General features: G+C 41.2%; 1 protein-coding gene across 1 annotated transcript; it reads right to left on the minus strand.

Moving 5' to 3' along the window:
• Window positions 1-530: 530 nt before the first annotated feature.
• Window positions 531-81,632, minus strand: TSPAN5 (tetraspanin 5). Its single transcript, XM_059471446.1, has 8 exons — window positions 81,118-81,632; window positions 24,840-24,890; window positions 13,801-13,947; window positions 11,795-11,965; window positions 9,844-9,969; window positions 6,782-6,829; window positions 6,536-6,652; window positions 531-5,983 (listed from the first exon to the last, which is right to left on the minus strand). The coding sequence occupies exons 1-8, from the start codon at window positions 81,196-81,198 to the stop codon at window positions 5,918-5,920; spliced, it is 807 nt and encodes a 268-aa protein (XP_059327429.1). The 5' UTR covers window positions 81,199-81,632; the 3' UTR covers window positions 531-5,917.
• Window positions 81,633-108,574: the final 26,942 nt, after the last annotated feature.

The raw sequence follows: 108,574 nt of genomic DNA on the forward strand, positions 1-108,574 counted from the left end.
CATTACCCATTTTTACCTGCACAATAATGTAAGCCAGTTCTCACTACTTCTGTTTAAAGACATGCTGCACTTATTTAATCTTTTGAGAAGGAAGGTAGGAATTTCATTTGTCTAAGTCTTGCAAAGCATCAACTCCTGAACACACCAGTGTGACCAGAATAATTCTGGGGAGAGCACAGCCATTGCAGCCTGAGGAACATCAGCAACCTGTTGGAAAGAAGCAAAGCATGTTCATTAGGCAGAGACTTCAACAACAGCTGACAGGAAATAAGGGATCTCTTCATGTGGGGGCATGTTCTTCATGTCTTAGCTTATTATTCATCTAAGGGCAGCCACTGGAGGCATGAGCATGTTTCATGATTTAATCCGAACACAGTATTCTACAATACATATGAGAGATGGGGATTTATTTCCCCTGTTAGTTTGGAGGAAAGAAGGTAGGGATCTTTTCCTGGAGGAACTTTCCATCAATATATCTTTCTATTGTTTATATTTAGTGCTACATCAAGAGTGCATACACATTCACAACATCGTATTTCACACAATTTTATTTATAAAATTGTAATTATCTAACAAATTGCATATAAAATGATTTACTTCAAGTAAATACAGAATACTGCACGACTATTAAAACTATTGTATTGTCCATCATAAGTGTATTAAAACATTCCTAAAAAATGCCTCTATTAAAAAACAAAAAACCCAAGAACACAAGTAGCATGACCAAGACCATTTTCAATAGCTTAAAATGAATTACCAGGAAGTTGCATTAACCTCCTAAGTAGACTCCAGTTACATCCATTGAGATCAGCATGTGATACAATACCACAGTCTAATGCTAAAGATGACAAGTAATACATTATGCACCTGATCTATGCTTTTCTCCTAGACTGAAGGGAACCAGCCTGAAATCAGAAAACTAAAGCTCAAGTCAAACTCTACTGTGCATGCAGTTCTGTTATAGCAATACTTTCAATCGGTAAATGTAGTTGGCTTTTACAATCAATTTTACAACTGATAAAAAAGGAACACAAGAGAATACATTCGTATAAAAAGGAACAATACACAAAGGGTAAATATTGACACCTTGCTGTACACCTTCAGATGAACAAGAGAGAAAGATTCAGCTGGAACTAATGTGGAATATATGTATCAGAAATGGATCTGAGTCATAAACTCACATTCCAATCTTCCCAGAGCTCAAGGTCCATCTCTACTATGTACACAGTGTGAACATGAACGCACATACAGATGGAGCTTTTTATTAACACACTTATATTGCCAAAACACAAAAGACAGCTAGCAGTGCTGCCTCGTGCACACTAGTAGTACTTCTTCGTATACTGCATGTTAAGGGAGACAGATTTTTTTATTTCTTTTTTTCAAGGGGCAAAATTTGGTAGCTAATGAATCAAGGTAGTATTATTCCATTTGTTTTAGACAGTTTCATCACTTGTTACAGGTATCTGGAAAAGATTCAGGGAAAAAAGAAAAATGGGAGGAACTGGAATATTCCGCAGTACTTGACACCTTTTGAGGTCTAATCTTCTTCCACCAAAAAAAAACCAAAAAAACTAAGTAAGCCAAACTACAACCCCCAAAAAAACTTTTCTAAATTTAATAATCTCTTTTAAAGCAACAAAAACTTTTGTTGTTTAATATTTTTTACATTTTATAGTTTGATAAACAGAATTTTTTTCACTCTTCTCCAAAAAAATATTTTCTCCAGAACCAATTAAAAAAGCCAATTAAATCTGCTTTTCTAAAAAAAACCCTTTAAAAGCTCTCCCCCAAATTTACCCTAAACCAAAACAAATACATAGGTATTTGCAGAACTGCTATTTCAATGCACCCAAAAGACATACACAGCAAGAAGGGAAACAGAGTTGAAAATTCAGACAATAATTTCTCTCATAACCAACCATATTACCCAAGACCAATTTTAACAAGGGCATCTCTAAAGTAGTAAAAACACAGATTGACATCCAGGACAGTTCTTATAGCACCATGTTTAGTCCTGCCACAAATGATGGCAACCTCCCATAACTGGTAGGAGGTGCTGCCACCGACTCTCCACTTTACAGTCAAATGCTGTTCTAACACCAAGCAGCAAAAGGAAAAGGCAAGGGAGGCCCTGCCACTAACCAGGCCCCGAAGGGCTGGCCAGGGCTTCACCTTCCCCAGGGGCAGCCACCGAACACGGGCAGCTGAGGTGCTCCCGCTGCTCCATCGGCACGAGGGACAGCCAAGACAACCACTTGGGACTCTCCTGGTGGACACCTTTCCTCTCCATAATAAACACTTTCAGGGTGAAAAGCAGTCATGTGCAAGAAGCATTTAATCTGCATGCTACTATTTACATTCCAAACACTATTTACACACCAGAACTACAATGAGCATCTCTCTCAAAGGGGAGAGAAGAAGGCTTTCGGGACAGAGTACACTTGAGCAAGCACCCCCACAGCTTCAAACTCTAAAGGGCACAATCAAAATTATGGATTTTAAGCAAAGAGATCCTACTGCTACCAAAATAGACACAAAAAGATGACTCACACATTTGTCCATTAGGCTATTAATCAAAAAAAAACCCAAACAACAGAAAGGCCTGTGAATAGAGAGGGTATTTAGAAAGCAAAGGATCAAGGACTGTGAAGCCCTCTGGCAGGGCTCAATGGGATATATGGAAATAGCTTTAAAGCCAGCGCTGCTGCTGAGCTACCAGAGTCCTTGTTAGCAATGCCACTACTCCACAGCAATCACCCAGCAAACAGAGCTGTTTCCCACTCCGTAAGCCTGACAATAAATTTCTGAAAAACTACTGCATGTTAAAGATAATTAGGCTGATCTCTGAACTCACATGTACCCCACCACCACACCAGGCAGGAAACTGCCATGGAGTCTGAGTGCCTACCACATCTTATTGCTTCAGACACTGAGCCCACGTAGCCAGCAGTTGTGCTTTAGTTGCAGTTCACGTGACCTTTTCAAAGTTTCCTGGAAAAAAGTTTGCTTGTATTTGGCAGGCTCTGACAATAATACAATGATTTCCAAGGCCTCCCACAAGGTTTCACAACTGGACACCTAAGCTGCTGAGTAGCTGTTGTTGGACATTTCAAGGATATCTTACCTGATCTGTAGACAAAAAAATGTGGGATTTAAATGTGTAACAGACAGCTAAACAATCAGTACACATCCATGAAACTGCAAAAATGAGTAAATAAGTATCTCTTGGGAACAAGGGAGCAAGAAGGATCAACAACCACAGCAATAAAGACGAGCTCTAGAAAAGGAAGTTATCTAGTGGTTTTTGTAAGAACAGTCAGTCATTCTGGGATTCAGCAGAAGTGTTGCACATTTGTGTGTAGACGCGCAAGTTGCGAGAACAAGAATTGCTCAGCTTGGAGCATTTACCCTCCTATCAGTCTGACACTGCCAACTGCACAGCCAGCAGACTGGAACTCAGAGAACAGCGTGACAAGACAGAAGGCCAATACAGTACAACTGCAGAGATTCAAGTAGAAGAATGAAGCTATCTTCAGAAACTCAGAGCAGCAACAGTAGTATTCAAGATCAGTGGCAACAAGGAATGTTTCTATAATTAGGCTTTTTGTTTTCCCTCCAAACCAAAGCCCAGGATCACAATCAAGGCTCTTTGGTGGAGGGGTCATTTCCTCAACCCCACTTCCCTGATTCCTCCCTGCACCATTTTGTCTCAGTGCAGCAACACTGGTGCTGATGATCTGTCTGTCCTGCCACTATCAGGCAAAATGGTATCTCCCTCTGGGGGAAAACAACCAGTAACTCCCCAAATCGAGGAGTGGCTAAGAAAAACATAACACTGTGCTGAGGTGGAACCAACTTTATTAAGGACAATGAATTATAATTGCTTTGAAAGGCTTTAAAAATATTCTGAGTCATGGCTGGCCTTTAACAGCAGATACCAAGGGATATGGAGGCTGCCTGATTCAGAGCCAGTCAGTGGGAGTTAACCAGAAGAGGATGAGGTAATGCTCAAAGATGGGAGGACAACAGGTCTGCTGAGGCATCTGTGAAGCAGCGGCGTGCCCTTCACCAGCCTTCAGAGGGGAGAAAAACCACAGCCAACTAAAGCACAGAAAGGCAAAATGTGCAAGGGTACATATATTCATTTGTTTAAGTGTCACAGGACCAAAAAGGGCCTTAACAAGTCACCAGATCAGCCTTCTATCTATCCCCCAAAACAGGGAAGCTTTGAAAGCAATGTTCCTCTTTCCTACTCCATATACCTTCTGGTTTAGGAAACTCAACTCAAAGATGTTATGTCCTTACAAGGAGGTGCTACACACCCTTTGCCACTGTCTGACCAAAGCAGGACCACAGCTTTCAGGACTGGTATGGAGATATTGAGAAGGGTCATAAAACACACTAAATTTATACAAAGTGCAGTAAACTACCCAAGCCATGTCAGGTCTTTAAGTTCACTATTATTAGTGAAGAAGAACAAATCAAAAACACTAAGCTGAATGGAGCCGGATTAAAGTTTTCTCCACTATTTGTGCTTTTTGCCACGTTCTGCTTTCTTGCGTCCAATTCAAAAGGGTCTGCCTTAGCGGATCCTAATAAATGCTTCTATTTTAAGATTTTTATTCTGTTGCTTCACAGAAAGAAGAAGAAAGCTCTTTGTTGCCTTTAGAGCAAGAAGAGGAGACATCTCCATAGTATGAATTTGTTCACTGGAGGTAAGCGTTTACTCTGACAAAAACTGTCCAAGAGAATGGGAAATGATCTTCCCATAATCACATGCATTTATCAATAAATAAGTTTGGATTAGACTGTATTAAAACATATGCACATATTTAAAGCACTGGAGTGTCACAGATTCTTATTCCACAGCTCATGCAAGTAAAAAGAATTAAAGAAAAGAAAAAGAAAAAAAGAAAGACCAAAGCCCTAGCTAGGAACAGACCAAAGAAACAAGCTTTGCATGAGTATGTCAAAGCATTAACATCAGTGAGATCCCTAAATACATTAGGTTACACTAAATTTCAGAGAAACAAAAGATTTTGCCATATCAGATACATAAGTTTTGAATTTTTTAAGTTAATATATAATTCATTATTTCAATATTATTCTTCACTTGGACCCAACATCCACACTGTTTTCATACATTTATACAGTTATATCCCATCCTTGCCTTAAGAGACTGATATCCAAAGGTATGGCAGTAACCCTTGTTCGTCAAATAGAAAACTCCTTTCCCTTCATACAAGAGTGGAGAAGGAAGAAAGATCTTGACAAAATTAAGCAATTCTCCCTTCTTCTGATTCCAGCCTCAAAGTACTAGAGGGAGATAGTTGGAAGCTTGCATAAAAATAATTCCCCTTGTTTTAAAAACAATTTTTTTTTACTGTACAATAGATGCATAGAAAGTTGCTTCCTGCTTCATGGGTTTAGGTCTGTAGCTATGTTTAGCTGTGAAAACAAGAAGATTGTTCCTTTACAGAGTGGTGAGGAGACAGACCATCTCAGGAATATTTGGCAGCTATCAAAGAGCTCATGACATGAAGAATAAACAGCATATCCACAGACTACAACAATGCAACTCTGTCTCACTGAATACACCAATTTTAAAAAGTGTCCACTTGTTACTCAAAATCAAGAATACAGTAGAGATTCACGGCTCAACAGCTTTCAAAGTGGTGGTTTAAAAGAAAAAAAAAATTGTCAGTGAGCAGCAGATTTTCAATAGCCCACTCTTCTCTCCCCCATCCTGAAAAAACACAAGTTCACTGCAATATCAGGAACTTAAACTTGAGACTACTTGGGAGAGAAGGCTTCCCTGTCACCCATGTCCATACAGCTTGGTGTCGGAGTGACACACTGGAGGTTTCAGAGGGTTTCGGTTGTCCAGTGTCTTGTTGTGGTGTCTTCAGCAGTTTTACCAGCTGGCTCTGACAGCCTCAATGTCACTAACCAAATTCTGGGCTAAGCATATCCCAAATATCTGGAAGAGATAACAGTTTATTCATTTGGAGCATTAGACAACTTTTCACACAGGCAAACTCCTTAGGTTATACAGAACTTAGATAAGAAAGAAACAACACGGGTAGAAATTAAATTAATAGTAAGTGTTGGAAGAAGAAAGAATATTGCAGAATTCCTGTAACCCCAGCATTTTTATGGTGGTACCGGTTTCTAGTTAATTAACAGTTCTAATCTTGTTTCAAAGCAACCCTAAAGGCTCTCTGCTGCTCATTCAAGCACCACTGGAAACAGTAGGTCTGTACAGGCTTGAAAGTCTCTACATAAGGTTTATCTAACACAATGTTAGTTTCAACCTGCTGAGAGTTGAAAAGAAAAAAATTGCATCCCTGTAGATAAAAACTAAATATTCCTTAATACAAAGAAAGCCTCATACATTTAGTTCCCACTGCTAAAACCCACAAACAGGCAACTGGCACTGCATTTCCCATTCTCCTACACAGCTTCCCCCCTCATATATTCACTTTATCTGTTATTCCTCTGTGCAACTCATTCCAGGGAACATGATGTTTACCTGCAGTAATGCTATCCCAATGAATATACCAGCAACTATGGTAAGGTTGTCCTGCAACCATTTCTCAAACTGAGGGACACAGCCTTTAGTGTAGATAACAATCTGCTGATCAACTTCCTGCCAAGGAGAAGAGGGAAGAAAACAGAGATAATTACATTCAACTACACCATCAGCAGAACAATCTCCTCTTGCAATAGGGATTCAGATCCTTAACATAGCACATTAAGAAGAAAAAAAAAAGCTTACTGGTTTTTGCCTTGCATCGTAGCCACACTGAGTATTAATAACATCTTCCTAGAGGAGAGAGAGAAGAGAGGCAATCAGTAAAATGTCTCCCAAACACCTTCTCCCAGCTCCCTGGAGTTGGTGCTGTATGTAATAAGACAATCACCCAAACTTTGATGAGCATATTGCTTTAATTTAAAAAACCTCCTCCTTCACTCTGTGCTATTAATTATTTGCAGCAAACAAGAGCATACATCAAAAAGAAATTTATCTCTCAAGTCAGCAAGCTGGGAAAACCAGCCCTCACCTGGATGAACTCCGTGTTCCAGATACAAGCATTTAGTAAAGTAAAAGGACTACAGAACATCTATGGAAAGTGAAAGAACCTTCTGCTGAAAAGGTTTTTTCTGTACTAAAAAATCTGCCAAGAGTACTGCTGTCATTTTCAGGGTTCAGTCTGTGCAGAATGAAGAGGTGACAAGGGGCAGTTCTGTTGCAGAAGCTGCAAGTTCTTTCTGAGAATGTCTCTAGAAATATGTACAGTTCCTTACCAAAAACCTGAATGAAAAAATAACAGATGCAGTAATGTGTTCTTACTGCTTGTTCTTTCTCATAGGAGCTTGATACCAACGGGAAAGGAGGGGTTCTTCCTACTCCCTTTCCTTTAGTACTCCCAAAGCTCAGGTAATAAAATAGGCTCTGGCAGATTTTCCCTAGTGAACAAATGCTTCCCATTGGCAGCTGAAGCTGTATTTTTACTTTGTATACAGTTATTTCATGGTAATAAAATGAAGCCTGAAACTTTTGGCATCAGCCACAATGGCAGCAAAATATTAAGTTACTGACTTATCATATAATGACAGTGAGTAGAAGAAGGAGTACTCAAGAAAGTGAGAAAATCAGCCAATGTGAGCTAGGTGTACCAAACACCACAATTTAATCAAATTGTGGGAAGTGGAAAAGACAAGCACTGTCTTTGGATGGATTTTAAAAAGCAGCCATATGGAAAAAAACTATCTCCTATCAGCATGGAAAGCTCCTCTGTTTCCTCACTTTGTAGGACGTTCAACAGGTTGCATTCTGTCACCTGCCAAAACTGGATTCCCTTAATGGATCTTCAAAATTCAAACAACTTTTATCTCCTAACAAGATGAAAGCTTCATCTTGTTTCAGAACCTAAGTGAAAGTTTCAAAACCTAAGTGCCACAGACTACAAGGATGTAAAAGCACCTAAGATTCTGAAAGAAGGATTTTAAGTTTTCTACCTTGTACTAAATGCCTAGTTGCTTCATGATTAATGTCTTCTGCCTTTAACCTTGGAATTTGTTAACCAAAAGAAGGTACGAAAAATGCAATGGAAATAAGCTTTCTAGACTTGCCTATACAAGATTTTAGAACGCTTCAACCTCCTTAACTACATCAAAATGAACTATGGTAGTCAAAATTTGTTTCAAGAAACTTATTTTAGCCTGCCTTAAACTTACCACTTCCTGACCCAAGCTAAACTAAAAACAATAAGGCGTCCACATAACAGTTTGCGTCAGTCCAACGCTGAAACCTAATTCTAAAAGGGACAAATTTGCTTTCCCACAGAATAAACCTATGTTTATCACTGCAATTGAACCAATCACAGCTTGGTTACAATTATTTTACTTGTATGCATGACTTCTAATGTTTTGAGTTTTTAAAGGCCATTAAGGTTGTTTCCTTACAGTGAATGAGATTTATCTTTAAATTTCTGGTTGCTGCATCACACCCTAACAAACTGCATAGCCATTTAAACAACTGAGAGAAAGAGAACTTTAGGATGGATTATGTATTTATAGGATTACCTTGTACTGCTGTCACTGGTTTGGTTTTATAACAACTATATTTTTAAAACTGGGTTGTGATGACCTCTGTGTGGGTGGGTGGGCAGATAGGCAAACAGCAGAGGGAATCCTAAGCATCAGGAAATGTTTCAGCCTAACCTACATTTTGTTTTAATATCCTGTTAAAACATTTTCAGCTATGTTTCTGAGAAAAATTCAAACTACTGTGAAGTCACATTCACTGCAGAGGAACCAGAACCAGCTTGTGCAAGTGGCAGTGCCTTATCAGGAGAGGGGGAGAGCAGCAGCAACTGGATGCCAGGAGCAGCAACTGCATTGCATTATTAGCAAGGCAGGAAGCACCTGAGGTGCCTTTTGGCAACTTGCCTAACTCCAGTCTGTGCTAGACTAATACATTCAAGGAACTGTAAGTCATTCCAGGTGAAGACAAAGCCACAGCTGAATTGCTAGATAATGCAAGCACTCAAAGCTAGCTTCTTTCAAGCTATATAAAGTCAAATATATACAGTGCTAGGCACGTAACAGTTTCCATGCACACACCCATCCCTGTCAGTGAACTGATTCCCTTCTTTATCATATCCATATTAGCAATGCATGGCTCCAACATTTTCCACTTGATGATGCAGAACTATAAATATTTTTAAAGACATGAAAATTTACCTAAAAGCAGCTCCCACAAACAATTTCTGACCTTTCAAGTCTGATTTCAGGTGACTGTAGGACAGGCAGTAATTTTAAAGTTAAAAAAAGAGTATGTAAAGATACCCATAGCCAACTGAAGATTCCAATGCAAACATGCCAATTCCTCAGGGCACAGACTGTCATTCATTACCATACCTGGCACAAATTGGGTCAAACTGGCTAGAGCCTCGGGACACCACATTAAATAATGAATAATATCTCCTTTAAAGTGTCTGATCTCAAGGGTTACTGTTCTGATGAATTTCAATTGAAAGCTCACATCCTTCAACTCATTAAGCATTTGTCCTTTTTATACTTGCTAGAATTAATATATATGTTCAGCCAAGCCCATGGTTCTCTCCTTCTAAAAATGAAGAGCTAAGTTATCTTATGAGTTTTGCTGACTGCAGAAAAGTTAGTGATTAAGCTGAGCTGTAAGAACAAAAAAAAAAGTACAGGTTGGAAAGAAGTTAATAATGAGGCTCAATTTCCAGAAACAAAAGGAAAATCTTGAAGTGTTATTTATGACTGGAACAGCACACCCATCCTACCCCCTAGACCATCACTTACAGCAGGGTCTTTAGTACAGCAAGAGAATGGCACACCACAGCGCTCTCGGCTCGCGTTGGAATCTGTACAATTGAAGTAAATGTTAAGGTTCCAGTCATCAGCTCCAAAAGCCCCACAGCACTGCCACTAGAACAAAAAAAGAAGAGCTTCTTAAATTTCAGAATGAAAATCTCAGCATTAGCAACATGCATGGCTGCTGCCAGTTTCCCCTCTAGCTTTCAAAACAAAATCTGAGACTCCCACTGCTTTCATTGAAACTGCCTTTTTTTTTGTTTGGTTGGGGATTTTTGTCATTTTTTTTAAATATCACTCCAAATGGGTAAATTGTTCCAAAGTTATCATGTGACTAAAGTTACATCATACCCTGCTATGCTGCTCTCTGGAGAGAAACCCATGGGTGAGCTGATAAGCCTACACAACGCCACAGAGTTGCACAGGCCTACAAGCTCAGGCCCAAGGGACATCAGAGCCAAAAGTACAATATTCTGCCCAGTCTAATGAGCCCTGGATTTCCAAAAAAACAAGTTCAAGGGCTACACTGGTACTCCTTTTGCTAGTCTGGAGGAACTTTGCCTGGCTGTACATCAGTGTGAACACACTGTTCCCTGATCATCACACACTGCACAATGAACACCTTTAGTGAATCCTTCAGAGAGTAAATCTGCCAAAGGCAGGCATAGTCTGGCAAAACGTGTTGAACACACGAGGAACTGATGTGTTTTGCTGAACATACAAAGGATGGACTGGAGACCAGGGAAACACTGATGGCTTACAGCAAATAAGGAGCTAGACCAATGAACCAATCTATGTCAATTAAAAGGAAAAAAACAAAACCAAACACAACCACATTTTTAAAAGCATTGGAATAGCCATTCTCTCCTTCTAGTAGAAGTTCTCTTTGCAATACCTGACATGTTGTCTTTGTGCACCATCTCTATTGGGTGAAGAAGTAACTCGCTCTCACAACTCGTGCTGCCCCTGGCTTACTTGCTGAATGCTAATGCAGTTAGGAGAGAAAGCCTTGGGAAGTCATTGCAAATTTGGACTGTAGCCTTTGCCTGCATACAAGTGGACTACTACTTTCAGTTTGTGCTGACCTCCGACCTTCTTGCAGAAGATTCAAAACAGTGCAAGGATCCACATCCTCTTACCATTTTTCCCCCAGGCGTAGAGAAACAAATCAAGCACTGAAACTGTTTTAATTGTAGAGTGCACAAAAATTAGTAAACATTAATTCAACCAACACTCAGCCATGTTAGCCAGACAGTGCCAGATTTAAAGAGGACTTCCTCAACACCAGCCAGAACTGAGTACTGGAGAGGGAAGGTACTAGCAGACCTTGTGTGCAAAAGTCAGAGCAAGAATTCTTTACACATGCTGACAAATTACAGAGCTTAACCTGCACAAACAGGTGCACCACTGGTTTCACCCTTTTCTCCCAAGTGCAGATGTGGTATCACTTAGAGGTGTCCTACAAGAACTCTACAGGTGGTCCACTTCATTAGGCTAATTCCATTAAGTCTAATTCAGAAGAAATAAAATTGTAGTTTCATTTGGACCAACTAAATACCTCTACCACTCTGCAGTGTTGCTAAAAACTACACCAACATTCATCTTAGGACCAAATAAATGGAGCTTAGAAAATGAGTAAATTCTTAAACAGATGTGATAGCTTCCATAATAAAATATTTTAACTTTGACACACTAAGTCTTCAAGAAAAATCACTCCAACTCCCCATCTTGTTTTATGCAGTCATACATCAATAAAGCCACTTTACATAGATGCTGTGTGTTTGCAGTTCTGTAAAAACAAATATAAATATATTCAAAGGCATTATATGCTGGAATATTTCTGTTGCTACTTGAAGAAACAGAACAGATGGAAGTAAAGAATAAGAGCAGGTATTTCTTAAAAGTAAGCTTTACAAAAAAAAATAACAGTCCAACTTACATATTCCTGTGTGAAGTCTATGAGGTTTTGTAAATCAATGTCATCTCGGTAGGCTCTGATGTTGTTGTTTATAAAGAAATACAGCTGGTCCTTTATCCAGTCTTTGAAAACAAATGCTAGAACGCCAGCAGTGAGCTCCAAGAAGAAAATAATTCCAAGAAATACAGAGAACTATGAAGAAAATAAGAAAGGCTAAAATTATTTTCCTTTATGACCAGAACTTTCTCAAAGCCCTCAATTATATCTAGTGATAAGGCTTTATCTGTTTCAGTGCAAGTTCAAGCCATTTTGGCACATAGGAAATTTTAAATTAAAAACACACCATTTTTATTGAAGCTGCAGAACAGAAACTTTAATTCTATTGTAAAAAATAACAAAAATGCTAACAAATGGCCAAACCTTGGACATTTCACTGAGATTTTCAAAGAGATGCAAGAGAATTCACTGTAAATTTCAAGACACAGCTAGTCACCACCACATGTAGGGCCCTTGAAAACTGGTCTTAAATTTCAACATAGGCATTTACATTTTAGAAGGCATAAACAACCAATATAAAATGTGCCAGTAAAATGCTTTCTACATGACTTTAGCTTTAGATCCTTTCACTGGCAAAGCTTCGCCCAAGCAGACAAAGCAGAAATTGGTAACAGCAGAAATTAATTAATGACTAAGTTGGAGCGGAATGTCTATGAAATTACTCACATCCACATTAAAACTAAATGAGGCTGCTATGATTAAAGCAAATGCAATGGATGCCAAAGGCATTACTAATGATCTGCCACTTTCCCTAAGCATTTCCACTGAGTCTACACTGTTTTAAACCACACAGGGGTCCTGGTATACTGGAAGTCCATCCCCTTTGCAACTGTGCCTTTGAGTTTCACTTTAATATGTTCTCTGTGTGTGTTCAGATACATTTTTAATTTCTTCTGCAGCTGCTGTATGGGCAGCTATTTCTGGTAGAGCAGATGGGTTCATTTTAGGCAAGCTAAGAGAAGCAAGGAAGAAGGGAAAAAAGTGTTACAAGCTGCTTTATAAATGCCTTGAGAACTGTGACTCTCAATTGCCTCCTCCCCTTATACAACATGTCTGTGGGAGCCAAATGTGTCACTTGGAGGTAGTTATTTCACTGAAAGCTTTTTCATGTATATATTAACAGTTAATGGTTATGAAGACACAACTGTGTCCACAAGCAGTGCTCACCTCTGGAAAGGGGAGGGGTGGAGGAAAAAAATCTTTACTATGAATTTTCAATTTATCTAAAAGTGAACATGATATTGTTACTCTCATTTTCAAAAGTCACAGGAGGAAATCTTTCAAAATACAACAGCCAGCTACTTAGTTGAAGAAGTTCTGCATACTGAGGTTCATTCGCATGCCAGCAGCTCCTTCCCTAACCAACAATCCTGCCCAGAATTCAAGAAAACTTCCATTTTCTTTCTGCATCCTGGACACATTCTCCTCCCCTTCTCCTTCTCAGGCCCCAGCACTGAAAGCAATGAAACCTCTTCCAGTTAGCTGAAGAGCAGGGATGAGGGTATGGGCCAGACTGAGGATATTGTAACAGTGTTATCTCCTCTGTACCATGAGGGGCCCTTGCACAGAACAGGTCACATGGATCACATTCACTGCTGCATCTACATCCCTCATATTTCATGGGCAGCTTATTATGGACTCCAAGTTCAACACACAGATTCTCACAAGAAATTTCTCTTTTTTGTGACAGGGAAGCAAAATGTTAGGCTACATCCATATGAAAATCAGTACTTCCATGTTATGATTTTTACCATCAACAGTTTTGAGCTTTAAAACAATACAGCCAGTAAGCACCAGAGACTGAAGAGCTGTAACATGTTAAAAGCTAAGTGCTTTCCTGGTATTCTGACACTGGATAACACCTTCCTCTCCAAAATACATTTAAAATGCTTAACACAGTTAAATAGAACAGACAACATGGCATGCTACATAAATGAGGAATGTCAATGTAAGTTGCAAAAGCTACTCACAAATTTGAGAAGAAAAGTGTTTTCTCGTAAAGCTCCAATGCATCCTGCGAATCCCAAAATGAACATAACTCCTCCTACCACTAGGAAGAGCCAAACAGGATCAAAGCCTCCCAGGTCAGTGATGGAGGAGATGTTGGACAGCACTCCCTGAGAAAGAGACAATGCCAAGGGATAAAAAGTACGTTCAGCTTTCTGTTGTACAAATTCTGACTGCATTTTTCTTCTTAAAAATGAAAAAGACGACAGCAAAATAAATGTTCTGCAGTACAGCAAGAAAATACAATTAAGAAAATCTTTGTAACCCAAAAGAGATTAAAAAGTGCAATTATGTGGAATATTTCTGAATCAATATGTGAGTGAGTAACAAAATGTTCTTGAAGAATTCTCTGTGAGAAACCCACAGGGCATTTTCTGCTTATATAGCTATAAGTAGTCTGCCAGAAACTCAGAACAGATATTTGAACAAAACTTAACTCACTCCTATTACCCATGCTGAGACACATTTTATGTATCATATATATCATCTATGTAAACACACAGTAACATGTTATATAGAAAACATGTTAAAAGTAATAAAACTACCTTGAATTTAGCATTTATTCTCAGTATTTACAGCAATTGTCAGAAATTACAAATGAGCTCCTAGGTGACACTATCTTGCAACAAAAGTTTTTCAACAAATTTTGACATAATACATAATCTGGCCAATTCAATTTCAGGCATCTACAGAGCCAAAACCTCATTCTAGAAATAAAGTATGGCTACTGACTAATTAGCTAGCAGGAAGAATTTGAAAATGTCAAAGCCTCTTAGTTGGATGAAAGACCATTTAAGAACTTGTCTTGAGACATAGTTTACATTAACTTAGAATAGACCTATCATATGTTAGACCACATGTGCTGTGTTTTAGATATGACAGTCAGCACAGTCTGCTTGTAATGCCATTTCTGCCTTGAAAGCAAAGCTTGGGTTGCAACACCAATTATCCTGAGGAACTATTTAAATTTTTTGAAGACATTTTAGGCAGAGTTTTGGTGATGTTGAACAGATGGGTCATATCAAGAAACAAGTAAAGTTTACCCTATTCCAGTGAGTTTGCACAGGAACAATTACAGTTTCCTAAGGCTTTTCAGCAGAAAAAAAAAAAAAAGCTGAAGTTTCACTATTTCTTCATTCCCCTCCCCAGTGCTGTAGGTCAATGAAAAGCACACTGCTGTGGTTCCTCACAGAACCCTGAACTCAGACTGAGTGCTTTGGACTACTGCTTCCTCTAAGTCCTTGAGAAGCAGCAACAGAGATCTCTACATCTTCAGCTCCTTATCTGCCAAACTCCACAGTTCATCCTTTTTCTAATTCCTGCTCATACCCCTTTGTTTCCTTGAAATAGTCCCAACACAGCAAGAGGATGCTACCATAACCTCATTTCCAGAAATTTAAAGTAACATTGATAATGATGACTGTTCACAGCTGTGGCTTTGATCTGTGATTTTATATATATACACACACATACTCATTTTATATATACACATACATACTCAAAACATATCAATTGTCATGTAACCAATATCTCTAACACATTACTCCATGTAGTCTGCAATCACTTTCATAGACTTCCCGAAGCAAAATCTGAGCAAACAGTAAATATAGACAGTGCTCAAAGCTTTTAATTCTGCAGAAAAGGACAGAGTAAATAAAATATACATGTGAATTTCACCAATGCACACATCAAGGAGCCTTAGAAAAGGCCAAATCCCAAAGAAAAATCTGACTACAACCCAATTCTAAAATACCAACAATAATCCAACAGCATTTGCTAAGTATATTCTTTTCCCTCCTACTAGAGAAGGCTATTGCCAGAGATGGAAAAAAAAAAATCACATTCATCACTTTCCTCCTACATCATATAGTACTAGCCTTACTGACATTCATTAAAAAAGCAAAAAAGAGATGAAAGGAACAAGGTAACACAACTCAGAGCCAGCACTGCTATCAAAGAGGAGCAGATGGCCTTTCCCTTTTTCTGGTACCATCTCAGTGAAGAGATGATACACACCAAGATGAAATGAACACTTACCTACCATTAACACTTACATCAACTTGTGCAAAAGTTTTTCCACTATTTTTGTTTCATTACATTTGTTAGAGAAAAGAAATCCAAGTCACCTTTCTGGCTAAGAATAACAAGCAATATAAACAGGATAATATAACAACACACCTTTGAAAAAATTGAGGCCTTGTCCCTACACAAGTCAAGAAGCCTGAGCTCTGCCTCAAGGGGAAAAACAATTACTAAAATTATTTCTTCACAAAGTTTTCAATTCCTTTCCTCTGTGCTTACATAGTTACCATAAGATGAGAATAAATTCTGCCCTGAAGGAAGCACTACTACTCTTTTCTTTTAACATTAGTCAATTTTTGAATTAATGGACTGTGGTGTAGTAGAGTGAAAAAAACTAGTCACTGGAGAAAGGATGTTGCCTTTGTTATTACTTGTATTTACTTTTTAAAAAAGCTGAAAAAGATGAAGATTTAAATCTCTCTTCATAAAACACTGTGTCTTTCCTTAAAAACAAAGTAAACAAAATCAAATAAATCAACAAAAAAAAATCAAAGCAAATTACTATGCTAAATCAACTTCTTTCCATATGAAAGTAGTCAAATTCAAACAAAAAGAAATACAAGTAAAATTCAGCTTGCAATTGTGGACAACACTGTTTGAGAAGACGGTCATAATACAAAAGTGGTAGTGAGAAACGCATTCCTTTGCATTTTGTTACAGTCACATGAAATTCAATGGCAATAAAATTTATTGAGCCAGTTTTATGCTGTTTTTCCACTTCTGCCCTACTTCCCTTTACTTGATTTTCTAGAACTGCCAGGCTCTTAGCCGCCTGTAATGCCACATGTTGGCTGGCCATTCCTCAGGGTAGCTGTGATCCAACACAAACTGCATAGATCAACACAGGCTTTATCTGTCATTGTTTGCTGTCCTTGGAAAGCACCTTTATGTGCATCTGTTGCTAGTCCACATATGGCAATCATAAGTCTAACTTGGATAAATCCCAAATAACACATCCAGACAATGCAAAGCACATACTGCTTAATTTGCATTCTACTCCAAATGCTCTCTGCACATGAACCTCAAGTTAGCAGTATTCTGTAGAGACATCTAGAGACAATCTTCAGATAGGTTTTGTCAATAAAACAATAGCTAGCAGTGGGAATGAGAAACACAGACAATGCCCTGTGATTACAGGTCAAGATACACAGAAGTAGTCTGATAGAAGATTACTGCTTCCTGCTTAGAATACAATTTTACAGTCTTGTACACTGGACTCTTACAAATAAGCTCTCTCAAGATGCAGCAGTGCAATACCCTGAAGAAAAGCACATTTTGCTTCAAGCAGCAGGGCAACAACTGGGAATAATATCTCACTTTATATTGTTAAGAAGATCTAAATGTACAGTCCTTTAAGCACACACACTTCCTATCCACTACAAGTTTCTATAATACCTACTACACCTCCTACCACAATATATTTTTTTTTTTTTTGCTGCAACAGCTACTCCTGGGAAAAGTTTGAGACAGACGTACAAACATCTGGTAGTGACCAGTTCTGTCTTCAACCCATCTTTAGCAGAAGGAAACATTTCCAGAGGTGCTTGAGCAGAGGATCAGTAACTTCATATTCTTACACTGCACCCTCCACCACGTGCTCTGAATCCTCAGGTTGCTCAGTCAGACATGGAATATATGGTGACTGTCCCCTTCTCTCATGCAAACCACCTGTAAATATTTTAAAGTAAGGCTTTCTACAAATTTTTCCTCAGCAAAATTGCTGCAGTTGCCCACTACAGCCATGACTGTTAAATTGTTGCATGTTCTCTGATACTTTAACAACTAAAAGGATGAGCAATTTTTTCCTCTAGATGCATTCCCCTTTTGAAGTATGGTTATTTTTTAAATACACACACATCACTCGGTAGTTTAGGCCTGTGTGTAATCTGCGTTGGCAGGAAATGCTTTGTTTGTACAAAGCTACATACTCAAGTGATTTACTTCTCACTGTGGTATCAACCCAGGGCTCTGCTGCAGTCCCACAAGGAGAGCCAGCAGGACATGTTCCATGGCTGATCTCCAGCTCATCTGTTTGCTCTATTCCTCCACCCTCCATAGCCTGTTGTACATTACAGTCCATGAGAGGCTATTTAATATTTTAATCCAATGCAAGCCAAAATTTATTTGGTGTACTGAAACAATAAAAGCATCATCTGTAAGTGAACTAAAATAAGGAACAGTAAAGTTGGGGAAAAGTTCCTTTATTTGTGAAATGTACTTCAATCATTAGGATACAATGATGCATGGATGGAAAAGGAAAGTGACCCCACATTTCCACTCCACTCCAAATTCAGGAGAAGTCAAATGAAATGATTAGGACCTGGCTCTTTTCTTCACTACAAGGGTGCATTCCACCCACAGGGAAATGTGAGAACCAAGCCAGGCAGAACAAACTCCTGCAAAACTGCAGTCCTCCTCTTGGTATGTGAGCACAGGTAGAAAAAAAAGCCTGAGAGATGCCTGACATGTCCTCAGGTCATGTTTTCCTCATGGCCAGAGCCCTCCACACTACAGGCAGCATCCCATTTATAGCTCAAGGGAGAACAAGGCAAAGGGAAAATGCTGGTCTTGAACACAGGAGCTTGTGAATGCCCCTCCTGGTGTTATAGCTGCACAATAGTTTGACTTTATCCCATCAGTTCCATACAAGCAATAGTTCCATACAAAAGCAATAAGGGTGCACACCCCACCCCTTCTCCTTCTTGTACTCTAAGATCATCAGAACACCTTGTACCACTTTTCAGAGACAGACCCTTGACTTCAGCTCCTGCCTTTGGTGCACATCTACATTAATATTTCAGGTCATACCCAGCAGTCCTTTTGAAGTGATCACACACAAGCTGTGCTTCAGCTCACACCTGGAACAATCTCAGAGCACACAGGCTGGATTACTTATAAATGAGGATGTGGATCTGGAACACAGCTCATGTTCCAAAACACTAGCAAGAATTCAGTCCACAAGATCACACTAGAACTAGGTAGAAAAGAACTCAAACCTTTAAAAACCTGCAGTGTGCAAGCTGGATCTTCAGCACCACTTCCTCTCCTGCTGGTCCCCACTGCCTGCATTTAGCAGGAACAGCCCTCCCATGCTGAGCCCAAAGCCAGACACACATCTTGGCTGCAGCAGTGCTGTCACACCTACACAACCTGATGTGCTCCTGGGTTCCTAAGGGAGTCACAAGTGCACTAACAAACCAGTGACATTTCCAGGACAGCTACTGCTGCAACAGGCACAGTCACAAACTGCAGGACAAGGGAGAATGGCTCCAACTGAAAGCACTCCAGGCAGCAGCAATTTTGGAAAGCTGACCCAATAATGAAAATTCAAGGCATAATGAGTTAGAGCCAACTCGGGAGAATCATCAGCCTAAGAAACAAAGAGGTGATATAATGAGTGTATGTGGAATTTGGCCCACAGGATGCACGTAAAAGAAGGAAACTCAACACTACAGGAGGATGGAAGAAATCCACTATTTCTTATTTTCCATTTCCTCCAAGATGGGAAAAACTTCTCTGCTGCAATATCTCATTACTGGGAGGACAAAACATAAACAAACAAACAACAAACAAAAAAAAAGCGTCCCACATTATAAATATAAGAAATGCAGGAGAAATGCAGAAAAAGATACATCAATACAAGATCTTCTGAAACATCAATTTTTGCAAACAGAGGTTTTGCCTTTCCACAGGCTTGTCTGCAGGACTTAGTATCACTGGCAAACAGCAACATCTGGGAGGTGATAGTAAATAAAAGTATTTTCAAATGCATGATTTTAAAACAGAAAAATGTCTCTGCTTTGTTAGTCAAACTCCATGCAGTTCCTCCATGCTGTGTATCTGAATGAACATAGGGAACAGAACAATACTCATTGAAACATGCCAAATTAATTCTACTGCAGAATTTTGTCTCTGCAAGCAAGAAACTAGGTGGGGGATGTTTACAAATCTCATTTCTTTGATTTTTGTTGGTTTTGCATTTCCCACAGCAAACCATAATAGCAGCAGAACTTTATTTTTCAAGTATCTAAGGGAGGAGAAGAACTAGTCTAACTTTCTTGTGCTGACACAGCAGAGTTCAAAAGGTGCATAACTGGCATAAATACATACAAGATACACATTTTTAGACTTTTCAGGATTAATGACTATAAAATGTTGGAACACCAGCAAATCATTCAAGAGCCTGCCTGTTTAGATTACACATCTTTATGTACTGAAATTTAAATGAAGGTAACAGTGGATCTCCTCCTCTCTTCTCCAGTCCTACAAAACCCACACATAGCCCTGTCTCAGAGGCAAGATAAAGGCTTTGGGTATTCTTCAGCCTGTAAGAAACACAGGATATGTGCAGTTTCACAAATGGAAGAACTGTGTGATTTTGGAAGAACAACAATTATGGAGCGACTAGTGCAGCATTCCTTCCTGCTGTCAGCCACTCACTGGGACAATAAGAGAAGTGAGAATTTTTTTCTTGAAAACAACTTTAGTTTTCACTTCAGGGCAAGGAGAGACAGGTTTGATCTAACAAATTGTGATTGCTTCCATGTACAGAGTTTAGCTTGTCCAAGAACACCAAAGCAGACCTAAATCACCTTAGACAAGTAAAAGTCTATCTTAAAACTTCAGACCCAGATTTAGAGCTCCTGCTCACTAAGAACACTATGCTGGCACCCAGATACCAACACCAAACTGCACACCACTTGACTTTTGAGCTGAAGCAACTTATTGTTATGCTGATTTAACTGGAAAACCTGAGACGCCAAACTCATGTACATTGTCAGCTTCTTCCACTTCTCCCTCTTCATTTCAGTCAGCTTCATACACAAATGACATTTAATCAACAAAATTTGAAAGATTTCTTCCCTACTTTAGTTTGTCTTACTTTTGCTATCTCCTACTTAAGAGTTTACTCCAAAACCAGAGTGCTTTCCTTGTCTCCATGGACAATCTTATAAGGTCTCAGAAGACATAACAGCAATTCATCACTTAAGCTCACTACTCTGGAACACAAATCTCCAGCAGGTAGCCAGGAAGCTTATTTTCCCAAGCACCTACTGGTATCACACCACAAACAGCCTAATACATACAACCAAGGAGGGAAATCGACATTTTGTACAAGCTTGGTTTATTTTTAAAGAGTCACCAGAGGACACGACTTGAAGTGGTTAAGAAAAACAATTAAATATAAACATTCTTCCCCGCTGCAGAGCAAAAGTGCTGTAAGTTGCTGAGGTTTCACACAGACTCTTTGTATTGTATGCTAACAATGTTCATGTCACTGTGCAGGGAGGAGGGGGGAAATGGGCTGCCATGGATGAACGATTTAATGGTACAAGCCCAAGCCTAGCATGCCTGAAAACACTGCGAGACTGTGACCTATACAGGGCCACCATGTATAGATAGCTTTATTCATCCCCAGAGCTTATTGCCCCCACCCCCAGCTCTCTTTCAGGTTCATGGCTCAGAATGCTAATTGCCCAGCTTTTGTCTAGGGCTGGCTCACTGGCTGTCAAGCCAATTCTATTGCCTACTTGACAAATGAGCTCTTTTGCCTCCCTGCAAAGGCCTTAAGGAAGGCCACAAGACTGGATATTGTGCTTTTCTTCTTCACAAGAAAGTTTAAAGGGAAGAATTCAAGCCAACTTAGCAAAAAAAGAGAAACTAGGCACCAAGTCCACAAATCTGTCCCAAATTTTTTTTAACCAGAAGCCAATAGGATTCCTATGAAGTCTGGATTATTTTTTTACACCCTGCAGTTTTAATGTGATCTGGAACACTATCTTTTTACCTTTAAAAGATTCTGTGAAGCAACAAAAGTATATACAAGTTGATGGCCAGGCTATAAAACCACACAGCTGAATATAAAGCCACACAATTTAAAACAGAAGCTAATCAAAATCCTCCCCACTACCAAATGAAGTTTACAGTAGGAGTCCTGAAGACCTACTCTTGCAAAAACCCCTTACAAATTTACACATTACACAACAGCAGTGTCAAGTTCAAGTTTGATACAGTCAAGTTCATAGGGAAAACAGCAAGTCTTCACAGAGTGGCTGAAGTTATCTGGTCACCTAGCTATGACTGCATAGAACCATGTCCTGATTGTTTTGGAAAAATCTCCAAAGACAGAGACTTCATTCAAATCTTCTCTGGGCAAACTGTGCCAGTACTCAGTCATCCTCATATTATAAAAAAAAGGTGCTCCCTGATGTTCAGGGGAAACACCACTTGTGTTTCATTTTGTGCCCATTGCCTTTGTCACTGGGCACCACTGAAAACAGGCTGGCTCCATTCTCTTTGTGCTCTTCCTTCAGGTACTTCCATACATTAAGATTCCCCCAGCTTACTCTTCCCTGGACTAAACAGTCTTAGCTCTCTCAGCCTTTCCCTGTAGGAGAGAAGCTCCCGTACCTCCATCATCTATTCAGCCCTTTGCTGAATTCTCCAGTATGTCGGCATCCCTCTTGGACTGGGGAGCCCAGAACTGGCTTAGGTGTGGCCTCACCAGTGCTGAATAGAGGGGAAGAATTCTCTTTCCCAACTTGTTGGCAACACACCTAGTACAGCCCAGGATACATTCGCCTTCTTTGTCACCACGACACAGAGCTGGCTCATGTTTGACTTTGTGTACACCAGGTCCTTCTGTGACGAGCTGCTTTTTTGTCATAGGGTGTACCATTACAACAGCCCATAATGCCTAGGGGATATCCACCCTAGCCCCAGGCAAGCAGCCTAGCTAGAGAAGTGCTTTTCAGTTCTGTTACATATCTCTCAAGCCCCAGGCTTCACCTCCTTGGATTTCATCTTCAACTCCTCATCAGCAGTAAGAAACCTCTGTCTGGGATCTAACTGATCCTCCCCCCACTAAATAACACAGGGCATATGAATACCTGCAACTTGATCCTGCTGACAGCAGCTTTTGACCACTGCCTGTCCTCTAAAGACCTGAGTGAAAGAAAAGACTCAAATTGGTTTGAAACAAGTCAATTTTTTCATAATTCTTCCACCAAACTCAAATTTGTCTGTGCTCAAGAGCTCTGCAGTTCAGCAATACCTATACAGCATTTTGATTGTTACAACTATGAACTGAAACAATCCATAATAAGGACTTCAGAATAAAACAGTTAAAGAAGGTGGGGAAACATGATCATTTTTCAAGGAAAAACCCATGCTTTAAACCAATAAACAGTATTTTATGTTACTCGTTACTTTAGCAAGAAACCTACTACATATGGAGCCTGAGTTAATGCATATTAAACTGTGATGGTTTTATTTGCTTGTCTTAAAACAACATGGCATTTTCTCTCACTTTCAGAATCTGACTAAAAATGGTTTAAGATTACTTGATCATTGATTGAGATATCCAAATCTCACATAAAAACAGGAGCTTTGGCTTCTGGCCATTAGCAATTATGAATTGATGCATTTTCCCTAGGAAAGGGTACATACTTTCCCACACAGAAAATATGTAAACCCTAACAAACCAGAACACCTTGTAGCTGCTAAGACTGGCATACTTTAGACTTCAAACACTATAGCTGTTTTTCCTTTACCTGCTCATTCACTCTGAAGAGTAATCATTAGTGTTACCTACTGCAATGATACAAAAATGTTCAAATCTCCTCTGTAAAGCCACTCTCTGGAACTTAGACATAGGTACAAGCTCCAAGAGTGTGTTCAGAGTATTAAATAAAACATGCTTTGACATCATTGCTGAATAAAAAAGTCACAGTACCTCTTTCTAAGCCATCCAAGATCAGTATCATATGGCATACATATAAATATACATATATATGTGTATGTATGTATATGTAAATATACATACACATCTATATAGGTGTACATAGTGTGCAGTAATTAATATCCCATTACTGTTTGTGATGATCTCCTTCCAAGGCACACATACAGAGCAATTAGAATATAAGGTAACAACTCAAAATTTGTCCTGAATTTTTTAGAGGCAGAACTCTGGAGCTTCCAAATCTGTTATTTGTTCTGCTGCAAGCACCAGTTATTATGTCTTAGGTGAAGATCAATTTATAACTTACTCCGTGTTTTCCATTAAAAGAAGAAAAACTTATTATGCAACTGAATAACACAGCACTGTTAACAGCCAGGTTTTATTCTTTTTAATCTTTTAAACAAAGAAGAAAAGGAAATAGGGACTTTAATTTCAGCTGTTGTCTTTTAGCAAGCCAAACTCTACATCCAATAACCAAGACATACTGACTAGTTTTGTAAATTATGTCTTGACATTTTATCTTCTTCCCAATTTCTGCAGTAAGCAAACTAAAAGTTGGGTTCTGGTTCAGAAATGTTTTCTCTTTCCCTGCCCCCTCACTCCACACACACACACTTCCCATTTCAAAGCTGATTTTAGAGTCTTGCAACAAAGGGTGTTCTAGTGGCCAGTTTCATTTGCACAAGAAAAAACAACAGTTATTCTGCCTCAGGTTTGCATTGCTTTTCGGGGCTGATCTTGATTTTCTTTTTTTTGGGTTTGTTTTTTCAAGAGGAACAGCAATTAACTGCTATGTTAATGCAAAGCCTAGCTAGGTATTTTTCAGGAAGCTGCCTTCTAAGACGTGCAGGCTCTGCCTCCCTTGCTGGAACACACTGCCCATACTGCCTCAGCAGGGTGCTCTGGTGTCTGAGCTGCAGCCAGTGTGCAAGGATTGAAATCATTAGTTTATGGGCAAGGGTCAGCCACCATTTCTTGCCAAGGTATTCTTGGGAAAGATTGCAACCATGTTCCTCTAAGTGACCCAAGCTAAGGTTTTTATTTGACAGAGAGGCTTGATTGTGTTCCCATAGAAACTGTGTGTAAACACAAAATATGCAGCATATTACTGTTTCAATATTTCACCAGAAAAAGAGAGATAAAGAGGAAAAACAAACTTTGGTGCTTTATTCAACTTACCTTTTCATTCCATGCCCACAATCCAATCCCAAGAAATGCTATGCCAAGGAACTAAAGGAAAATGAAACAAAAAAAACCAGAAATTAGAAATCAGTGGTGGTTTTTGTCTGTTGTTTTTTTTTAAAGATACATATTGACTCATCCACTCTGTTGGATAATAATTTTATCAGGACTGAGGGGCGCTCAGTGAGAGTTTTACAATACATATCTGGTTTATTTTACAATTCAACTACTTTCAGTTGAAGAATTTAAAACTTGCAGAACTCGGGGATGTCCCACACAGGAACAGCAGGTGCAGTAGGTGCCACTTTAGCAGTACTGAGCACACAAGGTTCTTTTTGAGTTTGTTGGACTCAAAGCAAACTCCACAGTCAAACAACACTTTTGTTTGCTATTTCACTATTGCATCACCACTGCCTACACAAAGCAATTGCCCTCTCAGCACTCTCCCAGTGAGAAAGTGTTTTAAAAAAATTCTAAATACATATTTATCAGTTTTAGCAATGCTGTCCATATAAAATAACCCCTCATTTCTGAGGGGGAAAAAAAGAAAAATAATAATACTGGTTAGAAAGACTAAAAATTTTTAAAAGCCCCGCAGCTGATATTTGCTAACTTTTCTGATACTGTTTCACAAGTGAAGATCCATTTCCTTTCTCCCCCATCCCCAGGGATTCAACAGCACCAAACTCAAGAGATGGTCTTTCCCCCACCATGAAAAAGGGAACAACCACCTTTGATTTTGTTACATCCGTGTTCTCCATTCCACTAAATAATTTAAAATGCATCATTTCCCTCCAAATCTACAGAGATTCCATACAAAAGCTACACTAATGATCAGTGAAACAAGCAAAACAGGCAGAATAAGCACTCCATCTCCCAACATCATTAGTGCATATTTGGCACAATACAGTATCAATCACATAACATGTTTAAAAAACATTTAGTAGATGTATGAGCACATCTCTAAATGTCCATCTGCCCAACTTGCATATCTGATTTTATAAGTGCCAACTAAAAAGAAAACTATTTTCACTATAGTTTCAGGGCATGCAATAGAATGTTGCTCAAACATAAAACTTATTTTCTTTGTCATTTTTCTACACTGCAGTGTACAGACTTATTCTGGCACATAAAGACCCTTTCTCTTAAGATTTGTGTAAACAATGAAGAATCCTAGTGATTTCTCTTTTGCAAACAGAACAAAAGTGCTTTTCTGTTTAAAAGTGGGAGGAGGCAGGAATATAAACTTTAAAACCTTTTTCAGAAGTGATTTCAACAGTTTCAAACAAAGACTCCTTCCTTACAAGCACCTTTTTTGAGGGGGCAATTTTAGCTTTGTATTACAAAGATATCTGTAACTCATTATCAAGCAAATACACTCACTACAATGCCCTGAATTGTAGCCCCTGCATTTCTGTAACTTTCTCCTCCAAGTGTGCTGTGCCAGCTACCCAAAGGACCACGCATACTGGGAACAAAACTTTTCCTTTTCAACTTGAAGAGTCATGACTGTAAATTTGAACAACACTAGAAGTCACCATTCTTCAAAGGAAACTGTTGCAGGCTTGGTTGCATTTTAACAAAAGATAAATGGAATTTTTTCTTAGATAGAAAGCAGGACTGCTGGTCAAGAAAGTCTTATTTCAACAGCCTTAATTATTTATAAAGTACAAGACGTGGATTTGAGAAAGTCAGTACAGCCTCTTCTAATACACCACATAAAAGCTAAAAAAGGTCATCTTACCTGTATCAAAACTACCCTTTTTTATGGGTATAAAGCTTGCCAAAAGATTGTGTGTAATCTTCCTGACTGCAGTGATTATTTGAAACTTGAGATAAAGCTGTTCAAGTTTCCAAATCTCTCTCAGACAAATGCAGCTTTTTTTGCAGTAACAGGCTCCTTTCCTTCTTTCTTGCACAGCCAAAGGCACCACAGCTGAAGGAACAGGGCGGGCAGCAGGGGGGAGTTACATATTGTAAAAATCCTTAAGTTACATTTGGAAGTGGCAAATTGTAAAGAGGCAACAAACATTATGTTTTGTGAACAGGTTGGTATTGTTTTGAACAGAACAAGCATGGAAAAACTAGAATGGAAGTATTTGATCAGTGCATATGGGTGTAACTTTACATTCATACGTATCAGCTACAGGTCTGGCCCAGCTTCACTGGATTAAATTTATATAAATTTAATCCAGTCACGTGTCCTGATCCTTCAGCAGAACTTGAGACCTAAGAGTAAGATTACCTCATGGGTTGTAAAAGGTGACTTAGAGTAAACTACACAGGTCTCAAGCCAGGCTGAGCTCACCCCAGTTACAGATTGGGCAATCAGACTGTACTGTGCTAAACTGAAACACATAAAAAACAACATTGTCTAGTTTCTGCCAAGAGAACAGTTCTGTTCTCAGTTCTCTGAGTTTCCAAAAGGATAAGAAATTACATGCTGCTCTGTCCTCTCCACATCCTAACCCAGAAATGCTTTTTTGAGCAGATGAAGAACAAAAAGCAAGATCCATTAGGAGACAAAAGATTCAGAATGGAATCATGAATTCTATCACAGGATGCTGTGGAAATCAAAAGCATAATGGCATGCAGAAAAAAATAGGTAATTAACAGATGGCCCATAGCTATTGAAATGTGATTCTGATGCAGCTTCTGGCTTAGAAAGTTTTTACACTGACACTCATTGGGAGATTGAAATCAGGAAAAGATTGCTGCATGCATGTTTTGTTGGTTAAATGCCTCTTGCCCTGGAGAAACTTTACTTGCTCTGCCTGAGACAAAATACAGAGGGAGGCAGACCACTCACCTAAGCCCCTACAGTCACACCCTAGGAAGGGCCCACCCTGGCACAAACACAGCCTGCTATGGGGATAAAACCCACAGGAATGCTCTCTGTAACCCCACTGGCAGAAAACAGATGCTCATGAGAAGACTTACACCTCTCACCAGGAATAACTTTGGATTTTCTTGATCATTATGAAAGAAACTCCTGCATAGCCCAAAATTATTTGGAAGAAATTCCAATGAGCAATAAAAAGGTGGAAGTTTACCTCATTATCAACAATTCATTTTACAGAGAAAAAGCCTCAATTCTCCACAGACATCTAATAAGACCATCTGGTCTAACCATAAATGGTCACTGCCGCAGAGCATGCAAAATCTTGATTTCCTTCATTTCTTTCCTTTTTTATATAATAATTTACAGGAGAATATTAAAACATTTCTCTGGAGCATTAGCCTTACAAAAAACCAGTTGCATAGTGGTATTTTCCCAGCCATAAGTTTTCAATTCACAAATGAAACCCAAATGTTCTTATATTTCTTTTCTATAAAGATTATATGTATTTAAAAGTAGAAGGTGTAGCAGTAGTTGTATTGTTAGTGTGCTTGTGAAATGCACATGCTGTTTTCTGAACTGAACTGACCAGCATTTCAAGCCATACATATTTTATTCTCAGTCTTGCCTGCATAGAGTAAAAATATTCTTTTTTTGGTAAGGATGCATCATCACACAGCACAGCACTGCATTTAAAGGCTATTGGGGCAAACAAAAAGGCCAGAAATCCTTTGAGAGGCACTTAATCATAGACTGACCAGCCATTACTAAACATAGGGAATTTTTCACCTCAGCTGACATTCTTAAATAACTTGGCACCAGTTTTCAACTAAAAGGATGACAGCAGCAGCCAAGCAGTAAGAGGTTAATGTGCCACATGCATAAACCAGTGCACATTCACGTGTGGTTACATTAAACACTTGTGAGAGGTGGAAGCCTTGTGCAGGCACCTCATTTCACCTTGCTTGTCACAACACAAACACACCAGCCAAAGCCTGCCAAAGCTGTCAGAGTTCAGAACCAGAGCTTTCAGGCTACAGCTCTTCTGGTTTATTGGGGGGGGGGGGGGGTTGGGAGGGTGTTTAAGTCCTGTATTTTGGCAGTGTGAAAAACTCTCACTTGCCCTTCTTTGAGGAGCCACAAGAATTTTGTGCATGGTGTTAGTTAGCATAGAGACTAGCAGGATTCCTATGGCACTACAGCATTCCTGTACACTGTAGGTTGCTCACTGAGCAAGGCCTCCTGCTGTGATTCAAGCAGCACAGCACAGAGCAGAAGGTGCAGTGTTTTACCAACAGCACAGTGGTGATCAGGACAGCATGAAGTAGAGCAGTTCACATCCTGAAATACAGTCAGGGAAACACACAGCTCCTGAGCTTTGTACATACATAAAGCAGCGCTGACAAGTTCCTAGCTGAACTCTAAAACCCCAAATGGACAATTTTTCCCAAAGAGCTTCCTCTGTAGCAGTCTGTGCTCAGACTCAATCAAAGTTATTTTAGCTGCAATACTCACTGCTTCTCTGAAGTATTTTATGACAAATAAGTCCTTTTGCTTTTTAAGCCAGGGCAAAAAATAAGCTTAATGTATGTGTCAGTTTTTGTCTGTGTCAAAAAAGGATTTAGTTGTTGGTTTTGTCCCTTGTTTGCTTTTAAGTAGCTCTGACAGAGAAAGAGCACCAAAGTAGAAATCAAAGTTACACATAGTTTTCTTCTCTCCTTCGTGCCACTGATGGGTACTCTGCTTAAAATATGTCACTTAGCATTCTCTCAAGCAGAACAGATAGGACATCCTCTCAACTCTACAGCTTTCACCTGGACCAGTACCACATGGAAGGGAGGTACCATAAGTCTGCTCTTGTTTCTGTTTCCATATGCCCCAGTGTTTCAATGACTTTTCCATTCTCAACATAAATTGTTAAAGCATTTCATTTTCACATGGCTAAAAATGTGTGCTGATGAAAGGAGAGGCAAACTGCCCAAAGCACACCTATACATTTACACATCTATGCTAATGCTCTCTTCTAAAGCCCATTTCTTGTTTGCCTCGAGATTAGCAGCAAGAAAACTCCATGTACTACAGTCAGTGAGTGAAGGTGCTGATGAAGATGCTGCGTAGGTGACTAATTACCATTTTAGTTCATGTCAACATTCAGGCATAGAATACAGGATGTCAAACCCATTTCCATTTTATGTGCAGTCTCTAAAAAACATTATACTATATTTCACAGATAACTGTCTTGGTAAAATCTTTTCCTTCCTGACACAAAACCCACACGTGTGGAATTAAAAAAAAATTAAAAGATTTCCCAGTTTCCACACATTTTTCTCAGCTAAATCAGAGGCTTGATTGATTTTTATAGAATTATCCAAAGGAGTATAACAGACCTGAGAACACAGTGAGAAAAGCTGTCTGCTCCATCTTGCAAGGATCCTTTGCATGATGTTTTCTAATGAAAAATTAAGCACACATGACCCCAATTTTCAGAGCAAAACACTACAGCTGTTAATGTATGTTTTGTTTTCACCAGTATGGGGTTTTCCATTTCGTGTGACTAGAAAGCAAGATATATAAACTCCCCCACTGCAGAGTCAATTGCCATCAGTTTCTTACTGTCTTTTCCAGTTCCTGAATTGTAAAAGCAACACATCTGCTTTCTGTTACTGTTGCTCTATGTATTTATTTTATTGCTTTCTGGTGGTGCAATTGTATGCACTCCCAATCAGCTTGGAGCAAGAGTCCCTTAAGACTAAAGTCCCTCTCCTCTTGTCCACAGAACTTGATATTCTGGAAAACACAAAAAGGAGAATGAATTATGCCCCATTTCCCTTGCTCCAAATTTTGAACAACTCCTCTCAAGCCTAGACAAAATAAATTTAACTCTTTTCAAATGCACACCGAGACACTTCAAACTCAGGTCCTGATACCTAAAGAAAATACTTAATTTGGAGCAGATTTATTTTAAGGAATAAAAGATTTTAACATACCAGTCACTTTGTAAAATTCCTCAATAAAAGCTTTTGGGAACTTAACATTTCTGTTTCTAGCTCATTTCCTAAAGCTAGTACCTTTTTTTCCCCCATACAAAAATCAAAGACCATTAAGGTAAATACCCCATCACTACCACACAGAAACATTCAAAAAGCCTAGAGTTGAAGTAAAAGGACATCTCCATTCACAGTCACTTTGGTACACTCATCTCACATATATTCCATCCTTCCTCTTCTTTTTACTCTCTACTGGAATTTGTTTCACCACCCTCTCTCTTTGGGCTCTCCTTGAGCCCAAAAGACTCTGCAGAAAGACTGAGAAATCCTGCTGTACACACCTTTCCAAAGATCTCTTCCCTGCCTTTGCTTTTCAACTACAGTAAGTGCTACATGTCCTTCTGCTTTTCCTATCCAGCCTTGTTCCCATCAACACCATCCCATCTCTAGCTCGGTCCTTGCCACTCCAACATCCATGACTGAAGTCGTTTTCTATTTGCAAAACCTTCCCAAAATTATGTAAGTGGTGTTGTAGTAGCATATATAAACAGTAAGGGCTTAAAATACAAACACATGCAGGAGAAAAGTGTAAAATAAAATTAGATAATTGGGAAAAAACCTTAAATCTGAATTTGACATCCTCTATCATTACACTCATCATTTATCTTAGGCATGTTGACAATGCAAAGTCTTCTCATTCTGGCATACAAGTTAGGTATAAGAAGAGGTATAAGGGCAAAGAAAGCATTTTTTACTTCAAGCCAGGGTGAAGGGAAAAGGTCTGGAAGCAGAACTGCAAATGGGTCATTTTCCAGGTCTGTTTTGCTGCCCAGGGTTAGCAGCATCCAGTCCCTGAGGGCAGCTAGGCCTCTTCTGTCTGTCTTCCTCCTTCTGCTGTGCCAGTTTTATTCATCCCAAACCCCCGGACCTGAGCTTCAGACTATTGAGGTGCATCCCCACCATGAGTCTTCACATTCTTTTCCTGAAGCCACGGTTCCACTAAAATTTTGAAAAGTAACACCACACCCATAAAAATCCAGAGAATACACTCAGTCTCATCAGGAAACTGATACACAAGTGCTCACTGTGTATCAGTTGCAAGCAGTAAAGTTGTAACATCTACTTCAGGCATTTGATACAGCAAACAGAAACAATCTGAGCTAGTCTTTTTCCCTAGTAACAAATGGGCAATTACATTGCCTGCTCAATTGATTGAACAGCTGAGAACATCGAGAGTGCAGAGCCAGGAAACACAAACAGGTTGGCTTGTCAATGCAGCAGGATACTCTGAATGCTCAGCATTTCCTTTTGGGAAGGCAGTCTCAGCCTCTAGCTGTGCTTGTAGGCTGCAGAGAGGGAGTCCCAAAATCCTCTATCCCAGCTACACAAGCTGCCACATCCCAGGTGGTTTCACAGGAGATTCTTTCTCAGAGATTTCATAGGAAAATTCAAATGTCAGAGATTCATTCTCATGTGTTGGCTTTGCAGAGAAGCAAACACGTGGAGGATTAGGGAGGAATGAGAAGATTGAAGCAGTCTGAACAGAGAGGCAAGTGAACACCACCAGCTTTACAGAAAAACTCACGGCAAACAATTTAACATTGCTCTCTTTCTACTTAAAAAAAAGTTGGAGAATTTTGCTCGGAAATGGCTTATAGAGTTTTGTTCAGACATGCCATAATCATATACAGCTGATGGAAAAGTAAAAGGCAGCTGTGAGGAGCAAATTCTCACAGCCTGTTTCTGTAAACCGCTAAGTTCTCAAGCCTGTCTTCAATAACAAGTAAACATTCTGTCCTTGGCTGTTTTGGGAACAGACATGGAGATTGTGAGAACCTTTCATATCAGGGTGAGAACACAAATCTTGGTTTCAATAACAAACCACGGGTGTTGAGAACAAGGGGAGGGGTTGGTGTTTGATCTGTGACCTATGATGAGCTTGGATTTTGCAATATGCATGAGCTTAATTAACACCACTATAAAAATGTGTGAGATCAATAAATTGGAGTTCGATGCTGATCAACAAGGATGGGTCGTCTCCCTTCACTTTCAACAAAAAAAGAAAAAAACAACCAGCACAGAAAAGAGTGAGCATCAAGCAAATGGTGAACACACCCTCAAAATGCAAATACACACACAACTTTTGCTAGGAACTTTCTCAACAGCTTTATTGCCTCTTCCCTCCACCAAACGCTCATTCCTGGTTCTCTTTCTAGTCTCCCACAATAAAATGTTCAAAACCATTTGAAAGCTACTGGTACCACATATATGAAGAAATCATAGCTTGAAAAGGTAGGAAGTGAGTCAGTGCCACTTAATAACGTGCCAAAAGCCAAGTTCAGGTGTCCAAAATCCTGGCCCTAATATGATGTGGTTGTATAGCTTATCACACTTCTCATCTGAGTGAGAGTTACAAATTCTCTAATGGCAAATGCCCAAAGGTCTGGCATATGTTAATGCATGAAATAAATCAACTTACACCGAGTGTGGGGTGATGCAGGAGAGAAGCAGACACCAGAAGGGCTGTGGTGGGTTTATCAACAGTTGACAGCCCACCAACACTTCACTTTACAAAGGTGCCCCAAGATGTACACAGGCCAGCAGTACTTTGTCAATATAAACAAAAGGAGAACCTCAAAAGCCAAACCCGTGTCAATTTCATTTTTCAGAGAGATGTAGGGGGAAAAAAATAAAGCCAAATGCTAAATAGGCAGGTATCTAAATTATTTTCTAATACCCATGCACAAATGCTATCAGTAATCTGGACACACAAATTACAAGACACATGTGGCATAAATACTGACCAAAATTTTTCATCGCTTTGCACTTTGTAATCATTGCAAGAGAGGGAAATGTCTTGAACAGAGTAGTATTTTTAGCCAATATCACTATTTCCTGAGTGTTACACTAACTGCCCAGAAGTAAAAAATTGAGATTATGTATTAGAAATGGTTCTAAAAACCTCTGAGTGCAGCTTCCAGAGACACTCAATGTCTGCTGACCAGAATTTTGAGAAACTCTTTTCCAGAAGTTAATTCAGCTCTGCATTTTGTCTTGCAGTGTTGCTTCTTACTAATTCTAGAGGTTACTGTACATAGATTAAATCAGTCTATTCACCAAATTAAGCTATATTTTTAATTATGTTGACACTAATCCAGCCTTTAGTATCTGTATTTATACTATATCTTTCCAATTTCCAATAAAAGTAAAATATGCAGGCATTGGCATCAATTTGTCCTTTCTGCAATAGCACACTTCACAAGGGCAAAATAAACAAAACTGTGATTTGAATTTCTTTTCAAACACAAGTGACATGGAACAAACCGGAGGCAACAAATGGTCACAGTGCCGTTTACCTGAGGGGTTTGTTCCCAGGCAAACGTTCCACACTTTGGCAGTAGAAAAAAGAAAAAAGAAAGGCAGCTATAAACCAGCAGCTTGTATAAATGAAACAGATTGCTGACCCTTTGTCTGGTTTGCAGACAACACCAAAAGCATCTCTATTGTTTGTCATTCTCAAATGAGATGCTGGGGGCTTGACTGAACAAGCAGACAAAATCCTCTTCACTTCTGTTAAGACGGCCCTTCAGATCACAACTGTTTAAAATCCTGGGGGGCCTTGCTGCTGACACCTTGGCTGGACTCGTGCTGAAGATACAAATACAATGCTATCACTGCATTTTAATTTGAGGGTTAAAAATGCATTGGAAAAACAGAACTACCCTGGAAGACTTCCAGTTCCCTATGACAGAGCCTACTCTTCTCATATAATTTCAGCTTAGCCAACAGTATGAGCAATATCACCTACATCATATAAAATGCTCATCTGCTTGAAAGTCCAAACTTTTATTCCCAATTTTATTGCCACTTTGAACTACATTATTTCTATAAACTATAGTTCCTGATGAATCCACCAGCTTACCTACTGTTTGCACAAACCTCCTCTGCTTTGCACAAACACTAACAGTTGATTGCTGCACTGACACCTAGCAGTAAAACAAGGACTAGAAAACATCTTTAAGGGATCTGGAAATGTAATTGCAGTACATGCAGATGGCTCCCTCAGAGAAAAGCTATAAAAAGCAAGTGACTAAGACCCTTGTGCTGCAAACTGTGCTCTTGCAGTCAGTCTTTGCATACCACTTTTTGAAAACAACATCCCAACAAAAAAATCCCCAACAACTGTACACAGAAGACTGGATTTGGTTTGACTTTATGCACTTACCCATCACTCCAACTTAATCCAGCAACTGCTACTCCTCGTAGGAAAAGTTTTTCTTTCTGCTCAGCCCCAGAAGTGTTTCAAGGCACCAAGTACATGAGCAACACAAAACAGTTATTTAACTATAAAAATATGAATATTAGGTAAGTTTCTATGCCCAGCTGGACATTGTTATAAAAGTGAATAAAAGAAAGCATTTATTTTTTACTATTGAGTGCCAGCAGTAAAACTCATTTTAAAACTTCAGCTGTTTCCCATGGGACAGTCACCCTGCACAAAAGCTCAGAAGGGACATCTGCAATCCACACTCTCAACTCCAGCCTTCCAGGCAAAACCCAGTACACTTGGCTTGATCACTTGGAAGGTAACAAGACTTTCTAGAGCACTGCCTTTAAGAATCCCACAGAATTCTGTTGGAATAGCAATGTGTTGGGGCAAGCAGACCTCTGTCAGACTGAGGGGCTCAGAAAGCCTCCTGACCACTCCTGATACAAGATTTCTCAGCACCAATAAAACAGGCAAGGATAGAAAGAGATCAAGAAATGCATGTTTTAACAAACCTGGGATAGAAACCAGGGCAAAAGCACCAGCCAGGACATTTCCTCAACTTTACTTAAAAGGCTTCATGTTCTAAAGAAGTACAACTCCACACTACAGATAATCCTATGTATTAGCTAACAGATTAATCTAATGATGCATTTATACAGCAAAGAAGATGTATGTCAGCTAAGAACGGGGAAAATTAATTCCTGCTAAAAACACCAATGTCAAGAGGGTACCCTGGCAGAGGAAGGGTAAAAACTTGAGCATAAAGGAGAACATGCACTGCATCAAACTGCCAAACCAATCTGACAACTCTCTGCCTACACTGTAACTGTAATCCATCCCAGAAAAGAAACATTTTGTAACACAAAAGTGCAGGCACAACACTACATAAAAAAAACAACTTATTTCCCTTATCTGAAAAATAAAGGTTAAGTTTCACCCAAAGTTAATAGCTTCAGAATTTCACTTTTCAGCCACTAACTGACAAACACAGGCAACAGGAAAGGATCCAACTTGAAAGGCATGTTTTCCCAGAGAAGTATTTGGAAAGGAAACCACTCTTAAGAAAGCTTCTCCTGGTTGTCAGCCTTGCTTTTGTTTAAGAGCAAGTATATTTGGAAGCTGATTCTAAATTTGAGAAGTAAATGCAAACAGAACAAAAAGTTCAACTGAGCATGAAAAAGCAGTATCAAACACATTTTTCCTGTTTTTCAGTAATTCCATTTACCGATCCTCTTTGAAGCAACTGAAACTATTTGTATATTGACAAAAACGCTCAGAAAAGTCCAGAATGCTCTGCCTGCCCTCTCTTCCATTTCAAAACACTTCAGCCTGGAAAATTTCCCCATTAACCTGTGCTGTTGTTCATCCACTACAAGGACACGAGAAACCTTTCAAAGCATAAATTGTTTTCCTTTAACTGTTTTTCCTTTAACTGTAATTTAGATATTTCTTTATTTGAGCTGAAATATCAGGAAACACAAAGACACCTTTAAATCTGGCCCTTCGCTACTGCACAAACACTGCAATTAACCCTGCACTGGGCTACCCAGAGACAGGGTAAGAGAAGAGGTCTTCAACAATACACAGCTGTAACTACGACTGTGGAGCTATCAGCAAGAATCCTTTCCAGCTACTCATGTCCCTTCCCTCACATGGTGACCACAAACAGCAGGAGGGCTGAACATATGGGACATACAGATGGAATGAAATCTAACAATCTAAACACAGTGTCATATACTTAAAGACTAAGAAAATAACTGCTATAAGGTGAAAATTTATTCACTGGAAACACAACAGAAGACAGCCTTGAAATTCCATGCATCAATCTGTGAGCTATCAAATTGATGGAATACAGAAAGAGAAAATACTTGACATTTAATACAACATTCTCAGAAAGAATGTAGCTGCTTTCTAAAGGTTTCCCTCACTTCCACCATCTCTGCAAAAGTGTAAAATGGCCAACACCACCAGTACAGCTGTAGCATAAATGTTTGTGGGCTCTTCTTTCAAGTGTCACATTGCCACTGGCAGTGTACAGCTGTAGGAGTTAAAGCACATGGGTTAAAACTCCCATAGAAGTCCTCACCAACACTCACCAATTAAACTGGGTTCTCAGGATTTTTGTAAATGGACCTATAACACTTTGTATGTGGCTGGGCATGTCAGCATAAAACTGCACCTTCATGAACTACACTTCAACCTAAACAAAGCTAAGACAAGGCAGCCCAGAGAGTGTAGACTTAAATGCAAACACACAAACAGAAGCATACAAGATTACAGCCCCTACCTCCTTAGACTGACAAGGTTTTTTTATTAAGGAACATGTTTTCAGCATCTCCATCTGTGACTGCTGAACTCTTGGGCTCCCTAGTAAGTCACCAGGCTTCCGTCACACAAACAGCAAGTGAGAGGGTTTTCTAGGATCAGGCCTGTAATTGTTTTCTCCCAAGTCACTCTCATTCATTCAGCCACTCAAGATTTAGCCCCTTCCCCTGAAAGCACAACACTGTTTCCAGCGTGGGGTGGGGTTCCTCAGTCCATCCCATTTAGATGTGTCTGCATAAAATCAGCACCTAATTCCATGACATTTGGTGCAGCTGACCCCCATTCACACGGCAGGCATGAAAGGAGCCCAGTGTAGTGGAACTGCGTTCCCGGCACGGCCGCGCTCCTCTGGCTGCCCTCACACGACTCTGCTTGGGTTCTGTCACTGCCAAATGGCCAGAGCACACACAAGTGCAGGGTGGCGTGTCACATCCTCTCTCTCACGCACCAAATCGAGCAATTAGACTCTACAGCAGGCACCCTCAGGGCATTGAAAAGAGCGAGCAAGGGGAACAGAGTGCGTGAAGACAGAGACACACCACAGATTGCTTTTTGTCTTTCCTCCACTTAATCCGGTAATTAGCACTACCAGCTCTTGCCTCCGGCAGAGCAGAAGGAAAAGCCCTGTATGAGCTGAAATGATACGTCCCAAATTAAGCAATGGGGTTGCCGCCCTGCCTGACATTACAGTCAATATATATGATTTTTATGTAGCAATGCAGGACAACAAATCCATCCATCGCTTTCTACGCTGTCAGTCTGGTCTATCACCAACTTGGTGGAGCTCCTACTCCTGCCTCTCCTACACAATTCCTACAAGATACGGATGTTTGAGGAGGTGCTACAGGAACTTACCAGCCCCAATTTGTAACATGTACAAGCCCCTGCACTCTCAACCAGCATAATCACATTTCTGCACAAAGAGCTTCTAATCAGCCACGAGAGCGTGTGGAGGCTGGAGCTGCGAAAGAAGCAGCAGAAGGAGAAAGCCCACACTCCACAGTGTTCCAATGACTAAGAGAGATTAGATTTGGCTGCTGGCTGAGTTGTCTGTCCCCATAAGACACTGCATCTATTATCTATCTAAAGGCATGAAACACAACTAATTTTTTTTATTTAATGTTTGAAAAAATTACACTGTTTTAGTTCTCCAGGCAAAAGATGCACAACAATCGGGATATACAAACATACCAAATTGTGGCACAATTCCCGCTATTTCCCATTTGACTTTAACAGTAGCCAAGACTAGAAGCTTTTGAAAATTCTCTCCATAATAATTGCTAATGGCCACAGTGCCTGACTTAAGAGAAACAATTTATTACAATTACCTTGTTAAAACTGAGAAGTGTACCAAAAAAGCATAATGGGAAACCAGTAAACTCTCCTTAATTCTGTTGACATTAATTTACATCACAGAATTAGAAGGCTAAAAATAGTACCACTCTCTTTGAAGCCACCTGCTCCATCTCCTCTTAAAATGTATTTTTATTTTAGAAAGAAAAAATTTAATGAGCGTCCACCTGTTTTACCAGATTTTCTGTTCCTAAAATTGCATGCAATCAGTGTTACTAATGAAATTGATTTACCTCTTCATTTGAGAATAGCTACCTGTATTTTTCTTTTCTCCCACGGTTGCTTTTTTTAAATGGTTATCCCCCTTGAAAAGTTAGGGCATCTTATAGATCACAGATTCCCTGGAGAAGAAAAATAAAGAGGTTTCACAAATATAGATTCTGTTCTTTTCATCAATTGAAGGATTCCCTCAATTCTCAGTTCCCAGTAAATATAAAACAACTTAATCTAGTCTGAGTCCCGATATTCATACATGCTTATAAAATACATCAATTTCTTTCTCAACAGACCTCACTAATCGATGTAACACAAACAGATCCTTCCTATTTCTGCCACAAAATCAGCAATAAATGGGAGCAAAACCAAAGACCCTAAGCTGCCTGATACTGTGTCCTACGCACAAGAGACTTCTTTGGCTACTTCCCATATATTTCTATGCAGCCTTCCCATAAGACAGGAGTGAAAAGCCTGGAGGTTTGCACCAAAGTAAGGAGACAGCCACTCTGTGGGTCAATCTCCACTGAAAGAAGCAGTGCAATTAAGAGCTCAGCTTAAGCCTGACTTATACTTTCTACTTAATTCACTCTTCCAAATCCCGTCACCCAGGGCTTTCTGAGGAATGCAGCCACCCCAGGCCTGCAGGTGCACACGGGGAAGGCAGTAAGGCAGCTGCTAAAATCACCCCAAACACACCTATGTGTATACTGGCCCCATGCAAGCGTTTACAGCTATGGACAAAAGATCTCTGCCACCATGCACGGTCTTCCAGGGCAATGAGAGGTACTAGTAAATGCAAAATCAGAACTTTGATACATTCTTATAATAATAAAATTTTTCATATTGATCAGAATATTTTTTCTGGCTTTAAAAGACACAATATGATCAGACACTAACAAAAATACTGCCTGGATCTCAGAGTCTTCTACCCTTTCCATTTTTTTCCTTTCTTCAGACTGTGTAGCTCTGAGCTCTTCCGAATAATTGTTCTGCAGTTAATCTTACAAACTGAGATTTTTATTCCTGTGTTCAATGATGCTGAAAATTGCCCATGTGAAGAAATCCTCTTGGAATTACACCAAAACTCCTGCTATTCTCAGCACATACAATGCACAGTATGTTGAGCTGCATGGTAAGCATCAAGGTAAGTCTTCATTTGCAAAAAACCTCACTTCATAATGAAAACTAATGTACCACCCTGCCACAGCTTACAAAACAAAACTGAAAATTTGAAAAAGAAACCCTGAGAAATACAATATCTGTCTGTAAAAGCTGAGGAGGTGAGCTGTGCTCAATGATTTGCCCAGAGTCCTGTACAACATCTGCCTGTCCCAAAGCAGTATCTCAGCTGTGCTTCATTTTCAGAGATGTGCACTTCAGTGTCTGAGTAAGTAATCACTGCAGCACAGTCCACCTCAGTATTTAGACATTTTTTTAAAATGTATCCTTACATGAAAACTTTCACTTGAGATTTTTTTAACCAGAATGTGCACTTTAGAAATTTCTTTGAGTCACTGTAAAAAGATAACAATCCAGTAATGCTGACATCTTATCAAAAGTGATATAATCTAACCAGTCCTTCATCTATCCCTGCTATGCCTTCACAAAAAGGCACTGAGAAACACCTTCTAACTAAAATGCATCATTTTTATCAGTCAAATTGCAGGCAGACATCTATTTTTAATACTTTTGCATAAGGCCATTGCTACTGATTTTGCATAGGAAAAAAACTCCCTATGGAAGTAAAATTTCTTTCACCCTGAGAGTTGTCATCACCTGTATTCTTCTACTGCAAAAGATCTGCCAAAAAGATGTTTACACAGAAACAACCTCATGTCCCCATCACCTTTCCATCTACCCAAGAGCAAGAGCTTTGCTAGAAGCACGTGTATGAACAGCAGTTCTTACACAAGACATCTGATCTACTTTTCAGTGAGTCCTCTTTCAACAAGCCATGTGTCCTGCAGCACAGATAAATGCATTTCCATTGACCTTTCCTGCCAATTGCTCAATTCCATCCCACAAAAGCAAAGATGCAACTTGGACAATAAGAAGGGTCAAGAAGTGTTTATTCAGTTAGGAAGGGGAATTCTCCACTCAGTTATTACTGAGTGAATATTATATATTCTTACCTCCAATTACAAAAAATAGGGCACACTTCAGTGAAATTGTACAGTATGTTTTTTAAAAATCAAAGAGTGATTGGGAGCAATAGATTGAGATTGATACCATTGCATCAGAGATAAAGAAAAAAGAAACCAGCCCCGAGTTAGGGCAATGACCTCTTTTACCATATTTTAGAAGTCATAGAAAAGCACCTAGAGAGTGCAGTATTTCTCCTCAGAAATCTAACACCTAATATTTAATACATATTTCATTCTATACCATAGTTTTTATTCTATCACTGAAATTGGTAACTCTGACAAGCCTTTTTACAAACTTTCAATTAAAATTCTGATAAAACTTATATGAAAGACAAAACCACTAAGACAGAGAGTATAGCATCTAATTGATATGTTTGGCTGAATAAAGAACTAAAAGCAAGTCCCTTTTTTGTAGTCACATGTTCAATTTAACATTTAGAATGTTTTATGCAATATCCAATAGCTTTATCTATTTGTTTAAATTTGTAATGCTTTTCATTATTAAAATTTGATCTACCAAATTCAACTACCTGGGCATTAGGACAAGTAACTGTAAATGTATTTCCCTCCAAACTAAGCAATACAGGCAGTGGAACTGCAGCAAGTCTAAACAATATGAGAAGAATGAACTTCCAGCTATTATCAGTTTCTTGTGTACATCCTCAGTAAGAGAATTTATTTAGCAAAAGGGAGCATGGTCAGTTCTGTTGTGTTTATTCACTTTACATGGTCAATTACAGGCAACCAGGACTAAGGCTGCAGCTTGTTTTTGAGAACTGTTTTTCTCAAACACTATTTTCAATTTGCACTGTGGTATGAAACACAGAAAAGGGCAACCGCCTTTGGACAAGAGATTGCAGTGGCAATTGCAGAGGAGCTAAAGTAACTGTGGCCACCTGTACTTGCATTCTGCACCAAAGCCACTGCACTTCACACAGAACCCAGGAGCTCCTTCCAGCTCTTGTGTGCTTATATCACAGCCTACCTTGGGCCCAGAGCACAGGGCAGGAGTGACCCCAGAGCTGTTTTCAGAGAAGGGCTCTGAAACATCTCTGGTTTAGCTCCCACACCTTTAATTGGGAGAGGGCTGACAAGCAAAATTCATTTGGTCTTGGTGTATAGAAGAAAATTCTCTGTTTTCTGTTGAAGACCAGAGAGCTACAAACTGAGAGCTAATCAGCTTTACACATGCAAAGACACATGGAGTGAAATGGGAACTTCTGTACAGTGCTTATACTGTATATAAAAAAAGCATGAGAGTTTACTACCACAAACAAATGCCTAAAACTACACCCATGCTGCTTAAATCCTCATTATGCCAAAGGAACTTGAAATAACTTCAGAAGACAAAATCACCCAAAAGAGGATTTACAACACAACCTATGCAAAGTGTTGCATGCTTAGCAAAATTGAACATCAGCAGCAGTGCAACGTTACAGTTGCTGATAAAAAGCCTTGGGCCTGAACTACAAGGCACTACTCTTTAATTTTCACTAACCTTACAATTAAAATTACTTCAAAAACATATATAGACCATTCTTTTTTTTTAGCAGTAGTAACTAGAATGGGGACCTTTTATGAGCAATTCCTAAGGTCACGAACTTGTATTTACATACCAGACTGTTTGCCCTGTAGTGTCAATAATCTGCTGATTAAAGGTCTCCCAAGTCCCACAGACACGATAGACCATGACAGCTTAATGACCTGCTTATTATAATCTGGTATAAGATACTTCTAGAAATTAACATTTTCTCATTCCAAACTAGTCTTGGAAGATGTTTAGAATGAAGTTTAGAAACCAGAGTGAGAGGCCTGAAGCTATAAATCAGACATGGAACTGAAAGAAGAGATGACAGCACCACCACCAGAGTTAATGAACAGCTTGACCTGCAGCACACACGTTACAAGTTGATTATCAGGAGTGCCTGGGAAGTGGCTGCCCACAGAGAGCAGGGGCTGACCCAGCCATGAGACAGCAGCCACAGCACCCGAGTTCTCACCATGCTTTTGCCACTGACCTGCAGCAAGACCCTACACAGGTCACGTCCCTTCCATGCCTCAGTTTTCCCTATCATCTTTTGTCTTGTCCAAACAGACTAAATTCTTCAGGACAAGGCCTGTCTCAAAGCTGGCCATTGAGCACAATGCTATGCCTGTTGGAGAAGCAGAAAACCCCAGTAGTTTCTCAGGCTCAGGGAGGGTAAAGTGTTGATGAAACATTGGTTTCTCATTGTTCAATTAAATGAGACTGAATCTGGGGGATTGACACAGATTATTGCTGGTTCACTTCCACTTTAACATACTGAACACACAAAGAACACAGCATGTGAAAAAGCATTTAGCAAAGGTTTCATTTTAGCAACACTGCCAACACTCACTGGTTTTGGCCATACACTATTACAATGGGTTACAAATCCACTATGTGATACATTTAAAGTCTAAAGAAAAGGAAGGGAGGGAAAAGGGAGATAAATGTAGGTTTAAAGGAATGGCTCTATGGACATTTGATAAAAATATCTAGGAAAACCCCAAAGGAGACAAAACAGAAATGCAGAGAACCATTTTTTCTAGTGGCCTGTCCTGAATGCCAGTAGAAAAGAAATATAAGAGCAGCTTTATCAATCATTCAGAAAGTTCTGACAAACTTTCATCAGCACCAGGATATTAAAGGCTGTTTTGGTACCTTTTAGTCACAGCAGGCAGCTGTATTTTAAAAGATGCAATTACCTTGTGTGACAAAGCCAAACACTTTTTTTTTTTCCCATTTAAAGCCTGAGAGTCAAAGGAAGAAAAGAAAAATAAAGCAAAGAACATAAAAAGCAGGATAGAGGTGGTTCATGCAACTTGCGCTGTCTACTTCATTTTCTCCTTGCCTATCCTAATTAAAGTGCATTTGGGATCAACATCATTAAGTCTAATAATGCCACAGAGGATATGAAGAGAGCAAGGGCACTAAGCTTGTTTGCTACAAGCTGCATGTCCTTGCCCTTGCCAGAATAATATGAAGTGCTGACCAGATTGAAACTTGTCCTTTGTGATATTTTTTGCCCTTCCAGGAGATCACAAATACAATTCAGGAAACACCAAGCTGGTGGTGGCCAAAATCACAGATGGACCCCAGGCAAGTCAATGAAAAGATACTAACAAAAACATGAAAACAGACAAAAAGGAAACCAAAACTGTGGTAACATTTCTCTCTGTGGCAGTACTAGCTACCTGCTATTCTCTTCCAAAATTCCTCATCTGTTCTGCGTATCCACCCAGTTCTCAGAAGAGGAGAAATTCCCCTGTGAAATGAAGCAGATTTCTTCCATTTCATTTGCACTGCAGATTGCATTCATTGCATTAGATTATTTTAAAAACAAACAGAAACCCTAAGAAACAAGAACAGAAATTTATTCCAACATGCCTGTAGGCAACAACCAGCTTTAATCAGCTCCTCCAGAGAAACAAAAGAAACCAAACCACATAATAGCTGTCCCATGCGCTGAAACATAAGTTTACCGTTCAGTGACAAAATGTTCATTCTTTAATGTTCCCTGACCATGTTATTAGCAATAAAGACTGCAAAACAAATCTATCTAGTTTTCCATATGAATTAACAACTTTAAGTGTCTACTACTAATTTAATGTAACTTCAACTTAATACTAGCTGTGTAGTCCCAAAGGTGTTTAAAGGATATTTTCAAATTAGATTGTTGAAGGCTGACTTGCTTCTGCTTTTTTGTTGTTGTTGTTTTTGTTTATTTTTTGGTTTTGCTTATTTTTTGCTGGGATAGGTTTTTTTGTTTGATTAAGTAAGAAAAAACGTAAATTACACTTACAAATAGAAGGAGATCTAGGAGATTCATGTTTTCATCCAAAATGTTGACTCTGTTCATTCAAAGACTTGTATTTCTTCCCACAGACTGTCAGCAATGACGAGACAAACTAAACTGTACATCAAAACTGGCAGAGCAGTCAAAGTGAGTGAGCAGCACTTAGTTGGTGGCTGAGGTTGAACCACAACAGCGTATCAGAGACATGAAATAACACGGAATTAACAGCTTGGAAGCTTCACAAGGTAGCATCTCCTTAAATCATAGAACCAGTTCAAGTGTTTTACCACACTCTTGCACAAGTTCTTCCTTACAAAAGTTCTTTTGTGTTCTTCCTCACATCTAATTCAAACCGACCCCCCTCAGTTTGAAAATGTTACCCTTTGTTCTATCACAACAGGACCTCCTAAAATGTTTGTTCCTCTGGGTCCTCCTTAGGTGCTGGAAGGTGCTGGAAGTTCTCCCCAGAGTCTGCCCCTTCCCCAGGCTGAGCAGTCCCAGTTCTCAGACTACACAGCAGCTCCATTCCTCTGCTCCACATCCATGGTCTGCTCTGGACTCACTCCAACAGCTCTGTGTCCTTCCTGTGCTGAGGAACCCAGACCTGGATACAGTACTCCAGGCAGAGTCTCATGAGAGCATCCATTAAAATATTTTTAGGAATCAGTGGGAAAAGGATTTTAAGCTGCTGTTGCTGCTTTACAGTTGACAGAATGAAAACACAGGCTCCTGATGACCTGCTTTGTCATGTTTGCCCTGTACCAAGACAAACTTCTGCCAAGCCTGGCGCCACTTGGAAAAGCAACCAAGTAACCATTAACTCAAATATTTACTAATCTCCAAAATTAATAATTACTCTGAAGCAAACCAAATAATGAATGGAAGTTTCTTTTCTTCCATTCAGAGAAGGATAAACAACTACAAAAACAAAAAAATAGGCTGGCAATTGTCTCTGTATTCTTTAGAAAATAAAACCTGACAAATGGCGTCCCTGCCCATGGCAGGGCTGTGGAACTAGATGATCTTTAAGGCCCCTTCCAACACAAACCATTCTGTGATTCTGTGTTGGGAAGACTATTATTTCATGCCACAAGACTGCACTTTCCCCTGTGCACTCGAAGTGCTCTTAATGACACCCACTGCATTTAGATCAAAAATGTTTCCCAGGGGACACTGACACTGCAGCTATGCATTGTGCTGTTGAATTTATTTTGATTAATGTCAACGTACAAAGTAAAAACCCTATTTTAACAGCAATATCCACCCACAAGTTCTCTGGTGCCTGTTCTTGGCCCTATTACCTTCAACAAGACTAACTAGTCTTGAGCATTTTGAAGGAATTTGAATTAAAGGGTTCTTATTACCAAGTTTGGGTAAATAGTCCTAGTGCGTCTACGAGGACAAGACAGTGAGAATGGGGAGAATAGGCTGAGTAAGCAAATCATTACCAATATCTCCCCACCAAAATGGAAGGACATGACAAGTCATTTCCAGGTACCTGTCCTCTATCATTCAATATTTTTCTTACCAACAGGATAAAAGAAAATAGCACATTTAATAGGTCTTCCTCTAGCAGTCAGAATGAGACCTCATGTTTATTTTAACCAAGTCCAGAGATCTAGGCAGAATGAAACATCCATTCAGCAGAGGCAACACACAAGGAGCTACTCGAAAGCTGACACAACCAAGTGCAGAAGTGCAGTGCAGAGAGCAGCATGGGGCAGCTCCTGACAGAAAAGGATCTAATACAGGATTATTCCAATGGCTGATGCTTGTTAAGACTCTCAGTGCAAGTAAATTCTGCCCAGACTTCAAGATCCCAGCTATATATACACATACAGCATGTGGACTTCTCAGCATGATCCCCCACTTCCCATCCTTTTCCTCTCTCCAACAGCAACACCAAAGCACTGCTGTAATTCCCACAATACCTATGTGCTTCTCTGGCAAATCCAGTCACACATTATTCCTTATTTAGTAGGCATCATTTAAAAAATTAAATATTAAAAATAGTAAGTGTTCTAAAGAGCTAAGGTAAATTCTAAGTTGATTCAACAAGAAAAAGCCATTACACAAAAACCTCTACTCCATATAGGGGCTCAAAATTGAAGCCATATATCCTGTAAAATATAGACAGTAATCCTTATGTTCTATTTAGTCCCTGTAAAGCTTAGCTGGATATTACATCTAGTTTTAGGCACTTAGCTTTTACAAAGACATAGATTGCTTATAGCACCTAAGAAAGCAAAGAAGTAACTGTTTGCTTAAAAAACCCCAACAGGCTTAGAATCTTTATTTACAACACAAAGGACAGCAAGCTGGTAATAGACTCTAACCAGTGCATAGGGAAAAAGGAATAACCTGCACTCTCTGTTCACAACAGAAGTATTAGCAATAGGCTAATATCTAATCAAGGATGAGTCAGATGAGATATCAAGTAAAGCTCTAATAGGACAGTACAAGACATCAGCTTCTCTGGAAAGTCCCTGCTCTACTGCCTTCTTGAGCCAAAGCATTGAATACTTGAGCCTTCCCTGTATGATCCATTATTAAGCTGTCTCCCAGTTCAACAACACACTTATCTTTTCAAAGAACTTTCTTTTGCTACTGGGATACTGGTAGAGGCCCTTCTTAGCAATTTGTAATGTCCCAAGACAGTCCCCTGAACTGCAAGCAGGCTTTGGCCTGCTGGCTGGCACCCCTAGTGCCCAAGGATGTCTGCACACACCCCCTGCCTGTCTTTGCCCATGTTTCTTCTATGCTCTTTTTTTCACTTTTGAATTCATTAAAACTCCTTGCTTAGCTCAACATCCCTTCTTCTGACATTCTTGGCACTCTGCACATTGGGATGTTCTCAACCTCTCAATAAACTTTCCTTAAAGGCCTCAATCAAGACAAACTATTAGCAGTTTTCTGTTGCCAAGTATCATTAAGAGAAGCTGATTTGGCTTCAAATCTATTTTTTCATCTGAGATTCAAGAAACAGCTTACAAGGTTGTGTTAACATTTCCAGAAAGTCAAATACTGCAAAAACAAGAAAAACTTGTAAAAGTAAGATGTAACTAAAGCTAGTCCAGACTGACCTACAAGCTCTCATTGTAATTATGCTGCCATGTCCCACACCTCCAATGAATGCATTCTTTGCTTTTGAGCTGAAAGCTTTTAATTCTAGGACAAGAACATGTTGAATGTACTGAAAGGTTTTGTGAGTGAAACAAAAATTGCAAACTGAGGAGACTAATGTAGACTCCAGATCTGGCAGTACACACTAAGGATAATAACGCTCTATGCCTCAACACTCAGTGTTATTGTTTGAAGTGGTATATTACAGGTCACTATAAAAGGCTTCATACATGCTGCAAATGATCACTTGGAGCAATGTGACAATCCTACCTTTCTTTATCCCTAGGCTGGAAAGGGAGCTAATTCACTCCTCCAAACCAGCATCTCACTAAGCAGGTAAGTGCCTCTGTCCCCCAGCTGTGACAGACAATATGCCCACTTTAGAATCATGGGCAGGAAAGGCCTAAAATAGTTAAATGGAGTTTCATGGTGCATAAATCACATACAAACTAACTGCTGCTTAGATGCTTTTTCTCATGAACCTTGTACCTTCCAGACAACACCACGGTCTAGAAGAGATAAAATATTAGTGTAGTTTGCCTTACAGCAGCACAGATTTATTTTTTTTAAGATCTGACTTCTACTGCTAAAAAGAGGCAAAGAAGCTGCACCAATTGGAGAAATCTGAGAGAATATTCTATGGCAAAATGCTGGCAACTGTCAAATTCATCATCATAATATGAACATCAAATTCTAACTCTCTTTAGCCATTCTCCCCAAAAGAATAAACTGAATATAGTCATTTTTAAGGACCACATAAGAAACACCAGTATTAGCAAATTAGAAATTTATTTGCAGCATTTCACTGCTTTATCCCCTAACCCCCTTCTTTTGCATGCAGTCCCCATTTCCATCAGCATGCTGGTTTTGCTGGGATGGAGTTAATTGTCTTGACAGTAGTTAGTATGGACTGTTTCAGATTTGTGCTGGAAACAGTGCTGATAACACAGCAATGTTTTCATTCTCACTGAGCAGCACTTGCACAGTCAAGGCCTTTCCTACTTCCCATCCTGCCCCACCAGCATGGGATGTGCACATGGAGTTGGGAGAGGAAATAGCTGGGACAGCTGACCCTGACTTGCCCAAGGGATATGCCACACCAAATGACATGTTCAGTATAATGCAAATACATAATGTGAAAGAATATTTTTAAAGTTTTAAAGCAAAAACCATATTAGAGCTGGAAAATAAGACATTTAACTGTCCTGCAAGGGTCCTAACAACATTCAGACCAAGAAATCACTGGAATTCTCAGATGGATAATCATGAAAGTTAACACCACAGAGTAATTAAGATTCTAGCTGCTTGGAAGTTTGTCTAAGAAAAATACAAGACAATGTCTACTAAAGACATAGTCCTGTTTAATTTCTTGATTTGTCTGAGCCGTGGGCTGAATCCAATCTGAATATATTCTGAAGACAGAGAGATGAATTAACCACATTACCGGCCAAAGAAACAAGTGCATATTGAAACAAGAAACTTAGGAGAATGCTTCCCCCTAAAAATAAAGAAAAGCAAAAAATTAAGACACTTTCTTGCTTATATTTTAACAAATTTGTATGTCTTTATTTATAGATTCTCAGGAAGTTGGTTGACTTTAGAAAGGGAGATTTTCCTTAATTTATTATTATTGGAACTAATTCAATTTGGTAACATACAAAGGTTAGCAAAGAGCCATTCCCCCCCCACCCCAAAACTCCCAAATATTTCCCCCATCTGTGCTTTCACAGATGAATGCCCAGTTTCCAGGATCCTTGCCTGGATACAGCCCCAGCAAGCAGAAGCCTTTGCTCAGCTTCCAGGTCACTGCTGGAGGATATTTGTTTAGGGCTGACACTACTGTACAACAGCCTGACAGTAAGCAGCACTGTGCTTAGGGCACATAAGGCATGCTCATTTCCACAGTAATGACCTGGCTGACACAAGCAGCCTCTACTGCTGTGCAGTCCTGCACTGCTCTTGCTATGAGGAACTTCCAGTAACTTGCTCAAGTAGAATTGTCAAGGGCCAGACTTGCATCTCCCACTGAGAATAAAGTGTGATCTCCCAAAGGAAATCCCTGCTAGTAGCTCTCCAGCTGAGAAACTGTTGTGGCATTTACTGAAGTACTTGTGCTGCTCTATTTCCTATAATTACTTCTTCAAACCCTCATCTGTTTTGATTGCTAAAGGTCCATGGCTAGCAAGGAAACTAGCAAGGCTTCCTTTGGGGAAAGCAGGGACATAGCTGCCCACAAGGAGGCCTTTAAATAAGAAGCACATTTCACAGACAAACTGGCCAGTGCTCAATCTATGCTTCTACTTTTGGCTGGCATTATTTAAAATGTTGTGTTAGCAGAATTCTGTCCCTCCTAAGTTTAACATCTCCCTAGCCTTGGCCAGCCTACTTAGCATGACCTGTATCTGAATCCCTGCCCTGCACACGACCTTTGCCAGAAAAAGCAGAAATCAGCACAAACATGATACAGGCAATGAGCTAGAAAAGAGCTTTGCTCTGTCCCTTCCCCCAAGATGATGCCAGTCAAGGAGTGACCTGTGGCTTACAAGGAGTTGGCAAATTGCCCTTGGGATACAGAAAGCAGATGGGTTATGAGCTACCGGATACTGAAAGGCTTAGACTTAGAGAGGTAAGAAAGGACTTTGTTTGTTAAAGCCATTCCTTAAAATCCTCATCAAAAGGCAACTGTCCTTTGCTAGCAGGCAGTTCATCTTGATGTCAGATCAATCAGGGCCACTGGTGCTCCAAAGGCTGTTATGCTGATGCCTCAGAAGTAGTTGCCCAGCTCATACCCATTTCTAACAACTTTTTTTCAGCAATCTCCACAACTTCCCAGTCCACTCAAGAGTCATGCAAGAAACATCCAAGACAACAGCTGAAGAAATGGGTATAAAATCTTGGATGAAAGCCAGCAGTTCCCAGAAAAGAGATCCTAATTCTGTACTCCATTCCTCCAGGGCTGACTACAGGGGAACACGCAGTAACCAATTTCTTATGGGAACTTTAATCTTTTTGGACAGAGACTGGGAGGAGTAAAACACAGGGAGTCCATGAAGGCAAAGAAAAAAGCCCAAAAGAGACAGATGTAAGAGAGAGGTGACATTTCCAGATTTATTTCACTTGATTGGACAGAAGTGCACATCACTTGGGCCTTTTGTCAAAAACAAGGGAAGACTAGAAATGACAAGTGAACTAAAGAACAAATTCATCCAAGAGTTTGAGAGGGGCTAAACTAGATCCCTGTACTATTTATGTAACAGAAAAATACTGAAATGAGTGGCTATTTATGAGTAATTATCGCAGCTATTATAAAAAGATTTGTTAAGGGAATTTTGGCTGTTATATAATTATTCTATGGGACACCATCTGTCTTTAAGTCTTCATAAAATTAAACATATGTTGTTTTCATCAACTGCTGTAGTAGACTCACATCCTGATCCTGCTTACGTGCTGCAACATCTGACATCTATTCATATCAGTGGGATATGTCAGAGCCAAACATCACGTAGTGCTCTGCAGCTCCTTGGGAAAGCCAGGCCTCCTCCTCCCATGCTCAACTGATAACTTGAGGGTAACTCAAGGGTTGCACTAACTCATTATACATAGCTTAGCCTCTTGCTTTGCTGCACCTTTCCTTTGGCAACAGAGCTAGGACATGAACATTTCAGTTATTCTTAGCTTTTTTAATTTTTTCCTCCTCTTCCAGGTTCAGGAAGGGGACAACTCAGAACTTCAATTGCTCAAAGAGTTCCTGTCAATAAAACAGGGTCCTCTACAGCAGGTTCATGCCCCATCTCTTCTGATAAGGTTTTTGGATAGGATCAAAGGTATATATTCATTCCTTCCTTCCAATAAATATTGCAGATGTGAGCCAAAGGGCTTTAGAATTATTACAGAGGAAGGAGATGGGGATACACATTTAGCCCCTTACTTTCCCTATGATCTTGACAAGAGGTCAGCAAAAGTTTGAAGAGTGGTGGTACAAGAATTGTCACACAGCAATGCCATCTTTCAGTCCACTGTAAGCCATGGTACAGGAACAAGACTTTGCAAAAGTCAATACATTCCTCCTCCACCTCAAAAACTAGTTCCAAGTAGTCACAAATTATGCTGGCTAGTCACAAATAAGCCTTGCTATTTTTAGATGATCAGTATAACAAAAAATACCAAAAAACCCCAAACAAATAAAACCCAACAAACTCAAAATAAGATGAAACAAAATTAGCTGCTGAATCAAGAAACTCCATGGAAGAGCCAGCTGAGCTCTCCAGAAGCAAGATTACATACAATATAAAACATGAAACAGAATCCTTTATCCATACCTGCAAAGGCTCTCAACTCAAGAGCCCTCAGAAACAACTATGCATCAAAACCTCAAGTAAACAGTGCTGCTGAAAACAAGTGGAAGTTTAAAGCAAAATCCATTCTACCAAATAAAGCCAGTCCTTTGAATCAAGTCTATGCTTCCATTTCATTTTTTCCCTTAAGTACAGAAGGGTTAATACCATTTGTCATAGCCAATAGGACAGTTACAACACAATTAGCTGAAGTGGGCTGCCTCTCTTTCCAAGTGCTCACAGACGGAGCAATAACCACAAGAATTGGACAACCTAAATAATTTGATTTTATTTTTTAAAAAATTATAGAATGACTGGCAATTACAAAAAAACTGTCACATACAAAATATCCTAATTAAAAATTGAACAAACTGTTGATTTGGCACTATACTTGAACCATTTACATCATTTACATGTTAGAACTGATAACAAGTCCTGAAAATTTAAGCCTCTTAGAGAAAATTGGCTACAAGGCTTTAAACAAAAGATGTGCAATGCACCAAAATTATCTAAATGAGAAAAAACAACAGTCAAAAACTGGAGCTTTTAGATAAGATTTACAAAAGGTATTCTGTATAGATCCACACGTGCTAGCCACCACTGGGGAGAATTACTGTCACAAGTCACCAGCTTCATGTCTGAGAGCCAGCACTTCATGCAGCCACACAGGCGGTGCTGACAAGCTTGTGGGTTCCATCCCCACATAGGCCATCCACTTAAGAGCAGGGCTCCATGATTCTTGTGGGTCCCTTCCAACTCACTACTTCTGTGATGAGTATTTTTAAAAGTAGCACTCCACCCAGCTGAGAATGAAGGACAGTGTGTGGCAACAGCCCTTGGGCCATTTTTGTCCAGCAGAAACAAAAGGAAACAAGCAGGGCATAGCCCAAGGCCAGAGCAGGAGCTGCCTGGGCCCTGAGCCTGTCACAGGTGGGTGAGCAAGGCCCCCCTGAAGCCACCTGTGGTGCTTTCCATCCAAGCCTGACCACTCAACACACCACAGACTCTGTGACTGGGGCACCGTGAGGCACAACAGGGCCCACCCCACACTTCCTGCTCACCCCAGCAAGCCCTGCAGTGCCAGCTACAGCGCTGGGTAGCAAACAGCCCCACAGAGAGGCTCTTGTGCCCTTCCCTGACTGCAGGCTGTGCAGGCTGGCAATCCCCTGGTATCAGCCCAGTTCAATCAGCCTGGCTGCAGCACTGGGGCACTTGGCCCCAAGAGACCTTTTATTCCTAGCATTAGGCAGCATGGACTGGACCAACTGACCAACTTCCTATCAGAAAATCTACTCTGTTAAAAGATGTTTCTGGCAAATCTCCAATTCTTTCTGTCCCTCCAGATCCAAATAAGCTTGTGTTTGGCTTCACCACACAAATAGCAAGAAAAGTCAAAGGCAAAAGTTGTGAAAGATGTTTTTAAAATCCTCCTCAGCCTCCTGCATTCTCTGGTTAGAGCTCTTTAAAATACCTAATGGCAAATTAACCAGGCGGGGCTTCATCATCCAAACTGATTATATATAAGTGTTTATGATTCCATCAGCAGTATTGAAGCTGGGGGTGGGCAGTGGGAATAACTGCACATCCAGCAGTGCTCCACAGTGTTATACCTTAAGAACTTTGATATTTCAAGTATTTCACAGTTCTGTAACCTAAGGGCTAAAATAATTCCACCTGCCATGATCTGCTCAGTTTCAAGGCAAAAATCCTCCACACACAAAAACCCAGAGACAAGACCATCTGCACACTGGCACACCTTTTTTCAAACACCTTTGCTAAGCTTCCCCATGCTCATCCCTTCCTGGAAATGAGTAATTTCTGAAGTATTTTAAATTAATCTCCCCTTGGGAAAGCCTATTTCCCTGCCTGCTGCCTCTCCCCAGCCAATGCTGGCAAAATACAGCGAAGCGGCTGCAAGCCTGAGGACTGCCAGCTCGGGGCAGCTCCACTCAAGGCCATAAGGAAATGGATGCTGCAGGACTTCTGAATTCAAAGCTCCATCTCAGGGCTGATACAGACACTCCAGCTTGATCAATAAGCACAGGACTAGGGCACGGCATTATTTCTAGTATATGAACTAAATCAGCTCAAGTAATTGAATACCAGGGAACAATACTTACATTCAGCAACAAACCCATTGTAAAACAGATTATTTATCACTAGCTACTATAGATGTATTTTGAAGAGCTTTTGTTTGTTGATCTTTAAATTGCTTTGTTTCCCTACAGATTATATAAAGAAGGTAGAAAATAATTACTTCAAAACACAAGCCAAGAAAAAATTATAGTGTTAAATCTCAGCTCTTGTGAAAGGTTTTAAAAGCATTCACCTAAATTTACTATTTTACTGTCATGTAAAATAGTCTTTCAATAGCATCAATGCCAATACATCTCACACAATAAAGCAAACTCAGAAGTAGAGCTGCTGGGAGAAAATGTTAAGATAAAGTCTCACTCCAGCTGATGAGAAAAACCCATTCACTGTAAAACCTTTTCATATGCAGGTAACTCTTCTGCTCTTGAATATTAAAAACAAGTTCCATCACATCACTCTTCCCAGCAGGGTTGCATCTTTCCCTGAGCTCTGCTGAAAGCCTGAGCAGCTAGGAGTGGCTAGCGAGGGCAACAGGAGTACACCTAACTATATCTGAAGAGAAACTCAAACTCATGGATCAGCTAATAGCAAAAGAACCTCTGCAACAAAAGGTTTCCCATCTGTTGCTTCAGGAGCATAGGGTTGCATTCCATTTAACTTCCTTGCAGGAACAGCATATCCCCAGGAAAAGGGCAGGAATGCAGAGTTCTCAGCTAATTAAGGAAGCACTAGAGGAGAATGAGTGAGCACAGATGAACACCAACCAGTCCAGGCTCAAAGTGCAGGAACACAAAGATCACCTGTCCCCAGCAGAAGGCTGGGGTGCCACCAAGAGCCAATAAAAGTGAAAGGGCAGCACAGCACCACACAACCTCTCCCTTGGCAATGTTCATGCACTTAGTTCATGATCATGGCTACATGTCAGTAAAGTCATCCACCCTGCAGCAAATTCAAAGCACCAATTCCTTCTTCCCTGCAATTCTGCTGAGGAGAATCTGATCTAAAAGTAAGAGAACCTTCCTGTCCTATCCCATGCAGTATGCATGCAATGGCCACTGAGCAAACAAAAGGAAAATCACACTCTAGTGAAATCCTAAAATAGATACCTCAAAAATTTTGGTCTAAATGACTCAAATCACACTTGCTATTCTGCAGGTTAATCACTCAACTCTATTTCTAAGGTACAAGGTAAAAATGCCAGTTGCATTTTAAAAAAGGTCTCACCAGATTGCAAAACAATTCTGAAATGCAGGGGTTTACATGGCATAAGAACTGATGACATGCTGGAATGAAGCAAGGAATAAAATAAATCTCACTATATAACTACTAATATACAGCAATTTACTTGAGAGTAAAAAATTATTATTTAGTCCTGCACTGAGCAACTTGCACTAAATTGAGAGGGGAAAAAAAAAGTGAAGACAAGCCTGAAATACAGGTAGCTAAAAAGCAACCAAGGCATAGTAGATTTAATACTCCCATTAAAAACAATCTTCAATAAACTTGTGATAACTGCTTGATGTTTGACATCTGCACACAAAAGCAATCTAAGTTCCTCCCATTTCAAATTCACTGCATCACTGCATTTAGCCTGCAATCAGAAAACCAACAATATCACAGAGAATCTCCACTACAATCTCTTACAGTTGATCCTGATTTCCTTTCCAGGAATATGTGGGCACACACTGATGTGCTTTCTGGCAGGGTTTGTTCTGTGCCTATGCAAGCAGCCTTTTATCAGCAACAGCTCTTAAGCCTCACATCTTCTCTCCAATGCTCATTCCTCCTCCACCCAGGCACAGAGGCTGCTTCCTCCACAAGACACTCATTTCTTTAGCTGTTCTCTAAACTGGAACCATGAATTATGTCCTTTTCAAAGGAAACAAAATAAGACATAATAATATATTTACAACCTATATTATCTGACGATTTGAGCTGAGAGAGCTGTCAAACCAACAGTGACACCAGCACAATTATCAGTGTCGCCTGCCAGCAGATGGAGAATCTGCCACCAAGACAGTCAGTTCATGTAACGCAGAGCTACAACTCACCGAATTTTTTCTGAAAGGATGCTCCTCAAAACAAACTAAGCATGATTAACGGAGACAGGATTCTCTATTTTGCTCTGCAAGAAGTTACTGAATGTAACTGGAGGCATCACAAAAAAAGCAGTATTATTACTATACAAAGATTTGGAACTTAAGAGACCTAATGATCAAGTACTTTGAATTAAAACAGCAGATGTGTCATTTGCACCTCATTACTCTCTTGCTGATCTGTTCTGCAGCCACTAGAACATACTTGACAATGAACTGGATGGGAAACTTAAGCATTAATTTTGCACACACAGGACTTAGCAGAACTAAAGTTTTCATCAACATATGAGTCACCAGTGCTGAAGAAAACAAAATAGGACTCTGCTCACATGTGCTGGTTCTATCTTCTGCTTCTCCTATCATGACTGTGTCCTCCAACACCGTAGAAGGAACCCCCAGTAAGAAAAGTGATCTTTCCAACAGAGCACCTGGTTTGCAAAACCTTAGGCAAAAGCTAATGTTAGCAGTGGTGAGTAATCTCAGCAGATTTAAGAAACTCTGTGTGATTATGTTCCAATATCCTTTCCTACTTTTCTAAGTGTCCAGTTGGCTCCTTCATGGTCCTTGAGGTTGCAGGGTACAAACAGAGCTCAAGGAAGGAGCCCACAGAAGTCCATTTTGCTTCTCCTTATCAAGCTACACTTGGTAACAAACAGAAGGGAAAGCCCAGGGAAATCATCCTGCAATACAACCAACAAGGCAGAATGATATTTGGAGTGACTGCTTCCTTATGCACACATCTACCCCAGATTTTCAAATTTGAATTTCTTTACTAAAAGGAAAAAAAATGAAATTTCCTATGCTCATATCATTAAATAAAATGAAAAGCATAGTGAAACTAAATTAAATAATAACTTTCTACTAAGAGTGAAGCAACCTAATGCTGTATCAGTGTTGCTTTGAATTTATACTGCACTGTGGAACAGTGGGATGATGCTAACATACAAGGACAACTCCTCTACAAGTTTTTGGCCTTTATTGTGAGAAGAGATTTGAATAACAATAATCAGATGCCCTAGTTATGTAACGAACTCTTAAAACATTTCCACATGTATTTTCTACACTTGAGATCTTGCCTAAGTGGCATATTTAATTGTTCCACAGCAGAGCGTGCCTTTACTTGGCATTGGTGTACACTCAAATACTGCTTTACACAAGTACCTCAAATACACCACAGTTCAGAGGTTGTATACTTGCATGAAAGTGCTCCAAGAGCAGCAATAAATGTGCATGACATGTATTACCCAGAAAAACTACACTAAGTGAAACAAGAGAAGTATTAAAGATCCAACAGATAGGAACACTTACTGCAGAGACAGAAGTTCCAGCCCTATTTGCAATTGCCACTTTGTTCACCAGAACCTCCTTCCATCTTCTCTCAAGAAGTGACCAGAGGTAAGCACTGGGTTTGGGGAGGGGAGGGCATCCAGCATTTTCAAAGAAAACAGCTTGTAACAGCCTTCACTAATGTGCTCATGGGACAGGGACTCCTATGGTTAAATTAACATGGTATGTTGCAAAATTTGTCACGGTCACTGCTCACAGGCTTTAATCCCAGCTGAAATTACAAGATCTTCCCTCCTAGAAGCTTGGCCTCTCCATTTTGTGCAGTTTTAGCTGCTGCATCCATGACTGTTAATAAGTGAATAGTCAGGCACAGAGTTCTCCCTAAGACTCTCCCACCATAACTGGGGGAACAAAGCAAGCTAACCAGCAACCTCTCATGAAATCATTTATTCACATGCTGAGTATTTATCACACAAAGGGACAGTTCAGCTCCTACTTCCAGAGGTCTACAATGCCTAGATCTGGCTTTTTGTCTCCCCCTCTCTAGACATTAGAGGTGAAAATTTACTTTAGATGCCTCAACTGTGTGAGAACTAGGGCTCTTTTATGTTTTGTGCTGAAATCTGAAACTGTTTGCCTATTACTGAGTCCATCTGCTCAGAAAGTCCTATTTGACACATACAAAGTCAGATAAGAAAATCAGCAGTTCCACTGGGACACAGCTCTTGCAGGAGGTCCAGAACACAACATGTACATCTGCTTTCACAAGAACTTGAATCATGTACTTGGAGAGATTAATAAACAATACTTGTGTCTTCAGATTTGGGTTTACTTTGATCAAATTTACTGGGAACTAGTGAAGAGGTGCAGTGCCATAATGTACTCTCAAGTCAGAAAAACTGGCACTTGTAGAGTTCAAAGACTTGAACTTTCATTAAAAAGTAACAAAAAAAATCTGAAAAAACTTAGTAAAATCTTTTATTACTAACAGTCAGTTATCTTTTTGACCAAGCACAAATAGGAACAGACACTTATGAAGTAGCTGATGTTGGTATTGAACATCCAGAGCAATGTCAGTCACCTACCTTCTTTCCACTAGGCAAAACCACTGGATAAGCTACATGAGGACCACCTGTGGAGATGACCATCTGATCCATCTGCAGAATTAACCACACAATCTGAACCTCCCCCTAACCCCAAAAAGAGCTTTCTTGTAAGAAAAATAATTTCTTTCCCTCTTCACAAAACATGCTCCATTGTAGGGATTGACCACAAATATAGGGTAGATGTGGCACTTAGGACATGGTTTCACTCTGCTTCAAACTCCTTTCATTCCAAGTTCTTGCATTGAAGTCTTACTTTAAAAACTTGAATTTTTTAATTACAAAACAAACAAAACCATCACATTTTAACAAGGGCCTTCACTGCAGTTTATCATTAAAGGATATTTAGCTTTCTGAAAGCTCTAACCCTTAGAGAATGCAAGAAGTATGCATTATATCCTTACTACTGGCAAATATGGACAAAATTACCTGTTGAATCTCAAATCCTCGAGCACTTGCAAACAAGCCCCACTCTCCAGCACATCCCCTTATTTTGCTCCCTTTCCTGGACAGCTCATGATCATACACTGCTGTGGTACCTGTCCTTCCCTCAGCAAGGCAGCCCAAAATAAAGCCCTGGCAAGGAATTGCAGAGCTACATGGATTTCTCTCATCCTGCCACTACTCCCTTCTCCACATGCTGTGGACTAAGAGAAGAGAAAACTATCAGAGTAACAAGCAGCAAGCCCTTGCAGCATACAACTCAGGCAGCAGTGCTGTGTGCATTGAGACTGGCACCACATGCTACACACTCAGTTCAAACAGTCTGGAAGCAGCAGAGGAAGTCTCAGATTCCCAGAGATGCAGCTGTAAGTCACCTGCACCACTGAGCGCTGGTCCTTACCTGACTTTTTGGAGTCAGCATAGAAAGACCAAAGGGGAACTGTGCAGCACTTCCAAAGCTAAGAACTCAGCTGTACTTGTCACACACTACCAAAAGCTCACAGATGCCTCCTCATTCTTTCTCCTCCAATGTGCACAGTATTCTCAAAACTCAACAACACTCTCCTAAACACTTGTTAGTTCATCAAACAATTCAAGCAGTGAGCCAGTTTTTGTTCATCACTTAGTAGCATTCAGTATTACCAATCCTAACACCACTCCACCATCACAGCTCCAATTCAACATTGCAACAATCATACCTATTTTTTTAATGTTGCAACAATGAACATTGGGCTAAAAATAAAAAAGTCAGCAGCAGAACAAACTTGAGACAATTTTTACAATTAAAAGGTTTCCCACCCCTCTCTTTACCTACTCCAGTAACAAAATACTATTTCCTGAAGTCTATGCCAAATTCTGCATTACTGTTTCCATTCCAGATAATTCAAAATAAAACACTTTTAGAAATATGTGCCTACAGCAAGGATGACAAGAACAACCATTTATTAGTTACTCATTCAGTTTCTTTTGGTGTGCCTTCATTCAGTTTCTTTTGGTATGCCTTCAATGGGAACATATACAGCACTTTTACTAGATAAGCCATTACAACAGAGATACTCCTACTGAGAAAAACACAAATATATTGAAGAGTTGCACAGCAGTCTGAAACACATCCATGTGCTATTTTGGTTAATAAAGATGTATTTGAAAACTCCAGCTCTTTCCTCTTTAAAGCCTTCCACCTACAAGAGAACAATGCTCAGACAGTCAGCAGTCTCCATACAATAGCTGTTCTCTGGTATACCAGGGCATTTGTTTCCTAGGAAACAAGCCAAAAAAAAACCCCAACCCCACTAACAAAAAGTACCCAGTATGTTAAATATGCAAATAAAGTAGGTCAGTCACACCAGTCATATTTCACTCAATGGAGCAAAGAATCCACAACTCATTATATTCTGGAGTACAGGATTAGTTTTTCAGTAACTGCTCCAAACTAAATGATCACTTTTTCCACAGGGACTGCTGAAGTACAGTGCCTTTTAGGAACAAAAGCAAGATTAGCAAGAAAGGACTTTACCTATAGCATGAACATACATGTTGTTTTAATGCCAAAAAAATATTCTTAATGCAAGAGTATTGTAACTAGCCAGCTCTCTGCACAGCCTACTCAATTCTGACCAAAGCACTGACAACAGCACGCCACACCAAACCAAAGCCTATTGTTTCAGTCCTAAACCTTACCAAATCCTGGGCAACTTTTCACTGTTTGTCTATAGCCTATAAGAGAGACCCACCCAGAGTAATTGGCTTCTTAACACAGAAACCAGACCAAGCCTCACTGCTGTAGGAAGTAGAGGAAACAGAACAGAACAAACTACCCTTTTGAACAATACTTTTCAATGTCCTCAAGGTAAACAATCTATCAGCAGTTGTTTCCCAAGTTGGCATGAAAAAATAGAAGGTCCTGGGAAGATTAAGCAGGTCAGTGTCAAAAAAAGAAAACAACCCAACAGCTGCATGCCTCATTCTTTCTTACTAATGTGTTCTTCACTGTTACACTTAAAATGACTTTCAATAATATATGGGTCAGAACAAGAAGCACAGTTATTTATATTATTACAGTACCCACAGGAGTAGGTAGGCCAGGACAGTCAACCCCAACCAAGTGTCAAAAAACTCAACGTCTCATGATCAGCCTGTTTGAAAGCATTGCAAACACCCAGTGCAATACTAACAAATGAACAAAGTATCCTATGTTGTGAAAGGGCCATGCAAGCATAAAAGCAGTCAGCTGAATCACACCAGTGCCAGGCCAATGAATTCCACACAGTAGCTCCACCCTCCCTCTCTGACACTGACCTTCTTCAGCTCCTATTAGACAGGGAGCTGTAATTAAAGGGCACTGGTTATAACTGAGGGTGGAAAGAACAAAGCCTGAAAAAAAGAAATCACCGCTGATGCTACTTATATTGCTTCTACAATCTTTGCAAATCACAGTGCAATAGCAGACAATTACAGTCTACCAAGTACTTCAGCTACTGCTCCCATTTGCTGATTTTCCTGCCTGCAGAAGAGAGCAGCACTAACATCAAAAGTGCCCTCATGAACTCTTCATGTCCATTTTTTAGTTATGGGATTAAATAAGAAGCAGATGTAGATCTGTTTCTCAGTTCTCTTCCTCCCCTACAGAGGATAACACAAACACAAAGATATGCCAGAAGTTCAGAAAAAAATGTTATTTATTTAATCAGCCAGGAAAGGACAGGAGCAGCTTTACACAAAGATCGATCTTCTGAATCCATAAGCAAGTCAAGTGACAGTGATTCACAAAAATGTATTCAAGGATGACACCAATTCACACCCAAAAAAAAAGTGAGCACCATCAGTTGATAGCAACAGTACAATTCCTGCAATAAACTTCACGTCCTTAGCAAACTTCTTGGGTAATCTCATCACACCCTGGACTCTTTGTACCAAAATATTCTTGAACTGATCAGAATTAAGCAGACAAAGAACAAATCAACACACAGAATACTTCTCATTCTCCCCCTGAAAAAGCTCACTGTCTAAGATAAAAAGGAGGAAAGAGAAAAAAAAAAAGAAACGAAGAGTCAACCTGCAGTTACAGCAGCTCCCCAGGAGAGCAGCTAACAGAGCCCAGTTTACTCAATGCAAGCCCTGGCTGGCAAGTTCAGACCCACTACTGCTTGTACCAGCTGGGGTGGAGTTACAGGGCAGAGTTACTGACAGCTACACAAGTGCTCTGCCACTGCGTGGGTGCCGCACAGCCACTCGCTGTCCCTGCTCTGTGTGACATGGAAATACAGGATGCCAGCGCTTCAGCTGCACCTGCTACTAGCATGGAACTCACTGAAGAAAAAGGACACACATTTTTCATCACCTGTGCATTTTGCTTTCATTTAACAGTTCACTCACACAATGCTGTCCCCTTGCCCCACCACCACGGCAGCTTTCACTTGCCTAATCAGCATGATAAAAGGAACAGTTCCCTCCCTCCAAACCCATGAAGTCAACTGCAGAAATCAAGACATTTTATATGTAACACAACTATGGATAAAAAAGTTCTAAGCTTAGGCATGTTTTGTTTTTAGGCTTTCACAGCACGGAGTATTATTAAGTATGACAAAACAGTATTCATGCTCTAACAATCATTGTTGCAGAGCCTTGCATTTAAAGCCAAAACATATCTACATTAAAAACAAAATTGAGTCATTACACAAATCATGGAGAATCTCCACATCCATAATCCAGAGAGCAGTGGATAAAATAAGCAGAGGATCTGAACAAACTTGCATTGAGGACTAGCTGACAATTATACAAAAGGAAATAAAAAAGAGCAGGTTTTCATTTCTTACATGATTTTCAGGGACTGAAAATTAATCACTTACTAAAATGCTTTTCCTTAGGGCTGCCTTCCAATCCTGACAATGCCCTGAAGACAAATCCAACATGACAGAAGCTACAACACAAGAGGATGCAACTTTAACATGGCATTCCAAGGAACGACCCTCATACTCAAGCACACAGAGCCAAAAAACATCTGCTATGTCAGACAAGCACAGGGCAAACACAAAACAGCCCAAAACAGCTCCCTCACAAAAAAACTGAAAAACCCAGAGTTGGGTCAGGAATTCCACACAGCCAGTTTTGTGGCATAGCTTCCATGCCATCACTAAGTAGCCCCCTCTCCACCCTCTGGGGTTGAGACCCCCAGTATGAGCACTGTAAGACACCAGGTTCCAGAACAACAAAAGCCCACTTGAGAAAACACTTGTGGTGTTTTCTGTTCACTGCTGTGCCCTCGGTCACACACACACAATGGCAGCACAATGGTTCTGCTGTTCCTAACACTCCCACTGACTTCATGGGGAGATGAGAACAGGAATTAGCCCTGGATCTTCAGCAGCCATGAAAAGCACACAAATAGTCCATCTCTTCCAGGCAGTATGAAAAGCAGAAAGACTCGAGCTTTTGGTGAAACCCACATCGCTGATTCTTTACTCTGTGAACTGCTCCAGTGACACAAGTACATAAAACATTTAGAGTTACTGGATTGCTGCTTCTATTCAGCTCAGTGGCAAAAGACTGTGACTGAGACAAATGCAGAGGAAATTCTTGAGAAAAAGAAGAAAGTCAAGTGAAGATGATGTAGGAAGGTCTGATCTGCCATTGCACTGCCAGCCAAGAGTGGCCACAGGAGACCTTTGTATTTTAATTTATGCTCTCTCAGTCAGGCTGAGGAGCAGCAGCTGCTGCAGTCGGAGCAGAGAAGACGCGGCTGTCAGCAGAGCAGACAGGAGGGCAGTCCTTATGCCTGCTACCCTGTGGAGAGAAGAAAGAGCAGGAAAAGAAAGGCTTCCCCAGCAGGGACCCCTCACTGCAAAAACAGATTCTGGCTGGCAAGAGCAAAAGCTGTCCTCTTACACGAGATTCGGCAGTATTGGCATGGAGCAGAAGTGAAAAAACAGAACAAGGAAAAAGAGTTAAAATATATACATATACACACATGCAAGCATACCTGTGTGTACATATATAAAAGTAAATGTGCTAACAAACACTGCCCACACTCAATTTTATTAATGCTAGAAATATCCAGCTTTCTAGCAATTACACTTCTGGAAGTAGAGCTAGCCTATAGCATTAAAGTCAATTTGCAAGATGGGTTTATTTCTCATTCAGTAGAATCTACCACATGCAAGATTAAGGCACCATGCAGAACACAACTGTACAGTGAGCAACAAGGATGGGGCAGAGAGAGAACAACTCTTGGTTGCTACCAAGAAAAAAGGAATTAATCCAAGTACTTCACAAAACCCCAAAACCACCCAGCCCCCCCAAAAAAACACACAAAGCCACACACCTAAAAATTTAAGAAAACCAAAACAACCAACCAAAGTAGTACATGTTTAAATGCTAAGCCTTGAAGTGTTTTGTTCCATTGTCCAACTTTTCATTGAAGTATTTCCAAAACAGATCCCCATGCAGCAAATAAAACAGATCTCACGACGAACAACTGCCAAATTGTTTTCTCAGGGCTTTTCCTTTTTTTTTTTTTAGCTTTCCTACAGCAACTAAACTAAGTTCTTTTCTTGGAAATCCAGTTCCCAAGGAGATCACATCATGGACCTGAGCTCTGGGAATAAGAATTTACAAAGGCATTCAGAAGTACTCGTTTATTATTTTTAAGTAAAACAAAAAGTCTTAGAACTCTGTAAGCTATTTTTTTTCTTATTCTCAAGCCTGGTAAACTAGCTGAAATCTGAAGGCAGTTTCTTTATGGTCACCTAGCTTTAAGGGATCTGATCTTGCCATCAGGTTTATGTTGCCTTTCTCTCCATCAGCCAGTCAATACTAGTTGTCATCCACAACACAGTCCTCCCTCCTTCCCAAGACTACTATGCAAATAAAAAAGAGATTTCATTTATCAGATATCCAATGCTGTCATATACAGTAAGATGACTCTTATAAACTTGCCTTGATTAACAAGTTTTCTTGGGCTACAACACAACCTTCCAGATGTCATACTTAGCACCAATGACTCCACTCTCCTACCTTGCCACTGATTTACCTTTTGCAACCTGTGCTCAGGTTCTACTCTCAGCACAACACTGATCTCTGCTTCACAGACAGCCTAGGCAGCACAGCCCACAACCCACACATTTGCTTAGGAGCTTTCTTGGGGCCCAGACAAGAAAGGAACTTTACACCTTTCCCTCCAAAATAACAGCTACGTGCTACATTTGACCTTTTATGTTACAATTACTGGAATCTTCCGAAATAGTAATCACAGGAAGGCATCACTGGTCTGCCTGAGAACACCCTTCAGATTCACCTGCCCATGACAGAATTCTCATTTTTTGTACACCATTTTCTTACTTAATATGAATGCACTGTAATCAATGGCAATATTAAATAAGAATTCTGGGAGTTTAGGCTTGCATGCATTTTCCTTTTGTGAAACACAGGAAAGAGAGGATGAAAAAGGACAGAACTGCAAAGAATTGCAATGCTACATAAAAAACTGCCAACTGTATGTCTTACTGTTCTACATGACCTGGGCTGAAGATGGTTATTTCATTGTAACTGGAGGAGCTGTGTGGAGATCCAACTAGGTCACCATCTGGAAGCTTCAAGCTCCTCTTCCCAGCAGCAAGCTTTTTCATCTGTGACATCCAGCTGTAGTTGCCTTGGACTGGTACACTCACTTGACTTTACACGCCTCCTACATTTGTAATTCAACCGCCCGAACCACTGAAAAGGAAGGTGCCCAAAATTTGTTTCTTAGTGGTATTATGTGGAAAAGCCAGGGGCATGGTACAGCAGGGAGCAGATAAAAGGTGTTTTAAGCTACATTCTTCAGATGCAGAATTTTCATTGTGGTTTCCCAGAAGCTAAGCAGATGAACATGAAAGTTAATTGACTCCAGGCTGCAGAATGCTTTATTAGATGCCTGTTGGAACTCCACCTCTCCCAAAGTAAGCCAGTACTAATGGAAAAAAAGTACTAGATGTCACTCACTTCAAAAAATTGGATATTCAATGATCAACCAGATAAATTCACAAAGAAAAAAATCATATAGTGATAGCAAGTACAAAGATACTAATTCTGGATCTGAAAGGCTGGGGATTCAGAGCATATTCCCTAAGATTTATCACTATGTACTTGCCTTGTTTCTTACACTTCTCACCAGCTCTCTACCACTGGCCACTTTCTGAGGATATTTACCTGCAACAGACCTATTGCCTGGTCCAGCATGATCACAGGTATGGCCTGTTAGCTACATATCTAAAAAGGTTGAGGTCCTCCTTGGCAGTGACACCTTATTTTATTATTTTCTATATGAGGAAATGCTTCAACCAAGCATTATATTGGATGTCAGAGAGAAAAAACTAGAACACCTCACAGCACATCAATCACAAAAGCTTCAAAGCTTTCTGTCTAGCCCCGTGCAAGTTTTCATTCTTGAGTCCTATCCAAATCCAAGAACATTCCCTTTTATTTTAAATGCAAAATACCCATATTAAGGGAACTGGTTAATAGTGAATGTGTCTGGATTTAAAACAATGCTTTAATGCTATATATTTTCATTAAAGTAACAATTTCTTGAAAATTTCAGAGTTACATTTAATTAGCTCACAAAATTACTTCCAATACTAACCTTTGAAACTTAGAAGGATTTACTCCTTCTGCTTCCAGTTACTTTACTGATGATTATAATTTGTTAGGAACATTGTACAAACCACAAACACATAAACCTCACCCTAGTCTCAGTGTGAACACTGAGAATGCCTTTTGAAATTTTGCAACATTTTACAGACCATGAAGTACAAACTGCTGGCATAATCTCAGGTTAAGCCAGAAAGAAAATTTTCACTAGACAGATTCATCTCAAAAGTTCAAGAAAAAAACCCTCATCTTTATCACCTTTCAAAGCAAAGTGCAGCAGAAACACCATTCCAGACAAACTCCTACTGGGTCATACCAGGCCAGTATTAATGGTTTCATTTCCATAACTTCTGCAGTAACTGTAGCTCTGCAGATTTCAACATTCCTTTCATACCTTAGGCTTTCCTAACTCAGCCTGGGGTTGATCAAAGGTATCAGACTTTGAAAACAATATGGAAATGACAATGTGTCCAGAGACTTGAGTTAATTAATATGAAATATTCCCAAGGGACATTGCTCGGTGTACAGTAGGCAGTTTTTTTCAGGTTGGGTCTGACCATAGAAATTACTAATTATGCCAAATACTAATTGCAGGATTGGTGTTTGACATGGGCACCACTCACAAAAAAACCCTACATGGCTTCCAGTCAAGGCAGGTAAAGCAGTCTGGTGTTTCAGTAGCAGAATGGTTGTCCCAGTTACCTCCTCCCCAAGGGAAGTTGCTCTCTTCCCATATCACTCTTCACCAGCCTCCTGGTCGGTCCCTGAAGCCATTCCTTACACAGGCTTTAAGCTGCCTTAGCTGGCAAGGACACCATCTTCAAATGCCCTCTGGGACAAAACCACCCAAACTCCAAGCTACCTTTGAACTGTATGCCACCCAGGCAGAAATTAAAGATTATTCAAAAATGTCCTTTTATCACATCTTTCACACCATACAAACATAGCCAAACAGATTTTAAAACAAACAAACAAACCTGTTCTAGGTAAATTGTTAATCCACATAAAGGCAACAGAAATCCAGATTACAGGATCTTTAAAGAAACTTTTTTTCCCCACTTCTATATCATTAACACTTTGACCTGTTTAATAAGAACTGTAGATGCACTGATATATTGTTTCTTCACACACCACAGGGAAAAATAACAGCAAGATTCTTTCCCCTAGGGAACTCCATTACACTGAATCTGGTCAAAAAGCAAGGCTCAGCACTCTCCTCCAAAACCTTGGAGCAATTTTTGGCTCTGGAGGTTAATGTTTCACATAAAGGTATATGACAATGTAGCAGACTAAGGATTCAGTGCAATAGCTCAAAATTCTTCATCTCACTTGGTTGGTATGATGAATCTAAAATTAGGGACTGTTTACCTTGACCTTTTATTTTTCCCCTAAACCATCATCAGTAAGAATCAGTTTCACATTTCTTTAAAGCCTTCCACAAGGGCAAAAAGAAAGGTGGCTCTTGTTTACTTTTAACAGTACTGAAACCATTGGTACTAGCACAAACTGTAACTACCCACTCATACTGCTTTACCACAAAGTGCTGAAACAATCCAATAGCAGGAAATGAATGCAATACTCATCAAGTTCTGCACTTAGTCTGTTTTTACGTTTTGTCTATCAATCACCAAAGCATAAACAAAACTAGACCTGGATGTTCAATCCCCATTCAGCTGTAAATTGATTTTCAGGCATGATTTATATACACACCTTTAATGCTCTGTTTACAGAAATTCTTCTGTCCAACACACTAGCTTACTTGATAAGACAGCATCAGCAGGAATAGAACATATTTCATACAGAGGCCATTATCTTTAGCCTAAGCTGTTGTTAAAGTTCAGATGCCACTAATAAAATGTGGGGATTTCTTATGTGGCTGCTGGTAGAGCACATCAGTAGTGGTGCTTCAGAGCTGGGCATTAGCAGTTCCCTGGGACACAGATGTACCATTAAGTTGCTGTTATTGTGTACATGCCGGGCAAAAGCAGGACTCGGTACTCAGTGAAGTGCTAGGAATCACTGCTTTAAAAAAATGACAGTAGTGACCAACTTGCTGCCCAGACTGGTAGCAAGGCTGTGTTTTCTGCACATATTTCAGCACATGTAAAGCTATTTCATACAAGCACACCACCACAGTGCAATTAGAGAGAACGCAGTCACAACTGCGCGCTGAGGATGAACTCTGCGTCCTTCATCAGCTGAGTTCTCTCACTGCTCCAAGGATGAGAGTCTCACAGAGCTCCTGTTGCTGCAGGGGAGTTACCAGGTAATGGATGGCCAGGAAAACCCTTACTCTGAAACACAAATGAGCAGGAATACTCCCTGTACGCTCGACTGTTCTCTGCCAGAGTTTTTGGTTAGATCACTCTGTCACCCTTTTTGCCAGGTCTTAACTACTTAGGCAACTGAAGTAATTGCTCCAGCTCCTTTGAATGACTTTTCAGTGTTTTGTTTGGGGAACCTCTTTGGGCTTTCTCACACATCCTCCCTTTTTTTGTTTGCTTTTTTTTTAAAAAAACCTACATTGTTTGAAAAGCAATTATGCAGCTGCCAACAAGTAATTCCCACTGAAGTCAACAGGATCTGCTCTTATGCAGAGCCGTAGTAAGTGCCCAGTCATTTACAGCGCTGAAAGCTTTGTGCTCTACACTCTAATGCATGAAGGGCTAAGCAGGGGCTCATGCAAAATTAATAACACATCAGGAAGTGGGCGAGGGAGAGGGAAGGCACTGAATAATTGATCCACAGTTTGTTTTCTGTGAATTCTGAAACTACTTTATGGATGTTTGTTTTGGTTTGCTTTTGTGTTTGCTTTTTTCCAAGGTAGAAAGTTTTTGAACTAAAGTTCTACTAACAAAACCAAGTGAAACAATGCCAAGAGGGGCCCTTTGATAACAATAACTGCAGAAAAGTATCTTCCCAGAAAGAAAGATGGAGATGGAAAAAAAAAAACAAAGGCAGGTCTTTTTTCAGACAAAAAATTACTATCCTTTAACTTTTATAAGCTTACCTTCTTAAACACCTTCTGCTTTATGAACACATATAGGTATTCCATTCCTCCTTGCTCTGGGAAAAATTACAGGTTTCTCTTCTCACTATCATTTAATACATAAGTCCAATCACATCCCACAATGCAAAGTCCATCCTTCCATCTTATAAAGTCCTTCAAACTCCTCAAGCCAGAAATCTAATACTGCTCACTTGAACAATTTTGACAACACAGCTACACCAAAAGTATTCTACCCTGCCCCACAAATATCATCTGCAGTCACTTTAAGGACACATTACAGTTGCAGATAGGAACAAGGCAGCCTTTTAGCACAAACGAAAATCTGATCCTAGTACACTACAAGGATTTAAATAGCAATACTCACTGGAGTTCTGATACATCACCAAAGATACAAAAAAGGAGTCCCACCAGCTCTCAGCATAAAGTGCTCAGGACTTTATAGTATGTTTCTAACTCATACAGCAGCTACAATGACAGGCCTATTTAAATTTCAGTCCTGTACTTCAGCCTCAAAACATCATTGAGACCCTGTGCTTCAACAGCACCAGGCCTTCCATGTGGTGCACACAGGAGACACAGCACATCCCTCAAATCTCTATGATCATGCCAATCTCTAAAAGAGCCTCATCCATTCTACCTTGCTTGATTCTACATGACTCAGTCCTGCAGCAATTTTTTATGAATTGTTACAAAATGTGAAATTCTTCACATCAGAGGCAGAACGGTGTGCACAGCTCTGATATTCACCAGACTCAGAGTTTGACACAGGAACTAAAGAAGGATTATCTCCCACAGGCATTGTTTGGGAGGTCTTGCACCAACATGAGGCTTGCTGTTTCACAAGGAGATGCTTGCACATTACCCTGAAAGGGGCGCACATGTTTATGGAAGAAAGGTCAAATAGGAACAAGAACCTTATAAAACGGTACGAAAACCAGCCAGTGTTGGGTTTTACTTCTTCCCCCTTTCCTGCAGTCATGTGACTGGACTCCAGTAAAAGAGTCCACAAACTACCTCTCCTCTCGCAGCATGACAGTGACAGAGGCTCCTGTGAGCTTCCTACTCCAGGTGTAAGAACATACAGAGATACCCAGAGAGCCAGAGAAAGGGCTTCCTCAGAGAATGGAACAGAGAGAACAGCCTCTGCAAGCTGGAGTAGAGCACAAACTGAAAGGAGGGCAAAACCAACAAAAATAGGATATTTACAAGCAGCATGGTAAATTCTCTAGGCAGTAGTGAGCTGCTATTGACATGAAAACCACAAGTAAGTGGAGTACTTCATCACTGTCATTTAAAAGGCATGACATCCAAAACAATATATGAAATACCACATGATAGAGAGCTCACTAGAAATCCTACACAGAACCCTATTTCTGGGATGGGAAAGTTGAAGAATAAAAGCTACTGCACCTCACAGCTGCCCTTTTCCCTCTGTCAGAAGTCAGCCCCACTGCAGGACAGCTGATAGGATCATGAATCTATGGGGCAGAGAAGAGTATTCAAAGCAACTAAAATGGCCAAATGGGAGTCACAACTCATTCACCTGCCACAGTGGCACAAACCCTTGGGTGTCAGTCTCATCAGGATTTGAACTGATTTTCTTTAACATGCAAAGTTAATAGCTGCATCCACTCGGGAGCTGCTTCCTCTCCCACAGGTATGAGAGTGGTTTAGGAAAAATGTAGGAAAGCAGAAGCCAACAAGGATATAAACCATGTAAAAATGTAATTGCCTCACATTCCTAAGTCAAACACACACTTATCTGCAGAAAAAAAGTTTCTGCAGAATAAAACATTGATTCAAATATCAGCACAAACCTTCAGACTACCCAGGCAGTGGTTCTGCCTATCTTCAAAACAAAGAATACAAAAAGAAAGCAATGTTTTCAAACCACACCCAGCCCCACAGAGCTGAGGTGGGAACACTCCTTGTGACCACGCCAGAGCTCCCAGCAGGAGCAGAGCAGTAGAACACAGTCAGAGGAAGCAAAAGTCCTTCTCTGCATGCAACAGCAGTTAGATGGATTTCCAGCCTCCCCAAGTCCTGCTTTTAGGTACATAAATTAATAAACTTCTGCTCTAGCAAATCAGAATTCTTTTTTTAAGTACTGTGTTATTTTGTGTATGTATTTATTATGTATTTATGAGTGTGTGTATATATATGCATGCATAGTGTTATATATATATATATATATATATGTAAAATAAATGCACTAAATGCATACAAACCTTTTGTATGTAACAAGCCACCAGAAAGGAACACTACTTGGGAATGGATAATCATGACAAACTATCTTAGAGAGGTCATTTCCCATCTAGCAGGCCACTCCAACGAAGGTTTAGCACTATTAGAGGGAGTGGCACAGTGTTTGGAATAACATTTATGGGGAGGAAAAGAAATCAGAGAGGTAAATGATGCAACTGTTCACTTAAGTTCAAATGAAGTTCACATTACAATAACCTTGGAATTCAATCGCTGCTTTTTGTTTTTCTAACATCACTGAGCAAGCAGGAGTAAACAGATAACCACTACAACTCTCCCAAAACCAGTGAAGATCAAAGAGCACCAGAGGGGCAGCATCTACATGACAGTGCTCACTGGAGTGAGTAACTCATGCCCCAGCACCATGTCTTTCGTCTCTGTGCACTCCAGACTCCAAAACCACTTTGCGTAGAGGTGAAACAGGCCATGCTTGTACAATCACTTTGCGTTGGTCCATGCAGGGAAAGGAGAAGCCAGTCCTACCATCCTCCCACACTTCATTCTTGGAGCCAAACAGCAAATCAATAGAAACTGACCCAGAAGGGAAAGTTCTCAGCCAGATCTGGTAACTGACTGCTGCCAGTCCACTGAAGCTGCAGTGACACATTCGGCTCTGCAGCCAGGTGCCAGCCTCAGCTGCCTGCCGCCCCCTGCTCTCATTTTGATACCACAATTTGCAAGGCCCCACATGGAAACAATCCTGAAAGGTGCCCGTCCTCCTAGGCATTCAGAGATGAAAAAAGAAATTGAGCTAGGCAGCAGTTCACATGCCCCCTTAATGGCCACAGAATGAAAAAGAAACAAGAGAATGCTTGTGATATCAAGCAATATTCATTAAAAACTGGACCTTTGTTATTTTTAATTGCAATCCTCTACATTTTATATTTGTATTTTTTTATAGTCTTCACAAGCCAGATGGATGAATTTTCATCAAGAAATTAATTGGCTAATTTCTTGGAAAATAGGAATTTTAATTTTACAAGTCTTACCTCTTCTTTTTTAATTATTTTAATTATAGATTTAATTAACATTGGACTGACTGAATTCACACATATTCCTTTAGACATATACCCATGTGAACTGGCAGTCAGGAAGACAATTTCTACAAAATGCTGTATTTTACATGTAACAGGGAATCTGTCTGGTTTTATATTTTAAATGTCAAAAATTAAAATGAAAAAATCTGAAACTCTTGCTCTGCGCACAGTACAACACTTCTCTGAGCTGAGAGGTGCCCGGGGTTACTTGGCAACCCTTCTCGTTACCTGTGAGGACCAACGGCTTTGAAATGTCACCATTTCCAAATTCTGTGCCCCAGTGTGAAGCACTCCAATCACATGGCACTGCAGAGACATCTTCCACAAGGTGACACAGTTAATTGAAGCCCAGCACTAAGCAACAAAACCCTTGTCAGTATCTGGGAACCCTTTTCCTCAGTGTGTCCGCTCCTACATAAAACCCATTTACAGCACATGGAGGGAACTCCCTTCAAGCTTTTTAAATCACCAGATTTTTAAATCACAGCACACTGGAAAACAGAAGGTAGCAGAAGAGATGCAGTTCAGTGAGAGAGAAGCACACAGACCCAGCCTCACAAGGGTAAGTATACGCCCCACATAGGAAAGCAAAGCAAAGGTATCCAACAGGGACAACCTGTGGTGCAGGCCTGGACAAAATGACAGGCACCAGGTGGATCTGCTTGGGGTGACATCCCACACACAGTGCTGCTGCTCCCTTGCTTGGGGCACCAGAGCTCAACTGAGAGAACCTGCCTCTTGACACAGAGAAAATCCTGACACAAACTAATGCTCCATGTCATGTAAGATTAGCCCCTAAATCAACAAAAATTAGGCTGGACTCTCATCAAGTGTAATCCACAAACACCAGGAAACACCCCACAGGCCAAGTTCCTGCCAGCATCCTTGCAGTACCACTTATTTCATACTCAGTGCCCTCTAAGAACAGCCTACCAGAGTAATGACAGCAGACATACTCAGGTTATAACTCATCAATATCATGTTGATCAAGCAAGCAAAACAGAAGCCTCTATGAACCAAAAATATTGTACATATCTAAAGATACCTAGTCTTCTTTTAATGTTTTTTTTTTTTTTAATTCAATACCACAAAGAAGAACTAAACACTTTTAGAAATAATGTTACTTGCTTATTGAGGAGGAGAAAGAGAAGCCATTTAAGCAAAAGTTCCTATAATTCTTTGGTTGTTTTTCCATGTAAGAAGTTTTGCTGTAGGGAAAACCAGGAGGCAACAGGTACAGAATAGGTACATAAAGTGTTTTCATAATATTTCCTTGCTTTGCTGCAAAAGGAAAAAAGTTCTTCTGTCACCACACATCAGGAACATTGTTTGAAATGGTTTTCAATACGACTTGATGCAACAGAGTCTTCACTAGGAGCAGAGGGATTTTCAAGGCCTTGAAGAGGCATATTGATTTTTCCCAGTTCTGTGGAAAATTGACAGTTCATTCATAAGATCCTGTGTGTGTGATGAAATACTTATTCTAAATGCTGTCCAGAGGAAAGTGACTGGAAAGCTGAAACATTAGCTGAAGGATCTGATGTAGAGACTGATGAGTATTAAGATAAATACTGCTACAGCCTCATTTAGTTTATAAAGCCATAGAAGTGGGATCTGACTGTTTTTAGCATCTCTGCAAGTCAGGCCATCTGGAGGTTATATGAGATCACAGTGAGTCAGAGTTTGATACCAAATCAAGCACCCCTGACTGCAAGGCTCAGTGTGCCAGTGACATTTTTAAATGCCAGCACACGGAGAAGGCTGAACTGCTCTAGATCTCTGTGTATGTTACAGAAGCAGCCACACCGAGCCCTGTGCCAACAGTGACATCCACCCACACCACCCCTTACACCTGCACAAAATACTGCTGAAATCAGGGAAAATCTGTATTCACAGAGAACCACATGTGAGAGACCGGAAGGACTGCAGCCTCAAAGTATTTTGGGTGCATGTGTAGGAGAACAGGTAGGTCAGGCTTTGCTCTGGAGAGATGATGCCCTGCTCTGCAAACACACATGCCCCTCTGGGCCTGTACCCCAGGCACACAGTGGTCACCACTGCCTGCCACACCACAGACATCCATAAGATGTTTCACTGGCACAAGTATTCTGTGGGTGTGCTCTGGGTGCCATTCACATGGATCAGCTCTTCTTTGACTGACACACTGAAAATTCAAAATTGACTCTTCATACTTTGAGATAGATGTGCCACCAGAAAAAATGTACTGTGACAATTCCATCAAGGTGAAAGACTGGCAAATATATTTACCAAATTCATCTTTTACACAGAAGGAAAGTATATAAGCTGCACGTGATAGTTTTAATAATATTCGCTTGAAGCTCATTGACATCAAACAGGAGAAGTTACACAATTAATCACAATGGGTTTTCTCTAGTTCTAGTTATGCTTCTTCAATCTTTTAGAAACTAAAACCATCAAATAACTTAAAACAGTAGCACATTTATAAACACCCAATTCTGGTAAAACAAGTATTTAAGAGAAAGGCACAGTTTCTCCCAAGTTCCTCAGCTATTTCTTTTTATATTACCAATGATACAGCCTACCACAAAGTTGTGAGGGAACACAAGGCAAGGGAAATTTTTATTCTACAAATGACCTCTACAGATCTGAAGCAAGTCCCCCAAAGCCAGCAGTTACTAAATTTTTATATGCATTTGAAAGACTGAGGCTGCATCTGCTGAAAGAGACACTGAGGAATTCAAGAACGCCAACCTCACAATAATGCATCTATTTCATCAATATATACACCCCCGCCTTTCACTGTTACAAACCAGTGGAATATTTGCCCAAAACAAGAATTATTCTGTTTCTGGCAAGACCACTGGTGGAATGCTTAGCTATGCTTCATCTGTGCTATGAAGAAAAGTAACATAAAAAAGTCATTTGATCATAAAAGGGGGAGGGGAGGGAAATGAACACAATGCTTCCACTTCCACTGCAAGGACATCTTCCCAATGCAAATTTTTGAAGATCAAATGCTACAGAATGCATTTCAAAATTGCATGGAACAAGTTTCACATTGATTTGTTTGGAGTTTTTTTTAAACACTGTGGCAAGGGAAAAATTATAAAATCAAAACTTCCTTGTGCATATCTGAAAACCAGCTGACATCAGAGAATTATCCTCTCTCCCTTTGAAAAACAAACTACCAACAATGTACAGAATTTAATAAGCAATCTATCGGTTGTCCTTTAAAGGTCAGTGCACTTGTCCAATATTTTTCCCGTAACACACTTACATAACCTTATTTTCTTTCTGCTACCTTTCTGTGATTCAGAAGACTATCTAGATTCCCATATGGTTGCCATCAAATACAGCAGATGCCAAGCAAATTAAAACACAAGTTATGATTCGCAATATGCTGATGCATCATAATTGCAGCATAGCTCAAACTTGAGTGAATCACCAGCTAAAGTTTCTGAGGTGTCAGTGCTTTTTATACATCTTTCAATTAGACTAAGGTGAGTGGAATCAAGTGTGGATTGAAAGTTAGACCTTAACAATAGTACACATCCCATGGTTTCCATCAAGCATAAAAAAGCAGAGAGAACACCTAAAAACATCTCTTGGAACTAAAAGTCGGCCTAAAACTGTCTGCCCAAAGTAAGGGGGAAAGAGAGGGAACTACTTCTTGCCTTTTGTGAAGCAGGGTGGCCTACTTTGACCTTTTGCACCGTACTTTGGTTATCATTCTGCATGGAAGCCGAAGGGGGAAGGAGGCATTGTTTGTTTGCCTGCTTTGAGGACAGGAAAGGTTTCTGTCACCTCATACTCCAGCTTTATGTTCTACCGAGGCAAGAGCAGAAAGGCTCCTGAGGAAGCAGCTGCCGGCCAGGAAAGGTGGCACACGGAGCACATGGTGCTTTAGCACGGCAGCGGAGCCAGAGCACACACGTGTGCGTGCGTGTGTGTGCGCGTGTGTGTGTGCGCGTGTTTGCGCATGTGTATGTGTGTGCGTGTGTATGCGTGTGTATATGTGTGCGTGTGCATATGTGTGCGTGTGTGTGCGCGCGCGTGTATATGTGTGCGTGTGCGCGCGCGCGTGTGTATATGTGTGCGTGTGCGCGCGCGTGTATATGTGTGCGTGTGTGTGCGCGCGTGTGTATATGTGTGCGTGTGCGTGCGCGCGTGTGTATATGTGTGCGTGTGCACGCGCGTGTATATGTGTGCGTGTGCGCGCGCGTGTATATGTGTGCGTGTGTGTGCGCGCGTGTGTATATGTGTGCGTGTGCACGCGTGTGTATATGTGTGCGTGTGCACGTGTGTATATGTGCGCGCGTGCGCGCGTGTGTATATGTGCGCGCGTGCGCGCGTGTGTATATGTGTGCGCGTGCGCGCGTGTGTATATGTGTGCGGGGGCGCGCGTGTGTATATGTGTGCGGGGGCGCGCGTGTGTATATGTGTGCGGGGGCGTGCGTGTGTATATGTGTGCGGGGGCGCGCGTGTGTATATGTGTGTGTGCGCGCGTGTGTATATGTGTGCGCGTGCGCACGTGTATATGTGTGCGCGCGCGCGTGTGTATATGTGTGTGTGCGTGCGTGTGTATATGTGTGCGTGTGCACGCGTGTGTATATGTGTGCGTGCGTGTGTATATGTGTGCGTGTGCACGCGTGTGTATATGTGTGCGCCTTCCAACCGCCTTCCAACTTCAGATCTGGGTGCATCTGTGCCTGGTAGCTCTCTGTCCCTAAATATTACTGCGGTGACTGCCCAGTGAGCTTTCCTTTTCCTCACCAGCACAGCAGTCCCATAAAATAAACTCCTCTGAACAAACATAGCCAGAGTATTTACCAACTTTAACACTGAATTGCCACAAGAAATTAAGCCTGCAAATATATCTAGAACATTAATTATGCACGGACTCAGCAGATAATATTGTCTTCTACGACAGTATGAAACACACATTTAGGCAAGACTATGTCACCTGGGCTGCTGCAAGCCTGAGAACTACCTCCTGTCACCTTTAGTCACAACTACACACAGCACTGGAGTGCAATTTTTCCATATTCATTATCCTCGTAATTCTGATGTGTTTTTTAAGGCATTAAATACCTGACCAACACAAAAGAAAAGAGACAAAAGGGTCTGGCCATTTATTTTGCCCCTATTCTGTGGTATTTAAAGCCTCAGATCTTTGTAATAACTTCAGTTTAAGTAGCAAGTACAATCATTCCCTGCATAATTTCAGCAGATCTATAATATTCTGCTATTCAAAGCACTGACAATTTTCTTGTCAAAATCATTACTCTTCCAACTCACTTCTCTTTATTTTTAGTCCATTGTTTTTATGATGCAGAACATAGGTATTTTCTTTGTTTACATTAACATTTTTAAAGGTTGTGTTAAAACCACTATATAATAACGCTCAGATAGAAGGCCTAACAAGGTGTGCTCCCTGTTTGCAAGACCCTGGAAAGTGTCAGGGGTTAGGATGATGATCTCTTCACCATTTCAGTCTATTTACAATGGCTACGTTAGTGGCTATTTTTGATTAGCACTTTCTGTAAACAGCCAACTGAATTTGCAATTTTCATTTACAGCTTTTCTGGCCCAGTCATTGAGGAGTTTGCTATTACTTCAGTAAAAATAATATTAACATGTATTCAACAAGAATATCTGCCTATGCTTTCACTCCAAGTCATGAGAGATGTTGTAATAAATGCAGGCTTTCTCATAAAGAGATTACAATATTCTAAAGAAATGACTAAACTCTCAAAGTGCTTGGTCTTCATGAATTTCAAGAAGTTTTGCCAGGAACACAAATGAGACAATTAGAGTTTTGCAGAAGAGGAAATCTGCAAGCAAGGGCCTCCCATCAAGCAACTGGCAGAGTGGGTGATACACAATTCTATTTTTTCAGGCTCTCAGATCAGCATTCCAGCAGTAGAAAGCCTTTGGCCCATTCAGTACACAACACAGGCACACTTGCCATCATGCAGAAGCTACACTGCATCGGCCTCAGGAACACAGGAGTAAGGAAATCACTGGTTACAGAAAGCCTCAAACATAACCACTTCCCCACTTGCACCATCCAAACATCCACCTTCAGAGAATACAATGAAGGAAATTACAGGATTTACAGCTTCTGAGACACTGACAGTGTCTGAAAGAGCAAGTTAACATGTTTCTATATATTCCACCATAATCTCCCTCTCTCAATCCAAGGACACAGCACACAAGTGTTCCTCACATTACTTGCTCCCTGCTGAAAAATATCCGTGCTCACAGCAACATATGCCGAGCAAAACCAAAACAAAGAAACAGACAAGGGCAAAGAACCATGGCAAACTCAACCACCGAAACCTGAGCCAAGAGTACAACCACATCAGCTCTGTAGGGTAAAAATACCACAAAGCTCGCTACCGTTCATCTGCCGGGGTCGGTCTGGGGCCAAGTAAACACTGCCATAAAGCCACAGCCAGCTTCACTCTGGCTGCAAACCCTCTTGTTTAAGAGAAGTAATACAGCATGAAAGTGGACTTCATCAAAACTCCCATCCTTTCAAAACATGTTCTTCAGATATGTTTATTTCCCAGGGACACAGACCTGAGGTCAGCTATGGATATCTGCTATCCATGTAACCACTGACCTCTGTTTTCCCCAAAAGGACAAACAGAAGCCCAGAACTGCCCAAAAGGTTTCTGTCCTCTGTTCTTCCCTACCTTCATCCATAACCTTCAAAGTGGTGTCCAGGCTTTTTTCCCCAATTCTCCTCTCTAGTCCAAACAAGCCACTATACCAAATATGTATTCAACCTGCTTCTAAAGGCCCTCAAAAACACATCCAAAAGCATATCTAGGTTTGATCCAGAACTGGACTCGATGATCCTGATGGGTCCTTCCAACTCAGTATATTCTGTGAATCTGTCAGGCTGGGTTTGTGCATGTTTCTCACTGCTCTGTGGAATACCTCATATAAAAAGGGGAATTGTACATGCAAGAGCCTTCACCTGACTTTAACATTCTATGCAGTGAGAAGACCGCACCACTCATACGTGTATGAGAATGCTCACCTCACCCCACCTTCCCCCCTAGTTATTAAATTTGGCATGAACATCCAAAAACAACCGCTTCTCTTTCAAATCCAACACACTGAGAAGGTGCTAGAAGTACTGATACAGGCAGGTTACATTTCACTGTACAGTTCTGCCTACTCAACAGCCGGTGGGCAATGGTGCAACAAGATACTGTGCAGGCAGATCAAGCAGAGCAGCCAGGAATCCCAACAAATGCCCAAACAGGCCTCCTAGGGGCTTGCACTTTAGGTATAGGTGGAAATATCCTTTCCCCCCTCCTCCATCCTATTATTGCTGCTGCTACTATGTGGTAACGACTAATCATAATAAACCTGTGCCATACACAACTTCATCATTGTGAAATCATTAAACAGCACTGTGCAGAAAACCTGAGCTGTGATTCTTTCTATTATTTGCATCGAACAGGGATGGCAGCGTGAAAGCATGCAGATCAATTCGTTCTCCAGGCCTGGGTGCCTGGTTGCTCCCTTCCTCTCCCACCACAAAGCAGAGGTGGGGGAAGGAAGGGGGGAACACGAAAAAAGGAAAAGACGGCGAGGTGGGAAGAAGGCACGAAATCCGCTTCGTACTAACAACAAAAGCAATTAGGAGGGCCGGAAGGGAAGAGAACCGGCACCCTGGGGAGGTGGAGGAATGCAGCACCACAACTTGCCCGGGGAAGGGCTGACCGGGGCGGTCGGGTCGGAGGCGGCGGCAGCCCTGGCCCCGCACCCGTGCCCAATCTAAAATGCCATCAGGCCGGGCTGTCACTCGTCCCTGCCGCTCCTGGCCGTGCCCAGCTCGCAGCGGTGGCAGCCGGGGAGGAGGAGGAGGAGGAAGGAGAGGAAGACACGAAACCGGCCCCACTTACCCAGAAAATGACATTGAAGCCGAAGATGAAATATTTGATGCAACAACTGACTTCAGGCCCCTTGTAGTGCTTTCCGGACATCCTCTGCGCTCATGAAGACGCTTTGCTCGCAGCCAGGGTGAGAACCAGAGGGGGAGGGGGAGAAAAAGGAAAAAAAAAAAAAAAAACAACAACAACAAACAAAAAGGAGAAAGACTAGGAGGAGGGGTCTGGGAAGACTAAGAGGAGGGTGGGGGCAAGACTATGAGGAGGGGCTCGGGGCCGGCGCGGCGAGCAGAGCTCAGGGCCGGCTCCGCGCCGCGGGCAGATGCGGCAGGAGCGGCGCGGCGGCGGGTCGGCTCCGACTTGCCGGGCGCCGGGGATGGCCGGCGAGCAGCTCCCACCTCCTCCTCCTCCTCCTCTTCTCCCGCATGGAGGAGGCTCCGGCTGCTAGCGGTGGGAGGCAGGACAGAGCGACAAGGAGCGGGGCGGCCGCCGGCAAAGGCGCCGCCGGGGCAGGATCGGCCCGGGCAGAGGCCGGAGCCGCGCGCCCCCTCAGCGCCAAGGGGCCGCCGCGAGCCCCGCCCCGCCCCGCGGCGTGATTGGCAGCGCTCTCCGCCAATCCGGCCGCGCGAGGGCCGCCGGCGCTGGGGGCGGGGCGGGAGCGGCCCTGAGGCTCCACCCGGGCCGGGCGTGCCAGGCTGAGGGGCTCCGGCTCCTCGTCCCTCCGGCCTCCCGTCCCTCCAGCCTCCCTTCTCTCCTTCCGTCCCTCCCGTCCGGCGGCCCGCCGTGACACAGGCCGGGGAATGCCGAGACAGCGAGAACTGGCCCTGCCTGGCACAGAGAGCAGCGCTCCACAGCGGGAGAGCTGCCAGGGGGGCAGCGCCGGTTCGAGGCTGGCTGCGGTAATGAGGAGGAGCGAGACCGTAATGGATAGCACCGTGCAGGTTGTTCTCAATGGGCGCCGTCAGATCGCCTCCCACATGATCTCGTATGCGCCACACGCGCAGGAACGCATGAAGAACCATTTTACAATGATTGCTAGGGTTTCTATTTTAACATCCCCTGAGTTTATATTGAACCTGACAGCCACAAAGTTATGGGGCTTAGTTTTATTCATATGCTTTGGGATTCAGAGTGCACATAGTCTGGCATTAACAGCATGATTAATAGGTTTTCTGTGCTGAAGGATGTCGTCATTTCAATGGATCAAGTCTTCAAAGTTTCCTAGTCCATCTCTTAATGGAGAGGCAGGAGAGGAGGAGGCTCAGGGGTGACCTTATCACTCTCTACAGCTCCCAGAAAGCAGGTTGTGCCAGGTGTGACAGGATGAGAGGAAATGGCCTCAAGCTGTGCCAGGAAAGGTTTAGGCTGGACATCAGAAGAAATTCCTTCACAGAAAGGGTTGTTAAACATTGGAATGGGCTGCCCAGGGAGGTGGCGGATTCACCGCCCACGGAGGTGTTAAGTAAAACAGTACAAACAAGTGTGGCACTTAGTGCCATGGTCTGGTTCACAAGGTTGGGATTAGTGAAAGTTGGTCTCAGTCTTGGAGGTCTTTTCCAACCTAATTGATTCTGTGTTTGCGTTATTCTGCAAGTATTACTTTTGATTCAATAGATGGAAGATTTCTTTATAACAAAATACATTTCCCATCTCTACAGGATTACAAGGTAACACACTTCAGAAAACATGATACTGATAGAACCGAAGACAGTCTAAATTCAAGATCACATCATATCAGTTATGGGGCCTTGTGAATCTTTTTTGAGAGCAAAGAGAAATATTTGTCTATTGCATGGTATTGCATTAATGTCTATTGCATTTGTCTATCATCTGGTAGATGATGAGAAGAAAAAGCATCTGCTGAAATGGATCCATGAAAATAAGCGATGTTTTTGGTAATGAGAAATTAACACAGCTATACACTTCAACCACGACTTTATAGTTTATCACATGAGTGTTATCCCTGTATCTATTTTTAATACTGTCTTTGCAAGCCCATCCATGGGAAGAGGGTGGAAAAGGGTGAATAATTAGTAATGTATGTATTCTGTACCAGTGGATAAAGGCACATCACCACTTACAGTAAGGTATGGTAATAATGTATTATATTAAGGTGCTGTTTTTACAAGTGGCATCAAATATTGGTGACAAACTGTACAAACATTTATAATATCACTGTCATAACATGCTCCTAGCATCACGTGTTTGTATTTTAATTCTTCACAGGCAGGAGCAAAATATTGCAGAGTAACATTTATTATGATAAATTCAGTAACAATATCAGATGTTTTACCTATCAATCCATTAATTCCTGATAACTCAAAAAGAAATGCAACCTACATCATTTATAGCATCATATTTACATGAGTTCACTTGCTTTCTCAATTGAGCATAGTATTATTAGCCAAGTGTCCTTTTAGAGCCAAAAGCATTTCATGTTGTCCCATCATCTGATCAGCTTAAGGATGTCTGGTTGTAAGGGTTAGATTGCTCACTTGAAGAGGGTATTGAACACAGAACCCTGCTCTTTTTAATTCACTTTGTGTGTAATAAGCAAGCAGATAGCAAAGGCAGCAGAACAGCTTTGGTGTAGGTAATTGATCTTTCAGAATGCCCGCTGGAGCAGAGCCTTCTACACCTGCAGCAGCCTCTCTGCAAACACATTTTGCCTCCTGTCCTAAACAAACAGGGATTTTAAAAAGTCTCCATCCTTCAGCTTTGTGCCATCTCTTGTGGATTGCTTCTTACATGCTTTGGGCAACTAGGCCTGGAAGCTGGGCAGGATGGCTGTGCCAGCACTTTAAATTCACTGTTAGCTACCAGTCAACACTGAATTCTGCTGTGATGTTTTGGCACCAAAGCCCGAGGCGATACTAAGCAGGAGCAATATTACTTTTTCTTGCAGAAGGGACAGACAGTTATTCAAATTCCATCAGTTCATAATTCATCTGCCAAGGCACAGGAGTACTAATGGGCAGTATTTCAATGACAAAGCTGGTTCTAGCAGCACAGTGCTTCATAACACCAGCAATGGTTTGATTTGCTGCTGACATTGAGATAAAGTCCCATCTGAATGACTAAATCTATTTCCCATCTCTAAGATGCAGATATAAATGGACTTCTTCTGACTAAAGAGTGGCCAACTCTAATATTAAGAAGTGTGTCAAGTTTGAGAAGTTCATATCTTAAAAGAGGTATGGTTGCAGACTCTGAAATTCTTACTTCCCACCAAGTAAAGAGTCCTCAACCCAATTCCTGAAATCAATCATTCTTTAGATCCAGTACTTCTGTCTTTGTGTCAGCTCCTGTTTTTTTGATCTATGAATTCTTTTACATTTTCCAGGGAAAAAGAAATGCAAGCAGGAGTGACTCGAGAAGAAAAACAGCAGAGCAGCACAGTGAAGGCTGTAGTTCCGTGAGTTATCCCATTGCCAATCTCACCTCGTGCTACATGCACTGAGATAAAGAGCTGTGGTGTAAGAAAAGTTCAGTGCCTGTGTCCATAAGTCTGTTTACTTCCTAGACACTCCATTTTAGTGGGAATTCATAGGATAGCAGTCTTTTTCCATGGGAAAACCATAGAGCGTTCTGACAGACAAGATTCATAGAGTCAGAGGTGTTATCTAAATAACATACTAGCTCATCATGCCATTTGTGTTCATTTTATAGTTTTGTATTCATAAAAACACTTTGTTTTCTGCTTAGCAAAAGTGCAAGCACTGATGAAGGGACATTCTTTAGGTTTAGAAGGAATTCTGAGTATTACAGCAACCTGAGTGGGTCGCTGAGGGTGAGAGATGGACGATGAATCTTGTTTCTAGATCAGAAGGCTGGATTTATTGATATATGATATACAATACATTATGACTATACTAAATAGAATAAAGAGAGAAGTTGCAGATGCTGCTAGCTAGGCTAAGAATAGAAAGAAAGAATCCATAACAAAGTTGTGTCCAGGGACTCTGTCCCCAGCTTGTTCTTGTGATTGGCTCTTAATTATAAACATGAGAACATGAACCAATCACAGGTCAAAATAGGTGCATCCTATTGCATTCCACAGCAGCTGATAACAATTGTTTACATTCTCTTTCTGAGGCCCTTGCTTCCCAGAAAATGCAGAAATCTGAAAGAAAGGATTTCTGTGAAAAAATGTCTGCGACATTCTGAGATAAGAATTTCATAGAACTAGACTCAAGTAGTGATACAAGTCTTGGTGGAAGTACATGCTCTGCCCCAGATGTGAACATGATTTCAGCTTCCCTCAAGACTAATAAGTGCAAGTACTGACTAATTACTGTTATGGGTAACACTGGGGAGTATTGAGCTGCTTTTTCATCTGAAACTTAGCTCTCAATATTGGATAATAATATCATCTCACAGGACCAGCCCAACATCATTATAATGTGATAACAGCAATGTTGTTAGGATGACTCACAAAGCATGAAGCGTGTCTATACATCTACAGGGTAAGAGGCCAGAAACTGCAGCTAAGGCTTACCAAATAACAGCCAGTAACCAGCTGCACCGTGTCTGATTTTATTTTCTCAAGACAGTGTGTATCTGAGCCTTTATTTCTTTTTGTGTCAGGCACCTCGAGCTGCTGCATCTGCTCCCTGTGGGAGGAAGGGGGGTGGCACACTTCCTGCCCACGGCTGTGCTGTGCGGGCAGGGGCAGAGGAGCGCCTGGGGCTGCGGCTGCGCCGCGGCGCTGCTTGGGGCAAACATCCTGGCACACAGCTCGGTTTCTGTAGAGGTGCTGTGCCTCAGCAAGCCCCTCTTCTGGAGTTTACACAGCTTTCTTATCAGGGATTAAGCCCTGACAAGTCTATACAACAGTGAAGCAGGAATAGTAGAACATACCTGGTCCATAGCTCACTGGCAGTGGCTGCAGGTGTGGTTCCAAGCACTCATACCATCAAACTGGCTCAAAGGGCATTCATTATGAGGGAGTTATTACAACCATTTTATGGGCACGACAGTGACAGGGTTTAATGAGATAAAACACATGCATTATTCTACAAAATGAGACATGGATTTGCAGTCCTAAATTAGGGATAACTGCAATCAGTGTGGGTAGTCACCTCCCCTTCCATTACTGGTGCTGTGGACCATGGTCCTTAAAAGGGGTATAAACTCAGACTCCAGTAAGTGCCAAATTTATCTTTTTCACTTGGTACTGCTAAAAGTACTGGACAAACTCTGCAAATTTGGAAGCTTCTCACTTCCCAAGCATGGGCTATTGCTTGTGTATACCTGAAGGATCAGGTATAATTCTTGATGATGCTCTGTCCAAAAGGACAAGTGGTGTTTATCCAGTGACAGAACACCATATGCTCTTCGTAAGGTCCATTAGGTTTTTCAAGACCCTCTGACTTGCTTTCAGTCATTCTTTGTCATGTAATACAGGACACACTCAACTCAGAGGTTTAACTTACAGTGTTTGCTCTGTAATACCACTCAGGAGAGTGACTATTTCCTCTGAGTGTGTTTTTAGTGGTGATAAGACTTTCTGCAAATCCACCATTTTAAGTAATCTTTGAGAATGTTTCCCTTCAAGGGTTTCCTTTGCTTAGGCCTAAACCACCTAAGCTTCTCTCATCCTCCCTGTGAAGATTTTTGTTTCTCCTGGGAGCCTGGATCAGAGTTTACTGCAAGAACAATCCCTCAGAAATCAATCTGGCACCTCCTTCCAGGAACATCTGCAGACCTGTCAGAAGGTCAGGGAGTGCAAGCAGGTGGTGGGATGAGAGAGTGCACGACTGCAAATCTGGCTCTTGTAGGCTTCAAGTTGCTGCCAGAGGGGTAGGAAGGGAGGCTAGAAGAGCAATTAATCTCAAAGCCCAGCTTCTAGAAGAGTTTGCCACCATGGCCTAGCCAATAATTGAACTTAAAGGCATGGAATACCTGTTTGGTCAGGAGTTCAGCCCCCAGACCTCTGTGCAGGCAGGAGCTTAAATTGTCTTGCTGAGAACAGAGTGGAAAAAGCCAACTGTGCAAAAAAAAAAAAATCTCATTTCAAATCCAAATGACATTTTTTTTCACTGCTTTTTGATTCAAATGGCTGAAGAGATGCTGTGATCTGAAGGGACTCTATGCCCCTACCTTCACAGCAGAGAGCTGATCCAAAACCCTCTGGGGAGAGCAATGAGGTGCACAAGGGGGTCAGCACCTCCTGGAGGAGGGCCCAGCAGTGCAGCCTGGCTACAGGGAGCCACCTCCCACCCTCTGTCGGGAGCAGGCTTGCTCATCTGAGCTATGGAAAGAGCAGTGACAAAAGTAATGTCATCTCTGCTGTGACATTGGTGTCTCCTGTCTGTCAGACTGCACAACAGGACCTCTAACAGTTTATTAGGACTGTGCAAGTGAGCTGATAATCCCAAAGGAAGGTTGGTGATACGTTTAAGCTGATTTCTTCACAATTTTGTGTCTGGTTCTTCAAACCCACCATCTCTATTCACATCCAGTGACAGCTCCCACATAGCTGGATCAAAGATACCAGTTTCCTTTACCTTTGGTATTGACACTTCTGATTTCTCAGATGTTATGCAGAGCTGCCACAGCAAACACAGCACTTGTATCAGCACTGGTGAACAGGTATTTTACAGCAGTATTCTGTATAGCTTGTATCAGGGGACCTGCTTAGGAACAAGGTAAATAAAATAAGTTTATTTAAACATTCCCAAAAGGCATAAAATAGCACTACTAGAGTGATTACAAACCATGGCTTTTTGCTTCCCAGTGTCATAGGAGGAATACACAATACCTGTAATTATGCTACATCTGACATTCTGGGCTCAGTAACAACATTCTGCTTGTGACAGGATCAAGTAGGACTTTCTTTCTACTTCCAAATGTGAGGTTGCTCTTCATAAATAATCTGCACATGTTACGCTTCAGGCACCTGTAAAAAGGAAGTACTTCAAAAAATTTACAATTTACTTGTCTGCAAGTCCACTAAATGGAAATTTCCAAGCCCTTCTTACTCTGTTCTGTTGCATTAACAGAGCCAGAAAGCTTTCTGCAGATAAGAAGAGAACAGCTACTAATATTCTTGTTGGGTTGAACAATTACTTTTGAGGTCTGTTTATTCAGGGGCTCATCTCTGCTGAATGCTTCATTACCTGTGTTTCTCTGTGAGTCTTGATGGGTGGAGTTCATCTGAATTTCCTGTTCTTCCACCACACTAGTTAAACCATCTGCTTCTTTTTTTTTTTTTTTTTCTTTTTTTTTTTTTTTTTGCGGTCATAGTGCTTTAAGAAAATTGAACTGTGAGAGACTGCTACTTAGAAAAGAAAACCCACCCCAGGGCTATTTCTAGATTCATCTTCACCTTACTGTTTCATGTCTCATCATCTTTAGGCACATCTTTGGGCTCCCACAAAGGTGTTACAGTGCCCTAAGACTTCCAGGTTTGATATTTTAGATTATATTACCTTGGAAGCAGGGACAATAACTCACTCCCTGTTCCTCCAAGTGGCAAGTGTAAACTGCCACTGCTGTGACAGCAAAACAGCTAAAATAATTTTAATTTAAAAACCTACCTTTCTCTTGTTTTGAACTCAGGATACAAATACATCTATAGACACATGATGTGAACCAGTAAATACAAGTAACAGAACTGAAAATGTGAAGAGACTGATAAGGGAAAATAAAGTGGTATCTTCCAAAAACAGATTCTTTGCCTAGTCCTCTTGTCTGCTTTCAGGCAGGAGAAATCTTCCTTTTGAAGTGAGTCTTCTTGCTCTGTATAATGTGTCAGTCTGCAATCATCAGCAAAGTTGACATTTTTCATCCAGAGGTATTAATTTTTGAAGATGTTGACTGTGGGCAAAATAATTTTTCTTAAAGGAAAGACATTGCTGCCCCAAATCACAGTGACATATATGTCAGTGTCTATAAGTTTTGCAGATTTTATGTCACCAAATTCACCAGATCAAGGCACGTGGCAGTGACTATTCAGGACACTATGATGCTGTATTCCATTCTGAGTGATGAACTGTTAAATGTGTCCCACTTAGGCATACACCTACGAAATAAGTCAGTGAAAATTGTATCATACATGGAATGGAAAAAAACCCAAGAACAGGATCAGGAAGTGTTTCCTCTTTGTCTTGCAAAAAAGCTACCACAGCTTTTTCAGTAAGTTTCAAAAGTTTGAAATATTCATCATGAAGGTAAATCTGCTAAAAGCATCAGCTGTTTCAAAATGTTAAGCTATAAAGTGGGTGGGCAGAGAGCTTACAACGAGTCCACTGTTGAGGGCTAAGCTTGGTCACTGAGCTGGGAACAAAACAGAGAGCTGCACAAAAAGGAGGTCCAGCCATCTAGTGGCAAATGACCCTGCTGTGCAGCCTGCTGCTCTCTGCCTTCCAGGGGATGCTGCATCTCAGGGCCAGTGTGCTCCAGACTGGGACAAAGGGACATTGCCCAGATTTTGATTGGTTCAGGACTGGGCAGCAGTGAGACATTTAGGGAGCAAGCCAGGGTGCATAGACCCTGCAGCAAAACTGGGAGAAAGGATGGCAGGAGCAGTGACAGTGTCAAACACAAGGGCAGCTTTAGCTGGGCAGACAAGGAAGAGGCTGCACTCAGTCAGTTCTGCACTGTAAAGAACATCTGTTTACAGGTGCCTCCTTACAGTGCTTGTTCTCTTTCAGAATACATCTTTGTCCTAACAAACTTATACTTGCTACCCTGCCTGCATCTGTACAGCAGGAGTCAGAGAAAAATTTGGGCATTTTTCCATAATCCCATAGCAGAGAACACATGTCCAGTGGATATGCACAACTGAATGATGCAATGCACTCGTGTCCCACTTCACACATGGAAAAGAAAGATTTAAGCCAAATTGTTCACATCTGAAACAAGAATGATGCAAGCAAACAACTACACGAAGAAAACCATATGCTGAGTCCAAGCTGGAATGAAACATTTACCCATTAATTTATTGAGAGTGAATGTTTTATATCTTCTATGTGGTTACAAAGTAATAGAAAAAACATAACCTTGGCAAAGCCAGAAGAGACATCAAAACAGTAAACCATTAAATACTTCAAGGAAGGTTTAAAAACCAAACAATTTGTATGCCTGAATACGTCTCAGAATTGAGCAATGTGCCAAAGCTCCCATTGCAAAAGTGATCTCAATGCTTAGAAGACCAAGTCTCCTTGAAAGCAGTCAGATACAAGTCCTACAGGGGTTAGTTTGCAACTTGCTTGGGCACTCAAAGTAGGTATCCAGTGGGCTGGTGTAAGCAGTCTGGATATGAAATGATCATTGGTGAACTCATTTGACTGCTACTCAACACTTTTGAAATATCACATTTTGTCCAAAGCACAGCCCTTTATTGGTTTACAGACACAAGATGCTGCATTGCAGCTTGTAGTCAGCTTCCAAACACTGGCCAAAGTGCAGTTGTGGTTATACCAGGCATGGCCAGGTGAATATGAATAACTCTGTGAAACTCCAAATAGTTAACTTTGCACTCTGAGAATTTTTATAACTGAAACCAAAGTTTGGTTCCAAGTAGTTACTGCAACATGAACTGATTGTAGCAGAAACATTTGTTCTTTATCAGAAAACACAGTACTGGAGGGACCACAGAAGGTAATGCTTCCCCTTGAGGCAGGGGATAGCCAAAGGCAGCTGACAGCCACTAGTGTAGAAAAGAAATACAGCTGTGTCCTCCCAGAGTGGTATCAGCTACTGTATCTCAAACCCTCACTTCTCTTTGTGAAAGGTTTCTGTTACTCACAGTGATAGCTAAAAAAAAGCAGGGAGGAAACATTTGGTTACTACTTTGAAGTGGTTCTTGCCATTGATTTCCCAATGTAACTCTAGAAAACAGAGATGCAAATTTATCAGGCAGGTTTTGACAAAGTTCTGTTCTAAGGAGTATTTGGCCATGGAAAGGATGAATCTCCCAATGAGCAACTGTGCTCAGTTTTCATTTGGCCTTTTTCAAACATGCTCTCTTACCTGGCTAACAGGAGAAATTACCTGCCTGGTGCCTGAAACATTGTGTTCCCCAGTGGGATGCCTCACAGCATCTGGCTTTACCACTTCCATTTCACTAATGGATCACAGCTGATATTTGCATTGAATCCTACACCACAACACCTTCAGAGCTGTCTGAAAACACAGACTTTAGAAAGAAAATCAAGATACTTCTCACTTCTCTGTTTTACCCACCAGGAAGCTGAAGGAACAGATAATGTGTAATGGACTTTCTTAAAGCATCTCAGTAAATCAGTGGCCAAGTTTGCTGTCTGTTCCTGCAGTCAGCAGTAAATAGGCTAAGGCAGAACACTGGACATGAGCATCCTGCTCCAAAATCTGACAGTCTGCTTTTCCTTTCTTTTTCTGGTGAAAAAGACCTCATCTTTGGGATGGAGTAGTACCCAAATCTGCATTCCTTTGCCATATGTTTTGGAGATGCATTGAAACAGGGTTATTTTTTAAAGACTTGAAAGTGGAATTTAAAAGCTGCTGACTTAAGAAAAAGGGGTCAAGAAGGAGAGCAACAGAAAAGGGATCAATGTTTTTGGGCAGAAAACATGGAAACAGCACCTCCTTCAATTTGTAAAACACCCACTGGTGTCAGGCTGGGGTGGTTTGGCAGTGACTACACAATTTGGAGATTTGGGGCTCTCTGCACTCGGGGCACTGCTGCTGTCTCACTTTCCACTGCTCTGCAGGTCACCTGCTGCACTCTGCACACACTCTCCTCTCCTGTGGTTTTTTTTGAAGCAGCTCCTTAAAACAGACATCCTCATATGTGTTTCTTCCCTGCTACACAAATAACACTTTGCCTCATGCTCCTGTCATCCTTTTGAACTTAATTTTAAAAAAGGGGGGGAAAAAAGGAGTTAAGAAGAATATCCTTTCCCATTGGTGATTTTTGTTGTAACTTTCATGGCACTGTCACTCTGAGGCACGTGAGTTGCTTTTGTGCCCTTCATAGAGCAATATACAAAGGTTTATTCTTTCTGGCCTTTTTCATTGCCTTTCTAAAGATTCTTCCCTCTTTAGGCCCTTTCCAACTCTCCCTCTTCTCTTTCTCTGACTTCTGGATGCACTGCAAACACCACAGGTCTCACAAAAACTTCCTCTTGGTAATACTACTGAAGAATCCACATGTACCAGTTACACTTTGTCCTCCTTGCACAGTCATCCTGCAGCTACCAGTACCATAGTCTGGCACCCAGGCACACCTGCTTTGGGCACCTCAAACTTCTCCCTTGGAAGGACTCACTCTCCTTAAATACTTTATCCTTAATTCTCTTGGTATTTTTCCTAAGGAAGCAAGTGGAATGTGTGCAGCTTGAGATGCAATGATTAAAGGAGGTGCTAAATTGTGGGAAAGCATATGAAGTAAAATACCCTTGACAGAACATTTGGCCTAAATGTTATTTTCTGGTACCTTTTGTGCACACAGGCACTGACTGCCAGCCTTGCTCACTGAGTAGGCAGGAAGTATCCCTGGGGGTTTAAAGGGAACTGATCAATAAGGTCCTTTCCATGAGTGGAGGAAGCCAGCACAAGCCAGCAGAGGAATTATGTAAGTCTATGAACTTTGAGCTCACACGTGAATTCCCAGCTCTGAGAAAATCAGTAAGAGTTTGGGGATTTTGGCTGAGGGTGGAGAGGTTTTACCACACAGCTTATTGGGCAATGTTTCTACCAAAGTGCAAAACTAAACTAATTTGCAGAGCCAGAGGCTTCAAACAAGAGAATAATATTGTCCCCTGTATCCAAGGTCCTATGTACAATCAGCAGTGACACTGCTGGAAGCTAAACCAGGGAATTATAGTTTAGAAAATGCAACTTCTCAGAGGCAGCCCTGGTGGTACAATGGCATTCCTGAATAGCTGTGGTGACACTGTTGTTAACAAGGCCTCTGGAATGCCAAACAAGGTTTCAACAATTATCAATCCCACCCAGCTTCATTTGCTTCTTCCTAGGGGACTGCAAAATTATCAGGCTGTCCATTTCTACTCCTCCTCTTTGCCTGATGTCTGAGAGCAAGGTCCTTCAATCTCCAGTGCCTGCAGAAGCCTTGTTACTGGTGGCACAGGGATTATAAAGAGGCCATTGTGTAAGGACAGAGTTTAAACTGGACTCATAAGGTTCAGAACTTGTTTTTTCAGTTTGTGAGGTTTTTTTCCAACCATAGCCTTTCTCTCAACAGCCATGCTCCCCCTAATGCTAGAGAAGGAAAACAGCCTTCTCCAATTCAGTGCTAAGAGGAGATGGAAAGATGCTTGACACAGACAGGCCTTGCACACCCTGTGGAGGTCTTTTAGCCTTAAGCCACATCTCCCAGCATGACTTGGCCAGCAGAAGAAACCGAAAATAGGAAGTGTTGCCTGCTAGGCACAGCTCTGTGCTATGCTGTGAACTCTTACACCTTTGCTCCTTCAGCACAGAAAATGGGTCACAGTTGTGGTTTCACGAGGAGGTCATTGGCCCAATTGCTCAATAGTGAGAAAGGGAAAACTTTAGCTGCTGTCCTGCCAAGAAAAAAATCATGACCCAGCATGACGTGAGCCTGAAGATGGACACTGAAGTTGCATATGCTGTGTGGTTCCAGCTGAGTGGGCATGTTAACCACACCCAAACACTAAATCAAAACAAAGCAACTTAATTAGGGAAGATAAAGTAAAATCAAACATCCCCAGCCCCACAAAGCAGCCATGCTGGAGAACATGGAGGCTCCAGCCTCCTTATGCCAGCACATGAAGCACATTGGCAGGGATACAAACATGGCTACACAGAACTGGGAGGACACACTCACAGAGGGTCAGGTCACCCAACAAAAACATGGGCACATAATGATGGGAAATGGGGAACAGCTTTAAACTAAAGGAAGAGAGATTTAAATGAGATAGTAGGAAGAAGTTCTTCACTGAGGGGTGCTGAGGCACTGGAACAGGCTGCCCAGGGCAGCTGTGGATGCCCCGTTCAAGGCCAGGCTGGATGGGACCACCCTGAAGTGGTGGGTGACATCCCTGCCCAGGGACCTAGGAACACTCAGGGCAGCTGCAGTGCAGCATCTCCACCATAAACACTGAAGCTTTCAGCATGACAGGGAGAGAGCAAAGACAGAGAAGGCAGCAAAGGCCTCTAGGTGTCCTTCCCCACTGCAAGGGGCAGGGGTTTAAAATCCCCCATATTCTGTTTCAGGTAGAACTCTAAGATTTCACTGTCAGCACAAAATAGGGGAGGGGAGGAGGTTCTCTTTAGGGGGCAGCTTGAGGGTGGTGGACAGTAGGATAGGACACGTGATGTTGCTGGCTCTCCACCAGCCCTAGGACATGCATTCCTATCACCACCAGGATAACACCTATCCCTCCCCCCCGAACAGTGCAGAATTCACCTCTCTTTCCATACAGCCACCCTGGCAGGTGGGAAGATAGGCCAGGAAAACCCGTCCAGGGTGGATGTGGCACCATGCATCTGGCAATAGAAAGAGCTTGCTGCAGGTCACATCTTTCTTCACAGTGCCACAAAAGCCTGAGCCACCTCCTCCAGACACCTTCTGTCCCCTACTGTCACCAGCCGAGAGAAAAAAGACTAGTTTTGTTTTTGTGTTAATTTTAAACCAGTGAAAGCTGATTATTGCTTAGTAAGCCTAATCCATGCCTGCTCTCTAAACACGAAGGGAAAATATATATGTTTTCCTTTAAATAGCAAAGAAGAATAGACTAAGACAAGAATCTCTTCAGAAACTACAAATCAGAGGACTTGGTGAGAGCTGTCCAGTCTTATTCTCTTCCTTTCTAACTACCATTGCAGCCAGGAGCTGAAATTCTGCTGGACTAAAGCTTCCAGCAGAGTGTGGTCAGCTCTGTGCTATCAACATCCTCATCCTGCAGGCTCACTCACACTTTGAAAAAAATATTCCTCTATGTCAAAAGCAGTAAATTTCAAAAGTAGCAAATTTCACAGGCAGCAGCCAATGAAAAATCATGGAAACTTAGGTGCCTGTGACAGCTGGAACAAAGGTTTAGCAATACATGTCATGCTGTCTGCATCAAACCACGGGCAACAGATGTACTTTGACACCAAATCCTCTTTCTCCACATTTAGGTGCATTAACTGAGTAAGGGCTTCCTCCCACATACCTGTTTTCCATCACCCTTAATGCAGGGCATTCTGCCACCCAGAGTGTAAAACGCAGTCACCTTTTCCTTCAGGTCACAGAGCAACTGCAGCCACGCTTGGAGCTCAGCAGCCTCCCAGCTGCCACCACTTGAGTCTCACAGCAGCTGAGGCTGATTTAAAGGCAGCAGACAGCAAAGTCACATCGAGTAAAGCTGATCCATTTCTGCTACAAAATTTACACGTGGAAAGGCAAGGACAGGCAATAACACTCCACGGATCTCTAAAAGAATTTGGTGCAAGGTGCAGACTGCACCAAAATGAAAGCAATGCAGGAAGGCTGCTGGGTTGCCCATGTGCCCTGGGGCCAGGGGAAAGTAGCAGCTTCATCTGCAACCATGACCTGTCCTGGCCCTCTGGCCACACAGTCAGAGAAAAAAGAGCAAGATCTGCACTCTCATTCCCTTTCTCTCTTTCTGCAGATGCAAATACTCAGATTTTCAGACTGCTTTTATGCCTTCCCATGCTTCATCACAGCAAATATTTGCAGGAGACAGTACTTCTTTTTGAGCCATCTCCTCCTTAAACCTGGATTCTCCCTCCACCCTCTTCTGCTTTGTAGTCTTTGCTTTTCTATTTGTATGGTTCACAGTAAGGATAAAGGTGTTTCTCTCTCCACCCTCCCCACAGGGGTGAAACCTGACAGATTTGACCTAAAGCCATCACTTTTCTATTGCTGTCATTGTAACAAACCCACTCTTATTTCTCAGGGTTTTCATCACAGATGCATACCAGATAAATTTACCTGTGCAGGGGTGAATGGCACTCCTAAAATACTTGAGTCCCTTAGAATTGACTCTACAGTACAATTTATAATTAGCAAAATGGCACCTGAATGTCCTCATAGGTCTATAATCCCTAGCTGAAAAGCCTATATTAATCCTGCAAGGCTTAAAATCAATTTCAGATACAGACTGAACAGAGTTAACCAGCAGTTTCATGGATCCAGCTCTCATTCTAGGGGCAGACACCTTATCTAATACAGGCAAGATCTTTATGAGTAACCCTTTGATAAGCATCACCCAGACTGGGCTGGAAGGGGTTTGTAATTGTTTGGTTTGTTGCAAAGAGCCACGGAGAGTTTCTTGTGGGCCTGTGAGGCAAAGCAGGGAGTTTGATGAGAACAAAACAATGAGCATCTGGGGCTTGATGACACACACTGACAGCAGAAAAGCTGCAGCTGCAGGTGGGTGCCATCATCATTAACAAGAGGTTATAAATGTTCATAAGCTTCAAGGTGCTTTTCTTCATGAGTATGCTGGAGCAGGACTGCTCTGCTCCCCTGCAGATACCAGAATCTTCCTATCATCTCCAGTGCAGTTGCTTAATCCTTATCAGCAGAGCCCACAAACTGTTTACAGGGGAGCAGGCTGGTCAGGTTATCTGGCAGCCTTAAAGCTGTCTCCTTCTGCTCTAGGAAGGGCTGGCCCTTACTTGGAACAGTAAAACAAGCATAGTGGTAAATAAATCTCAAGTCAGATCCAATGAATATATCCAAAGGGAAGCCTCCCAGTGTCAGGCAGATAGGTGAGTTCGAAACCTGAACTTTGACAAAATAATAACTGACAGCAGCTGCAAACCAGAGTTGGCAGAGCTGGAGGAGTCACATGCACTTTAAAGTGGGTTTTGCCTTTCTTTGGTTGTGAGAAAAGGAGTGATCTTCATGTACATCATCCAAGGCAAGATAACTAGTGCAAGGTAGGTGAGGGAGCAAGCCAGCCTTATTTTTAACAACCAACAAAATGAAACAACTCATTGGCATCATGCAGTGCTGAGACCAGTGTGACTCATACTGAAAGGACAAATTGTCCATGACAGGATGTGAACCATCACATACAAATAGCATCACCTTCTTCCCCAGCCAAATGCATGTCCATAAAGCCAGAGAACAGGAAGCACATCCTTGCCCCTGGCATAAACCCACCTGATGACAAAGAACATCTATCATTATGCAACTTTTTCATGCAGCCATTTTCTATGGCAGATATATGTTTGCCAAAGGACATCCTGTGGCAGATACCACAAATGACTGACTGGGGGAGAAAACACTTTTGTCTTATGATTCCACAAGATAAAAGTCCCTTTTCTATTGGTTTTCTATGTGCATGACTGAGTTTTAACTTGACTGGTTAGAAAAAGAAAGTAAGTTCATCCATTCACAGTTAACTCACATGTAAATAGGATTTTACAAATATTCCCACTGTCCCTTGGCAGCAGTGGCAGCCTCCACTGCAAGAGGAATCACATCTAAGGAAAATTATAAAGTCACACTTTGAGCACCATCCTTGAAGTCAGTGAAAATTTCTTTACACCCCTAGTGACATCTGACAGCAAAGGAAGTGTTCTGATTGCTTCAAGAAGATGTTCTGCACTGAGTCAAAAAGCCAAAGCCCTAATTACAGTACCAGAAACCTGAGCATCAGCAGCCACGTTCTTTCCCTGACTGTCAGCTCAGAGGCTGGCACAGCAGGTTCAGCCAGAAGCAAACTGAGCACCAGCAGTGCCTGCAGGATTTCCTTGGTTTTACCTCAGTGCTCAGAGATGCCCTGTTCCCCTTTGAACCTTGATTAAAGGTGCCCAGGCTGAGCTGTCAGCATGACTCAGCAGCAGCAGCTCCGTACCCAGCGCTCACACTGAGCTGCTCTCACTCCTGTGCAGAGCTCACAGCTGCACCACTGATCTCCTCAGAAACTTTCTGTGAGATAAAGGCACCAAACACGGCTCATGCATCGCACCAAGTCCATAACAAAAACAGTTACCTCAATTACATCTGAGGACTGAAAAAAATGCAAACTTCTGGTAGCTATAAATCTTACAATCTCCTCCCCCTCCATATTTTTTTCAAAGGAAAGTAAGTTATAGATGGAATTCCCTATTATTTCAGCTTATCTTATATCAGTTCTTGAAAGATTTGTATCCTCTTACTCTTGGACTGTAGAAAATATATCTTCAAGAAGTTATTACGTGGACTGGCTGATATTTTTGTAAGCTTAATAAATAAGATTTTCCTTATTAGCAAATTACAGTAGAGATACATGAAAGTTAATTTTATGGAAGTTTATTAAACTTCCTTTACTTCTAAAACTTGTGTACAAATAATACCCTATTAGTTTTAAGAGTATCTTTATCTTCAACTAAATTTGTCTAGAAAGGAGTTAAGTTTTTCAGGAGGCAACATGATGTATCAAATCTGATAAGACATTTCTTTGGCAGAGAAAAATCAACAGCTCTACACAGAACAGTTGTAGCAACTACATCAAGGTCAGGCTTTTACTCCTTTGCAGACACAGACTCTCTCAGCATGGAAACTCTGAAATTCAGAAATTTAGAAACCTGAAATGCAGGCTGCAGTAACAGGTCAAATTCCCTAAAAAGTAAAGTTAGTACCTAGGAGAGTGAGGGTTTTATACATATTAGTATTTATCAGTAACAGTAGTTCCTTCCTTTTTGCAAGCTTCATCATGAATTAAGTATTCTAGAATATCCAAAGGAAGAAAAAAACCACACAAAACCTTCCTCTCGAGGAGACCCAAGTATTGCTCTTCTTAATTCATAATTCCACATTTCCAGGTCAGCCATTCAGTCACCAGGATAGACAGGATCTTAAAATTGGGACATAAAGAACAAGCAGAATAGAAAATAAAGAAAAAAAAAAAAATGAGATCCTCTCAAAACATCTCTCCCTTCAGCCGTTCTTCAAACAGCACGAAGTAGGATCTGCCTGACAGCATTTATTCCCTTGAAGGTCAGCTTTGAAAGAAAGAGCTACTGTAGCTACCTCAAAAGACTGTGAAGCTTTCTTTTTTTCAGCGGAGGAGGGAGCCTGAGCTCTGGAAGAAGGGAGCAGAAGAGACAGGCGTGTGCTCCCCAAGGGATGCTCCCGTGGAAATACAGCTCTGCCCAGCGCTGGGTCCTGCTCTGCAGAGCCCAGGGAGGCGAACGCGGGAAGCTCCCTCACCCCGCCAAGGATGAGTTTCCATGATGAGTCACCTCCCTCTCTGTGCCTCTCCTGTTTGACAGTGTTGAGCCAGCCAACAGTGACTTTCCGTGGCAAAATGCCTGAGCAAGGAGATCAGGCTGCCTTTGTTGTGGCTGTTTCATTTATTAGGTCACAGGGTCCTGAAGTCATCGTGGGCTGTTTGAAAACAGCAACACGAGAGGCCAGAGAAGGTTCCTTTGCGAACAGGCTCCATTTGCACTTGGTTACTTTCAACTGAAAGGGGATTTCCAGCATCAGCAAAGTGGAAATCACACAGTACCTACAGACAGCTCTTCTGGATTTAGTGATTTAAATGTTATCAGGGTGCTTGCATTTGAAACAATCCTCTTGATCAGCTGAGGCAGACTTGGAGAGGGCCACACAGTACTACTTTGGAAAAGTTGTGCTAATTCTCTTGCTTTTTTTTTTTTTTATTTGCAATCAGATTTTCTGCTTCTGTAATTTCATTCTTTTTATGGCATTTATGAGTCAACTGCAAGACTTTTATTTGCATTTTGGTTTGCATGGCCCTAGGTGGAAGATATTAAGTTGTTAACGAGGCTTCCAGTAGTCAGCAACAGAAACCCACAAAAACATGCAAACTAAACTGCAAACAGGACTGGCAGAAACCACAGTTTGGGGAAAAAAAGGTATCTCCACCCTCTTTTGTTCAGTAATAGTTCTGACATGTCTGCCGCCAGGCTGAATTGAAAGGGGAGGCTCAGTCGGAATTGTTCTGTGGAAAGCTACAATGACACAAATGGAAGTGCCTGCTCACAATGCATCGCTGTGCTGCAAATTCAACTGCTGTGTCAACTTCAAAAATCAGAATTATAAATTCATTCAGAAAGGGACTCACCAAATTAATGGAGACAGATCAATCAAGACCTATTAAACACAGCAACCTTAGGTGCACAGGTTTTTTTTGCCAAAAGTGGACAAGGTATCCCAAAGGAAAAATCACACTATGGATCTTTCATTCCTCAAGCTGTTTCCTAATCATCTGTCACTGGCCACTGTAGGAAACAGGACACAAAGTTCAGTCAATATTTTAACCAAGTCAGTAGGACACCTTTGCTGCCAGCCTCAAGTTTAAAATAAGCATGGGTGGGAATACAGTATGTGTCAAAGGAAGGCAAACAGCAGAGCTCCTGGCTCCCAAGTGAGCCAGAAAAGTAGTTTTCTGTATGGAATGCTCCAAGTAATAAAGTATCTCTAAGTAATGAAGTGTCATTCAGTAATGAAACTCCTGCATTTGGGGGAAATTTTGAGGTTTTAAACTGCCTCCAGAGAATAAATAAGTCCTGGATTTTACCACATGGAGACAAGTAAAGCATATCCCCTTTTACTGACATTTGAGTCTACAGAACACAAGTTCCTATCAGCCCAGTTCAATGTTATAGTTACATATAATTAACTCTTCCTACTTGTACCACAACTCATAATAATAGATAAGAATTAACATATATGTTACATTTTTATCCTCCTACACTGAAGGAAGAATAACAGTCACATCAAACTGCACTCTGAAAACAACTACCAGCATTTTCAAAAACATCCACCATGGTTTATGAGTTACCTTTCTAATCCAGGCAGCTACAGAGAACTGCCCTAACTATGGCGTTTCCAGCTTTGGACTGTGGCAAGGCACAAGAACAAATTCTGCAACAGTTATTTTCCTCTTGAACATCTCATGCCACTAGATAAAAGAAATAAGCTCTCTCAAGGGCTGCCTGCAAAAGCCAGCCCATGCCACAAGCCCCTGCAGCAGAAGCCCATTGATTTTTCCACACATGTTAAGTCCTTCTTGCTGAGGCAGACAGGAACAGCTTTACAGGAAAGCACAGTGAAGGTGTTTTCAGGTGATCCTAAACATCAATCCCAGCTGCTGGGGAATGGCAAGGCACTGCTGCTTTGGTGTCTCTTTACTGGAACTCCATTTGGGATAGGCTGCCTACTGCTGTATTGCCAAATGTCTCCTTTCACGGGTGTTCACCACTTGAAGCTTTTTATAGAACCATCTCATTGCTGCCTGAGGTCAGATGGCAGCTGGAGCCCTGCACCTGGAAAATGTGCAAGTATTTGAGTCAGCACCCAATCATTTCAGCCAGGAAGGAAGTGGGAACAGGCCCAGCTGTCCAACCTTTCCAGAGCCTATCTGGACACAAAACACACACCTGTTGAAGCTCCCAAACACTCTGTGTGTGTGATCTGCAGTCTGCTGCAGGGAAATGTGTGGCCACATGCCCTCAGCAGAACAGCCTTGCACAAACACAGAGAACAGAGGATGCCAAAAAGCCAGGAATGGCACTGGAGTCAGGGAGTTTGCAGCCTGGGTGGACTGGAGCTGTTCTTACCTGTGCCTCTGGAAACCATCTCCCTAAAGGAGCACATCATCTTGCTGGATCTTCCTAATATTGGCCTGTTCTGTGTCATTGAGGAGTTCCTTTTTCCAGGGAAAAATTCCTAAACCACATATTGCTTTCCCTGACTCTTCCTACAGACTCTGCAGCAAAATCTAGACCACGAGAGATTGTGCCCATGTTGCTTAATAACAAAACAGAAAAGAAACTTTGCTGAAAGGGAAAAAAACCCAAACCAACAAACAAAGTTTTTAAAGTTGTCAATGACTGTTTTCTCCATGGGTAACAATGTGGCACGAATGGGACACACCAAATGCCACAGGGCTGAAGCTACTGGAAAACAAGAACTCAGTCCTCAGCGTTCACTGAAATTTGAGGTAAAAAAACCCCAAACTACTAGGTCTCACTAGATGACCAAAACAAAAGATTTAAGTAGCAGCTTACCTGTCTTGTTTCCCTTTCTACAAGGCCTCAAACTCAATTGAATTATTTTTCTGTAAAATATCACAGAGATAGAAGAGAAGTTCCCCACACACACATGGGGACCAGGATGGACTTTGGCACACTATCAGGAAGTGACAGAAACTTTTCTCTGCCTTTCTTCCTTTCATGCCACCCCAGAGCCTTCTGATAACACCTGAGCTGAACAGCAAACTCCATCCAGAGAGCAGAAGTCTTTTTTTGTCTGGTTGATGTTTACACGGAGACTCTGCTGCACAGAGCTGCAAGCCTTTCTTCCCCTTTTTATCTTCTGCAGTTAAAAGGCCTTTACAGTCAATTGTCCCAAGGGAACAATTCCAGACTACAAACTGGAATTGATATGAACTGCCCTGTCCAACAAAACCATTTCAGAAACTCTGACTTCTGCCTGCTGTGGTAAGGGAGCAGCATGGGGTGAACTGGGAAGACCAAAACTGCTGCATTAAGAAAAGCAACCCACAGAACTGATACATGCACAGCAGTCACCTCACAGAGCAGCTGCAAAGGAGGAATTAGAACACTCAGGACAAAACCTACAGATTTGAACAGCATTGTGGGTTGACCACTTCAGATCCAGGAGAAGCTGTTTCAGTGCCCCAGGAGTTCAGTCGCTTTTGAGTAATTGTTTCAGTGTCCTCTGGCACATTCCTGTGAGGATGCTCCTCTATCTGCTGCTGGCCATCCCCTCTCCACTGATAAACTGATAGAATGCCTTTACTATCTGCTGTCTCCATTTTAGGGTTATGGCTCAGCTTTGGGAAAAAACTCCTCAAACCTACTCTCAATAAATGCATGAGGCAGCCAGAAATCTTTTCTCTCTTCTACTCCAAACAAACCAACCCAGCTGCAGCCAGCATGCAGGTGCATTAACCAGCATGGTGCTCCAGAACTGCTGGAAAATGTTAGCACTCCAATGACACTTATATATATATAAAGAATAGTTAATAGTACAATAACAGTTACCACTGAGCAGAGCTCAGCAGTGCTGGGGAAATCTTCAGAAACTGTTATAAGATGGTAAAAATAAAACCTCTGAAAATTGACACAACACATGGAAGAAACCAGGATTTTAAGACAGAAGTATTCTCAAATGTAGTTAAGACCTGTACAAACCTCCTTACAAAGTCTGGACACAGCACTGCAAGACACAGCACTTGGCAACAGGACAGCCAGCAAATGATCTCACTGCAAACACCTCACACTGCCAAGGCATTTTATTCCCTTGCTGACACATGCCAATTCTGCTGCAAATTCCTTTAGGGGATAGGAAAGCAGACCTAAGCCATAGTTCAGGCTTATCTCTATTAAAACAAAGGCATAGCTACACTCCAGCATTTCCAAGAAGCTGATTCTCTGCTGTTTAAAATAGAAAAGCTCCAAAATTAAAGGCAAAGAGCAGGACCGAGTTGCATCAAGGTAATTTAACTAGAGATGACCCCAAACCATAGTACTTCCAGTACATTTAAGTTGTAGCCTCAAGAGCACCAAAGAGGAAAGGTTGGTTGGGTTGTATTCAATCCAGAATTAATCCCATTCTGGCAGAACACCTAGAGTTTCACATGAATACCCACCTAGAAATCCCACAAGGGGCAGGGTTAATGCAACAACAGCAAGTGCACAGGACCAGGAGTGCAGCTGGAGGCGATCATGTCACAGAGCAGAAGCGAAAACCTCATGTCTCAGTCCCAGAGCTTACTGGAGATAACTGAGAGCTCCCACAGCACAAGCTCAGAGAAGAGAAGCAGCTCCCAGCTGTTGAGGGCTGCCTCAGTGTCCCCTCAGCAATGCCATTGCTCCTGCTGTGCAGGACAGCTGTGCACAGCTGTGCAGAGACAGGACAGGACAGCACCGCCTCCACCGAGAAACAAGGGTCAAGGAAAAGCATCAAATCCTTTACAAAACCTAATTCTTCCCTTTGTTTCATTTTCACATTTCACACAAATGTGAAAGAATCATCTATTGCTTAAGAAGTCATCCATATCCAAACAATGGCTTTTTGCAGCACATTGCTCAGTTACTGCTGTTACAACCCCCACAAAACACTGGCAAAGCACCAGTTCAATGAAGACAAAAAGAAACATTCATGCAGCCTTGTCACCCTCACAAACTTTAAATAATACTGAGGGTTAGGGGCTACTCAGTGCTTGAATCTAGTTGCCAATTTTTTTCTCCCCAAATGACCTTTGAAAAATCCTCATGGCCTGAGGCAGAAAAATATAAAAAATAATCAAACCTCAGTTCTGCCCTTGATGCCCACCTCCCCCTGACCCCCCAGCTGGTGGATACAGGGAAGACACCTCTACTAATGAAGCAATAAATATTTAAGGGACCTTTCTAAGTTTTTTTCTTTACCCAAACAATCTGGGATGCCTCTGTCCCCCTATGTCAGCCTGCAAATTTCTCCCTCGCTTTTAGGGAATGTACTGAAGGATGAAATTTCCAGGTCCAGGGAAACTTTAAAGCAGCATCTCCACCTCTGGACTTTGGTAGTCACCATTCCTCACTGTGCAGCAGCATTCCCACTTCAAACACACAATATGAACATGTACAGCCAAGTCAAACATCTACTCTTGTACCAGAAAACCTCTCTGGCACTCAAGTGCAAGGCTGTGCAGTGGTAACACCTACAGAGCTTTTTTCTGGTGCTGAAGCCCCCGGTGAGCAGCCCAGGCAGACCAAAGCCCTCCTGTGACTTCCCGGCGCTGTCCCCAGCTGTTTGATGTCACTGCAGCGGCACCACAGGAGCTCCCACCGAGGGTTCAGCTGCACTTTCCTGCTGGTTGATCCCCCACACCATATTTACACTATCCCTTCCTACTGGAGAAGCTCTGGTAAACAAGGGAAGAGCAGTGATTTTGCAATCAGTGTTACAGTGTTGCAATCACCGCTGTTAACACCAGCTCCGTTTAGCACAAGGCTGGTGTGTGGGTGAGCTGCAGGAGCCCCAGCGACACCCGAGCTGCCAACAGGCTTCAAAGTAGTTCCACACTCAGGTATGTTTGAGCTGCATTTCTCTACATCCCATAGAGAGTCAAGAAGCTGAGACATTAGTTCCTCAGAAACTTTATTTTCATTCAAACTACAGAAATAAAGTGGTACCTTCCAATTTCCCATTATATTTTCTGCGTATTTGTACGGCTCAGGGTGAGATGCACTAGGATAAACTACCCTGTACATATGGAGGAAGATAAGGCTCAAAAACTAGCTTTACTTCAAAGAATGCCAAACCTGACCTACGAGGCTGGCTCCAACTCTTTGATAACAATAATAGGCACAACATAGGAAAAAAGATTGATCTAAACTACCTATTGTAAGCAAAATCCAATAATTCATTACAGAAAGTCAAAGAAACCTTTTAGAAATAACATAACAGTTTTCTACTTTGAAAAAATAGATGAGTAATTTTTGCTTTATATACGATATATTCACACACACTTTCAAGTATCATTTTCACTATTATCATACTTACATGGCTAGAGATAAAAAAATGAAATCCCATAAGCAGATTATTATGCCAAAGTCGTCACACACGGTCTTTATCTGGGTTTAGCAACACCTGGAATTCTCCATGGTATCACAGTGACTAAAAAAGCAGTGACTAGACTCAGTGTAATTTTTCCCTTTATTAAACATGTTTTAGTAAGGCTTGAAAAGCATCAGGATTTAGAAAAATGGAGACAAGAAAAGCATAGGCAGTCATAAACCCCACATATTCACAGCTAAGCTTGTCACACGCTCAGTACTAGCAGGGAATGAAAAAAAAATAAATCTGAGTTGTTTGGTTAGCAGGCAAACTGATAACAACAGGCAGACTTCAGTTGGGATGTTTTTACATTTAAGGCATCACACAAAATAACAAGTTAATGCTGGGAAGCATAACAACCATCATGTGCACAGCCATAATTCACATTTAGCTCTGGACATCAGAACCTGCTTTATTGAAAAACAGAAAGGCTAGGAGGGAATCCCATAGTCTTTTGGGAAAGTGCCAGACAGCCACCAGGCAAGAGGAAGAGTGACCGTGGTGCTTATCACAGGGGAAGGAATTTAAGTGCTTATTAAAGGCTTTGCTGCAGTGCCAGAGCCAGACACCTGAAAACAAATTCTGGCAGAATACAAAACTTCTAAGACCTAAAAGACAGAAAATCTATTCAAGCAGCTGCAGTGAATGGGTGTCCCACAAAGACACCAAAAATGGCCAAGCCATTTGTTCAAGCCTTTAGGATTGAACAGCTCCTGGAGCTCTGCAGCGATGAAGGAGAGGGGCAGCAGGTGCCTTCCACAGGGCTGGTTCCACACTGCTTGCTAATGCACTCTGCACTTCCACCCTCCAAAGAATTTAGATGGAAAGGTATGAAATGCCTCAAAATGAAATAGTTATACCTATTTTCCTCCTGGTCATGTAATTTCCATTTGTCTGTTTCTTGCCCAATGGGAAAAGGCACAAAGTCTACAGTAAAAAAAAAGTTATTTTATGACCTAAGTAAAAACTATTAGCAAAAAAAATTTGCAGAAACCACTGACTGTTTTCAAGAGGGCAAAGTCATCTAAAAGTTAAGTGCCAGGCAGCCTGACAGTTTAACTGTTTTAACTATCAAGCTTAACTCTCTGGTAGAGTACAGGATTTCTTAAAAACTAGTTTTAAAACCATCAGGCCAAGACTGAAAAATTAAGCTTCTTGGAAACATGGGAGGTTACATATCACATGGAAGATCCATGACACTTCCAGAGACTAAAATGCAAAATTTTCGTGGGTTTTTTTTTTTTTTTTTTTGCATTTAGTATGAGTCCCAGAATGGAGTCCAGAGTACTTTCTCCAAGCAATTTAGTAAGAATAGTAGGAAAGGATTCCATTAGGTAGGATGGAAGCTGTGAGCTCACTCCAAGCTTGGCTAAAAGCCACTACTCCAAGTTTCCAGAATTTGGCTAACACTGAAGTTTCCTGAGCTAGAGACAACTCGATAGACAAGACAGTGACAGTGCAGCAGGACAAACAAAAGCGACAATGAAAAGCATTGCACAGTCCAAGACTTAATGTTATACCCAGAAGCTGACAATTCACACATATTCCTCATCTATTGCCCCATCTTTACAGGCTGTATTTTGGCACATTCTTACAGCTCTTCTAGCACAGCAATTTCTGCTGTCTTTCCTTGCTCTGGTTTTGTACCACATAACCCCAACTTCCAAAAAGATGCTTTATAACATTACTCTGTAGTCTTCCCAGGCTTACTAAAACAACACACTGACAACAGCCTCCCCTTTAGCTGGGAGTTTAATGACACTGAATATTCTGCAGCAATAGGAGATAATTCAACATTTACTGCTTTGTCCTCTCCTGAGCCTGTGGCTGTTACAGTAATAGGCAGAATGGAGAGCTCTCCACTTTCTCCCGCAGCACACAAACTACACCACCATTATAATCAGAAGAACATTAGTATGCAGCACAAAGTGATTTGCAAGCTGGAGAAAACAAGTTTTGTGGTTATTTGCTTCCTCTAAAAACGAATTAAAGGCATAGGCTGTATGTTTGATAAAGCAACCATGCCAGCTAATTTCCTCTCAAGTCTTCTAAAAATACAGCAGTTATGTGAGCAGCAGAGAGCCTCACATCAACCTGCCTGCAGTTTTCATACTACAGTGCAAGTTAGATGGCTGCTTCAATAGGTTCAGCCTCAAAAACCTGAGGCCATAGCAAAAAAACCCCTATCAATCACTTTTCTAGATGAACAAAATGCTGCTACCCTAAGTAATACTCTGGTCAGTCTTGGAGTGCAATGAACAAATCCAATACTATGTAGTTCTCACAACAGCACTCACGTTAATGTCAATGCTCTTTACAAAAGGGCAGCACTACCACCATTTACAGTGACACTCCTTTGCAGGAGCCTGGCTGCCATGCTCCCAAATTACACACACGCAGTCAGCACTCAGAAGGCTGATTCATCTTCATGTTCTCATGCACACAAGCATTACTGATGATTAGCTGAAGCTGGCAAACAGGCATGGACTGCTATATTCTACTATCAATGGACCTATTAAACAAACCTGACTTGCTCTCACACCTGCTGAATCAGGACAGGCAACCAGTTACAGGAGAATCCACAGAAACCAGCACACAAACAGCCTAGGCAGCTCTCTCCACATTCACAGATCTCCTGGCTGATGCCCAATACTGAAGGAATAGCATTTTAGATAGAGATGTCTACTCAAAGTGTTTATATTAAACAGTCGTAATAATGATCCAGACATTTTTGGCAGAGTCTGATATGCTCCTTATGACACATTTCTGAACAAATGTGCAAGAAAAGTGTTCAAGTCTATTTCAGCATGCAGACACTTGAGTGCCTTCATCAGGCAGATGCAACTGAAGCTTCACTGCCAGTGACTAAACTCGCTTTAATCAGTTATCACAAAGATCAAAACCCCAATAAGCACCTGCCTTGACACTTAGCTGAAGAAAGGCTCCACAGCCCTGGCAAGATCT

Source organism: Ammospiza nelsoni, chromosome 4, assembly GCF_027579445.1.
Source record: "Ammospiza nelsoni isolate bAmmNel1 chromosome 4, bAmmNel1.pri, whole genome shotgun sequence".
NCBI classification, from domain to species: domain Eukaryota; kingdom Metazoa; phylum Chordata; class Aves; order Passeriformes; family Passerellidae; genus Ammospiza; species Ammospiza nelsoni.

What these genes read in the sequence shown, in the direction of transcription:
- TSPAN5 (XM_059471446.1), bottom strand. Translation starts at nt 81,198, where the DNA reads ATGTCCGGAAAGCACTACAAGGGGCCTGAAGTCAGTTGTTGCATCAAA. An exon ending in GCTTCAATGTCATTTTCTGG is followed by an intron (nt 24,891 to 81,117) that starts GTAAGTGGGGCC and finishes ATTTTCCTTTAG; the next exon opens with TTCCTTGGCATAGCATTTCT. An exon ending in GCTGTACTAAAGACCCTGCT is followed by an intron (nt 6,830 to 9,843) that starts GTAAGTGATGGT and finishes TCTCTCCTCTAG; the next exon opens with GAAGATGTTATTAATACTCA.